This window comes from Dermacentor andersoni, chromosome 3 (genome assembly GCF_023375885.2).
Source record: "Dermacentor andersoni chromosome 3, qqDerAnde1_hic_scaffold, whole genome shotgun sequence".
Classification (NCBI taxonomy): domain Eukaryota; kingdom Metazoa; phylum Arthropoda; class Arachnida; order Ixodida; family Ixodidae; genus Dermacentor; species Dermacentor andersoni.
Genome location: NC_092816.1, coordinates 114,926,028 through 115,070,206, shown reverse-complemented (window position 1 = coordinate 115,070,206; position 144,179 = coordinate 114,926,028). Strand labels below are relative to the sequence as shown.

Here is a 144,179-nt window from a genome sequence, read left to right as displayed (position 1 = left end):
CTGTAGATGTCCTCTTGGGAGGACATATCTCCAGGACATACTAGCGGAAGTCGACGAAATGAATGCCTCTTTTGAACACTTGTGCACAGGGACCTGCTATTAAAGGGGACACTTGAGTGCAGCGAACGTGCAAGATAACTTGTGCTTGGTAGCTGTGGCTCCTTTAGACACACCTCTGGAGTGCACTGGTATTGCACTGCAGCCACATGCAGCAAGGGTGCCAGCAAAGTGAGAGCGATACATTTGAGTGCTCACTTTAACAATGGACCGCACTAAACATATCGCTGTAGCGGAAAACTGTTAAACCCATGCCCTTAATGAAGGGTCGTGCCGCTTTCTAACTCAAAGGTAGCAACGGCATATCCCAATGTTTACGAAGATCCTTGTAACCGTGGGAAATAATTGCACAGGTAGCACCATTTACTGCGTAAACGCGCTTGCACAGAAGACTAGCACCGGTAGAATGTTTACGAACGATACATAGTAACGACAGCTGTCTAGTGGCATTTGCTAGACAACTGACTTAGTAGGACCTGTTGTGTTTACAAAGGGCAATTCCATTGCAAAGAAAGAATTAGGTCGCTGGTTTACTGAAAGTGAATTATAAACCCGTTTGCGAACAAGGAAAAAAGAACAGGAAAACTGGAATCGGTATAACGCTGTTTAGTTATATTTAACGGCAATTTAATGACGACACCTAAGGATTTAGCATGGCAGGATCAGGTTGCGTGTATTAGACTACACTGCACCAAAGGCTTCGCTGCACAAATTTCACTAATGTACCTTCTTTTGTGAGCTCCTTTGTTAACACTACATTTATAGTATCATAATATTGATCGCAGTATGTGCAGAATATTTGGATTATTTTCTTAACGGAACGCATTGAACTTTGCAAGTTGTAGCCGGGGAGTTTCCCTTGCCGTATTGCCTTTCAATGAACCTCCAGGATGAGATATATGTTTCGAGATATCATTGCCTAAAGTGTCGGATAAAATAAATGGGCACACCAGTTATATTATGGTTCAATAAATATGAAAAAGCTTTCCTTAAGAAAGCTAGTAGAAGAACAGTGCATTCTTAAGGTGAGTTGGATGGCACCTATCCTAAAACTGGTGCCATGCTCGAAAGCCAATTCAAGTAGATACGTCTTCCAATCACGCTGGCTACAATTCGTAAATTTCAGTATGTGCCATGAAGTTACTCTTTAAAAAGGTAACTAGTCATACGTTTATTTATTCCGATAAGTGCTTCGATTTCTTGTGCCAGTAATGTGCGCCGCCGAATAATGCAGCTGAAGGAATGAAATGATCGTGTCGTCAACAGGCGATTTTAGAAAATTCACGAAAACAAAAAATGATGACCCCGTAAACCGATAGTCATGACGAGCACAGGATGCACCGGTGGGAACTTCTGCCTTTGGACTCAAGAAATTGACGAAGCTATACTTGTAGTAGGTACAGTGCGCAGAAAAGTGCGCCACAACACAGCATATGACTATTCACACACCATATTTATAAGGACTATAGTTTATCAAACCACCCCATTAAGACAGCCACAACACAGATAACAAACCATGAACTGGAGAGGAAGTGCCTTTTACTAAGCGGTCTGAAAACCTTGTAACTGCCTAATAAAGTTATCTCCTACCAAGTCCGAATTGTCCAAGGTAGTAAGCAGGTAGTTTCGAAGCAGTACTGGGTAGTAAAATGTTGTAACTGCGCCAAATACAACATTTTTTGTAACAGTGTGGAAAGTTTCACAGAAACACTGCTCTGCTCCCTTACAGGATTTATGCAAATAATACTGAGGAAGTAAAACAGCCCGAAAACCTTAAGTATGAAGTGGGTACATTACATGAAAGTAATATGGCAGCTTAGAATTAAATTAACACCTTTTGTATTTTGAATGCGCCAGGCGCCCTAATAGGGATTTAAGGATAAGCTGCGCCAGCATACCTAGCATAGGCAGCCACTAGTATATACTTCACACGCAATACAGCAGAAGGTATCCGATTTATTTAATAACCAGTGACCGCAAAATCAACTTAGCTAAAGATAGCAAAGGGCCAGGAAGTACGCGAAAAAAAAAAGTTACGTGTTCCTTCACCAGTCCGCATATATTCGATGCTCTGGAGTTATGGCGATTGCGTTTTGCACATCGGCATCGGTGAGGCTAGCTCAGGAGAGCCAACACTTTCCTCTTGGGACAAGGCTGCCGCTACCGATGCTGTCGTTGAAAGTTTGGTCGTGGTATCGCGTTTTGAGCTCGCTTTCCTCTTGCGTGGGCCATGCTGCTTGCCCGGTTTGGCTGGCTTTAGGGACTTTTGCGACTCCTTGGTGGGTCTCAAAGATGTTTTAAGTGCTTCCTTGCGCTGATCTTCGCTCATAACTGGGCTGACTTCGGCGGGCTTCTTCTCGACATATACTTCGGGAAGACACTGGACCGCTATTGCACTCGCAAATGCCAGCGCTGTCGTGATGGCCCCATCGACCAAGAGCTGTTCATCGTGCAAGGATACTTCGACGTATGTAGCCAGAAGCACGCCAAGCCGACCGAAGGAGTACGACAGGCAAAGCCCCAAGCTTCGAATCGTCGTAGGGTACACCTCGGCGGTGTACGCGTAGTTCAAACACATAGCAATCGCCGACGCACTGGACATCATTATCCTCGGCAGAGGAAGTGCGGCGCGCAAGGAGAAATGTGAGAGGACCATCTGCAGCACGCTTGAGGCGCCGAGGAAAGCGAGTACGACTGACAGAGTGAGGCGGTGGCCTCGTTTCTTCATGCAAGAGAAGGCTATGATGAGAATGAGCCCATTGCATAGAAAGGATGCGAGAGCCCAGAGTTCTTCGAGCGCGGCACCCAAGCCTGAGGCATAAAGTGCAAAGCTCACGCTAAACCACGTCACGAGTGCAGACAATGCGCGCCGCCGAAGTGAAGCCGAATGGAGTATGCTCGTAGCGCCAGCAGTCACCGACGTGGTGTTGGCATCCCGCTTCAGGAGCTGCTGTTTCAACGCCTGAAATGTTGCTGTGGCCTTGTGAGCTTCTATGCCGTTCATCCGGGCTGCTCGGAGTACGTTGAATTCGGCTGCCCGTAACCTCCACGCGGCAATCTGCCAAACAGGGGACTCGTCAAGGTAATAGCACCAAGAGACCATTATCGCCGTGACAGTGACGAAGAGCGCTTGTGAGAGCACCCACCTTGGCTTGAGCGTCGAAAGAAGCTGCAGCAGCGGAGATGTCACAAGCATGGCGGTGCCACTGGCTGTTAGGATATACGGAGCCCGGTGCTGACTTCCGGTCACTTCGTAGAGCATAGTTAGAGTCATCAGCAGGGTTGCGCTGGCCATGGCAGAAGTGACCAAGCGCGACAGGATGAACATTCCTACGGAGGGGGAGGCCGCGGCCACCAGGCTGCCGAGCAATGTCGAGATGGCGGACGTCGACAAGACCGGTTTGCGACCCACGCGGTCTGCTGCGATTCCGGCGATCGGAACGAATAGCATGGGGGCCAGTCCGAATGTCGATTTCGAAACGGAGTAGAGCCAGCTACGGGTGCACACCAAGTTCCACATGCTGACGATACTTTCGCCGTCTTTCTCGGTGTCGTAGTCCCACTGTTTGCACGGCACTGTTCTACGCTCGTCCTGGTCGCCTCCCTGAAAAAGAAGGAGAGAAACAACAACGTGAATCGCCAGGACGAACCGCTTTCTGACAAACTTCTCAGCAATTGCTCCTTGACCTTGCTAGAAAAGTTCGAACAATCGAAATAAAATAGCTTTGAGAGAAATATTGATCACTGAGATACTCCTAGGTTCGGTCCTTGCATACGCCATGCCTCTTTAGTTAGCGTGAATTGCAAAAGAACCGCGATATCTCTGACCATTACGGCCCCATCTGCTTTCAAAGGTAAGTAATGGTGTTGTACACAGTAATGAACGTCCCGCCTATGAAAATATACCACCGGCGGGATCCCACAACAACATAGATGAGAATGAAATGGGTACATTTCTTGCCTCTGGTTTTTTTTGTTCGCGTTTTTCGAATTTCCCATTACAAGCGAACGGAAAGCGCTAACCTTTGACAAGGAAAAAGTGTGTGGAGATGGCATGGTGGATAGGAAAGTAAGCGCCTTCTTCCCTGTGTTGCCATCTGCTCGTTATTTTCTCCTAGAGATGCTTGAAAAACTCGGAAATGTCTCTCGGCTGCAGCTTATGTAACAGTTACGTTAAGTGGAAACGCTTGCTGCGAACGCTATGCGCGAACCGGAGCTTTCTGGTTTTTTTTTTTGCTTTCCCCCTACGGACAGCGCTGCTCCTGCTGTGGATGCGTGGAGATAAGCGCCATCTAGTGGTGCTGCAAGGAACCCAGGGGCGCGCGGAGTCCCTGTTGTGATTGGGTGAGTTTTCGGCCACCCACACGACCATTGCATTGCGGGGTAAAGTTATGCGTAGTGAAACACTCGTGGGCGTATGTTAAAGAACCTGAGATGGTCAAAATTATTCTGCAGCCCCCACTATGGCATACTTCTGAATCATATTGTGGGTATGGTGCACTAAACTCAGGAATAGTCCTATATAATTTTAAATCATACAGCGCCGCCTACGATATTTTAGTGGTTTCGTTTTGTCATTACGATTCCAGTGTTGCTATGAACCTTTGATAGAGAACGCCTTGGGCATCGCCTAAGGGCCGTCGTTGCTGTGGCAATTGCGCGTGAACGGTCGCGCAAAAGAATTGCAGAAGGCTTCCACGTCACAGTCACGAATGTGAGTTCCGCACTTTCCTATGAAAAAATTCCATACAAGGCACTATAAGGCTGTGAATCGTGTGCGCTGTCATGTGACATACGTGAGGTTGCCGTTGCGACGTCGCTGTTCGCATAGGAATTGTTGCTTCTGACGGTGTTTTCCATCAATCACCCTTATTCTAGGCGCTTCCTTCACGGTGGGTATGAGCAATGCTTGAGGCTTATCAAGTTAATCGTTATACGCGCCTCCTTTTGCTGCTAGGGCCGTTTTCAAGAACGTGACAACGAGAACTCTCAGGAAAACAAACTACCATCTTGCTAGCAATGTCATTGTAGTTTACACTATGCGGTTGTGGCCCACTGCATTACTTTGTTTTTGATTGCAACAAAAAGTCCCGGATAATCTGAAACGGGAATGAAATGGGTCGAAAGGTCGCGGGAAATGCGCTTCGGTTGGTTGCGTGTTGCCATCGTTACGTTGCCGTCTATTTTCATAGGAACGCGTGCTGAAAAAGCTCGGAACAGCAGGAAAGAAGAAACCATTGCAGGTGAACTCGATACCACGGGTACGCGCTTCCGTATCGCGAAATGTCACCGCACCGCCCATCCTAAATATGTCGCCCTGTGAAAACATGGTACGCTAAACGCAATGCGAAGTTCTCCGTATAGCTTATTTTAGGTTGATTATTGCCGGAATGTCCACTCGTGTTTAACGGAATATTTCATACTCTTTGCGTCGCCTCGCAGAAAGTGCTAAGCAAGAAGATGCCAGTGTAGCAACCGTGGTACAGCTTGATACAGTAGGACGAAATGCGCGAGGGACTGAAGGGTCCTTAGCTCACCGGCAGAGGGGGCTCGTACACGGTGCACTTGCTGAAGCTGCCGTCAGCGAGCACGGGTATTGCGACGTTCTTCCAGCCCTGGACACCGAGTTGACGCAGGTGGTCGGGCGGCTGGCACCAGTGGTCTACGGGATGGCCAATGAGGTAATAGGCGAACGAGTGTATCAGCACCACAGTGATGGCGACGGAGGTGCTGACCAGGACGATCCGCTGGTACCGCCCGTGACCCAGGATGACGTAGACGTTCTGTTGGATTAAGTCTCGCGTGTCTACGTTTGCGAAGCCTTCCAGGTACGTAGTGGTCGCCGTCCTGGGAGTGGCGTTTTCAGGAACAGCCGCTCTCGCCGACATGATACCGATCACACAGCACGAAAAGTCCTACGAGCCGGCAAACAATCGCAAACGCTCGGAGGTATGGCTTGCTTCTTCTACTTCTTCTTCTTCTTCTTGTTCCACTTCTTCGTCTAATTTTACTCCCAATCGCATGCATGCATCCACAGCTTCGGGTTGAAGGATTTGCGGAAGGGCACCCTGCGAGAATTAATATAATCGGTTTCAGACATCATATGCAAAGCTGTGGTTGATAGAGGGACTTTTTGCAGTGGCTGCGTCAGCCTTTAGAAACATTTCTATGTTCTTTATCGTAATTATGGGAAAGTATTCTTTATCTTTGCTTTGCAGTATATATAACGTATCAGCATTGACTGAATAAAGCGTTAATCACTCCAAACAAACAAACTCTGCTATACGATTATGTAAGGCTTTGTTTTAGATTAATTTATTTCTCATTGTGTTTACTTTTCGGCAGTCTACCAGAAGCCCGTCGCAGCAGCCTCGGTTTCACGCTCGCGCTAGCGAACGCCGCTGCTGCGCAGCGAAGGATGGATAGAACGGGTGGAGTGTTACATTTTGGTCACCGAAATTCTTGCGTAGCTTCCACTGCGTTGCAGCTGATGTGTGAAAGGGAGTGTAGGAATGGGGAACAAATCATGCTAAGGCGGATTAAATGCTTTATTCACTGAAATCGTGAGTGACAGCTGCAGCCGAAGCTCGAGACCAATCGTTTCTTCAACTCCTTCAAATGTCCACTATCATTCAGCGTTAAATGATGGTGTAGCCAAGGCAGTCTATGATTATCGATAGAATGGTTGAATAAATCAGAAGAAACGATTATTATTGCGGTAGCAATTATTTACGAACACTCGAGGCATATTCCCGCCTCAGCCACTGACGCTATGTGCGTGGCTTGTTCTGTACGGATTAAGCTGCATTCGACACGTGGAGTGCACTTGGCCGCAATAAAGATAAAGTAAACCAGACTTGCCGCCCGCGCTGTGCCCAATAAGATCGATGGCGGAGCCAGGACAGCGGTGAGCCTTCCGCTGCCGGCATGGGCGAGGTGCGCATGCGCACTGTATGTTCACCAGCATTCATGCTCAGTTGCCATGCGTATGTACTGATATTAGCCGAACGCATAGTAAACATCGAAGTCATCATCATCATCATCAGCCTAGTTACGCCCACTGCAGGGCAAAGGCCTCTCCCATACTTCTCCAACTACCCCGGTCATGTACTAATTGTGGCCATGTTGTCCCTGCAAACGTCTTAATGTCATCCGCCCACCTAACTTTCTGCCGCCCCCTACTACGCTTCCCTTCCCTTGGAATCCAGTCCGTAACCCTTAATGACCATCGGTTATCTTCCCTCCTCATTACATGTCCGGCCCATGCCCATTTCTTTTTCTTGATTTCAACTAAGATGTCATTTACCCGCGTTTGTTCCCTCACCCAATCTACTCTTTTCTTATCCCTCAACGTTACACCTATCATTCTTCTTTCCATAGCTCGTTGCATCGTCCTCAAATTCAGCAGAACCCTTTTCGTAAGCCTCCAGGTTTCTGCCCCATACGTGAGTACTAGTAAGACACAGCTGTTGTACACTTTCCTCTTGAGGGATAGTGGCAACCTGCTGTTCATGATTTGAGAATGCCTGCCAAACGCACCCCAGCCCATTCTTATTCTTCTGGTTATTTCAGTCTCATGATCCGGATCCGTGGTCACTACCTGCCCTAAGTAGATGTATTCCCTTACCACTTCCTGTGCCTCGCTACCTATCGTAAACTGCTGTTCTCTTCCTTGACTGTTAAACATTACTTTAGTTTTCTGTAGATTAATTTTCAGACCCACCCTTCTGCTTTGCCTCTCCAGGTCAGTGAGCATGCATTGCAATTGGTCTCCTCAGTTACTAAGCAAGGCTATATCATCAGCGAATCGCATGTTGCTAAGGTATTCTCCATCAACTTTTATCCCCAATTCTTCCCAGTCCAGGTCTCTGAATACCTCCTGTAAACATGCTGTGAATAGCATTGGAGATATCGTATCTCCCTGTCTGACGCCTTTCTTTATAGGGATATTGTTGCTTTCTTTGTGGAGGATTACAGTGGCTGTGGAACCGTTACAGATATCTTCCAGTATCTTTATATATGGCTCATCTACACCCTGATTCCGTAGTGCCTTCATGACTGCTGAGGTTTCGACTGAATCAAATGCTTTTTCGTAATCAATGAAGGCTATATATAAGGGTTGGTTATATTCCGCACATTTCTCTATCACCTGATTGATAGTGTGAATATGGTGTATTGTTGAGTAGCCTTTACGGAATCCTGCCTGGTCCTTTGGTTGACAGAAGTCTAAGGTATTCCTGATTCTATTTGCGATTACCTTAGTAAATACTTTGTAGGCAACGGACAGTAAGCTGATCGGTCTATAATTTTTCAAGTCTTTGGCGTCCCCTTTCTTATGGATTAGGATTATGTTAGCGTTCTTCCAAGATTCCGGTACGTTCGAGGTCATGAGGCATTGTGTATATGGGGCGGCCAATCTTTCTGGGACAGTGTTCCCACCATCCTTCAACAAATCTGTTGTTACCTGATCCTCCCCAGCTGCCTTCCCCATTTGCATAGCTCCCAAGGCGTTCATTACCTCTTCCGGTGTTACTTGTGGGATTTCAAGTTCCTCTAGACTATTCTCTCTCACCTTATCGTCGTGCGTGTTACTGGTACTGTATAAATCTCTATAAAGCTCTTCAGTCACCTGAACTATCTCATCCATATTAGTAACGATATTGCCGGCTTTGTCTCTTAACGCACACATCTGATTCTTGCCTATTCCTAGTTTCTTCTTCACTGGTTTTAGGCTTCCTCCGTTCCTGAGAGCCTGTTCAATTCTATCCATATTATAGCTCCTTATGTCCGCTGTCTTACGCTTGTTGATTAACTTAGAAAGTTCTGCCAGTTCTATTCTAGCTGTAGGGTTAGAGGCTTTCATACATTGGCGTTTCTTGATCAGATCTTTCGTCTCCTGCGATAGCTTACTGGTTTCCTGTTTAACGGCGTTACCACCGACTTCTATTGCGCACTGCTTAATGATGCCCATAAGATTGTCGTTCATTGCTTCAACACTATGGTCCTCTTCCTGGGTTAAAGCCGAATACCTGTTCTGTAGGTTGATCCGGAATTCCTCTAGTTTCCCTCTTACCGCTAACTCATTTATTGGCTTCTTATGTACCAGTTTCTTCCGTTCCCTCCTCAAGTCAAGGCTAATTCGAGTTCTTACCATCCTATGGTCACTGCAGCGCACCTTGCCAAGCACGTCTACAACATTGTATGATGCCCGGGTTCGCGCACAGTATGAAGTCGATTTCATTTCTAGTCTCACCATTCGGGCGCCTCCACGTCCACTTTCGGCTAACCCGCTTGCGGAAGAAGGTATTCATTATCCGCATATCATTCTCTTCTGCAAACTCTACTAATATCTCTCTTCTACTATTCCTAGAGCCTATGCCATATTCCCCCACTGACTTGTCTCCGGCCTCCTTCTTGCCTACCCTGGCATTGAAATCGCCCATCAGTGTACTGTATTTTGTTTTGACTTTACCCATCGCCGATTGCACGTCTTCATAGAAGCTTTCGACTTCCTGGTCATCATGACTAGATGTAGGGGCGTAGACCTGTACAACCTTCATTTTGTACCTCTTATTATGTTTCACAACAAGACATGCCACCCTCCCGTTAATGCTATAGAATTCCTGTATGTTACCAGCTATGTTCTTATAATCAGGAATCCGACTCCTAGTTCTCGTCTCTCTGCTAAGCCCCGGTAGCACAGGACGTGCCCGCTTTTTAGCACTGTATATGCTTCTTTTGGCCTCCTAACTTCGCTGAGCCCTATTATATCCCATTTACTGCCCTCTAATTCCTCCAATAGCACTGCTAGACTAGCCTCACTAGATAACGTTCTAGCGTTAAACGTTGCCAGGTTCCTATTCCAATGGCGGCCTGCCCGGAGCCAGGGATTCTTAGCACCCTCTGCAGCGTCGCAGGTCTGACCGCCGCCGTGGTCAGTTGCTTCACAGCTGCTGGGGACTGAGGGCCGGGGTTTGATTGTTGTGTTCATATAGGAGGTTGTGGCCATGTACTGTACCAGGGTGGCCAATCCTGCTCTGGTGAGAGATTGCGTTACCGGTTCTGGTCACCGGGAGCAGGCCGCACTCGAGGCCTGCTTGTGCAATTTTCTCAACACTCGTTTTTTTTTGTATTTTCCGGTGGAAAAATGTGCGGCCCGGGATTTGAATCACGGTCCTCTTGCACGGGAGGCGGATACTCTACCGTCCCCTCAGGAGTTAAATTAAAAATTAAATTATGGGATTTTACGTGACAAAACCACTTTCTCATTATGAGGCACGCCGTAGTGGAGGACTCCGGAAATTTTGACCACCTGGGGTTCTTTAACGTGCACCTAAATCTAAGTACACAGGTGTTTTCGCATTTCGCCCCCATCGAAATGCGGCCGCCGTGGCCGGGATACGATCCCGCGACCTCGTGCTCAGCAGTCTAACACCATAGCCACTGAGTAACCACGGTGGGTCCCGCAGGAGTTGTACGTCTCATTTAACCTACAGCGGTGCCCTATTTGATCAGTTAAGGTGGACCAATCTGAGCTCGGTTATACCGCACGGATGGCACTCGGCTAGAGAACCTGGTATTTATGACCTGCACATGTCTGGCCATACCTAATTGAAGATATATATCTTTCTTTTTTTATTTTAGGAGGGTGCCCGTACAGTGATAAAATGAAGGAAAATACATTAAAAAGAAAGAAAAAAAAAAGAAAAGAAAAGGGGGAAAAAGGGAACATAACAGGTGATTTGAACTCGTGGCCCTTGGATGTTGCCCGGAAAGGTAGCTCAGTCGGTTGGTTCGTCAGGCCCCAGGCTACTTTCAAGCGCCACAGCTCCTGCCTTGAGCCTCACACTTACGTTGAAAGGGACTGATGTTGTCCGCGATAGTCGGTTTTCGATAGTCGATAGTGGTTGGAAGGCATACTTTCTTGGAAAAATGGCCGCCCGAGGAGAAGAGCGAACTCGAGCGGCTTTAGAGACTAGGAAAACTGCCTTAAAATATTTAGACTTGAGGGAAAGCTTCGTTTACAAACTATAACATGGCAATCAGCACTCGAATACGACGAGAGAAATTATTGAGACGTGGACAATTCCCTTGAAATAAATATGGTTTGCGAGACATATGCTTGTAAGTATTGAACCTCTTAAAAGATGAGGGGGGAATATGCGCTCACCGAGAGGGCATCGTCCGCACGAGACCACCACCAGGCACCTTACTGAGACGTGGAGGGCTCTGCGGCCGGAACAAAGCCTCCCGTCTCCACCGGCCAAGAGGGGAAATCGCGCTTTCCGATCGCTCAAGGTTGTGCGGAATAGTTGATAGTGTGAAGTTGATAGTGTGCCAAGATTTCAGGGAAGGTGAGAAGTGAATCCCTGTACAGTCCTAAGTCGCCGCCCGTGAGTCCACCTGAACCGCCGCGTTGTGTACGACCTCGCGCACAGTCATGGGCCAACTCATTGGCGTTAACAACCTCAGAGTGCAGATTGATTCCCGTATGGGCCAGGAAACATTTGATGCTGTGAAAACCAGCAGCCCCCTCGCTGCTGAGGATGGCCGCCGCCTCCTTTGAGATCGAGCCGGAGGCGAAAGCTCGATCAGGCTGCAGACCTGGAGTCTTTAAAGATATTGGGACGCAGAAAGTCCTTCAGTGCTATAGCTATAGCAACCTGCTCGGCTACTGTTGCAGAAACCTTCCGCACGGATGCTGAGTTAATGAGAGTGCCGTTGGAGTCAACCGAAACTACGGCACAGTGATCAGAGCGCTCGTACTGGGCGGCGTCAACAAAACATGCCAGATTCGGAGTGGCCGCTGCCGCTTTTAACAGGGAACGAGCCCTGGCTACCCGTTGCCCTACATTGTATGAGGGTGGACGTTACGTGGCATGGGATCTACCTTGAACGAATCTCGGACCACGAGTGATAGGTTCCTGTTGCGCTCCGTGATTTCCTGGTGACCGCATCCAACGGATTCGAGGATGCGTCTCCCCGATCGCGATGATGATAGTCGTATTATTTGGGCCACTCGTTGAGCCTCGATCACCTCTGATAGGGTGTTGTGCATGCCTAGTTGCATGAGACGCGCGGCGCTGGTAGAGAGTGGTAAACCCAGCACGCGCTTGATGCCGTGCTACACGGCACATTTCGACGTTTCGACGGTCGCCGCATGGGACAGAAACGGCGCTGCTGTGCTTATTTCGCTTGCAACTTTTCACGTACACAGCCGCCGTTAACGGTAGGGTTTCTTTAACGGGGTATGTAATCTAATAAAATCACAGCGAGAAGGTTTTCTGTATGTTACCGCAAGACTTCTTTTCCAAGCATGGGGAAGTTGAAAGCTATGCTGACCACACTGCGCTTTTGCTTTCGTGCGTGGACAGCATCGGTCACGTTGTTAGGCAGGTGCGCTTGAAGTTGCGCTTCTGTGCTGTGTAATCGTGCGTGTGCGTGTGTTCGCGGTGAGCTCACCTTCTAGATGAGTGACAAAGGGAATGAACAAACGAAATGGCGGAACATTTCCCCGTACGGCATGGCGAAGCATTCGTGTAGAGGGTACAGGCGCTAGGTCCCCGCCCTTTCCCCCCCCCCCCCAAAAAAAAAAAAAAAGAAATCAAACTCCCATTACGGGGCGTATAAACCAATGCAAGATATAATAATGCGGAAATTTGTGAGTGAGCCAGTTACGACGATTTCATTAGTGTAGTTTTGTTTGCAGCTGTAGCTATCTGGGAACGAGAGTACTCCATCCTGTCGTAAGGGTAATCTGATTCCACACCTAAATTTGGACCTTTTCAACCACTTTTGAAAATGAAAAGCTGATACAATAAGTTCGCGTTGTCGTACAAGAATGTCTAATATTTGTACTGCGCTTTTACCTCATTGCACGCCTACGTCCTGGCTGGCTGGCGCCCATCGTCGGTGTTCTGTCGATGGACAAGCCAAGCGAACTCATCGAAGACAAAGGCTTATCTGCACATTGGAAGCCAGGAAAAACTGATGATAAGAAAAAGTATACTGCATTTCAATACTAATAAAAAGATCAGAAACCGCGTACACTGGTAGAAGGTCACGTGGAGGACATCTTATGCAGCTTCATGTTTATGGCGCGCGGGACGCCACAGGTCATTTTTCTCGACTTTTCTTGATGAATTAAATATATAAATCTACGTTAAATGAGAAAAGCATGGCTCGTTGTAGCCTCTATAATATGGAATTTTCTCATCAGATGTGTTATCTCGATTAATATTCTGAGCCGTTGTCTGTCCCTTTGAGTGGAACGCGGTAGCATTCAAAGATCTCTGACTGCTTCTCATGCTTCTCGCTGAGTGTCGCTTATGTAACCGGGAAATTTATCTGGAAGTGCTGATGGCGAACGCTATACACAAAGGCGAGTTTTCTTTTGGAAACGCGGCCTATTGTTTTGGCTGATCGCGGAGGTAACGCGCAGCGGTGCTATAAAATCACATCATTTTCACATTCCTGATATTGCTTGGCACGTTTATTATTTCATCTGATGAGAGTTGACATAAAATGCATGTGCTCTCGGTGTTTTGTTTCACGACATTAGTTTCTGCGCTGTCTTTCTAAATATTCCGAGGAATAACTTAGTCAGGAATGTAATACAAGGTATGGGTAACTTTAGTGATAGAATGGCGTGGCAATATAACCCACATATATATGCAGCGTGTTATATAGCAACAGGTAGCATTTACATATACCTAAACATGTAAGGAAATTTTCGCTCCTGGAGGCGCCGTCGCCGGATGCCGACGACGGAGTATCTGCGACGCAGGGCCCTTAACGCTATCGCGCTAAATAATGAAGCAGTACTTTCAAGAGTGCAATAAATTGTTACCATATTAGAAATGACGCATATGCCTCATTCTGTAATCATATTGCTGATACGGGTTTATATGGAACATGCGGGCTTTTATAGAGGAACCCATAAAATTATATAGGCTGTAGGAGAAAGGACATAATCGCCACGCGAGTATTTTCAATAGAGCGATTTTCCACTTGCGGCGTTCTGCGACTGTAGTCAGCTCGAAGTACAGCACCCTCGCGATTTCGACGAAAAATTTGCATTCCTTGGAGTTTATTATGTCTTGGAGAAATATACGTCACCCATTTTTCATGCATTCAAGTTCTTTATTAACCCGTGGTACTCTCACATGATGAACGGAATGCACGTATCAGTGGGACATACCATTTTTGACATCGAAGTAATCAGCACCGAAAGTAAAAAGAAGAAAATGCAAGCAAAATAAACCATGAAAATTTTCAGAACGAAATAAACCACAAAAGGTGCTAAACGTTTTTATGCAAAACGTCGAAGTATTCAGCGTCGAAAGTCAAAAGTAAATGCAAGCAATGAACCATGAATATTTTGAAAACAGAGTGAACCCCAAAAGTGGAAAACATTTTTAATTAGTAGAACGAGATCATGTGAGCGGTAAAGTTTTCCATACCTTCCATATTGAGCTGGGTTTGCGTGATCAGGTGCTCATTGTTGTCTGAAATTTTTGCATTTAAGCTTCTGGAAGTGTCTGACGGTAGACTGAAATGCTTTATTTAGCAATGTAAATTTTAAGAATATGGATGCAAGAGTTCGAGGGCGCTGTCGTGGGCAGCAAGCGGTCACACAATAGCCATAATGGGCACAACCGAGCGCAGTGTCAGAATAGATATGTGCCAGTGACAGCACCTAGATAAGGAGTAGGCAGAGCACAAACCTTACGCGGCCGGGATCGGCCCCGCGAACTCTTTCTCAGCTGTCCTTAGCCACAGTTCCATAGAGCTACGGCGGCAGGCCTTCATATGTGTCCACCCTAGCGTGAACGCAAGCGTTTTGCAGCCGCCTTTCTATGTCTCGAACGCGTTCGATAGCAATCTGCTAACCGCTAGCTTGGGTTTGCATGCAAAAAACTATGAAAGCCAATTTATCGTCTAGTTGGAGTAGATGAAATGCGTCTTCTTAGGCGGGCTGGATTCATATATCCCATTTTCATAATGGGTGAATGAAGCATGCGATTTATCGTTAGATCTGAGCTGGAAGAAAAACGGTTGATCGTCGGGAACGAGACGTTGGATAACCTTTCAAATTTTTCTAGTCAAGTATTCATCTTCATTAGGATTATCATGATGATCATGGCCTACACTATTATCACGAAATTGTAACCTAGCCAGTAGATTTAGTGGCACGTACCCAGTGCACAGGGCTAAGGAACACACCTTCTATGGGAGGCTACGATACTTGCTTTTACCTTTTGATGAAGAGGGACTTGAGCTATCTGTGAGCTGTGCCTCGATGACTCATCAATGGTGAAAACGGGAACTCTTTTACTTTAAACCGATCAGGACTGGATCCGTGCGTGGTGGAACCTTTACTCCAGTCATCTATTTTTTTAGCACCCCGAGTTGTCAATGCGTACTACTTTGAAATGCACAGCGCAATATTTTGTTGAGGTCGTTTTACAGTTCACGGAAGATGTAGATTTGAATTTAATGCGGTTAACTTTCTTAAAATGCTACATCATGAATTTACGTCGTCTGTATCTCTGTTTTTCGGATTGCCTGTCTTTCTGTGTAAGCGTTTGCCCACCAACATGGTATCACTGGGTTCACCATAGGCTAAGGGGTAGAGCATCAGCCTTCTGTGCTAACGAAAGGGGGTTCAAAACCAACCGCCGGATCAACTTGGGTTACTGCTTTATGCCGTTGAGTATGTGTCGCTATTCAATGAAGCTCTGTGACGCCATCTTGGGGCACTCGGTACGTGCCGCCCACCAGAAACGCGTTTAATGAATCATGCGTGATTTCGTTTGCCGCACTGGCTATTTTCGATTACAGAAACGAAAAATCCTTGTAAATTAATCTGGTGCTGGGCAGTATCGGGCCCGCGTCATGTATATTCTTGAAATATTTTCTAAAGGCATTTGCACACGCACTAGTCCCCAACTTGATGGCGGCGCCGCTAGATGCCGTAGCCAGTCCATTCTGGAGCTCGGGAGAGCATCTCCGGAGCACGCTTGCGTCATATATGTCGTGTTCAGCGTTGGTAATGCAGTGTGTCGCTGCATTGCTTCAATGGCAATCGTGAACACGTGGGAACTTATCTTGAGATGGGTTCTGAGGGAAATCTTCAATTCGGTATACATCGCTGAAACCGGTCTGCATGTAGACATTTAATAGTTCATGCCGTTGGGGAAACTGTTGAAAGAAAAATAAAAGAATTCGTCTTTGTACTATAACAGAGTCTGGAGAACAAACGTAGACATTTAGGTGCAACAATTAACAATTTGCAGATTTCTTCGTAGGAAAGGAGAAATACGTTAATATTGTTTCTTTGTACGCACAAAAGCCGAGTGCATTGAAGTGTGATAACCGCTTAGTGCGAAAATAATCAATATTCTGTAATCTATCGCGGGTCTTCTTTTTTTTTAATGAATGTTCGCTAAATGCCCAGAGCTGGACAAAACGCAGAAAAGGATACGGTAGGGGGAAGGGAAGTGGTCGTTGTGAGATAGCTTCGTGCCCTAACGAAACTTCATGCGTATGCCTACCGATTATTACACCGTGCTTTGATCAAATATAACAATGTGCGCAATATTCGTCGCTACAGCTCACTGACTTGTATGGTGAAAAGCAACGACACAATATTGTACCTACTAGGTAACACCTAAAACAGCTTCATGCTGTCACGGGAGGTATTTGCTTTTTAATTTGAAAGCATTATACGACTCATGATGCGAGCAATCTGGTGGCGCTCTCGGAGGTGGTCCAAAAAGTCACGTGGTAAAAGAGACGCTCTCGTACCACTGGTCGCCGTTCGTCGTCCACTCCTTCCAAAACTGGCCCTGATGCAGTTTATGATGCCAGCGTTCCCATACTGCCTCTCGCGCCACTGCTCACGCGTTCGTCGTTGTCTTCCACAGCTGGATCCGATGCCCTACATCATGCCAGCGTACCTATGCTGCTGCTCCCTCTGCTAGGCCGCTGACGTGACTAGCCCACTGCTAGTCGCTGCGGCGATTTCGGTGAGTTCTTTCATGCTCTCCAATGGATGTGGCACGTGTTGCGAGAAATCAAACAAAGCAACATAAAAACAAGACCATATACGCTTGTAAAACGATTCCTTATCCGGAAAACGTCTCAATGTGTTCGCATGCACTCAAGCAGGGAAACCAAAGTGCCCTTGACTTTTTTTTCTTGTTGCAGCTGACGCAACGTCCCATCTATTGGTCTGAAAGCGAGAACTGTTCCATCACCTGCACACGTCGATTCACGAAGCGTGTTCTGCAATGTATGTGTTGTGTACTGATATCGCGTGTCCAACTGACACTGAATTCTCATGAGTATCACTTATCAGCGACGCAAGCAGCAGTTGGCGGATCACATATTCATCACCCTATGAAAGGACACTGCATCATTAAATATTGTCTTCTGTTCCACCCTGGCGTCCACCTGATACACAACAATTCGCGACCAGACCACAAGCAGTGACAGACCACAAGCAGCGACTGGGTCTGTTTAACACGGACAAGACTGCCTGAAGCTGTGTCGTTCAGACTTCTCCGGTGGATTTTATGTTTGTCTGCGTATAACTGCAGCCTTCAGTACAGGCGAGGCCAAGACAACTCCTACGCCGATGCACTCGGTCGTCGGCCAGCTCCGGGAGACGAAGCCACCTGGGGACGTGCTCATGTTGGAAGCGTCCGAGTACGAACCACTGCATGCGGCGGCCATCATTGTGCTGATCAAGGACAGTCTTATCCACGGTAAAGGAATGGATCCTTAGTGGCTGGCCGTCAACACAACTGGACATCAAGTTCGCGCCTCATGAGGTGAGGAAGTCAGAGTTTTCGTTGCATCGTGATCGCATACTGTGCGGGAATTGCATTGTAATTCCTAACGCAGCAAGAGAAAGTGTGTCTTAACTCCTGCATGCAAATCACCCTGGGATGAGTGCCATGAAAGCGTCAGCTATAGGTCTGATGTGGTGGCCGAAAATGGCCCACGGAATTGAAGAGTTTGTACGGCACTGTCAGCCATGTCAGAGTAACCGGCAAAGCAATCCCAAGGTTCCAGTGCATTTTTGGATCAAGCTAGATCAACGTTGGAGTCGCCTACACATTGATTTCGCTGGGCCATTTAATGGAGAAGTAGACAATCATTGTAGACGCGTACAGCAACTGGGCTGAGGTCGAAGCCATGTCATCGATGAAGGCTACAGCTGTCGTAACCAGCTTAAGGAATATGTTTGCGACACATGGTGTTTCAGACGTCATCGTTTCAGATAACAGCACAGCATTCACTAGCTCGGAGTTGCAAGCGTTTTTAAAGTGTAATGTAGTGCGTGCTATTTTCACTGCACCTTATAATCCTGCCAGTAGTGGTAGGGCGGAGAGGATGGTAAAAGAAGTTAAAGAAGCTACAGAAAGTTTCGACGCAGTGTGAGATTTTGCGGTTACTGTTTAAACAGCACACGACGCCACATTTGGTCACGGGAACATCTCCCGCAGAATTATTGATCGGACGAAGGCTGAGGACAGCCTTGGACAGGCTTCATCCGGACCGGCAACACGCGCCTCAACTGCAACGGCAGGAGATGAAGAGGTTCGCTGTCGGTGACGCTGTCTATGTCAAAAGCTTTTGTCCAGGTCCAAGGTGAAAGGCGCTCAGGGTTGTGGCAGTCCCAGGCCCGGTATCGGACTTGGTCCAGCTGGACAACGGCGAGCGCCGTGACAGGCACCGAAACCAGTTGAGGAGTGCCTGGACGAGGTTCGAAACCGATGCAGTCACAAGTGCATGCTATCACGGCAGGCTTCCTCCTACAGCCAGACGGCCACAACAGCTGCCGGCTAGCACGGAAGCAACCACACGGGCAATTCCGAGCCAAGCTACATATGACCCGATCGAGCCGCGAAGATCAACACGCGTTAGACGGCCTGTCGCACGTTATGGCATTGATGACTAACCAGACATTTTGGAATTGTGTAACGAATCTTAGGAGAAAGGAGTGTTGTGTACTGATATCGCGTGTCACACCGACAATGCATCTTCATGGGTATCGCTTATCAGCCACGCAAGCAGCAGTCGGCGGATCACATGTTTATCACCCTATAAAAGGGCACTGCTTCATTAAACAATGTTGTCTGTTCCACCCTGGCGTCCGGCTGATACACAAGAGTATGCTTTTATCGCCTTATCTGAATGTGTCTTGAACCCCTTCACGAACAGTTGCCGTGGTACAGATGCGACGCAAAGACATGTTTCCATAAGCAGAAGTCGCGATCGGCGTAGAGCCGTTTCAGTTTCGATTTGGAGACAGCTATAGAGCCTATCATAATCGTCGGGGCCATTGTTGTCCACTTTATTGCGATAGCAATTACATGGACAGTTGAACCGCGGGCATAGCGTCGGAGCCGCCACCGTGTGGCCACGTTATTGCTACATATACGCTGCCCGCGCGTGCAAGGGTAGGTCTTCAAAGACGCGAGATAAGCGCAGAGCGTTTTGCTGCAAAAACGAAGAGGTGGACGCACCATCACAATGAGACTTCTGCATTCCGCTGCTGTACCACGCTGTGTGCTCGCAAACACTAGAGTTCGTGTGCTGTGCCGCCGATTGGTCTGAGTGCAACGGAGAGTAACTTTCAAGATATGGACGCTGAAGTTTGTCCTTGTTTGTCACTTCACGCAGGATCTGGAAGGCATTGCAGGCCGTTAAGTCGTTTTATAGTTAAAAATGTAGTTTCGTGCCCATATTAAGACGCTCTCAGATACGCCGCTCTAAATTAAATATGGCCTATTGTCGTATCTCCACCCTTACCGTTATCAAGGTCTTGAAGCGAATGCTGGTTTATATATTCAATAAGTAATAAATGAATATTTAATAAATTAAAGACGTACAACAAGATGAGAGTAAAGAATATTCGAAACTAGGTAGCGATGAAGTTGGAATTGCATTGAAAGCCATGGCACGGAGAAATGCGGCAGGAGAAGTTGGGATAACAGTCGATTTATTCAAAATGAAGAAGATATCATGCTTAAAATGCTTGCGGCCTCTTATACACAACACCTTATGACATTAAGTATATCAGACAATTGGAAGAATGCCACCATGATACCAAGCCATAAGAAGGAAGAGAATAAAAAATGAAGAATTACGGGGTAATGACCTTGCCTTCAGTACTGTATAAAGCATAAAAACTATGCTTTTCAATTAAATCAGCACCGCACTTGACTTCAGTGAACCAATAGAACTGGCTGACTTCAGGACGGAATATTCTACAATGAATCGCATCCATGTCATCAATCAGGTAACCTAGAAATCGGCGGAGTGCAATCCAGTTCAGTATATGGATTTCATACATTGTGAAATGGCATTTGAATAGGTAGACATATCAGCAGTCATAGAGGTATGGTGTGATCAAGGAGTATAGCAGTCATACGTGAATACCACGGGAAATATCTGCAAAGATTCCATATCTACCTTGGTTCTCCACAAAAAAGTAGGAAGTTACCTACCAATAAATTCGTTAGCCAAGGGGACGAAATCTCACGAATGCTATTCAGTGCTTAGAAGAACTGTTCAAGCTATTACTGTGGGAAGTCTTAGAAGTGAGTATCAACGGTGAATATCTCAGCAACCTTCGGTTGGTAGATCATAATGTCCTGTTCAGAAACACTGGAGACGAATTACAACAAATGATTGGGGACCTTAACACAGAAAGTGTAAGAGTGGGGATCAAGATTAATATGCAGAAGGCAAAGATAATGTTCTATAGCCTGGCGTTGGAAAAACAGTTCAGGAATGCCAGTCAGCCTCTAGAATCGGTACAGGAGTAAGTTTTTCTAGTCCAAAAACTCACAGGCTACCCTGGTAATGAGAAGTAAATTGCACAAGAATAAAAAGGCGTTGACGTGCATAGGCAGACATTAACAAATCCTGACTGGCAGTTTATTACGGTTGTCGAAAACAAAAGTGTGCAATCATTGCATTCTATCAGCGCTAATATATAGCCCAGAAACTTGGAGGACAACAGGGAAGCTCGAGAACGCCTACGGGACCGCGCCAACAGCGACCGAACGAAAACTCTTAGGTGTAACGTTGAAGGGCCCCTCACCAGGTCTGCCCATGTTGAGCTGACAAGCGCACAGCATAGAATGCGCGCCAACGATCGTGTTTGCAAAGAATTACATCGCTACGCGCCGTGGAAAGGTCTCAAATTTAAATCCGAACGCAGTTTTGCTTTCTAGCGGCCGCTGCACTCCAAGCAAGGCGGTGACGTACTCGCGTTCCTGCGCCTACGTACTCCGGTCCGCAGTGTGGCGTCAATCGAGGTCACACGTCACTTCGAGAATTATTCAAGGCACCATCTGTAATTTGTGTGGTTTATCTGTTGCTTGAATTGGTGAATGAAAGTTTAGAGAAAGAATGAAACCCAACTGGAATGTCTGCGTGTTGTTTTTTGTTTGCACTTCAGACAGAAGCAAGAGAAATGTACTTGCACTTCGTCTGCTTGTTCGCACGGTCGTGCAGTCACGTACGCAGGTACCGAAACTATGCCATTTTTTACCGTGTTCCAGCACGTGACCATGTTCCGCGATCCGATTGTTCTACCTCAGTATTCATATAGCACTGAGTTATACCACTAGTGATGCGTCCTTGCGCACAGCGCGCAAAATCGTGCGCTACGCGAGCGAGACAGCAGCTTGCGCGCGACACCGTCAGCGGAAGTTTGTAGCGCCGAAAGAAGGGAGGAGGAAAAAACAGAGAAGGCGGGGCCTGTGACGTATGCGTCACGCAATTCTTGAGATCCGGTATGGGTGAACGCAGGGAAGGAATTTCACTTGCGGACGTAACACGGACCGAGTGGAGAGAGTGTCTCGTCAGGCATTGGAGCCCGCCTGCTGAAATCATTTGTTCGCTGCAATGAAATATTTATATTTCCGCTATTATTGAGCCGATTTAAACACTATTTGCGGCAGAACGCTCCATAGAGGACATGTAACAACTTCCTGCGTACAACCAAAATTTTCTATGGAGCGTGGTGAGGGGCCCTTTATGAAACAGTGAGAGAGCGGTGTGGATCAGAGAGCAAACGGAGAAAGCCGACATCCTACTTAACATGAAGCAGAAATGCAGTTGAGCAAGCCATGTGTTGCGTACGGTGGTTAACCGGTGTGCCATTAAAGTTACAGAATGGATACCAAGGAAGGGAAGTGCAGTCATTTCCTTTGTTTTGTTGTCATTTGACCCACCCTGCCTGGACCTGTACAAGGTTTGCAGTATTGAATAAAGAAAGAAAGAAAGAAATTACGTCAGAAAATTTGGTGGCGCGATGAAATTAGAAAATTTGCGGGCGCAAGCTGGAATCACCTAGCGCAAGACAGGGGTAATTAAATATTAGAGGGCGAGGCCTTCGCCCTGCAGTGGATCTTTATATAGGCTGCTGCAGCTGATGATGAAATGAAGCGACAGAAGCGTTGACGCATAACCAGCCTAGCTCAGCATAGCTGACCAGTGTTGCTCCCGCCAATTCCTTGATGCTTGACGTACTGCATGATCCACGTGCTTTCTAGACGTGCGTACAAGAGGACTGGCACCTGCGTTGGTTGCGGGATCAGTTGCAACCACCGCCGGGCACTCGCTGGTCCTCCATTGATCCTATGTGTCCCCGGCCTGGCGTTCGGCATTCTTCAGGGGTGATACGCTTGGGAAAGAAGCCTGCGCCCTAAATTCTCGTCGATACCCTCACGACCACAGAGAAAGTTATGTTTGGGTCGCTCCCATGGCCGCCCTTTCCTATGTGGCGTCCAAAATGCACCTATTGCGGTGGAGACGCCTTCGGGTCAGACCAAACAACCCTTCTCAAGCCTTTAGGTCCTATAACGGCCGAGCACGAGGCTGAAAGCGCGCTTCTACCTATTTTACCGGAAGGCACCCAGCAGCAGCACTTGCTTATGCCAGCCGTGGCGGATGCTCTTCAACAATGCCCTCTCTGGTTCGAAAATCAGGCGCCTAAAGACAACCCTTAAGTCTTTGTTGGACCCATATTCAAGCTGTGTACCCCCACGAGAGGCAAGCATTATAAAAAGCAATGAGTTTCCGACGGCATGGGGTTTTGAATTTTTTGCCTCCCGCTAACGCGGTGGAGGCTCTACCGTTAGGCCGCAGCTGCCGTTAAGGACTAGCCTGTGTGGTGAACAATTTCTGTCGCGCCGCCAAATCCACGGCGAATAGGTTGATAGGCTTCAACGCGTGGACGCGCCTTCGACTCATGTGCGCCGCTTGAAACCGTCTTTTGCTCGCCTTATGGTGCTTAAGCGAGGTGATAAGCGTCATAGGCGTGCATGGTCTTTGCGCTCTGGTTCTGCGCCGCTGAACTCTTTTAGGAGTTCTTCCAGGATTTTGTCGAATATTTCTATTTCCTCGGAACTTCCTTCCTTCATGTGTTCGATTTAAAAAAACATTCAAGAACTTTTTGATCTTTGTCCAGGGATTTTTTATTTTCAAAATGATTGTGCGAATAGCGGCAACCATTATATCTTTCGCTAGATCTAGATGAAACTACAAACACAACTCCAACATCTCTGCCTTTCGCAACCTTTCCAACTCGAAGCGCATTGATTTGGATGTTGTTCAAAACTTTCGCGAGCACCAGGTGCCTTGTTGCCGTAACCGCTGCTCAAAGGCGTCCTAGTGCGTCATCAAGCCGTGTCAAGTGGGAATTCGTTTTCTTTTGCGCTTTGTTCGCTTTTTGTTTGCCTGCTCGCGCTCTTGCCTCTCACGTACTCGCTCTTCTGCCTGTCTTTTTTCCCTCTCTCGAATGATCTCTAGGCATTCTGAAACGTCAACATCGCCGGCCTTCGACGCGTTAATGCTGTTGACGAGCTGTTTTCTTTGGAGTGAAGCGCGGATATGCAGACGCAACTCCTTCGCAAGCTCCAACAAGTACGGTTTACGCAACTAATTCCAATTCGTGGTTGAGTTAAGTGCTGCTTCCTCAACTGTACCCACTACTGCCTTGACGCTCACACACAGTAGGCGACGACGATAGCTTTTCCCAGCCTTCGTACCTACACTGAGCAAAGCCTGGTAAAGCTCAATAAAAATTCTCGCACTTTCTTAACCTCGCAGAGAACAAACCATCGCAGACCATTCCGATGCCCCTGGCAACTCATGCAGACAACCAGTAATGACGCATCGCACCACTGGCACCAATAGTTAAAGATGGGCCGCAAATGATGAAGAACGGGCCACTAACAGCACTTTGCAAAGACTTACGAGTCCCGAACAGTCCAGGCAAAGGACATTGCGGCTCAGCAACCATGCAAATAAACGTTCATTGTCCATCGTTACGTCGCCGCTGTGCCCTCTGCGTGTACGCGGAAGCGGAGATTTCTAGAACCAGAAATCGCAACACCCACTCAGCTATATAAAAAAAAAAAACGCGCCAATCAACTTAAATACTATAGGCACATGTTGAAATTTAAGAATTGTAGCCGGTGGGTTTCCAAGGCGTATCAATTTGAAATGAATCTCAAGCATTCCGCAAATTTTGAGACATCGTTGGACAAAGTTCGGGACCAACCACGTGAGTGTACCAGTTATTTTTTTCCTTCAATGAATCAAAAAAATGTCTTTGTGACAAAATTAAGTGGAAAAACAGTCCATTCTTTCGGAGAGTTCGATAACACATATCTCCAAACTGGTGTCATAGTCTAAATTTATTCCAAGTAGATAGGCCTTGCAAACTCGCCGACCACAATTCGTAACTTGTAATATTTTAGTTTTTCGTTAAGAAGTTAGTGACCTTATTTAAGCGAGTATGTGTTTGGATTTCTCGTGTGAGTAATATGCGCCTCCGAGTAATACAGCGGAAAGACTAAAATTACTTGTCCTCTAAAGGCGATTGTAGAAAACTCCGGATAACTGAAAAATGATCACCCCGTATACCCATAGTCTTGAGTAGCTAAGGTTACAGTGGTGGGAACTTATGCCTTTGAACACATCAACAAATTCATGAATTAAAATAGCCTGAGCACGTTAAATTTGGATCGCGTAGAATAAATGACAGTCATATCGCAGCAGAGAATCAAATCAACGCATTCAAAACGACACAGTAATTAAAAGTATGCTAGTGTCTATTGTATGCGCCATACGCTGTAATGTGGATTTAAGGATGAGCTGCGCCAGCAGATATGACTTATGCAAATTCTAGTACATGATTCCCACGCACTGAGAAGAAGAAATCAAAGGTGAAAAGTTTGATTAGGCAAAAGAAATACAGTAGAATGTATCAGAATGAAGCAAAACCGAAAGACAGCTAATTCAGTTTAGCTAAAGATAAGTAAGCCGGAGAGTACGCGAAAATAACAAAAGAAGCTACGTGTTCCTTAATCAGCCCACACGTATCAGATGTACTACAGTTCTTGCGATGGCGTTTTGAACATCGACGTCGGTGAGGTTCGCTCAGGAGAGCCAGCACATTCATTTAGGGTACAGGCGAGGGGAGTGGATGGTGCCGCTGAAGTTTCGGTCAGGTTACCGCGTTTCGAGCTTCCTTTTCTCTTGCGTTGATTGCGCGGCTTGGGTGATTTGAGTATCTTCTCCGACTCCATGGTGGGACTCAAAGATGCTATAAGTGCTTCCTTGCGCTGGCTTTCACTCAGAACTGCGCGGTCTTCGGCAGGCTTCTCCTCGACAAATACTTCGGGAAGACACTGGACCGATAATGCGCTTGCAAATGCCAGCCCAGTTGTGATGGCCGCAACAACCAACAGCTGTTGTTCGTGCAAGGATCCTTGGATGTATGCAGCCAGAATGACGCCAAGCCGGCCGACGGAGTACGATAGGCATAGTCCCACGGATCGAATCTTAGTGGGGAACACCTCCGCGGTGTACGCGTAATTCAGGCATATGGCAATCGCCGCTGCGCTGGACATCATTATACGCGGCAGAGGAAGTGCGACGGCCAAGCGCGGGTGACAGAGTAGCATCTGCAGTGCGCTTGAGGCGCCGAGGAGAGCAATTACGCCTGATAGTGTCACACGGTGGCCTCGTTGCCTGATGCCATAGAAGGCTGTGATGAGAATGAGCCCTCTCAGTATAAACGATGCCAACAACCACAGTTCTTCGAGCGTGGCTCCCAAGCCTGAGGCACGAAATGCAAAGTTCAAGCTAAACCACGTCACGATTGCAGACAATGCGCGCCGGCGAAGGGAAGCCGAACGGACTATGCTCGTGGTGTTGGCAGTCACCGACGTGATGCTGGCCTCTCGCTTCATGAGCTGCTGCTTGAAAGCTTTGAATGTTGCGGTGGCCTTGTGAGCGTCTATGCCGTTAAACCGGGCTGCGCGGAGTATGGTGAATTCAGCTGCGCGAAGCCTCCACGTGGCAATCTGCCAAACAGGGGATTCGTCCAGGTAGCAGCACCAAGAGGCCATTATTGCCGTGACAGTGACGAAGAGCGCTTGTGAGAGCAACCACGTCGGCTTAAGCGTCGAAAGCCCGTGCACCAGCGGAGGCGTCACAAGCATGGCGATGCCGCCGGCTGCCAAGATGTACGGAGCCCGGTGCTGGTTCCCGGTCACTTCGTAGAGCACAGTCAAGGCCATCAGCATGGTCGCGCTTCCCATGGCACGTGTGACAAAGCGCGAGAGGATGAACACGCCCACGGTGGACGACTGCGTGGTCACCAGGCTGCCGAGCAACATGGAGACGGCACACGCCGATAAGACCGGTCTGCGACCAATGCGGTCTGCTGCGATTCCGGCGATCGGAACGAATAGCATGGGGGCCACTGCGAGCGTGTATTTCGAAGTGGAGTAGAGCCAGCTGTGGCTGCACACCATGTTCCACATGCTGACGATACTTTCGCCGTCTTTCTCGGTGTCATAGTCCCACGCTTTGCACGGCACTATGCTACGCTCTTGCTGCTTGTCTTCCTGGAAAAGGAGTGAAAACAAAGCGTCCATCGACATCACAAACCACAATATGAACCGCAATGCGATGAGTTTGTAAGCAGTTGCTATTTCACGTTCGAAGTCCTCGCAATCGGAATAAAATTGTTTCGACATAAATATTGATCACTGAGTAACGCAGAGCCTCCCTCCGTGCATCCGCCTAGCCTCTTCATTTAGCGCGAATTCCGTAAGAATCATAATATCTCTAAACATGACGCCCCCGCGTCCAAAGAAATTTAAGTGATGCCCTTGTATGCGGCAATTAACATCCCGTCTGTCTACTTTTCGTCTTGCTCCGTTACGTCTTTGAGGATGGAAGTATACAGCGAGCCGGATCAGCCGACGACATAGGTGAGAGTCAAAGGGGAAGAATTCTTGCCTTGGCCCTCTGCTGTTCGTGTTTTTCCAGTTCCATTTAGGTGCACGTTAAAGAACCCCAGGTGGTCGAAATTTCCGGAGTCCTCCACTACGGCATGTCTCATAATTAGAAAGTGGTTTTGGCACGCTAAACCCCATAATTTCTTTTTTATAAGCGATATGTTATGCAAAGAGGTGAGGCGTGCAGACAGGACACAAGAGAAGAGGAGAACACGAACGCCGACTATCAACTGAAGGGAGCACTGACGCGAAAAGAAGAAAGAAGACACAAGGCTTATCTGCGCAAGCTCTGGAATGGTATCACCACGTGCCGGTCGGGTACATGTGCAGGTCTACGCGAGAGATAGCTGTTAAGGCACTTAATCTCTTCCTTAGGTATAGCAATCGAAGGCTGACTCACGCACGCACTTCCACCATTATAGATATGCCGTGCCTCTACCTTAAGACGCGTATCTTCGTTCTTGTTTCTTTACAATATCGCGCATTCATCTTACGCTGATGTGCAGTTACAATCTTGGCAATGTAGGGAAAGATTACAAGGCGATCCACCGGTTAATGACCTTTTATGTTCCATTAGCCTCTGATCGATACACCGCCCCGTTTGCGTTGCGTAGAACTGGCCACAGCTAAAACTTTATAAACCACACCCATGCGACAGTCAGTAAAACTGTTGTTCTTGTTCACAGGACAAATATCTGTTCTTTTTTGCATTTTACCTGCTCCTTTTTTCTCTGCACGGCAGCTCATCTTGCCTAGCTTATTGGGAGCAGTGAAAGCAACGTTAACATCATATCTACTTGCAACTTTTTTAAGCCTGTGTGATACTGAATGAATGCACAGGATATCCACTACTCTTTTTTGCCATTACTGCTTTCTGTAATCACGGCCGTCCCCCTCGAAACCATTCCAGAGCTCGCGCAGTTCAGTTTTATGTCTTCTTTCTTCTTTTCGCCTCAGTGCTCCCTTCAGTTGAGAGTCGGCGTTTGTGTTGTCCACTTCTCTTTTCTTGTGTGCTGTCTGGACGCCTCACCTTTTTGCATAATGAATCCTTACCAACAAGCTCAGCTTTCTGTCTAAAGCGATCGTTAACCTAACGGGTAGAATATCAGGATCCTGTGCTCGGTTTCAGAGATTCAACCCAAATGATCAGACAATCGAATTTTCTATTGAAAGAATTAGGGAAGGCAGGAACCTACCTATATAATAAGAAGTGCCTAGATTGAGGCGAAGAAGACTTCACATCAAAAAAACAAAGAGAACTGGTAGGCAACTTAGAATAATACCCGTGTCACACGGGCGTTTGGAAGGCCTTCGAACCGATAGTCAGTTGACTTAAAGGTCAAGTTCGAGCTGCTACACGGGCGGTTTCGAAGGCCGCCGAGTCAATAGTCTATCGAGTCAACGGAGCACCCTGCAACTCTATCGAAATCTCGATGGCCTTTGAGCAACGGAAGCGGAAACAGCGCGAACATGTCCTCTCGTTCACAGTGTGCTCGTACTCACGGTTAGAAAGAACAAATCAAACCAAATGCTCTAAAAATACCATATATGAGTGTCATTCATTATTCTATAAAGTGTTTTTGCCACTTGACATGTGCGAACACACACCGAAACGGCAGCCGCATCGAGCGGCGCAAACGTTGCCGCAGTTTCGCTACTCAACAACTTAAAAACTAAACATATATGTATGGCAATGTATAAACAAACATAAATTAAAATATAGTATATTTAAATGGTTTCAATGTTGTTTACCTTTTCGTGACATGAAAATAAAGATCCAGAGCGCCACACAATTTTGCGAGAAACGCCTGAACCACTCAACGGCCTTTCAAAAGTGCCGTGTAGCAGCGCGACAACTCCTTTGAGTCGATAGAGTTGTGGCGTTTCAAAGGCCGTTGACTGGAAGGCTTTCCAAATGTGCCCGTGTGACACAGGTATTAGCTGTCTCTTAGTGGAACTCGCACCTCGGCGTTGGTATTCGTTAGGTTAAGCAAGCGAGCGTCTTTTCCCTGGCACAATATGCGGGAGAGGAGAGATGGAGGGCGAGGAGAGAGGGGAGCACGCGCCACCTGGTGGGGCGTAGCCCCATAGCGAGCAGCGCGCGAAGTGTACATAACGTGCCCTCTCCGCTGCGGACGTCACAGCATTAACCAGCGCGCGCGCGAAGCTGCTGTGAGCAAGTGAGAGAGCGGGCGAGCAGGTGAGCGCCGGGAGAGGAGAAACGAGGGAGGAGGAAATGACGTCACATTCGCTCTGCTATGCAGACGTTCAGTGTATGCTAGACAACTGCTTCCCATTAATAAGCCTGATAAATATCGTGTCACTTTCCTGTGTGTGACGTCACTAGTGACGTCACTACTTTGGCTTTTTACTTCCTCGTTTTCAGGAATTTCTCCAAGGTCGTGCTCAAGGGGCGCGTTTCGAAAGTCTATGATTCTGCGCTTTGGTGTGCGGTAATCTGTGATCTCTAATTAATTCTAATTATTCCGGACACTTCGGTAACTCAGCTTGTAATTAAAATTGTGCTACGTTACCATATCTACAATGAATGCAATGAATTTTGTACTGTGGCATTGTTTCAATTTTTTTCTTATTTATATTGAATTTCGTTCACTGTAGTCTCAGGTAAACAGGAAGGGCTGCGCAAGAAACAAGAGGGTCAGTGGATGCTCGTGCCAGTAACAAAAGAGAGGGCAGCAGAGTCCAGTGATTTCTGCCGGTCAGAACTCATTTACTGTGTGAGCAGCGTTGCCTCATGGTGAACATCATCATGTTGTTTTTGTTGCCTGTATTTTCGTGAATCAAATGCGTTTATTCACTCTGAGACAGTGGATAGTAGACAAGCAGTTCAGGGCACGTGATCGGCGGGGAGGGGGGGGAAGGTTGACCACCGTAATAAACGTATTTATTTAAAGTATGATTTGTAAAAAAACCTATTATATTGTTTCAAAAAATGAATAAAATTGTGTGATAGCACAGGAAGATTAGTGTGAACTTCGTAAAAGGTTCCGCTTTTTCTTCTTTGTGATGTATATAAATTCATCCTTGTATGACATACCTGTCGAATGTGTAGAATTAGACACATGCTGTAGAATTCAAATTATGTAGATAGACTAACTTGAGTACCCTCAGACTCGCTCTGTCTAAGTAGATTAAAGTTGTTTGTTAAACTTTATAGGGTTGTGGAGCCTCCTTCCGGCAGCTGGATAGCCAAAGTCCTACGCTGAAAATGTTTTTATTGTTAGAGGCAATTAAACATTTTACTATTTGAATATATTTTATTGTGATCATTTTGGTGGGCATGGTGTTTATTTTCAGGTTTTGTATGTGTTTCAATATGACGTGACATTTCGAGGACTTGTGTCAAACAGTCACATTTGTTGTTTTGTTGCCATCATTCAGTATAACAACGTGTAAGCACATGTGTGCCTCTAGATGATTGCAGCATGGAATTTCAAATTAGCTTCAAATTTAATCTTTCCTCGAGTTGTAGCCTCTTAGCATTCTTGCCGTGTACGTTTAACCGAACACATGCCGAACAAGCTCGGCGCGCAGGAAAGAAGAAACTATTGCAGAAGCAGTCGATAGCATGGATACGCATTTCCTTATCGCGAAAAGCCATCGCACCATCTGTCGTCATCCTGACGTGCCGCGAGAAGGTAGTAAGCTAACCAGAATGTGAAGCTTTGCGTAGAGCTTATTTTAGGCTGATTTCGAAAATTGTTCGTGTTTTACGGGATACATCACACTCGTTGCATTACCTCATAGAGAGTGTTAAGCAAGAAGGCATGGCAATGTAGCAGCCGTGGTAAAGCTGGGTCAGGTAGGACGAAATGCACGAGGGTCACGACGGACGTTAGCTCACCGGTAGAGGGGGCTCGTATACGGTGCACTTGCTGAAGCTGCCGTCGGCCAGCACGGGAATTGCGACGTTCTTCCAGCCCTGGACACCGAGGTAACGCAGGTCGTCGGGCGGCTGGCACCAGTGGTCCACGGGACGGCCGATGAGGTAGTAGTCTAACGAGTGCAGCAGCGCCACAGAGATGGCGACGAAGGCGCTGAACAGGACTATCTGCTGGAACCGCCCGTGGCCAAGGATGATGTAGACGTTCTCCTGGATCAAGGCTCGCGTGTCCGCGCTTGCGAAGCCTTCCAGGAGAGTAGTGCTCCCCGACCTGGGACTCGCTGGTTCAGGCGCCTCCTCTTTCGCCGGCATGACACTGATCGAGCGGCACGAACTGTTCTTCCAGCAGGCAAAGATTCGCAACTGCTTGATGAATGGTGTAGAAGAAGTTGATGATGGCCTCATAAAATGGCTCATACCCACACTGGGGTATTGGCCAACCATTCTATACTGAAACATTTACTTAATGCTTTCAAGTATTGCAAATTAGAATTTAGATAAAGAAGAAAAAAGGAACATACAGAAAGAAAGCAACGTAAAAAAGAACGACAATAAAAATCATGAGCCATTCCCCTCTGTGAGGGTGGTTGATCAGCAAAGATTTCCCGCACAAGACACGGAGGTGACAGATAAATTTGAACAAAGGTACGAACTAATTTATTGTCTAGCTGGGTGGTCGTTATGACGTAAGGTGTGCACACCCATTGATTGTCTTGATCGGTGGCCATTATTTCACTTGCAACTGCAATCACATTGTTCATAATGTCAAATCGATGCACATACGCCGCTGGGTGGTCGGTTGGGCCGGATCGGTGTGGCGTCACAAAAGCTAATTCTGCGACATGGAACGCGTAAACCATTCCCTCTTCGGTACCGACGTATCCACATTGATATCACCGACAACGAAAACAGGGGTGGTATAATCGCTGCTAATTCATGCAAAGTGAGCAGCCATGAACCTTACGGGACTATGAGTAATTGTATTTTTGCTTTCTTACGGGCGTATGAGCAATGGCTCATGGGTTACGAGCCATACATGATGACAGTTTTCGATGTGCTGTTCTGTATGTTGTATGCGTGATTAGAAAGAATTTAAGTACTGTTCGCTTCAGTTTGCTGAATGCTTGTAGCCTCTGCCATACAGGGCTATGAAGCATTGCATATTTTCTTGTTTACGGGAGCACGAATGCTTAAGGGGGTATGAGCCATTGATGATGATAGTTTTTATTCATGGAGAAAAAGTGCATGGATTTCTAGCTATATATAGCTTCGCTGTAAAACCTTATTCGTTTAGTTGATTGCATAAATTTAAATCTGCAGACTTGGAGTGCCATCTGACACTGGCAAAACATGCCGAGCTCCAGTGGGGCTATACTAGTCCAGGTGCAACCAAATTAGCAAATCCCACTAAGTTTTAACAAAAAACACTCCCTCTCCAGAATAGGAATCGGCTTCGCTGGTCCAGTATTCGGCCACTACCTACCTCATTAAACCATCAATCAACGCATGGCCTTCAGTCCCCAGCAGTTACGGAGCACCTAACCAAGGCAGTGGTAAGACCTGCAACGAAGCAGAGAGTGTTAAGAATCTCTGTACCCGGACGGGCCACCACTGTAAACTGAACATTTCTCTGCTGGCTCTTCGGTGACATACGTCATAGTGGCATGGAGAGCTGCTACTTCTGCCCTTGTAGACGTAGTCGTGTGTGACCATTTGAATCTAACTCTGAGCTGCTTAGCTGGAACGACGAATGCGGCAGTTGATCTGGTAGGTGAGGTTGAAACTTCGGTATATATACGGGGCCAGCGTTTCCAGGTAAGATTTAGGGCTACATAAGCTGCACTCCGCGCGAAGCGCGAGAAGCATTGAGAAGTCTTTGAATCCTATCGCATTCCACTCTTAAAGCCGAAGTTTAAGCGTCCTCCATTTTCTTTCTTTCTAATATAGCATAAAAGGTTAAAGAGATATCACACTGTTAATGATCTTCTAGCTTCTCTTCTTTGAGAATCTAGACAGTTTCGGCCGAAAGGCTAAGCATTGACATTGATGGCTAGGTGTAGCGTTCCTTTTGAACTTCAAGGACGATGTTCTAACTTCACTCGAGGGTACCATGTCCGCGTGATGTTATTCGCGAGGGCACTGCTAGTGGGCAGAAGAAACAGCGCTCTTGCAGCCCCAGGCGCCTCACAATGGTGGCGTGTGAGGAGCGCCATCAGAGGGGTTGCAGACATCGCACCTCATGGCCCCCTAAATGAGAGCGATGGGAACCGGTTGGCGTTAATAAGTGCCCAATGAAAAATTGCATACCGTTACTTGGATGATATCGTATGTATGCGTTCATTATACGGCTGGTGCAGTAATAGGAGCGTAAATTGCTTCAGAGCCGACGATGGATGAGTGGACTTTTTTGTAATTCCAGGAATAGTAAAATTCACTTGAGGTAGTCGCAGGCACCAATATAGCTGGGGCATTGTATAAACCGAATGACATTACTTTGGAGCTTTAGATGCCGTTAGGTGTATCAAAGGCGGTCTTCTCACGGTTCATGTCGTCAACCGCAATCGAAGAAAAATTTTTTGCACTGAGGAGGCCGTCAAGTGCGTGATGTATCCGTGGCAGGGGGTACACGTCTTTCTTGGTTACCTTGTTAAGGTTCCGGCAGTCTGCACAGAAGCGCCAACTGTTATCCTTCTTTCTAACAAGCACGACAGGGGAAGCTCAAGGACTTGAAAAAGGTTCAGTGATTTCTCGGGAAAGCATCTTGTCAACATCTTTCGGTACGACTTAGGGCTAATTGGAGTATACACGATAGGGTTGTCGGTGTATGGGGCTTGCATTGCTAGCCTTTACGCGATGCTTCACATCGGATGTCTGGCGCAGTATTCGGTCAGTAAGATCAAATATGTCCCAGTACGATGCGAGAAGGCAACGGAGCGCGTTCACCTGGGGATCCGGAAAGTCAGAGGCCATAATTTTTGTAACGCTTTCTAACACAGTTGCATGATCCGTATAGGGACTGGTAGGCAACAGTGGATTAGAAGTCAAAGCTTAATTATCGCAGTCGCAGGCTGGTGCAATAGCTACAAAAGAGACACCCTAAGAGAGTACTTGAGGACACAGGCTGAAATTTACAAGTGGGAGACACGCAGTACTTTTCTTTATATGGATGACCGCGTGTGAGAACGTGACGTTGTGCGAACAGAGAGTGTCAGAGTTGTGCGGCACGATATATTCATCGTCGGCCACTGGTGGATCGGGAATGATGTCTATGAAAGTCACAGCAAGATGGGGCAGGTGAATGCATTCAGCAGAGCATAGTCGACTAGACTTCGCATCAGAAGGATCAACGTAATGGTAGGGCCGCCAGAACAGTCAATAAGAGTCGAACGGCGGGTAGAAAGTCGAGTAACAAAATGATTTCATGTGGGCACTGTTACAAAACATAAAACAAAACAAAATATGGTATGCAGTGAGATGTAACACGGGCAGTGTACATCGCAGTAACAAGAGGAGTTGCATCGTCAGCTACGCGGACTGCAGTCATCGGAGCGGGTGTGAGGACTCTGTTAATACGAGCACGGAGTGTGGAGCTCATGACTGATATGGGGGCGCCGGTGTCAATGACAGCTCTTACAGTTGTACCGTGCACGTCTATATTGATGAGGTTGGGATGACCAGGTAGCGTGCACAGAAAAATTTCTGGTCGGGTCGTCATGGAAGGTTCACTTCTCAGAGCTGCGCCTGTTTTCCGAGGAGCGGTGGGGATAAAAGCGACGGCGCTTGGGCCACCGCGACTGGCGTCGTGATGGCGACAGTAAGAGGCTCTGTCGCGGAAGCAACGTGAGTGGAGCAGGATCATCTTCAACGTGCGTTGGCATTCGAGCACTGTCAGCCGGACGTCAAAGGTTGGTTAGTTTTTGCCAACAACGATTTGGATGAGGGAAAGTGTTCTTTGAGAATCAGTGGGGACACGCACATGGAATTGAACAGGCGAGGCAGCTTCAATCTCCCGTCGGACAATACGCACTCTATTATCTGGTGCCACAGGAACGGTTGTTAGGCGGATGTACAAGCACGTAAATGTCGAAGGCGGGTTGGGGAGGCGCGAAAACTGGTGCGCAACACGACGTTTCGCTTCTTCAAAGCACCCGTATTCATTCATGACGTTGTCAACTATGGAGTAGTCCTTAAAGATGAGAATGGCAAACGCGTCGTCTGCTATACCCTTGGGGATGTGGGCGACCTTTTCAGCTTCCAGCATATTTTCATCAAAATACGGCAGAGCGTTTAACGTCTTGAATATATGTCAGGTCCAACTCGGTGCGCGTCTGAACCCGACAGGCAAGTGTTTTCTGAGCGTCACGACGTCGTCAGATTGGTTTGCCAAACAAATCGGTGAGCTTTGCTTTACACACATCCCAAGTCGTGATTTCTCGTTTGTAGTTTGCAAACCAAACTTGTGCCGTTCCCGCAAGGTAAAATATTGTGTTAGCTAGCATGAGTGCATGACCCCAGTTGTTGCGCCCACTTACACGTTCGTACATTTGTAGCCAGTCTTCGACATCAGTGTTGTCATCGCCGGAAAATATACCCGGGTCACGCGGTTGTATGAGCTCAAGGTGGTGGTTGGTGGTAGTCGGTTCGGACGCGGTCGGTGAAGTGCCTGAAGTACTGTCTATATCGTTGTGAGCAGGCATGGAAGATGGAGCTAAGGTGCGTCCGCAGCGTAGATCCGTCTTAAATGTTCAATAACCAGCACTCTCTGCCAAAATGTTGCGAAGAGGAAAAGACGTATAATACATTTAGAGGTCATATTCAGACGCTTTCGATGTCACTCAATATTGCGACCGATCAACGCGAACGCCATCGAGCGTCGCCGTCTTTTCTCTCAACGTTCATCGCTGACAACGCCTCGGAGAAATATTCACAAAGATAATTTCCGGTAGCATCAAGGCCACACTTGATTTCAATCAACCAGGAGGACAGGCTGGCTACAGGACGAGATATTCTAGAATGGATCGCATTTTTGTCACCAATCAGGTAATCTAGAAATCTGTGGAATACAATCAACCTCTGTAGCTGGCTTTCATAGATTATTAAAATGTAATTCAATCCCTAGAGGTGTCAGCAATCGTAGAGGCATTGCGTAATCAAGGAGTACAGGAGGCATACGTGACTACCTTGGGGCATACCCACAAAGATTCCACAGCTATCCTGGTTCACCACAAGAAAAGTAGAACGTTGCTTATCAAGAAAGGGGTCAGGCAAGGAGACACAATCTCTATAATGCTATTCGCTACACGATTAGAAGACGTATTGAAACTATTAGACGGGGAAGGCTTAGCAGTGAGGGTCAACAGTGAATATCTCTAACATTGGTTCGCAGGTCACATTGTCCTGTAGCAGCACGGATGACGAAATACGACAATTAATTGGGGCCTTAACCTAGAAAGGATAAGAGTGGGATTGAATATTATTGTGCAGAAGAGAAAGATAATGTTTAAAACTCTGGTAGGGAACAAGAATAAGGAATCGCTAGTCAGCTTCGAGTCTGCAGAGCAGTGCGTTTATCTAGGTCAATTACTTACAGGGGACCCTGATCATGAATAGTAATTGTATAAAGGAATAAAAATGGGTTGGGGCGCACAAGCCAGGCATGATTAAATCCTGAATTGGAGCTTACCAGTGTTGTTTAAAAGAAAAATGTACAATCATTGCATTCTATCAGTGCTTACACATTGGGCAGAAACATGAAGATTAACAAGGAAGCTCACGAACAAGTTAAGGACCGTGGCAAGATGGATGAAAGAAAAAAATCTTATGCGTAACGTTAAGAGAAACGAAGAGAGCTGGGCGGATGAAAGATAAACCGTGGATAGCTGATATCCTAGTTGACATTAAGAGAAAGAAATGAATCTGGCCAGGCCGTGTAATGCACAGGGTGAATAACCGGTGAACTATTACATATTGACGCAAAATAAGTTTGCACGTGATGACACGGTACCCTTAAGGCAAAAATGAAGAAGTTCGTGGTTGCGGGCGCGCTCTCCGAGGACCAGCCATCGCAAAAAGGCAGTCGTTTCTTTGCCAATTTGTCGGTGGTAAACTTTTTTAGTTGTAATAGCTGGGTGACATTTCTGGGGGAGGCGTGGGGTACGGTCGATGTTAAGATCTCCGGAGCAATCCCCAGACCTAAACCCGGCGAGTAGTTCAGCCGAGCTTACCCCTGTGCACGTACGTTCCAACCAACGTCTCCAGGCACTCCAGCCACAGCACGGTATGCTGCCCAAACGAACTAGAATGATGAACCAACCACCTCCTGCCACTCCTGCAGCATCGCACGTTGTCGTCAATCACATCCGGACGCCGCATCTGTTCCACGGAAGTGCTTCAGAGGACACCGACGACTGGCTTGGCCATTTTGACCGGCCATTTTGACAGTCGTTGAGGTTGCAAACCTCAACGACTGGAACCACAAGCGTAAGCTACGCTACGTGTACTTTGCTCTTGAGGATTCCGCGAAAACATGCTTTGAGAACCATTAGACGAAACTGACGTCATGGGAAGAATTTCGTAGACAGTTCCGCAATGCGTTCGCCAGGGCGGATAGGAAGGAGTGGGCGGAGTTAGCGTTGGAGGCAAGAATTCAAGGCCCGAATGAGCGAGTGACGGCGTACGTAGAAGACACGAATCGGCTTTTCAGACGTGCGGACCCTTCTAAGACTGAAATAAAGAAGGTGCGCCATCTCATGCGTGGCGTCAAAAAGGAAATCTTTGCTGGCCTCATTCGAAATCCGCCGACGACACTTGCAGAGTTCCATGACGAAGCCACTACTATGGAAAAGGCGCTTCAACAGCGGGCCAGGCAAAACGACCGCGACGCCATGATTTCAAGGGAGCTCTCTGCCGTTACCCTCGGTAACGACGTTGGCGCCTTGCGAGAACTCATCAGGGCTGCCGTCAAGGAGGAACTGCAGAAGATGCAGACGACCACTGCGCCTGTGGGACAACTTTACATTGAGGAAATGGTGCGCGCCGAGGTCCGACAGGCCGTCCATATTCCTGGACAGTACGAGGCACCACAGCAGGGACCGCACGCTGAAATGAGTTACGCTGAAGCAGTACGCCATCCGCCACCCTCAAGTGCGTGCAGCATGGTACACCCCACTCAACTAATGGACGTAAGCTGCAGGCGACCTCGCAGCCCACCGCACATCGCCGAAGCAAGAACTAGGAAGAGCGACGTCTGGCGCACCACGGACTACAAGCCCCTTTGCTTTCGTTATGCCGAAGCCAGACACATCTACAGAATGTGTCCTTATCGTCATGTGGGGTTCCGTGGATTCTCGCCGAATGCACCTCGTCCACGACCTGGTGAGCGGCCGCCGCAAATAGAGTTTCGTCGCGAATCGTCGCAATGTTGATCAGCGATGGCAGGAGCCCCGTTCGCCGTCTCCTGCTCGTTACAGGTCACCATCACCAAGCCAAGCCTTTACTCGCGGCGCCCTGAGACGCCGCTTGCCTAGCCCAGCGGGTCGGGAAAACTGAGTTCAGAGACCTCCGGAGGTGAGGCCGCTGACGACGACCATACGCAAGATCCTCCACTACGACGACGTCGATGAAAACAGAACGACGCAGACGTACAGACGGAGTCAAACACCTTACGAGAGGTAGTAACGTCGAATATTCCCGTCACCATAGACGATGAAGAAATAACGGCGTTAATCGACACTGGAGCGGACACCTCAGTTATGAACATGGACCTTGCCTGCAAGCTGAAGAAAGTTCCTACCGAGTGGACTGGGTCGCAGATTCGCACTGCAGGAGGCCATCTGCTAACCCCGGTAGGAAGATGCACAGCGCGAGTGAGCATTCGTGGGTTTACGTACCTCGGAGATTTCGTTATCCTCCCAAGCTCTTCTAGGGACCTAATTCTGGGAATGGACTTTCTGCCGGCTAATGGCGCTGTGATTAACTTACAAAAGTCGCGGGTAACGTTTTCGACGGCACAGGACTTAGCAGGGAGCAGCACTGACGACACGTATGTCAACGCCTTGAGGATTGTTGACGAGAACATCACGGTGCCGCCAAGGAGCAGCGTATTGACCCTCGCCACCTGCGACGCATTGGAAGGCTATGAGGGTATTGTCGAGGCAAATATCCCGCTGCGGCTCGAAAGACACATCTGCATCGCCCGGGGCCTTGTTCGAATACAGCATAAGTGCTCGCAAGTTTTGTTGACAAACTTCAGCCATGAGTATCAGCACGTCCCTCAAGGTACAGCTGTGGCATTCCTGAACGACATTGCTGACTTCTCCGGATGCAACAGCTCACGCCAGCCTGCATACCCGCGTCCACATTATTGCTGACTTAGCAGATGTACAGAAGGATCAGCTGCTGGGCCTACTGACAGAATTCTCCGGCAGTTTTTCCACGGAATCCAAAGTCCACCGCACTTCCGTAACGCAACACCGGATCGTTACAGAGGAGTCGGCGCGGCCTGTTCGTCAGCATCCGTATCGCGTGTCACCTATGGAGCGGGAGGCGATTAAGCGTCAAGTTCAAGAAATGCTAAATCATGACGTGGTACAGCAGTCGACAAGTCCACGGGCATCGCCTGTCGTACTAGTAAAAAAGAAAGACAACACACTCCGCTTCTGCGTTGACTACAGACGGCTTAACCGAGTCACCAAACGCGACGTATATCCCCTGTCACAGATCGATGACGCTTTGGACCGTCTGCGTCATGCTCAGTTCTTTACTTCGTTAGACCTAAAGTCAGGCTACTGGCAAATCGAAGTGGACGAGCGTGACCGTGAAAAAACCGCCTTCGTGACTCCCGATGGGCTGTACGAATTTAAAGTGCTGCCTTTCGGCCTCTGTTCCGCTCCTGCTACATTCCAACGAATGATGGACGCTGTACTCGTTGGACTAAAGCGGCAGGCGTGTCTAGTGTACCTAGACGACGTTGTTGTGTTTTCCAGCACGTTCGATGAACACCTGGCCCGGCTACGAAGTGTCCTTACCGCAATACGCAAGGCCAACCTCACCATCAAGCCTGAAAAATGTTAGTTATGCTTCCTCAAGTTTCTAGGCCACGTGGTCAGCTCCAAAGGAGTGCGATCAGACCCAGAAAAACTCGCTGCCGTTGCCCAGTTTCCTCGTCCTAAAGACAAAAAGGCCGTTCAGCGGTTCCTGGGCCTCTGCGCTTACTACTGTCGTTTCGTTGAAGGCTTCTCAAGGATTGCTGAACCGCTCACGAGACTGACGCGACAAGATGTGCTCTTTGCGTAGACGGAAGACCAAGAGGAGGCCTTCACCGAACTGCGTAAACGCCTTCAATCCGCTCCAGTGCTGGCGCATTTTGATGATACCGCGGCAACTGAAATACACACCGACGCCAGCAACGTAGGACTCGGGGCCATTCTGGTAATTGCGTACGCGAGTCGTCGTCTGACAAAAGCAGAAGCTAATTATTCAACGACCGAAAAAGAATGCTTAGCAGTCGTGTGGGCCATCAGCAAGTTCCGACCCTACTTATACGGCCGGCCATTTCGAGCGATCAGTGATCACCACTCGTTCTGCTGGCTTGCCAATCTACGAGACCCGTCAGGTAGCCTCGCTCGTTGGAGCCTCCGCCTCCAGGAATACGACATTACTGTTGTCTACAGTTCCGGCCATAAGTATAGCGACGCTGGCTCCTTGTCATGTTCTCCCATTCGCTTGACATCCTCCGACTTGGAGCTAGATTTGCCGTTTCTTGGTGTCGTCGACGTTGTGCGCATGGTTGACTATCAACGTGCAGACTCTGAGATGCTTTCAGTCATCCGATATCTCGAGGGAGCTGACGTTGTTGTCCAACGCCCACTTTCACGAGGATTGACGTCGTACTGCCTGCGAAACGATGTCCTGCACAAGAAAAATTTCGAGAATAGCCAGGAAACGTTCCTCCTCGTCGTTCCGACGGCACTGCGCGAGGAAGTTTTATAGGCGTGTCACGACGATTCCTTTGCGGGCCACTTAGGCTTCGCGAGGACTTTAGCGCGCATACGGCAAAAATACAATTGGCCACACCTATTTTTGTCGGTTCAGCGCTATGTGCGAACCTGCCGTGACTGTCAGAGGCGTGAAGTTCCACCCGTCAAGCCTGCCGGCCTCCTTCAGCCTTTGGATCCGCCTCCGGCGCCCTTCCAGCAAGTGGGAATGGACCTTCTTGGGCCGTTCCCCACGTCCTCCTTGCAAAATAAGTGGATAATCGTGGCAACGGACTATTTAACTCGCTATGCGGAGATGAAATCTGTGCCGCGGAAAACCGCTGCTGAAGTCTCCAGCTTCTTCGTGCACAACATCGTGCTTCGCCACGGTGCACCCGCTGTACTCATTACTAACCGCGGTGCAGCGTTTAGAGCAGAGTTATTGCAACAAGTCGTCACACTGACGCCCACCGACCACCGAAAGACCACAGCCTATCATCCCCAAACTAACGGCTTAACAGAGCGCCTAAACAGAACATTAGCCGGCATGCTCTCCATGTACATTGATGTGGAACACAAAATATGGGATGAAATTTTGCCATACGCCACGTTTGCTTACAATACCGCTGTGCAGGAGGCCACCAAGTTTACACCAGTCCAGCTTGTTTACGGAAGTCGCGTTACAACCCCCTTTGACGCCATGCTCCCGGTAGACCCCGGAACCACAAGGAATGACACCACTGAAGATTTCGTCGAGAAAGCCGTGGAAGCTCGCCAGCTTGCTCCGAATCGCATCCGCACCCAGCAGAATACCGACGCCTACCGTTACAACCGGACCCGACGGAACGTCCATTACTTACCAGGCGACCGCGTGTGGGTGTGGACACCAATCCGACACTGTGGGCTCTCAGAGAAATTGTTGCGCCGCTACTTCGGCCCCTACGAAGTTGTACGCCGCTTCAGTGATGTGAACTACGAGGTGGTGCCTTAAAGCTTTGATCCTGGTTCGAACCGACGCCGTTCCCGTGCTGAAGTCGTCCACGTAGTACAGATGAAACCGTACTACGCACGCCAGGTCTAAGCAACCCTCACAAACCGCTTCAGCATTGTGTGCATTCCTGTATGTTTTTTCTTTTTTGTCTTTTCATGTTGGCACTCTTGCCCATAGGACGCGCCCGCTGCCCTTGAAGTGACCGGGCCGATCGCTTTTGAGAGTGGAGCAATGACGCGAAATAAGTTTGCACGTGATGACACTGGACCCGTAAGCGAGAACGACGAAGTTCGTGGTTGTGCGCCTTCTCTCCGAGGACCAGCCATCGCTAAAGACAGACGTTTTTTTGCAAATCTGTATTTTGCCAATCTGTAAATTGTTTTAGTTGTAATAGCTGGGTGACATTTAAGAGTTGGGTTTAAGAGCTGGGTGAATATAAGGGTTGGTTATATTCCACACATTTCCCTATCACATGATTGATAGTATGAATATGGTCTATTGTTGAGTAGGCTTTACGGAATCATGCCTGGTCCTTTGGTTTGGAACTTTGGAACTGTTTTAGTTGTAATAGCTGGGTGACAATATATATATATACTTTTTTCCTCATTTATGGCATCGAATGCGAGAGCTGTTGCTTTGTTTCTGCGTGTGGTAGTTAAGAGAACGATAGACAAACTTTAATAAAAGAATAATCAGAAAACCACTAATTGTCGGGCCCCCTAGTACAGGCTCCATCCAACCACTCTCCCTATCGCGACCGTGCTGCCTCGGACGAGCCGTCGACACACCCTGCAAAAAATGATCCTGGCCCGCCCGCAGCGCTTGCTCGGACAGCCAATCAGAGGCGCTTGTGCCACGTCGCGCAAGATAGCGAAAGTGAGAGTTGTCTTGCTGCTTTTCTGGTTCATTGTGTGTGTGTCTTGTGGGCCTTCTCCCGCACTGTTGCCGTGATGAAGCGGCGGAATTCGCCTTTCGTCGTGAAGCTCGAAATAATAAATTGGGTCGAACGCGGTGAGAAATCGGTTGTCCCCGTAGCGTGCAAGATTCCGAGGAGCACTCTCTGCACAGTCTTGTAGAATAAGGGGGAGTTTAGGGCTAAAGCGGCCAAACTCGCGACGCGGTGCCCGTGGCGCCCGACGTCTATTACGTACGGCCGTGTACGAGTAGTTCATCCGAAATTGCTTCAGCCGTGCCGGCTTCCGCATGCTCGGTGATGACTGTAAATTCTGATGAATGCAACGAAGCCGTTGCTGGTGTTGTTGAAGTTTGGAGCGAGCTGTCAGAATATGCGGAAGCCGTTGACGAATCAACGGTGGACGAGTTGGTGAGTGCAAATGATGCTGTCGCGACCACGGGAAAGCCCTAAAACAAACACTATATTGGAGACACCGTAACGAGCCCAAGTGAAAGTGGGCACAATGAGGAACGCAATGACGGTCCTTTGCCCACATCCTCCGGAGTGATTGGTGCGCCCACACTAGTCCGGTGCTTCTGCGCGAATGGGGATGGTTGCAGCATCAGCTGCTCCGACTCCTTAGACAACGTGAAAAAGTGCGTGCGTCGCAGGCAGTGAAATTGCCCAAGCAGAAGAAAATGCAGTAATATTTCATGCGAATCTCAGCTAGTTTCATTAATAAAATGATATTGTAAATGGTATGTGCTTTTATGACATCCCATTATTTAGCAGGCTTATATAGAATTATGCTCTATATCGAACTGATAGGCATTTTTTCGCGGGTTCGATATAGCCGGGTTCAACTGTACTGTAGTTCTCGTTTGTGCTCTGGCTTTATAATCGTAATCATATTTCATGACAGATTATATTAAGACAAGAGTTTATTCTGCCGGCAACTGTTTTATGTAAAAACAGTTGCAGTTTCGCCCGTAAAGCGAAGCATCAGAAGCGATAGAAAATCATTAGAGAGCTATATGAAGTAGGTGTAGTAGTTTTCTCGGCCGTATAAGCATGCAAACATTCGCTTACCAACTAAATTAACAAGCATGGTGTCACGCACGCACAGGGAAACATGAACACGTCACACTTGATGACCGCGAATGCTCGCTATCAAAATGCTGGTGCAAGGAAGCACGGCAGCAGCAGTGAGCGAGGTGACCTTCGTGCTACCTATTGCTTCAATGCAAACTGCAGTCAGACGTGCACACGAAGATATGAGCCATCGAGAGACACCTAGACTCTGTCAATATCACAGATTACTTTAAAGATAGGACCTGCGCTGTCGTGGCTTGATGCAGCTGCTGCCGGAGGAAACCCCCCTTCCCTCGCCTCCGCCCAATGCCTTGCTCGCGACGGAAGACGGCATGCTTTCTACCCGCTTTCTTCCCTTGCATTGCGCGACATTGAGCCACCACCATCGGCTCACGCTTGCGTGCTTTTACTCACACATACGGCACGCGGCGACGATGATACCGTACTTGGACCTCATACGAAATATCACGCCGACGGCAGAAATGCGCCTGGAGTGCGATATAATTGTTATCGCAATGAATACAATAGGCAATGTTTGTGTCACCGGCGGCGGTGACATGATCGGGCTGGGCGGTCGGCACGGCGGGAAGCTGGCTGGCTGGCTCCTCGATGTTAACCTTGGCATTTGTTAGTAACGAGTACTAATTACACGGTAATCGTACTAGTATTATGCAGCCCCACTCTAGGGTGGCTAGAATGGGGAGGTGTGAAGACCGTGGCACCGCTACCATTACCTAGCTAGGCCCCGCTGCGCGTTCCTGCCACTGGTGGAAAATTTGGCACTTCCGTCGGGGGCGCCGTCAGCCTGTCAGTCTCGTAGGCCACAGCGCTGTGCAAGGTAGCTCTCGTGGTCTATGTAGTGCAGCTCTGTTAAGCTTTTACAGTAGTTCATGAGCTTTTACAGCTTGGCAAAGAGCACCACAGGAGAAAATTTGTCCCCTGTATTTTTAGACTTGCTGCTGTCGGAGTAGCAGCTGCTCTCAGAAAATAAAGAAACAGCTTTGGACGACAGTGCACTACTGGCTGAAGCAACAGAAGCGACAGAAGTTGCCGTGGACCATGTGGACTATGTGGAGAAACGCAGTGATGCACGCCTGGTTTATTACATTGCGGGCTATGTAGCCCGGAAGTGCATCGTTTTGACTGATTGCAAGGCATGTAGGGATGCCTGTCTTGTGATAAGAGAAAGTACGGCACCAATTGTCAGCAGATGCTTGCAAACAGTGGGACATGGCGGGGGAGGGGGGTCTTCTGTACCCATCAGCCTGTTTGTACAACCTTATTCAGACCCTCGAGGACAGACTCAATAGTCTATACAGCACTACATGACTGCATCCAAAAGTGGTCAAGGATTTCTTGTTTCTAGCAGCCAATGTGCCACAGATTGGTTGCACGGAGTATTCCACTGCTCTAACAGTATCGATGGCTAGGTTTTAATGTTCGCTTTTTGCTCAAAGGGTTAAACAAGTGTGGTGCTCACAACAAAATCAAGAGGATTAAACTGTGTGCTTTGTAAAAAATGTGATGCTCTTCATTGACTGTGCTATATGCAATAAGCTCTTATTATGCAATCAGCATTTTGTACTTTTTAGAATTTTTCTTCTACGACATTGCTGATATATTGCATTAACTTCCTCCCTTTAAAGTGCTATTACAATTGCAAATATGTGACTAATTTGCGCGCAAAACATTCAAAGCTGTTCCAACGCATTGGCCTTCCATGGTGATTCCTATGAACTGTACTTTCTGGAAGGCATAAGCGCGCCAACCTCGGCAAAAGGTGGATGCAAGAGCCCTCCTCGCTGTATCGTCTGCGTGATTGGTGCTTGCAGTTTCTACGTGCATTGAAACACTCCATTAAATTATCTTGGCACCTATAATGCTGAAAAAAAATAATTGCCAGCATCGAGAGCATTGGAGCGTAAAGACCAAGCACGAGAAATCATTTGCGCGCCTGGAAGTATACACACGCCGCGAGAAACTACAGCGCCCCTGCCCGCAGCGTCGTCATGCAGCAGGAACGCGTTTTAGGGGCAGCCTCCAGGTGCCATTCTTCACACCTCCCCATTCTAGCTACCCTATTCACACCTTGCTCTTCGCTAATTTTCGGACACTGGTTGCCGAAAAATTGGAAGGTTGATGGCCGACGCAAATGACGAGGAGTCAGGGGTGCCAGCCATAACCCTCCCCATTTGTCATTGCATATGTCTTCCCAAACGGTGCGCAGTTGCGCGCACATTTCTCCCACTTTGCCGATACTATTCCACAACCTCAACCTTTCTTTTTCACTGTATGCGAATGCATTCTTGCCTTCTATGTCATGTATATTCCAAAGCACTGCACGTCACACATTTGACGGAATTGGCGACTGACGAAAGGTATGGCTATGCATATACCTCGCTACGGTGAGCTATTGGGCCTCAGCAGAAGTGCGCTTAAACAATTTCTTTCTAAACAATTGCATCAGTTTACGTAATTTAATATGCAATTTCATAAATGTTGACAAAAAAGACTGCAGCCAAGTGGTCCGGTGAGAACGCATAAAGCGGTGAACAGGGTGAAGAAAAGGAAGGGCAGTTGCCCGATCATCATCATCATTGTCATCCCCATCAACACAGTTGGCAATAGCTGCTCGATAGTTGGTACTTATTCCAAATCACGCAAAAGTAGAGATGGGGTGCTTGCATGTGTAGGGGCACTTGCTCGGGATTTTTAATTAGCGGTCCGTAAAACCTTGTAACTGCTTAATAAATGTATATTCTACTAAGTCCGAATTATGCAAGGTAGCAAGCAGGTAGTTTCGAAGTAGTGCTTGGTATTGAGTCTAGTCTAAACTGCACCCGATACATTTTTTTCTAACAGTGTGGGAAGTTTCACAGAAGTACGGCTCTGCTACCTTGTACTATTTATGCTAATATTACTGAGGAAGTAAAAAAGCCCGCAAACCTTAAGTATGCAGTGGGTACATTGAATGAGACTCATATGGCAGCTGAGAATCAAATTTACACCTTTTACCTTTTGAATACGTCAGACTCTATAATAGGGATTTAATGATTAGCTGCTCCAGCAAATCTCCCTTAAGCAGCCACGGGTATATAATTCACACGCACTGAGAAAATGAAAGGAAAATTGAAAAACTTGCACCCACGAAAAAAAAAAACGTGCAGCAGAAGGTATCCGAATTCACTAATAACCCTTGACCGGAAAATCAATTTACGTAAAGATAGTAAAAGCTCGTGTTCCTTAATCAGCTCGCATATATTCGATGCTCTTGAGTTATTGCGATGGCGTTTTGCACACCGGCATCGCTGAGGCTAGCTCAGGAGGGCCAACACTTTCCTCTTGGGAACAGGCTGCCGCTAGCGATGTTGCCCCTGCCGATGCTGCCGCTGAAATTTCGGTCGCGGTACCGCGTCTTGAGTTTGCTTTCCTCTTTCGTCGGCCATGATGCTTGCCCGATTTGTGTGGCTTGAGGGACTTCTGCGATGCCGTGGTGGATGTCAAAGATGCTTTAAGGGCTTCCTTGCGCTGCTCTTCGCTCAGAACTGGGCGAACTTCGGCGGGCTTCTCGACATATACTTCGGGAAGACACTGGACCGCTACTGCGCTTGCAAATGCCAGCGCTGTCGTGATGGCCCAAACGACCAAGAGCTGTTCTTCGTGCAAGGATGCTTCGAGGCCTATAGCCAGAAGCATGCCAAGTCGGCCGAAGGAGTACGACAGGCAAAGCCCCAAGCTTCGAATCGTCGTAGGGTACACCTCCGCGGTGTAGGCGTAGTTCAGAAACATGGCGATCGCTGACGCACTGGACATCATTATCCTCGGCAGAGGAAGTACGGCGACCCAGGTCCAATGCGAGAGTACCATCTGCAGCACGCTTGAGGCGCCGAGGAAAGCTAGTAAGCCTGACAGAGTCACGCGGTGGCCTCGTTGCTTCATGCCATAAAAGGCTATGATGAGAATGAGCCCATTGCATAGAAAGGATGCGAGAGCCCACAGTTCTTCGAGCGGGGCACCCAAGCCTGAGGCATAGAGTGCAAAGCTCACGCTAAACCACGTCACGAGTGCAGAAAATGCGCGCCGCCGAAGGGATGCCGAACGGAGTATGCTCGAAGTACCAGCAGTCACCGTCATGGTGTTGGTATCCCGCTTCAGGAGCTGCTGTTTCAACGCCTGAAATGTTGCTGTGGCCTTGTGAGCTTCTATGCCGTTCATCCGGGCTGCTCGGAGTACGGTGAATTCAGCTGCCCGTAGCCTCCACGCGGCAATCTGCCAAACGGGGGACTGATGAAGGTAATAGCACCAAGAGACCATTATCGCCGTGACCGTGACGAGCAGGGCTTGTGAGAGCACCCACCTTGGCTTCAGCGTCGAAAGAAGCTGCACCAGCGGAGACGTCACAAGCATGGCGATGCCGCTGGCTGTCAATATGTACGTAGCCCGGTGCTCATTTCCGGTCACTTCGTAGAGCACAGTCAAGGCCATCAGCATTGTTGCGCTTGCCATGGCAGCAGTGACAAGGCGCGACAGGATGAATATTCCCGCAGAGGGAGACGCCGCGGCCACCAGGCTGCCGAGCAATGTGGAGATGGCGCACGTCGACAAGACTGGTCTGCGACCCACGCGGTCTGCTGCGATTCCGGCGATGGGAACGAATAGCATGGGGGCCAGTCCGAACGTGGATTTCGAAACGGAGTAGAGCCAGTCGCGAGTGCACACCAAGTTCCACATGCTGACGATGCTTTCGCCGTCTTTCTCGGTGTCGTAGTCCCACCGATTGCACGGTACTACGCTACGCTCGTCCTGGTCTTCTCCCTAAAAAAGAAGGAGATAAACGAAAACGTCAATCGCCCCGACGAACCGTCTTCTGATTGACTTCTTAGCAAATACTCCTTGACGTTTATAGAAAAGTCTGCACAATGGAAATAAAATAGCTTCGAGAGAAATATTGATCACTGAGAGTCTCGTAGGCTGGGTCTCTGTATGCGTCATGCATCTTGAGTTAGCGTCAATGGCACAAGAACCGTGATATCTAGGACCATGACGTCCCCATGTGCTTTGAAAGATAAGTAATGATCTTGTATGCAGAAATGAACGTCCTGCCTATGGAAATATACAAGCGGCGGGATCCGACAACGACACAGGTGAGAATTAAACTTGAAGATTTCTTGCCTCAGGTTATTTCAGTTCCAGTTTTTCCACTTTTCCATTATCAGCGAACGAAAAGCGTTAACATTTGATAAGCAAAAGGTGTGTGCAGAGGGCGTCGTGGATAGGAAAGTAAGTGCCTTCTTCCCTGTGTTGCCATCTTCTCGTCATTTTCTGCTTGATATGCTCGAAAGACTCGGAATGTCTCTCGGAGACAGATACAATTACATTGGCATCCAGAAAGTTTGATCGTTATTGACCATGTGGCTGAAGGATGGATAGATTGGCAAACTGAGTAAACGTAAGCTGAAGTAAAAGCAGCTACTACTAGTGCTCATTAAGGGGGACCATTGTTCAGGAGTATAGTGCACTAGCTTCATTAATAAGGAATGCAGAAGTAGAGGAAAATATTAGGAAAATAAATTTACCAATCTTGACCTCATATTTGTCGTCCATCGTCGCTGTTTTAAGTTATCCCTGATTTTCTTAGGTGAACTTGTTCAAACTAATCTATCAGCCTGCTTAGGTCTCAGCATTCTTGTTATAACCAAAAGTGTGCCTGAATTCACCAAATGAGTGCGATCCATAAATTAATAGCTAAGCAGCAACAAATGTACCGTTCCCGCTTTTACACGGTATCAATATTTTACAGTAAAACTGCGAAAAAAAAAGAAAAAGAAAAGCAATCGCTTACAGTACGACGCATATCCACTGAGCCAGAAACCTGAGAAGAAATTATGTAAATACTAGTTTTGCTGCTTTCTCTTCGTTTCTATGATTCTCTGTTGACAACTGTCAGATTCCGGCGATTATGCAGTAATCTGGAATTGGAATGGAATCGCTACGTTATCTGGACCATGGGTTACGCTAGCGCTGAATGCGTGTCGTTTCGGCCAGGAATGCCCGCGAGAGTTTTGGTTTAAGTAAAATGTTTTGAGATCAAGACGAGAAGCCGAAATTGTATCATGTCTTAATTCCCCGGTTATGTTCCCAATTAATGGCTCTAGGCGGACGTCATGTCTGCACACGGCTGAGGGATGAGCATGCTTGATGAAAGACACATCGAATTTGCACGTCGTTTTGACGCTGTTTATAATGTCTGTTGGATGTACCTCTATTGTTATAGAGGGGATTAAATATTGCAATGGGTCGTAGTGCCCTTTGCGGCACACGTTATCAATTGCCACTAGAAATTTTACTCTGACATTTTTTTTGCATCGTTAGTGTAATTGTAAACATCCAGCAGGAAAACAGGCTAGAACGTGGGCATTCTTGTGGGGACCCCATTGTCTAAACGAATCAATGCTCCTAGATTGCACTGCGAACACGGGAGAGCTACGGGAGAGAGATTGACTGTCTTACGTCAATCGTACAGTTGAAGACGCACATACCGTTCAGAATTCTGCGTGATATAAGTATTTATAATGATGCCAGCCATTGGCGATGATGCCAGACATGGACGAAGAAACGAACAAAAAAGAACACGCCAGCGCTGTGCTCATGACTTTAGTTGAAGACCCAGAATATTTCAATGGAATTTGATCGGTGACCGCTACCTGTTTAACGCCAAAATGACGCGTCGGCACACATCTCTGTCCACTATGCAACGAAGTCTTTTCGATCTCTCATGCTTTCCGCCGTCCGCGATCTTGCTTAGAGTCCACTTATTAGTACCACTCCGTGCCGTCAGTGGCACCATTTGTTCCGTTCAAAACTGTAGCGCACGACGACCATAGGAAGTATTTGATACATTTAAAAGGTGTACAATAATTTGAGTGAAAATCCGGAGTGATTCAGTATGGTGAAAGAGCTGAGTAATGTCAATGTCAATTCATTTTATAGTACTGCACAGACAAAGAAGCCATGTATTTTTAGCACTAGTCAAGTGTGATCTGATGACAAGTGAGCAATAATAATAATAAAAAAGGATGTTAGGAGGTCGCTTAAGCTTTGTCTTTAAGAGGGGAACGCCATAGCATTCAAAGATCCCTTACAGCTTCTCACGCTTCCCGGCAACTGCAGTTTATGTAACCGCAATGTTTTCTGAGAAACACTGCAGGTGAACGCTCTGCACGAAGGTGAGCTTCCTGGGACGCGCCGCTCCTACTAAAGACTGACCTCAAACGGCAGGTGAAAAAGGAGTTTGTGGTTGAGTTTCTGCCTAAGTGGATGGTGTTTTCGCGTATATCCAAATGCCAATACGACGCTATCATATCTCGAGTTCGTGTGTAATTCATACTTTACGAATTTTCTGAAGCATCTTGCTTTGATCAATTAGTTCAGTAACGTCCATGGATGCGCCAAGCGGAGGGTATGCGTGGATTAGAATGCGTGGTTTTCTTACGTAGAACATCGCCGCCGCCGACACCGTCGTATAGGCGCGTCCTTCACAGTGGGTATGATCAATGCTTGAGGCTTTTCAACGTCATTGTTATGCACGCCTCCGTTTGCTGCCGACGCTGTTTTCTGGAACCTGACAACGAACACTTGCAGGAAAAACACCATCTTGCTAACAATGTCAGTGTAGCTTACATTATGTTGTCGTGGCCAAACACAGTAGTTTTTTTTATTGCAATAACAAATACATGGAAAATCTAAAACGCAGAAGAAATGCGTTGAAGGGCCGTGGGAGCTGCGCTTCATGTGGTTGCATGTTACCATCCTTATGTAGCCGTTTATTTTTGACGGAACACATGCTCAACAAGCTCGCACGAAAGAAGAAACTGTTGCAGGTGAACTCGAACCACGGATACGCATTTACATATCGCGAAAAGCCACCGCACCGTCAATCTTAATCATGTCGCCCTGTGAAAAGAAAGTAAGCTAACTTCAATGCAAATTCTCCGTATAGATTATTTTAGGTAGTTCAGGTCGAAAATGTCCATTAGTGCTTTACGGCATGCCTCATAATCGTTGCGTCACCTCGGAAAAAGTGTTAAGCAAGAAGACGTCAATGTAGCAGCCGTGGTACAGCAGGATCAGGTAGGACGAAATGCGCGAGGGACTGAACAGCTCCCCGGTAGAGGGGGCTCGTATACGGTGCACTTGCTGAAGCTGCCGTCGGCCAGCACGGGTATTGCGACGTTCTTCCAGCCCTGGACACCGAGGTGACGCAGGTCATCGGGCGGCTGGCACCAATGGTCTACGGGACGGCCGATGAGGTAATAGGCGAACGACTGCAGCAGCACCACAGTGGCAGCGACGAAGGTGCTGACCAGGATGATCCGCTGGTACCGCCCGTGTCCCAGAATGACGTAGACGTTCTGCTGGATTAAGTCCCGCGTGTCCACGTTTGCGAAGCCTTCCAGGAGCGAAGTGGTCACCGTCTTGGGAGTGGCCTCTTCATGAGGAGCCGCTTTCGCCGACATGATACTGATTACACAGCGCAAAAAGTCCTATCAGCCGGCAAAGAATCAGAAGCGTTTTGTATGGTATGGTCTTCTTCTTCTTCTTCTTCGTGTTCCACTTCTTTGTCTAATTTTACTTCTAGTGTCATGCATGCATCCACAGCTGCGAGTTGAAGGATTTGCGGAAGGGCTCTCTGCGACAATTATTATACTCTTGTTTCAGACATCGGGTGCAACGCTGTGGAGGCTAGAGGGACTTTTTGCAGTGGCTGCGTCGGACCTTAGAAATAGGTCGATGTTGTTTAACGCAATTGTGGGAAAGTGTTCTTTGTATACGCCCAGTATTGAAAGTGGTAATCATTAGAAACAAACAATATGTGGTATATACGGCTATGTGAGGCGTTGTTTTAGACCAATTTGTTTTTCATTGCGTTTCTTTTTCGCCTTTCTATTGGCAGCCCGCCGCGGCATCCTTACGTGCACGCTCGCGCTAGCGAACGCCGTGGACGCGTAGCGAAGCGTGTATAGAACGCGCGCACTGACACACACACACACACACGTTCGTCACCGAACTTCTTGCGTAGGTTCCACAGCGTTGCACCTGATGTCCGAAACATAGTGTAGGAATGGTAGATGAATCACACTATGCGCTATAGAATGCTTTACTTCATCAAATCATGAGTGACAGCTGGAGCAGGCACTCGAGACCAATTGTTTTTTCTTCGAGTCCCCCAAATCCCCGCCATCATAAAGTGTTGAATGATGGTGCAATCAAGGCATTCTATGATTATCGCTAAAGCGTGCGAATACATCACAAGAAACCATTATTATTTCGGCGGCAATTATATAAGAACACGCGAGGCTCATTCCCGCCGCCGCGGCGTGCTGTCACGCTCTTGACGGAACGTGCGTGGCTTGTGCTGTACGACTTAAGTTGTCATTTGAGACGTGGAGTGCGCTTGGCTGCAAAAAAGATAAAGCAGACCTGACTGACCGCCAATGCTCCGCCGAATCGGATTGATGGCGGAGCCAGGAGACCGGCCAGCGTTCCGCTGCCGGCATGGACATGGGCGCATGCGCACTGTTTGTACACTAGAGCATTCATGCTCAGTTGGTGTGCGTATGCACTTATCTTGGCCCAACGGAGAGCTATATCATCCAAGTAACGCTATGCAATTTTTCATTGGGCACTTATTAACGCCAACCGGTTCCCATCGCTCTCATTTAGGGTGCCATGAGGTGCGATGTCTGCAACACCTCTGATGGCGCTCCTCACACGCCACCATTGTGAGGCGCCTAGGGCTGCAAGAGCGCTGTATCTCCTGCCCACCAGCTGTGCCCTCGCGAATAACATCAAGCGGACATGGTACCCTCGAGTAAAGCTACAATATCGTCCATGAAGTTCAACAGGAACGTTACACCTAGCCGTCAATGCTTAGCCTTCCGGCCGAAACTGTCGAGTTTTTCAAAGAAGAGAAGCTAGAAGATCATTAACAGTGTGACATCTCTTGAACCTTTTATCCTATATTAGAAAGAAAAAAAAATGGAGGATGCTTAAACTTCGCCTTTAACAATGGAATGCGATAGCATTCAAAGACTTCTCAATGCTTCTCGCGCTTCGCGCGGAGTGCAGCTTATGTAGCCCTAAATCTTACCTGGAAACGCTGGCCCCGAACGCTATGCATAAAGGCGAGTTTCTTTTTCTAGAAACACGGGGTCTTTTGTTAGCGGATACCGGAGGTAGCGTTTAGTTGCGCTATAAGATTGCGTCATTTTCACATTTCTACTATTCTTTCGGACTTTTAATATTTCAGTCTGAGAAGAGTTCACATAAAATTCATGTGCTCTCGGTGTTTTGTTTCATGACCTCAGTTTCTGCGCTGTCATTCTAAAAATTGCGAGGAAAAACTTTTTCACGAATGCAAGAGAAGGTAGGAGCAACTGTAGTGACAGAATGGCGTGCTAATATAACCCGCATATACAGCGTGTCATGCAGCAAGGCGTGGCATTGGCGTATACCTCGACATAAAGGCAATTTTCACTTACAGGGACGCCGGCGCCGGGCGCCGACGACGGAGAATATGCGACGTGGGGCTCTTAACGCTGTCACGCTTAATAATGAAGCAGTGGTTCCAAAAGTGCAGTAAATTATTGCCACATTGAAAATGACACATATGCCTCATTTTATAATCATGTTCCTCGGGTGGGTTTATATGGAAACATGTGAGTTTTTATACAGGATCCCATATGATTATATGGGCTTTTGGAAAAAAGACAACGCAAAACAAGACCATATACGCTTCGTAAAACGATTCGTTATCCGGAAAACGTCTCAATGCTTTCGCATGCACTCAAGCAATGAAACCTAAGTACCCTTGACTTTTTTTCTTGTTGCAGCTGACGCAACGTTCCATCTATTGGTCTGAAAGCCAGAACTCTTCGACCACCTGCACAAGTCGATTAACGAAGCGTGTACTGGAATGTATGTGTTCAGTACTGATATCGCGTGTTACATTGACACTGAATTCTCTTGCGTATCACTAATCAGCGACGCAAGCAGTAGTTGGCGGATCACATATTCATCACCCTATAAAAGGACACTGCATCATTATATATTGTCTTCTGCTCCACCCTGGCGTCTGGCTGATACACAACAGTTCGCGACGAGGAAGCGACAGCGATAGTCGTTGGCACGAATACGTTGAGAGCCTGGAAATGTTCTGCGAAGCGAACAAGATGGCGAAAGAACAGAAAAGGGCCGTCCTGGGCTGAGTTGTTGCAGCGACGAAGCGTATGGGCTCATTGCAACTCTGGTGAAGACAGCAAGGTCGACAGCAGGGACGAAATTAAGACTGCGGTTCATAAGCAGCTGTATCCAAGGCCTTCAGAGCTGAACGCAGGGTTTTTGTTCTACAAGAGAAACCAGGCTGCCGAGGAATCGGTTGCGGACTACGTGACGGCGCTTCGAAATGTAGCCGAAGTCTGCGGTTTTGGCGACGAGCAGCTCCCGTTGGACATCATGAGGTGAGATCGTTCCGTATGCGGCCTCCGGAACGAAGCAGTTCAACACCGACTTCTCGCAGAACACGACCTTACGTTTAAGGTTGCGTACGACATGGCCGCCACCGCAGAAGCAACAGCGAAGCAACTGCGAGACATCCACATGCATGGCTAAGACAAGACGAGGGACTGCTAGGGCATGATACAAGAAACCCGTACGTAGCAAGATGCCACGACAGAAGGTTCCAGTTGCTACCGTTGCAACGGTAAGCACGCTCCACATTTATGCAGCTTTAGAGAAACGGCATGCTTCAAATGTAAAAGGGTTGGACATATAGTGAGGGCTTCTCGTACAGAAGACGAAAGTAGAGCGGCCTGGAAGACGACGCTTGAGCAAAAGAGGAAAGTTGGAAAGAGCAAGGGCGTGTACGAAATGACTACATTACTCTCTCTCTACGAATTGAATGAGCAAGAACAGAAGTGTATGGTTCAAGTGCAGATACAAGAGCGAGAAGTCCCGATGGAGGTTGGTTCCGGAGCCTCGTGCTCAATTGTGAGTGAAGACTCGATTTCGAGTAATCGAGAGAAACCAGGGTGAAATACAAGATTCTGAAACAACTCTCGTAACCTGGTCAAAGGAGGTGTTACCGCTGCTGCGTCGAGCAACTGTCTTGGTAAAATTCAAGGTCCATTAGGCTAAGCTGCCTTTGCTGGTAGTAAAGAATCCACGCAACAGCCTGATTGGGCGAAACTGGTTTAGGACGTTAGGTATTTGCTTGCGGGGAATCCAGCAAGTAAACGAGGAAGACATGCCCTCACGATTTTTCCCAGGTGTTTTGCAGGAAATATCCTGGCTTCAACGGAATACCAGTTCACACCGACCTGAAAGACGACGCCCAACCAGTGCTTCTTAAATGCCGGGACCAGTTCCACTGGCCCTCAAGGACGACGTGGCCGAGGAAGTCGATCGCTTGGTGCAGCAAGTTGTATGGAAACCCGTCGCGTACTCCAACTGTACCACACCACTGGTAGTGGTAAGAAGAAAAGACAGAACTTTACGCCTGTGCTGGGACTACCGTAGCGCCGTAAATAAAGCTATTAATAGCAGCGGGTACCCTTTGCCCACTACTGCCGAAATGCTCACAGCTCTAGGTTGAAGCAAATTTTTTACAAAGGTGGATCTAACTAAAGCTTATCAACAGCTTACGCTAGACGACTAGTCGGCTGAAGTACTCATAGTTAACACGATAAAGGGACTGTAGAAAGTCAAACGGCTGCCTTCTGGAATTTCGGTGCCGCCTTGGGTGTTTCAATGAGGCATTGACACACTGCTAGCAGGCATTCCCGGCGTGAAAACCTATCTTGATGATATCGTGATTTCTGGCTGTAACCCAGAAGAGCACGCGGAGAGAATAGAGACGGTGCTATTGCGTCTGCAAATGCGCAGTTAAGTGTAAATAAGGACAAGTGCGAATTAAACCAGCCAATCATTTAATTATCGGGTCACAGGACTGACGACACGGCAATGCATCCGAGCCCAAGCAAGACGGACGCCATCCATAAAGCGCCCGTACGCACAAGCAAAAAAGGAGCTGCAAGCCTGCTAGGGTTTACTACATTTTTGCAGCAGTTTCCTGAAGGGCAAGACTGAAGCGGCAGAACCACTCTATGGACTACTCTACCATAACCACGAATGGACGTGGACAGGTGAGCACCAACATGCGTTTGAGAGACTAAAAAAATTGCTTAGCTGTGACTCTGTATTCGTGCCCTATGACACCAAGCATCCTTTAATTCTGTGCCGCGACACATTTCCTGTGGGAGTGAGGGGCAGTGCTAGCCCATCGTGCGACTGACGGGAAGGAATAGCCCATAGCTTATGCTCCCCGGACGTTTGGAGCCAGTGAACGTAACTATGTTCAGATTGATAAAAAGGGCTTGGCTGTTGTTTTTGGCGTAAAACGGTTCCACGAGTTCCTTGCTGGGCGAGAATTTAACGTTATAACAGACCACAAGCAGCTACTGGGTCTGTTTAACACGGACAAGACTGCCTGAAGCTGTGCCGTCCAGAATTCTCCGGTGGATTTTATGTTTGTCTGCGTATAACTACAGCCTTCAGTACAGGCGAGGCCAAGACAACTCCTACGCCGATGCACTCGGTCGTCGGCCAGCTCTGGGAGACGAAGACCAGCCACAGCCACCTGGGGACGTGCTCCTGTTGGAAGCGGCCGAGTACGCACCGCTGCATGCGGCGGCCATCACTGTGCTGATCAAGGACAGTCTTATCCACGGTAAAGGAATGGATCCTTAGTGGCTGGCCGTCAACACAACTGGACAGCAAGCTCACGCCTCACGAGGTGAGGAAGTCAGAGTTTTCGTTGCATCGTGATCGCATACTATGGGGGAATTGCATTGTAATTCCTAACGCAGCAAGAGAAAGTGTGTCTTAACACCTGCATGCAAATCACCCTGGGATGAGTGCCATGAAAGAGTCAGCTGTGGGGATGATGTGGTGGCCGAAAATGGCCCACGAAATTGAAGAGTTTGTACGGCACTGTCAGCCATGTCAGAGTAACCGGCAAAGCGATGCCAAGGTTCCAGTGCATTTTTGGATCAAGCCAGATCAACGTTGGAGTCGCCTACACTTTGATTTCGCTGGGCCAGAGAAGTATTCCTAATTATTGTAGACGCGTACAGCAACTGGGATGAGGTCGAAGTCATGTCATCCATGAAGGCTACAGCTGTCGTAACCAGCTTAAGGAATATGTTTGCGACACATGGTGTGTCAGACGTTATCGTTTCAGACAACAGCACAGCATTCACTAGCTCGGAGTTGCAAGCGTTTTTAAAGTGTAATGGTGTGAGTGCTATTTTCACTGCACCTTATAATCCTGCCAGTAGTGGTAGGGCGGAGAGGATGGTAAGAGAAGTTAAAGAAGCTACAGAAAGTTTCGACGCAGTGTGAGATTTCGCGGTTATTGTTTAAACAGCACACGACGCCACATTTGGTCACGGGAACATCTCCAGCAGAATTAATGATCGGACGAAGGCTGAGGACAGCCTTGGACAGGCTTCATCCGGACCGGCAACACGTGCCTGAACTGCAACGGCAGGAGATGAAGAGGTTCCCTGTTGGTGACGTTGGCTATGTCAAAAGCTTTTGTCCAGGTCCAAGGTGAAAGGCGGTCAGGGTTGTGGCAGTCCCAGGCCCGGTATCGGACTTGGTCCAGCTGGACAACGGCGAGCGCCATGACAGGCACCGAAACCAGTTGAGGAGTGCCTGGACGAGGTTCGAAGCCGATGCAGTCACAAGTGCATGCTATCACGGCAGGCTTCCTCGTACAGCCAGACGGCCACAACAGCTGCCGGCAAGCACGGAAGCAACCACACGGGCAATTCCGAGCCAAGCTACACAAGACCCGATCGAGCCGCGAAGATCAACAAGCGCTAGACGGCCTGTCGCACGTTATGGCGTTGATGACTAACCAGACATTTTGGAATTGTGTAACGAATCTTAGGAGAAAGGAGTGTTGTGTACTGATATCGCGTGTCGCACCGACAATGCATTCTCATGGGTATCGCTTGTCAGCCACGCAAGCAGCAGTCGGCGGATCACATGTTTATCACCCTATAAAAGGGCACTGCTTCATTAAACAATGTTGTCTGTTCCACCCTGGCGTCCGGCTGATACACAAGAGTATGCTTTTATCGCCTTATCTGAATGTGTCTTGAACTTGAGCGTTCTGGCCCCTTCACGGACAGTTGTCGTGGTACAGATGTGTCTCAAAGAAATGTTTGCATAAGCAGATGTCACGATCGGCGTAGAGCCGTTTCAGTTTCGATTTGGAGACAGCTATAGAGCCTATCACAATCACCGGGGCCAATGTTGTCCACTTTATTGCGATAGCAATTCCATGGACAGTCACAGCGCGGGCATAGCGTCGGAGCCGCCACCGTGTGGCCACGTTATTTCTACACATACGCTGCCCGCGCGTGCAAGGGTAGGTCTTCAAAGACGCGAGATAAGCGCAGTGCGTTTTGCTGCAAAAACGAAGAGGTGGACGCACCATCACAATGAGACTTCTGCATTCCGCTGCTGTACCACGCTGTGTGCTCGCAAACACTAGCGTTCGTGTGCTGTGCCGCCGATTGGTCTGAGTGCAACGGAGAGTAACTTTCAGGATATGGACGCTGAAGTGTGTCCTTGTTTGTCACTTCACGCAGGATCTGGAAGGCATTGCAGGCCGTTAAGTCGTTTTATAGGTAAAAATGTAGTTTCGTGCCCATATTAAGACGCTCTGAGATAGGCCGCTCTAAATTAAATATGGCGTATTGACGTATCTCCACCCTTACCGTTATCAAGGTGTTGAAGCGCCTGCTGGTTTTTATATTCAATAAGTAATAAATGAATATTTAATAAATAAAAGACGTACAACAAGAAGAGAGTAAAGAATATTCGAAACTACAACGTCGCAAAGTTGTGGAAGCAGAAAAGAAGGGCGGCAACATGAAATCACTGAGAAGAAAACTTGCCCCAGGACAAGGCAAGAATATATGCACTCAAACATAAGCAGTGTTATGTGATCAGCAATTTTCGTATATAAGAAAAGCACCGGAAGAATTCTATACATACCTATACAATGTGCAGAGCAGCCACGCTGCTTTCATTGAATAGCGGTGAACACGATACCGACGGTCCTCTTTTAGGTAGCGATGACGTTGGAAGTGCATTGAAAGCCATGGCCCGGAGAAATGCGGCAGGAGAAGTGGGGATAACAGTCGATTTATTCAAAATCAAGAAGCTATCATGCTTAAAATGCTTGCGGCCTCTAATACAGAACACCTTATGACATTAAGTATATCAGACAGTTGGAAGAATGCCAACATGATACCAAGCCATAAGAAGGAAGAGAATAGAAAATGAAGAATTACGGGGCAATGACCTTGCCTTCAGTACTGTATAAATCATCAAAAATATGCTTTTCAATAAAATCAGCACCGCACATGACTTCAGTGAACCAATAGAACAGGCTGACTTCAGGACGGAATATTCTACAATGAATCGCATCCATGTCATCAATCAGGTAACCTAGAAATCGGCAGAGTACAATCCAGTTCTTTATATGGATTTCATACATTGTGAAATTGCATTTGAGTAGGTAGAGATATCAGCAGTCATAGAGGTATGGTGTGATCAAGGAGTATAGCAGTCATACGTGAATACCACGGGAAATATCTGCAAAGATTCCATAGCTACCTTGGTTCTCCACAAAAAAGTAGGAAGTTACCTACCAATATAAATTCGTTAGCCAAGGGGACAAAATCTCACGAATGCTATTCAGTGCTTAGAAGAACTGTTCAAGCTATTACTGTGGGAAGTCTTAGGAGTGAGTATCAACGGTGAATATCTGAGCAGCCTTCGGTTGGTAGATCATACTGTCCTGTTCAGAAACACTGGAGACGAATTACAACAAATGATTGGGGACCTTAACACAGAAAGTGTAAGAGTGGGGATCAAGATTAATATGCAGAAGGCAAAGATTATGTTCTATAGCCTGGCGTTGGAACAACAGTTCTGGAATGCCAGTCAGCTCTAGAATCGGTACAGGAGTAAGTTTTTCTAGGCCAAAAACTCACAGGGGACCCTGGAAATGAGAAGGAAATTGCACAAGAATAAAAACGCGTTGAAGTGCATAGGCAGACATTAACAAATCCTGACTGGGAGTTTATTACGGTTGTCGAAAACAAAAGTGTGCAATCATTGCATTCTACCAGCGCTAATATATAGCCCAGAAACTTGGAGGACAACAGGGAAGCTCGAGAACGCCTACGGGACCGCGCCAACAGCGATGGAACGAAAAACCTTAGGTGTAACGTTGAAGGGCCCCTCACCAGGTCTGGCCATTTTGAGCTGACAAGCGCACAGCATACAATGCGCGCCAACGATCGTGTTTGCAAAGAATTACATCGCTACGCGCCGCGGGAAGGTCTCAAATTTAAATCCGAACGCAGTTTTGCTTTCTAGCGGCCGCTGCACTCCAAGCAAGGCGGTGACGTACTCGCGTTCCTGCGCCTACGTACTCCGGTCCGCAGTGTGGCGTCAATCGAGGTCACACGCCACTTCGACAATTATTCAAGGCACCATCTGTTATTTGTGTGGTTTATCTGTTGCTTGAATTGATGAATTAAGGTTTAGAGAAATAATGAAACGCAACTGGGATGTCTGCGTGTTGTTTTTTGTTTGCACTTCAGAGAGAAGCAAGGGAAATGTACTTGCACTTCGTCTGCTTGTTCGCACGGTCGTGCAGTCACGTGCGCAGGTACCGAAACTATGCCATTTTTTACCGTGTTCCAGCACGTGACCATGTTCCGCGATCCGATTGTTCTACCTCAGTATTCATATAGCACTGAATTGTACCACTAGTGATGCGTCCTTGCGCACAGCGCGCAAAATCGTGCGCTACGCGAGCGAGACAGCAGCTTGCGCGCGACACCGTCAGCGGAAGTTTGTAGCGCCGAAAGAAGGGAGGAGGAAAAAACAGAGAAGGCGGGGCCTGTGACGTATGCGTCACGCAATTCTTGAGATCCGGTATGGGTGAACGCAGGGAAGGAATTTCACTTGCGGACGTAACACGGACCGAGTGGAGAGAGTGTCTCGTCAGGCATTGGAGCCCGCCAGCTGAAATCATTTGTTCGCTGCAATGAAATATTTATATCTCCGCTATTAATGAGCCGTTTTAAACACTTTTTTGCGGCAGGACGCTCCCTAGAGGACATGTAACAACTTCCTGCGTACAACCAAAATTTTCTATGGAGCCTGGTGAGGGGCCCTTCATGAAACAGGGAGAGAGCGGTGTGGATCAAAGACCAAACGGAGAAAGCCGACATCCTACTTAACATGAAGCAGAAATGCAGTTGAGCAAGCCATGTAATGCGTACGGTGGTTAACCGGTGCGCAATTAAAGTTACAGAATGGATACCAAGGAAGGGAAGTGCAGTCATTTACGTCAGAAAATTTGGTGGCGTGATGAAATTAGAAAATTTGCGGTCGCAAGCTGGAATCAGCTAGCGCAAGACATCATCATCATCATCATCATCCTAGTTACGCCCACTGCAGGGCAAAGGTCCCTCCCATACTTCTCCAACTACCCCGGTCATGTACTAATTGTGGCCATGTTGTCCCTGCAAACGTCTTCATGTCATCCGCCCACCTAACTTTCTGCCGCCCCCTACTACGCTTTCCTTCCCTTGGAATCCAGTCCGTAACCCTTAATGACCATCGGTTATCTTCCCACCTCATTACATGTCCAGCGCATGCCCATTTCTTTTTCTTGATTTCAACTAAGATGTCACTTACCCGCGTTTGTTCCCTCACCCAATCTGCTCTTTTCTTATCCCTTAACGTTACACCTATCATTCTTCTTTCCATGGCTCGTTGCGTCGTCCTCAATTTCAGCAGAACCCTTTTCGTAAGCCTCCAGGTTTCTGCCCCGTAGGTGAGTACTGGTAAGACACAGCTGTTATACACTTTCCTCTTGAGGAATAGTGGCAACCTGCTGTTCATGATTTGAGAATGCCTGCCAAACGCACTCCAGCCCATTCTTATTCTTCTGGTTATTTCAGTCTCATGATCCGGATCCGTGGTCACTACCTACCCTAAGTAGATGTATTCCCTTAGCACTTCCAGTGCCTCGCTACCTATCGTAAACTGCTGTTCTCTTCCTTGACTGTTAAACATTACTTTAGTTTTCTGTAGATTAATTTTCAGACCCACCCTTCTGCTTTGCCTCTCCAGGTCAGTGAGCATGCATTGCAATTGGTCTCCTGAGTTACTAAGCAAGGCAATATCATCAGCGAATCGCAAATTGCTAAGGTATTCTCCATCAACTTTTATCCCCAATTCTTCCCACTCCAGGTCTCTGAATACCTCCTGTAAACACGCTGTGAATAGCATTGGAGATATCGTACCTCCCTGTCTGACGCCTTTCTTTATTGGGATTTTGTTGCTTTCTTTGTGGAGGATTACGGTGGTTGTGGAACCGCTATAGATAGCTTCCAGTATCTTTACATATGGCTCATCTACACCCTGATTCCGTAGTGCCTCCATGACTGCTGAGGTTTCGACTGAATCAAATGCTTTTTCGCAATCAATGAAGGCTATATATAAGGGTTGGTTATATTCCGCACATTTCTCTATCACCTGATTGATAGTGTGAATATGGTCTATTGTTGAGTAGCCTTTACGGAATCCTGCCTGGTCCTTTGGTTGACAGAAGTCTAAGGTATTCCTGATTCTATTTGCGATTACCTTAGTAAATACTTTGTAGGCAACGGATAGTAAGCTGATCGGTCTATAATTTTTCAAGTCTTTGGCGTCCCCTTTCTTATGGATTAGGATTATGTTAGCGTTCTTCCAAGATTCCGGTACGTTCGAGGTCATGAGGCATTGTGTATATAGGGCGGCCAACCTTTCTAGGACAGTGTTCCCACCATCCTGCAACAAATCTGCTGTTACCTGATCCTCCCCAGCTGCCTTCCCCCTTTGCATAGCTCCCAAGGCGTTCTTTACCTCTTCCGGTGTTACTTGTGGGATTTCAAGTTCCTCTAGACTATTCTTTCTCACCTTATCGTCGTGGGTGTTACTGGTACTGTATAAATCTCTATAAAAGTCTTCAGCCACTTGAACTATCTCGTCCATATTAGTAACGATATTGCCGGCTTTGTCTCTTAACGCACACATCTGATTCTTGCCTATTCCTAGTTTCTTCTTTACTGCTTTTAGGCTTCCTGCGTTCCTGAGAGCCTGTTCAATTCTATCCATATTATAGTTCCTTATGTCCGCTGTCTTACGCTTGTTGATTAACTTAGAAAGTTCTGCCACTTCTATTCTAGCTGTAGGGTTACAGGCTTTCATATATTGGCGTTTCTTGATCAGATCTTTTGTCTCCTGCGATAGCTTACTGGTTTCCTGTGTAACGGCGTTACCACCGACTTCTATTGCGCACTCCTTAATGATGCCCATAAGATTGTCGTTCATTGCTTCAACACTATGGTCCTCTTCCTGGGTTAAAGCCGAATACCTGTTCTGTAGCTTGATCCGGAATTTCTCTAGTTTCCCTCTTACCGCTAACTCATTGATTGGTTTCTTATGTACCAGTTTCTTCCGTTCCCTCCTCAAGTCAAGGCTAATTCGAGTTCTTATCATCCTATGGTCACTGCAGCGCACCTTGCCGAGCACGTCTACATCTTGTATGATGCCAGGGTTCGCGCAGAGTATAAAGTCGATTTCATTTCTACTCTCACCATTCGGGCTCCTCCACGTCCACTTTCGGCTAACCCGCTTGCGGAAAAAGGTATTCATTATCCGCATATTATTCTGTTCTGCAAACTCTACTAATAACTCTCCTCTGCTATTCCTAAAGCCTATGTCATATTCCCCCACTGACTTGTCTCCGGCCTGCTTCTTGCCTACCCTGGCATTGAAATCGCCCATCAGTATACTGTATTTTGTTTTACTTTACCCATCGCCGATTCCACGTCTTCATAGAAGCTTTCGACTTCCTGGTCATCATGACTAGATGTAGGGGCGTAGACCTGTACAACCTTCATTTTGTACCTCTTATTAAGTTTCACAACAAGACATGCCACCCTCTCGTTAATGCTATAGAATTCCTGTATGTTACCAGCTATGTTCTTATTAATCAGGAATCCGACTCCTAGTTCTCGTCTCTCTGCTAAGCCCCGGTAGCACAAGACGTGCCCGCTTTTTAGCACTGTATATGCTTGTTTTGGCCCCCTAACTTCACTGAGCCCTATTCTATACCATTTACTGCCCTCTAATTCCTCCAACAGCACTGCTAGACTCGCCTCACTAGATAACGTTCTAGCGTTAAACGTTGCTAGGTTCATATTCCAATGGCGGCCTGTCCGGAGACAGGGGTAATTAAATATAAGAGGGCGAGGCCTTCGCCCTGCAATGGACCTTTATATAGGCTGCTGCAGCTGATGATGAAATGAAGCGACAGAAGCGTTGACGCATAACCTGCCTAGCTCAGCATAGCTGACCAGTGTTGCACCCGCCAATTCCTTGATGCTTGACGTACTGCATGATCCACGTGCTTTCTAGACCTGCGTACAAGAAGACTGGCACCTGCGTTGGTTGCGGGATCAGTTGCAACCGCCGCCGGGCACTCGCTGGTCCTCAGTTGATCCTATGTGTCCCCGGTCTGGCGTTCGGCATTTTTCAGGGGTGATACGCTTGGGAAAGAAGCCTGCGCCCTAAATTCTTGTCGATACACTCACGACCACAGAAAAAGTTATGTTTGGGTCGCTCCCATGGCGGCCCTTTCCTATAAGGCGTCCAAAATGCACCTATTGCGGTGGAGACGCCTTCGGGTCAGTCCAAACAACCCTTCTCAAACGTTTAGGTCCTATAACGGCCGAGCACGAGGCCGAAAACGTGCTTATACCCATTTTACCGGAAGGCACCCAGCAGCAGCACTTGCCTACGCCAGCCGCGGCGGATGCTCTTCAACAATGCCCTCTCTGCTTCGAAAATCAGGCGCCTAAAGACAACCCTTTAGCCTTTGTTGGGCCCCATATTCAAGCTGTGAACCCCCACGAGAGGCGAGCACCAGGCCAGGGAACATCTCTGCCCATTAAAATAAGCAATGATTTTCCGATTCTTCCAGGATTTTGTCGAATATTTCTATTTCCTCGGAACTTCCTTCCTTCATGTGTTCGATTTAAAAACACATTCAAGAACTTCTTGATCTTTGTCCAGCGATTTTTTATTTTCAAAATGATTGTGCGAATAGCGGCAACCATCAGATCTTTCGCTAGAGCTAGATAAAACTACAAACACAACTCCAACATCTCTGCCTTTCGCAACCTTTGGATGATTTGGATGTTGTTCAAACCTTTCTCGAGCACGAGTTGCCTTGTTGCCCTAACCGCTGCTCAAAGGCGTCCTACTTGGTCATCAAGCCGCGTCAAGTGGGAATTCGTTTTCTTTGCGCTTTGTTCGCTTTTTGTTTGCCTGCTCGCGCTCTTGCCTCTCACGTACTCGCTCTTCTGCCCGTCTTCTTTCCCTCTCTCGAATGATCTCTAGGCATACTGAAACCTCAACGTCGTCGGCCTTCGACGCGTGGATGCTGTTGACCAGCTGTTTTCGTTGGAGTGAAGCGCGTATACGCAGGCGCAACTCCTTCGCAAGCTCCAACAAGTACGGTTTACGCAACTTATTCCAATTCGTGGCTCAGTTAAGTTCTGCTTCTTCAACTGTACCCACTACTGCCTTGGCGCTCACACACAGTAGGCGATGACGATAGCTTTTTCCAGCCTTCCTACCTACACTGAGCAAAGCCTGTTAAAGCTCAATAAAAATTCTCGCACTTTCTAAACCTCGCAGAGAACAAACCATCGCAGACCATTCCGATGCCCCATGGCACCTCATGCAGACAACCAGTAATGACGCATCGCACCACTGGCACCAATTCTAAAAGATGGGCCGCAAATGATGAAGAACGGGACACTAACAGCACTTTGCAAAGACTTACGAGTCCCGAGCAGTCCAGGCAAAGGACATTGCGCCTCCGCAACCATGCAAATAAATGTTCATTGTGCATCGTTACGTCGCCGCTGTGCCCTCTGCGTGTACGCGGAGGCGGAGATTTCTAGAACCAGAAATCGAAACACACACTCAGCTAAGTAAAAAAACGCGCCAATCAGCTTAATTACTATAGGCACATGTTGAAATTTACGAATTGTAGCCGGTGGGTTTACAAGACGTATCAATTTGAAATGAACCTCAAGCATTACGCAAATTTCGAGACATCGTTGGACAAAGTTCGGGACCAACTATGTGAGTGTACCAGTTATTTTCTTCCTTCAATGAATCAAGAAAATGTCTTCGTGACAAAATTAAGTGAAAAAACAGTCCATTCTTTCGGAGAGTTTGATAACACATATCTCCAAACTGGTGTCATAGTCTAAATTTATTCCAAGTAGATAGGCCTTGCAAACTCGCCGACCACAATTCGTAACTTGTAATATGTTAGTCGTTCGTTAAGAAGTTAGTGACCTTGTTTAATCGAGTATGTAATTGGATTTCTCGTGTGAGTAATATGCGCCTCCGAGTAATGCAGCGGAAAGACTAAAATTACTTGTCCGCTAAAGGCGATTGTAGAAAACTCCGGATAACTGAAAAATGATCACCCCGTGTACCCATAGTCTTGAGTAGCTAAGGTTACAGTGGTGGGAACTTATGCCTTTGAACACATCAACAAATTCATGAAGCTTTATTTCTAGAAGGTACAGTCTGCACACAAGTGGGCCACAAGACAGTGCATGACTATTCACACACCATATTGATAAGGACTATATGTTATCAAACAATTGCATTAAGACAGCCAGAAAACAGCGTTTTGGCCGAAGAAGAACCTTTTACTTACTGGACTGTAAAACCTTGTAAATGCTCAGCAAATGTATAACTTACTGATTCTGAATTATCTAAGCTGTTGTTCAGATAGCACTGTAGTAGTAATGGGAAGTAAAATTTGGTAACTGCTCCTGTTACTGTATTTTTTTAACAATATAGAAAGTTCCACAGAGGCCCCGCTCTGATCCCTTGCAGTTTTGATGCTAACATTACTGATGAATTAAAATAGCCTGAGCACGTTAAATTTGGATCGCGTAGAATAAATGACAGTCATATCACAGCAGAGAATCAAATCAACGCATTCAAAACGACACAGTAATTAAAAGTATGCTAGTGTCTATTGTATGCGTCATCCGCTGTAATGTGGATTTAAGGATGAGCTGCGCTAGCAGATATGACTTATGCAAATTCTAGTACATGATTCCCACGCACTGAGAAGAAGAAATCAAAGGTGAAAAGTTTGATTAGGCAAAAGAAATACAGTAGAATGTATCAGAATGAAGCAAAACCGAAAGACAGCTAATTCAGTTTAGCTAAAGATAAGTAAGCCGGAGAGTACGCGAAAATAACAAAAGAAGTTACGTGTTCCTTAATCAGCCCACACGTATCAGATGTACTACAGTTCTTGCGATGGCGTTTTGAACATCGACGTCGGTGAGGTTCGCTCAGGAGAGCCAGCACATTCATTTAGGGTACAGGCGAGGGGTGTGGATGGTGCCGCTGAAGTTTCGGTCAGGTTACCGCGTTTCGAGCTTCCTTTTCTCTTGCGTTGCTTGCGCGGCTTGGGTGATTTGAGTATCTTCTCCGACTCCATGGTGGGACTCAAAGATGCTATAAGTGCTTCCTTGCGCTGGCTTTCACTCAGAACTGCGCGGTCTCCGGCAGGCTTCTCCTCGACAAATACTTCGGGAAGACACTGGACCGATAATGCGCTGGCAAATGCCAGCCCAGTTGTGATGGCCGCAACAACCAACAGCTGTTGTTCGTGCAAGGATCCTTGGATGTATGCAGCCAGAATGACGCCAAGCCGGCCGACGGAGTACGATAGGCATAGTCCCACGGATCGAATCTTAGTGGGGAACACCTCCGCGGTGTACGCGTAATTCAGGCATATGGCAATCGCCGCTGCGCTGGACATCATTATACGCGGCAGAGGAAGTGCGACGGCTAAGCGCGGGTGACAGAGTAGCATCTGCAGTGCGCTTGAGGCGCCGAGGAGAGCAATTACGCCTGATAGTGTCACACGGTGGCCTCGTTGCCTGATGCCATAGAAGGCTGTGATGAGAATGAGCCCACTCAGTATAAACGATGCCAACAACCACAGTACTTCGAGCGTGGCTCCCAAGCCTGAGGCACGAAATGCAAAGTTCAAGCTAAACCACGTCACGATTGCAGACAATGCGCGCCGGCGAAGGGAAGCCGAACGGACTATGCTCGAGGTGTTGGCAGTCACCGACGTGATGCTGGCCTCTCGCTTCATGAGCTGCTGCTTGAAAGCTTTGAATGTTGCTGCGGCCTTGTGAGCGTCTATGCCGTTAAACCGGGCTGCGCGGAGTATGGTGGATTCAGCTGCGCGAAGCCTCCACGTGGCAATCTGCCAAACGGGGGACTCGTCCAGGTAGCAGCACCAAGAGGCCATTATTGCCGTGATAGTGACGAAGAGCGCTTGTGAGAGCAACCACGTCGGCTTAAGCGTCGAAAGCCCGTGCACCAGGGGAGGCGTCACAAGCATGGCGATGCCGCCGGCTGCCAAGATGTACGGAGCCCGGTGCTGATTCCCAGTCACTTCGTAGAGCACAGTCAAGGGCATCAGCATGGTCGCGCTTCCCATGGCACGTGTGACAAAGCGGGACAGGATGAACACGCCCACGGTGGACGACTGCGCGGTCACCAGGCTGCCGAGCAACATAGAGACGGCACACGCCCATAAGACCGGTCTGCGACCAATTCGGTCTGCTGCGATTCCGGCGACCGGAACGAATAGCATGGGGGCCACTGCGAGCGTGTATTTCGAAGTGGAGTAGAGCCAGCTGTGGCTGCACACCATGTTCCACATGCTGACGATACTTTCGCCGTCTTTCTCGGTGTCATAATCCCACGCTTTGCACGGCACTATGCTACGCTCTTGCTGCTTGTCTTCCTGGAAAAGGAGTGAAAACAAAGCGTCAATCGACATCACAAACCACAATATGAACCGCAATGGGATGAGATTGTAAGCATCTGCTATTTCACGCAAACGGTATAAAATTGTTTCGACATAAATATTGATCACTGAGTAACGCCGAGCCTCCCTCCGTGCATCCGCCTAGATTCTTCATTTAGCGCGAACTCCGTAAGAATCATAATATCTGTAAACATGACGCCCCCGCGTGCAATCAAATTTAAGTGATGCCCTTGTATGCGGCAATTAACATCCCGCCTGTATACTTTTCTGCTTGCTCTATTACGTCTTTGACGATGGAAGTATACAGCGAGCGGGATCAGCCGACGACATAGGTGAGAGTCAAAGGGGAAGAATTCTTGCCTTTTCCTTCTGCTGTTCGTGTTTTTCCAGTTGCATTTAGGTGCACGTTAAAGAACCCCAGGTGGTCGAAATTTCCAGAGTCCTCCACTACGGCATGCCTCATAATTAGAAAGTGGTTTTGGAACGTTAAACCCCATAATTTCTTTATCAAAAGCGATATATTATGCAAGGAGGTGAGGCGCGCAGACAGGACACAAGAGAAGAGGACAACACGAACGCCGACAATAAACTTAAGGGAGCACTGACGCGAAAAGAAGAAAGAAGACACAAAACTTATCTGCGCAAGCTCTGGAATGGTAGCAGCACGTGCCAGTCGGGTACATGTGCCGGTCTACGCGAGAGATAGCTGTTAAGGCACTTAATCCCTTCCTTAGGTAGAGCAATCGAAGGCTGACTCCCGCACGCCCTTCCACCATTATAGAGATCCCGTGCCTCTACCATAAGACGCGTATCTTCATTCTTGTTCCTTTACAATATCGCGCATTCATCTTACGCTGACGTGCAGTTACAATCTTGGCAATGTGGGGAAAGATTACAAGGCGATCCACCGGTTAACAACCTTTTATGTTCCATTAGCCTCTGATCGATACACCGCCGTGTTTTCGTTGCGTAGAACTGGCCACAGCTAAAGCTTTATAAACCACACCCATACGACAGTCAGTAAAACTGTTGTTCTTGTTCACAGGACAAATATCTGTTCTTTTTTGCCTTTTACCTGCTCCTTTTTTCTCTGCACGGCAGCTCATCTTGCCTAGCTTATTGGGAGCAGTGAAGGCAACATTAACATCATATCTACTTGCAACTTTTTTAAGCCTGTGTGATACTGAATGAATGCACGGGATACCCACTACTCTTTTTTGCCATTACTGCTTTCTGTAATCACGGCCGTCCCCCTCGAAACCGTTCCAGAGCTCGCGCAGTTCAGTTTTATGTCTTCTTTCTTCTTTTCGCCTCAGTGCTCCCTTCAGTTGAGAGTCGGCGTTTGTGTTCTCCACTTCTCTTTTCTTGTGTGCTGACTGGAGGAGGAGGAGGAGGAATAAACTTTATTTGTGCACAGCAGATTTGAGACCTAGGCCTCTACCTAAATGACGGCCTCGAGCCCTTGGGCCCTGGCGGCATCTTCGGCCTGCTGGATTGCCTTGAGTTGGTCTTCCGGTGCACAGCTGAGCAACGCGGTCTCCCACTGCTCTCTGGTCTTAATTATTTTATTCTGTATGGGTGTACGAGGACAAGCCCAAACAATATGTTGTAGGTCCGCCCTTTCTTCACAGAATCTACATCTATCCGTGTAAAGGTCCGGGTAGTAGCGGTGGTAGGCCACCGGGTTCGGATATGTATCTGTTTGTAAGAGGCGCCATGCCGTCGCTTGCCGTCTATTTAACGAGGAGTGTGCCGGGGGGAAATGGGCCCTTCCCAATTTATAGTGTTTGGTGATCTCGTTAAAGCTGGTCATCCGGTCTCTCTCCGTTCCCAGTATTTGTTGCGTGTCACCTGCTCGGCCTGTCAGTTCTCGAGCCAGGTTGTGCGCTATTTCGTTCCCGGGAAGGGAGGAGTGTGCGGGTGCCCAAATAATGTGGATGTCGCGATCTTCACGAAAGTTGTTTAAAATTCTCAGTGCTTCCGGCGAGATTCTTCCCTCTGCATAGTTCTTGACGGCTGTCTTGCAGTCGCTTACTACGATGTTAGCTTCCGTGGAGGCTATTGCCAGTGCTAAGGCAGCTTCCTCCGCCACCTCTGCCTTCCATGTTTTTACCGTCCCACTAACTCTGCAGTCACCCTCTAGACTCGTAGCAACTATGGACATACTATGTCCACCTGCGTACTCCGCCGCGTCCACATAGACCACGTCCCTGGCACTACGGAATCTTTTGTGGAGAGCTCTCGCTCGTGCCTTTCTTCGATCTTGGTGAAACTCCGGGTGCATGTTTCTGGGGAGGGGGGGTATTGATAGATGTTCCCTTATTTTCCTTGGGATGTCTCTCCGCACTCCGTGCTGTGCTTCGTAGGTTATTCCGATGTCATCTAAGATGTGTCTCCCCGTCAAACTCTGTGTAAGCCTTTCATACTGCGCTACTCTCTGGGCCTCAATAAGTTCGTCTAATGTGTTGTGCACGCCGAGCGCCAAGAATTTTTCGTTTGACGTATTTGCCGGAAGTCCCAAGGCTTGCTTATACGCCCTTCTAATAATGCAGTCTATCTTGGTTTTCTCCGCAGCGTAGAGCTTGAGGTAAGGAACCACATATACAATGCGACTGATTACGAATGTTTCTATTAATCGGATGAGATTGTGCTCTTTCATGCCACAGTGCCTGTTGGATATCCGCTTTATTAGTCTGATTGTTTGTTGAACACTATTGTCAAGTAGTCTAACGGTTTCTCCGTTATGGCCGTTTTCGGATATGCGGAGTCCCAGTATTCTCAGGCTCTCCACTATCGGTATCGTGGTGCCTTCTACTGTGACCACAATACCCGGCCTTTCCCTAATGCTTTTTCGACCCCGGCATGTGGGCCTATAGAGCAGAAGTTCTGATTTTTGTGAGGAGCATCTCAGTCCCTTGTCTTCGATGTAGTCTTCCACCGTGTTTACTGCTGTTTGAAGGATCTCTTCCACATGCCCATCGCTTCCACCCGCCACCCAAAGGGTGATGTCGTCCGCGTAGAGGCTGTGTCCGAGTCCTTCTATCTTGTCAAGTCTCGCAGGAAGACCGCTGGACGCCTCATCTTTTTGCATAATGAATCCTTACCAACTAGCTCAGCTTTCTGTCTAAAGCGATCGTTACCTCACGGGTAGAGTATCTGGATCCTGTGCTCGGTTTCAGAGATTCAACCCAAATGATCAGACACTCGAATTTTCTATTGAAAGAATTAGGGAAGGCAGGAACCTACCTATATAATGAGAAGTGCCTAGATTGACGCCAAGAACACTTGAGATCAAAACGATAAAGAGAACTGGTAGGCAACTTAGACTTAGCTGTCTCTTACTGGAACTCGCACCTCGGCGTTGGTATTCGTTAGGTTAGGCAAGCGAGCGTCTTTTCCCTGGCACAATATGCGGGAGAGGAGAGAGGGAGGGCGAAGAGGGAGGGGAGCACGCGGCACCTGGTGGGGCGTAGCCCCCTAGCGAGCAGCGCACGAAGTGTACATAACGTTCCCTCTCCGCTGCTGGCGTCACAGCATTAACCAGCGCGCGCGCGAAGCTGCTGTGAGCAAGTGAGAGAGCGGGCGAGCAGGTGAGCGCCGGGAGAGGAGAAGCGAGGGAGGAGGAAGTAACGTCTCATCCGCTCTGCTATGCAGACGTTCAGTGTATGCTAGACAACTGCTTTCCATTAATAAGCCTGTTAAATATCGTGTCGCTTTCCTGTGTGTGACGTCACTAGCGACGTCACTACTTTGGCTTTTTACTTCCTCGTTTTCAGGAATTTCTCCAAGGTCGTGCTCAAGTGGCGCGTTTCGAAAGTCTATGATTCTGCGCTTTGGTGTGTGGTAAGCTGTGATCTCTAATTAATTCTAATTATTCCGGACACTTTAGCAACTCAGCTTGTAACTAAAATTGTGCTATGTTACCATATCTACAATGAATGCAATGAATTTTGTACTGTGGCATTTTTTCAATTTTTTTCTTATTTATATTGAATTTCGTACACTGTCGTCTCAGGTAAACAGGAAGGGCTGCGCAAGAAACAAGGGGGTCAGTGGATGCTCGTGCCAGTAACAAAAGAGAGGGCAGCAGAGTCCAGCGATTTCTGCCGGTCAGAACTCATTTACTGTGTGAGCAGCGTTGCCCCATGGTGAACATCATCATGTTGTTTTTGTTGCCTGCATTTTCTTGAATCAAATGCATTTATTCACAGTGGATAGTAGACAAGCAGTTCCGGGCGCGTGATCGGCGGGGAGGGGGGGCGGAGGTTGACCACCGTAATAATAAAAGCATTTATTTAAAGTATGATTTGGAAAAAACCTATTATATTGTTTCAAAAATGAACAAAATTGTGTGATAGCACAGGAAGGTTAGTGTGAATTTCGTAAAAGGTTCCGCTTTTTCTTTTTTGTGATGTATATAAATTCATCCATGTTTGACATACCTGTAGAATGTGTAGCATTGTACGCATGCTGTAGAATTCAAATTATGTACATAGACTAACTTAAATACCCTCAGACTCGCTCTGTCTAAGTAGATTAAAGTTGTTTTGTTAAACTCTGTAGGGTTGTGGAGCCTCCTTCCGGCAGCTGGATAGCCAAAGTCCTACGCTGAAATTTTTTTTATTGTTGGAGGCGCATAAACATCTTACTATTTGAATATATTTTATTGTGATCATTTTGGCGTGCATGGTGTTTATTTTCACGTTTTGTATGTGTTTCAAGATGACGTGACATTTGGAGGACTTGTGTCAAACAGTTACATTTGTTGTTTCGTTGCCATCGTTCAGTATAACAACGTGTAAGCTCATGTGTACCTCTATATGATTGCAGCATGGAATTTCAAATTACCTTCAAATTGAAACTCTCCTCGAGTGGTTGCCTCTTAGCATTCTTGCCGTGTACTTTTAAAGGAACGCATGACGAACAAGCTCGGCGCGCAGGAAACAAAAAACTATTGCAGAAGCAGCCGATAGCATGGATACGCATTTCCTTATCGCTAAAAGCCATCGCACCGTCTGTCGTCATCCTGACGTGCCGCGAGAAGGTAGTAAGCTAACCAGAATGTGAAGCTTTGCCTAGAGCTTATTGTAGGCTGATTTCGAAAATCGTTCGTGTTTTACGGGATACATCACACTCGTTGCATTACCTCATAGAGAGTGTTAAGCAAGAAGGCATGGCAATGTAGCAGCCGTGGTACAGCTGTGTCAGGTAGAGCGAAATGCACGAGGGTCACGACGGACGTTAGCTCACCGGTAGAGGGGGCTCGTATACGGTGCACTTGCTGAAGCTGCCGTCGGCCAGCACGGGAATTGCGACGTTCTTCCAGCCCTGGACACCGAGGTAACGCAGGTCGTCGGGCGGCTGGCACCAGTGGTCCACGGGACGGCCGATGAGGTAGTAGTCTAACGAGTGCAGCAGCACCACACAGATGGCGACGAAGGCGCTGAACAGGACTATCTGCTGGAACCGCCCGTGACCAAGGATGATGTAGACGTTCTCCTGGATCAAGGCTCGCGTGTCCGCGCTTGCGAAGCCTTCCAGGAGAGTAGTGCTCCCCGACCTGGGACTCGCTGGTTCAGACGCCTCCTCTTTCGCCGGCATGACACTGATCAAGCGGCACGATCTGTTCTCCCAGCAGGCAAAGATTCGCAACCGCTTGATGAATGGTGTAGAAGAAGTTGATGATGGCCTCATAAAATGGCTCATACCCACACTGGGGTATTGGCCAACCATTCTATACTGAAACATTTACTTAATGCTTTCAAGTATTGCAAATTAGAATTTTCAAAAAGAAGAAAAAAGGAACATACAGAAAGAAAGCAACGTAGAAAAGAACAACAAAAATGATCATGAGCCATTCCCCTCTGTGAGGGTGGTTGATCAGCGAAGATTTCCTGTAGAAGACACGGAGGTGACAGATAAATTTGAACAAAGGTACGAACTAATTTATTGTCTAGCTGGGTGGTCGTTATGACGTATGGTGTGCACACTCATTGATTGTCTTGATCGGTGGCCATTATTTCACTTGCAACTGCAATCACATTGTTCATAATGTCAAATCGATGCACATACGCCGCTGGGTGGTCGGTTGGGCAGGATTGGTGTGGCGTCACAAAAGCTAATTCTGCGACATGGAAAGCGTAAACCATTCCCTCTTCGGTACCGACATATCCACATTGATATCACCGACAACGACAACAGGGGTGGTATAATCGCTGCTCATTCATGCAAAGTGAGCAGCCATGAACCTTACGGGACTATGAGTAATTGTATTTTTGCTTTCTTACGGGGGTATGAGCAATGGCTCACGGGTTACGAGCCATACATGATGACAGTTTTCGATATTCTGTTATGTATGTTGTACGCGTGATTAGAAAGAATTTAAGCACTGTTCGCTTCAGTTTGCTGAATGCTTGTAGCCTCTGCCATACAGGGCTATGAAGCATTGCATATTTTCTTGTTTACGGGAGCACGAATGCTTAAGGGGGTATGAGCCATTGATGATGATAGTTTTTATTCATGGAGAAAAAATGCATGGGTTTCTAGCTATATATAGCTTCGCTGTAAAACCTTATTCCTTTAGTTGATTGCATAAATTTAGATCTGCAGACTTGGAGTGCCATGTGACACTGGCAAAACATGCCGAGCGCCAGTGGGTCTATACTAGTCCAGGTGCAACCAAATTAGCAATGCCCACTAAGTTTTAACAAAAAACAATCCCTCTCCAGAATAGGAATCGGCTTCGCTGGTCCAGTATTCGGCCCCTACCTACCGCATTAAACCATCAATCAACGCATGGCCTTCAGTCCCCAGCAGTTACGGAGCACCTAACCAAGGTAGAGTGTATAAGCGCGACTGGACGAGGACGAAGAAAGAAACAGATACACAGACACAGCGCTGTGTCTGTGTATCTGTTTCTTTCTTCGTCCTCGTCCAGTCGCGCTTATACACTATACCATGGATTCTAACCAACTAGCCCGCCAACGTGTTTTAACCTAACCAAGGCAGTGGTAAGACCTGCAACGAAGCAGAGAGTGTTAAGAATTTCTGTACCCGGACGGGCCACCACTCTAAACTGAACATGGCAACATTCAAACACGAACCCTCTCGTGATAACCTAGCTTCATAGGACTCTTTAAAGAAGTACCCGGCATTGTGTGGAATATTATTGGCCTTAGTGCGGGTAGGTCTGGTCAGGCTTATACAGTGCTGACTAACGGTCACATCCTCTGCTATAGAGGACTCCCGGATTATAAGCAATAAGGTGTACGATTCCTAATCCATAAGGACATAGCGGGAAAATTGGCCAGTTCTAGAGCATTATAGAGAGAGCAGCAGTAGTCGTAATAAAGCTAAATAGGATGTATAGAATAAAGGTAGTACAAACCTACGGCCCAACCTCCAGTCAGTGTGATGAAGAAACACAACAGTTTATGTAGAAGGTGAATTGGCAATGAGAAAAGTGGAAACTCAGTGTGTCGTAGGCTTGGGCGACTTGACTGCAAAAGTGAGGAAAAAGTAGGCTGCTGAACAAGCAATTTGCAACTATGGCATTCATTCTAAGAACACTAGAGGAAAGGTGTCGGTAGAATTAGCCGAAAGGCCGAATAATAACTAGCTTCTTCAGGAAGCGCAGCAACAGAAAGTGAGCCTGGAAAAGCCCCAATGGAGAAACAAGAAATGAAATATAGTTCATGATTTCTGCTGATCCCACCATAGTGCAGGATGTAGAAGTTTAAGATAGGGTAACGTGCAGTGATCATGATTTAGTGAGGTCTAGGATATACATCGATATGAAGAGCGAAAGAGTAAATTTAGTAAAGAAGAAACAGACCAACCCAGATGCAGTTAGGGTAAAAGCAGATCAATACAGGGTGGTGCTTGCAAACAAATATGCAGCCTTTGAACAGAGAGATTAGGATGACATAGACGTAATAAATGAAACTTTAGCTAGGATGGCTTCAGAAGCAGCAATCGAAGTTGGAGATTAGGCACCAAGGAAACAAGTAGGTGAGCTCTCTCGAGTAACGATGGATCTAATAGACACACGACAAATAATGGAAGTGACCAACTCAAGAGATCAGATAGAATACGCGGAACTGTCACACTGATGAAGAAAGAGAAATTTAGGGATAATAAGTAAGTATAGTAATTGCGTTTATTAGGTAATGGACGCAGCATGAAATCAGGTACACGAGAACATGGCAAAGGACAAGCTAAGACGTATGGAATGAAAGATAAGCAGGGTAATGTCATCAGCGATTTCAATATATTAAAAGCAGCAGAAGAATTCTGCACTCACCTTTACAGTACTCAGAAAAACCACGCTACTTTCATTCTAAGTAGCTTTGGGCAAGATACCGAGAGTCCTTTTATAAGTAGCTATGAAATTAAAAGGGCCTTGTAAGACATGACCCGGCGAAACGAAGCAGAAGAAGCTGGAATGACAGTCGATTTAATCAAAGATGGAGGAAATATCATGCTTCAAAAGCTTGCGGCTTTTTATACGCAATGAATCAAGTGTACCAGAGAGCTGGAAAAATGCCACCATTTTACTAGTCCATCAGAAGGGAAACGTTTAAAAAATATAAGGATCACAAGCCAGTTACCTTGCTTTCATTGTAGAAAATAATGTTACGGGCTGGAAAAGACGTATAATATTGTCACGAGAGGAAAAGCCAGTCAGTCAGTTCTAAGCGAACGGCCGTTTACAGTTCGTTTTCGCAGCAGCTACCACACACACTTCTTCTTCCTCGACATCTAGCGTAACTAGCGCGTGCCATTACCCCTCCCTCCAAAAAAAAAACAACAAATAAATAAATAAATAAATAAATTTGGGGAGATGTTAAATGCCACAAGGAAAAAAATAAAAGAAATGAGAAAGACAACGGACGAGACGACAGGGGCCGCATCACAAAGTTTGTGAATGAGAGTCAGCGCGAATGGTAGGGCTTCATCCTGGTAACGTGAACAATGTCAGAGGAACGTGGTCTACGGGAGTGGTGCGAACTGTCGGCTGGAATAACTTCGTAGTTGACAGGACTTAGACGACGCAAAACTATGTAGGGTCCAAAGTATCGGCGCAATAATTTTTCTGACCGGCCTCTTTGACGTATAGGGGTCCAAACCCATACAAGATCTCCCGGGTTGTATGTGACGTCTCGATGGCATATGTTGTATCGACGAGCATCTTGACTTTGTCGGGATAGAATTCGTTGCCGCGCAAGGTGCCGCGCTGCTTCGGCACGCTGAACAAAGGCGTCTGTATCTGGTGCGGTAGGTTGCGACGAAGTTGGTAGGAGCATCACGTCGAGCATAGTGGTGACGTCGCGTCCGTAGACCAGACGAAAAGGAGGAAACCCGGTGGTTTCTTGTAGGGCAGTGTTGTACGCGAATGTCACATACGGGAGCAGTTCGTCCCAATTTTTATGGTCCGTGGCAACATACATGGAAAGCATATCCGCAATCGTTTTGTTGAGACGCTCAGTTAAACCGTTAGTCTGCGGGTGATACGCAGTTGCCGTACGGTGCGTTGTCCCGCTCAGCTGCAGGATATCTCGGACCAACTGGGCAGTGAAGGCCGTACCACGGTCTGTGATGACGACAGCGGGAGCACCATGTCGAAGGACGATATTTTTGATGAAGAAGTTAGCAACATCTGAAGCAGTAGCTCGCTGAACGGCTTGTGTTTCGCAGTATCGAGTGAGGTAATCGGTGGCGACGACGATCCAGCGGTTATCAGCCGAAGACTTGGGAAATGGGCCGAGTAAATCCATCCCGACTTGTTCAAAAGGTGAGCAAGGAGGCCGGACAGGCTGAAGCAGACCGGCTGGTTTCTGTGGTGGAACTTTGCGACGCTGGCAATCTCGACAACTTCTGACGTACTGCTTCACGGTTTTGGCGAGTTTTCGCCAATAGTACTTCTGCTTGATCCGCGCGAGAGTACGCATGAAACCAAGATGCCCGGACGTTGGTTCGTCGTGGCATGCACGTATAACGTCGTCGCGGAGAGTAGCGGGAACAACGAGCAGGAAAGCGGTTGCCGTAGGGTGAAAGTTCCGCTTGTATAGGATGCCGCCACGTAGGCAGAAAGATGACAAGTGACGCGCGAACTGCCGTGGGGGTTGTGGGCGGCTTCCTTCAAGGTATTCAATCAAGGGCTGGAGCTCGGAATCTTGGCGTTGCTGTTGAGCAAGGTTTAAAGACGGAAGAGTACAAAGAAATCCCGAATCGTCGTCAGTATCTAGTGGTGCGGGTTCGACGGGGGCGCGGGAGAGACAGTCGGCGTCAGTGTGTTGCTGGCCAGACTTATAGACGATGGTCACATCAAATTCCTGCAACCGAAGGCTCCATCTTGCGAGACGGCCTGAAGGATCTTTGAGATTCGCCAGCCAGCAGAGAGAGTGGTGGTCGCTGACGACACGGAAGGGGCGTCCGTACAGGTATGGGCGGAACTTCTGAATAGCCCATATGACTGCCAGACATTCTTTTTCAGTTGCTGAGTAGTTTGTTTCAGCAGCAGACAAGGTTCGGCTGGCATACGCAATAACGCGCTCAACACCAGCTTGAAACTGTACGAGTGTCGCTCCGAGACCAACGTTACTAGCATCAGTATGCACTTCTGTGTCAGCCTCGGTGTCAAAGTGACCAAGGATCGGTGGTGTCTGTAGACGTTGCTGAAGGTCGTGGAAGGCGTCGGATTGTGCCGGGCCCCAAACAAATGTGACGTCGTTCTTGATGAGTCGTTGCAAAGGTTCGGCAATTTCACAAAAATTGGGTACAAAACGGCGGTAATACGCGCAAAGCCCTAAAAATCGGCGGACATCGTGTTTTGTCTTCGGTATCGTGAACAGAGCGACTGCCATGGCTTTGTCAGGGTCAGGGCGCACACCGGTGCTGCTGACAATATGACCTAGAAATTTGAGCTCCTCGTAGCCAAAGTGACATTTTTCGGGCTTCAGGGAGAGGCCGGCGGTGCGGATAGCTTGAAGAACCGCCTCAAGCCGCTGGATGTGTTGGTCAAACGTGGTGGAAAAAACAACTACATCGTCTAAGTAGACTAAACACGAGTTCCACTTGAGGTCAGATAAAACTGTGTCCATCATGCGTTGAAATGTGGCCGGAGCGGAACACAATCCAAAAGGGAGGACCTTAAATTGATAGAGACCGTCGGGTGTTATAAACGCCGTTTTTTTCCTGGTCCCGTTCGTCAACTTCAATTTGCCAGTACCCACTACGCAGATCCATTGAAGAAAAGTAACGGGCATGTCGCAGGCGATCGAAGGAGTCGTCAATTCGAGGAAGTGGGTAAACGTCTTTTTTCGTGACCTTGTTCAGTTTGCGGTAATCGACACAGAATCGTAGTGAACCGTCTTTCTTTTTAACTAATACAACAGGTGAAGACCAAGGACTTGTCGATGGTTGAATGACATCATCGTCGAGCATTTGTTTAACTTGATGACGAATAGCATCCTGTTCTCTTTGCGACACGCGATAAGCGTGTTGGCGAACAGGTTGGACGGTCGGTTCAGTGATGATTCTGTGTTTGATTAAAGGAGTCTGTTTGACCTTCGACGTGGTGGCGAAACAGTCGCTAAATGACGATAGCAGAGTGAGGAGCCTCTGCTTCTCATTTTGGTCTAGCTGTGGGTTGACGTTGATGTGACTGGTCAAGTCCACATCGCTGGGTTCCGGAATCGAGATTGTCGTTACCGAAGCACAGGCGTTGCAATCGGCCACAGTTTCAAAGTAGGCCATGGTGGTATGCCTCGCAAAGTGCTTGTATTCGCCACTGAAGTTGGTAACTAGAATCGTGGTTTGCCTATGTTGGAGCTCTACGAGACCTCGTGCGACGCCGACTTCGCGATCCAGCAATATGGTGAGGTTACCTTCGGCAATGCCTATTCCTAGTTGTTCTTGGGGGCATTCAACGAGGACGAAGATGCTACTTCGAGGCGGTAACGTCACGCAGTCATCGACCACGCGTAAAGCCGCGCGGTGATGTTCATCCTCCACACTCGAATCCGAAGAAACGTAGTTAGAAAAAGTCACGAACAAGTCACGAAGGTTAATGATCGCCCCATACTCCTGGAGAAAATCCATGCCCAGTATGACTAGCCGAGAACACTTGGGCAGCACAAGGAAAGACGCTACGAAAGTCGAAGTAGAAATTGCAAGTCTGGCGGTGCATCGTCCAATGGGTGACACGAGGTGTCCTCCGGCCGTAATCAGATGTGGGCCGTCCCACGCTGTCAGCACCTTGCGTAGCCGAGTGGCCAGTGAGGCACTCATAACCGAGTAGTCAGCTCCCGTATCGACAAGTGCAGTTACCGGATAACCGTCGATTGAAGCAGTAATAGCAGCAGAAGTTCTTTTTGCAGTTTCGAATGAAGGCGTCAGCGGTACGTCGCGAGGGGATGGCGTCGGCGGAGGATATTTGACGGTTCGCATGACAGCGGCCTCACCCCCGGAGGTCGCCGTTTTCAGTTTCCCCGGCGCGGGCTTCCACCGTTGACTCCAGCGGAATCAAAGGCGGGTCGAGGACGGTTTGGTGACGCGTACCGACGAGGTGAAGGCGACCGTGACTGTCTTCGCTGTTGGGCAGGAGGAAGCTGGTTATTTTCTAAGTATTGCTCGATGTCGTGCGGGCGTTCGCCATAGCGCGGGCAACGGGCGTCCGGATGGTATCCCCGCAGACCAATCCGTCGGTACTGGCAGTCGCGATACATGTGACCAGCCTCCCCGCAGTGATAGCACAACGGACTGTTGTCGGGGGCGCGCCATACTGTAGATTTCCGCGGACCAGGATGAAAAGGTGCTTGCGGATTCGTGCGGTGGATCGGACTTGGGGAGCGTCGAGAAATCCCAGCAGGCGGCTGTGAAAAACGGCCCGTCGACGGCGCGGAAGCCCGAAGAGCATCCGCGTACGAGAACGTGGGAGGTTCGGGTCGTGTTGGTGGCGAAGGATGAACCACTTTGCCGATTTCTTCCCGAATGACATCCGTAAGAACCGCGGCACTGGGAGGTGCCGGAGCTGATGCATAGGACTTCTGCAGTTCCTCTCGAACGATTTGTCGTATTAGCTCGGTAAGGGACTCCCTGTCATCATTTGCAGGTACGAGAGAGCATGCAGCGGTCATGGTGGTCTGGCGTTCATACTGCGAGAGCCGCTGCCGAAGCATACGTTCCATGACTGTTGCCTCACGAACGAACTGAGAGACTGTTGTAGGAGGATTGCGCACGAGGCCCGCGAAAAGCTGTTCTTTTACGCCTCGCATTAACAGACGCACCTTCTTGTCTTCTGGCATTAGTGGATCGGCCCGACGGAACAATCGCGTCATGTCTTCGACGAACATGGCGACGGTTTCGTTTGGCATTTGGAACCTCGAAGACAGTGCCTGTTCGGCTCTTTCTTTCCTTTCGGGAGTGCAGAAGGCTTCGCAAAGCAGTCGGTAAAACTCCTGCCAGCTGGTAAATGAGGCTTCGTGGTTCTCGTACCATACTCTCGCCGCGTCTAAAAGGGAAAAGTAGACGTTCTTCAACTTACGGCGATCGTCCCAGTCGTTAAAGGCGGCGACCCGGTTGAAGTGGTCCAACCAGTCTTCAACGTCCTCAAAGGCGTCGCCATGGAAAGGGTTAGGCGTGCGAGGCGCGTTGAGAATGCATGGTACGGCAGCATTTGGGATCCCCTCGGTTTGGCTTGCGGTAGTTGTTGACATCTTCCTCACGGAGCTTGCCAGGGGGCTGTATTGCGGTGGAAGACCTTGGAGGCGACGGCTGCTTCGATAGATTTCTGCCGTCCCCGAGGTACTGGCGTCGGTAGCTTCTGGTTGAGGACCCGTAGGCATACGATGGATGCGTACCCAGCACCTCCACCAGTTTGTCACGAGAGGAAAAGCCAGTCAGTCAGTTCTAAGCGAACGGCCGTTTACAGTTCGTTTTCGCAGCAGCTACCACACACACTTCTTCTTCCTCGACATCTAGCGTAACTAGCGCGTGCCAATATATTTATAGGGTTTATACAGAAGGACGCTTTGGATGTCTCTCGAGATGGCTACCGTACCAGGTGAGCATGACCGAGCGTCGTCTTCTCTCTCCATCTTCATCGCTGACAGCGCCCTGTAGCATGACCTGTGTCGGCGAAGGCACCCTCCCGGTGCTTGGTAGGTGCAAGTGATATGATTCTAGTTTTGTGACGTCGACGATTTCAGATGTATGGTAGCATGGAGAGGTTCAATTACATATGTGACGTCGGCTACATTGCGCAAGGCACAATACGGGCCAGAATATGCCAAAATCAACTTCTCATATAGACCAACACATATGATGGTGTTCAGAGGAGGACCATGTCACCATGGTTGAAATGGGCATTGCGGTGTCGGGCATCATAGACACGTGGTTGCTTTTTTTGCGAAGCGGTCAGACGCCAACGGGCAATTTCACGCGCATCTGCTGCTCTATCGATGACATCACGGGCGTATTCTGACGTTGTGTGAAGCGCAGTGGGAAGGAGCGTGTCGAGCGGAAGTGCGGCGTCTCGACCGTATAAAAGAAAAAAAATAGAGAGAAGGCTGTAGATTTTTGTTGGGACGTATTGTTGACAAATGTTGGAAAACGGAGGATGCCGTGCCTGTCCTTATGGTTAGCGGACACGTACATGACGAGCATGCCTGTGATAGTCCTATTAAGACACTCCGTCGCCCCATTTCTCTGGAGGCGATACGCGGTCGTAAACCTGTGTTATGTAGCGCCGGAGTGCAAGATGTCTTCAACAAGTTGTGACAAAGTACCGCCTTTGGTCGGTAAGCAGCTCGCCTTGGATAAGAATTACATCTTCGAGGAGGAAGTCAGCCACGTTGGCTGCTTAGCAGCTAGGGAGAGCACGTGTAATTGCATAAATGTTGGTGAGTCCGTACCAACTGCTATCGATTTCTTTCCGCTGACCCATGAAGGAAAAGGGCCAAGGATGTCAAGACCAACCCTGAGGAATGGTTCTGCTGGTATTTCGATGCCCCGGCGGCGTTCAGCTGTAAGAGTGGCTGCTTTCCTGCAGTGCTGACAGGATTTGCAGGAGCAGGGTTGTTGAGGCGGAAGTTTCCACCTGACGTATGATGCCTCTCACATAAGCATCATGGCATTCCTTGTCTCCGAGGTTGCTAAATACGGTAAGTGACAGTACACAAGCAGACTCCTAACTGTCAGGAAGTTCTTTCGTATCGACTAGATGACGCGACAAGCAGATAGCATCGTCATATTGTCGGTCTGCCTTTTAGAGAACTCTGTAAGAGTACTCCTGGAGTCGTAGAGCCTATCGACCTTGATGACCAGCAGGATCGTTAAGGGCGAAAGCCAGCATAAAGCGTGGTTACCGGTCATAACTCTAAACTGCCGCCCGTACAGTTAGCGGCGAAATTTGCCCACTGCCCTTACAAGGCTGAGGCATTCGCGTTCTGTGATCGAGTTATTGCATTCCTCTGGGGACAGAAGACGGCTAGCCTACGAAATGACACGGTCACAAATGTGTTGTCGTTGAGCCAAACAGCGCAGATACCATGACCACTGGCGTCTGTGCGCATTTCTGCATGAGCCGATGCGTCAAAATTGCTGAGAATTGGTTGCAACGTCAGTCGCCTGGTCATTTCCGTGAATGCGCAAACTTGTTCATTTGTTCATGACCCTAAGCAAAAGGCAAATTTTATTTATTTCTGTGAGAGAGCGTGCAACGTCATAAAAATGGCTTACTAAGCAGCGAACGTAGGAGCAGAGCCGTACAAAGATTTGAACGTCGTCGGCACAGGTCGGCACAGGAAAATCCTTGACTGCATGACCTTTATCGGTATCACTGTCGAACCCAGAAGAATAGACAATGTGTGCGAGAACAGTAAGCTGCCTTAGACCAAAGTTGCATTGTGACGAGTTGAGTTGGAGACCTGCTTTGCGGAAAAGAGAAAGAATTGTCGTCGAGAGATGCTCGAGTGTGTTTCGAAAGTCAGCGAAAAGATAATTACGTCGTCGAGGTAGCACGAGCAGATTGACCACTTAAAACGGTGAAGGAGAGCCTAAATCATATGTTCGATTGTAGTTGGGAGAGAGAGAGAGAAATCAAGGACAGGAAAGGCAGGGAGGTCAACCAAAGCGCACCCGCTTTGCTACCCTACACGGAGGATGGGAGAAAGGGGAATAGAAAGAGGAAAAAAGAGAGAGTAAGCACTGAATGCGTGTGGGGGGGACACTGTACACAGGGACACTATAAAAGGTCTCTTAAGCAGGTGCACTTCAAGTATTGCACTAGTGCACGAATGGCTTTTCGTGCCAGTGACGGGTGTGGCCACAGTCCGAGTATCTTTGACTTTGTCAACGGTCTTGAGTCCAGTCGGTGCAAAGTTGCCCGCAGAGAGAGGCGTTGTACATCGTAGCGAGGGCATGTACACAATAGGTGATCGATGGTTTCCTCGCACGCACAAGAGTCGCACATCGGGCTGTCGGCCATTCCGAAACGATAGGGGTATGCGTTCGTCAACCCCACCCCCAGCCACAAACGGCACAGCAAGGTAGTTTCGCCGTGGCAAAGGCTAGATGGCAGTTGTAGCCATAGCCTGGGGTCCAGTTACGGAATCGGCAATTGAAGGCACTTGAAATCCAGAGGTCTTGTGACATTTTGCGTGCAAGTAGGCGAAGTTCCCTGGTAGCGTTCGATCTCGCCAAAGGTGTTGGACGCGTCTGGATATCTTCATGGGCAGACCGGGCAGCCTTGTCAGCTGGGTTGTTGCCGACGATGCCACAGTAAGCAGGAATCCATTGAAATATGGTGTTGAGCCCTCTTTCCAGAGCATGGCGGTGCACTTCCCTGATGTCAGAGATCATCTGCTCATAAGTTCGGCGGTGTAATGCAGACATGATACTGTGAAGAGCTGCCTTAGAATCACAAAATACAACCTATTTCTCTGCTGGCTCTTCGGTGACGTACGTCATAGCGGCATGGAGAGCTGCTAGTTCTGCCCATGTAGACGTAGTCGTGTGTGACAATTTGAATCTAACCTGCTTAGCTGGAACGACGAATGCGGCAGTTGATCTAGCAGGTGAGGTCGAAACTTCGGTATATATATGTATGCGCTCATTAGACGTCTGGTGCAGTAATAGGAGCGTAAGTTGCTTCAGAGCCGACGATTGATTATTGTAATTCAGTAGGAATAGTAAAATTCCCTTGAGGTAGTCGCAGGCACCAATATAGCTGGGGCATAGCATAAACCGAATGACATTACATAGGATCTTTAGATGCCGTTAGGTGTATCAAAGGCGGTCTTCTGACGGTTCATGTCGTCAACCGCAATTGAAGAAAAATTTGTTGCACTGAGGAGGCCGTCAAGTACGTCATGTATCCGTGGCAGGGGGTACACGTCTTTCTTGGTTACCTTGTTAAGGTTCCGGTAGTCTGCACAGAAGCGCCAACTGTTATCCTTCTTTCTAACAAGCACGACAGGGGAAGCTCAAGGACTTGAAAAAGGTTCAGTGATTTCTCGGGAAAGCATCTTGTCAACATCTTTCGGTATGACTTAGCGCTAATTGGAGTATACACGATAGGGTTGTCGGTGTATGAGGCTTGCATCGCCAGCCTTTATGCGATGCTTCACATCGGATATCTGGCGCAGTATTCGGTCAGTAAGATCAAATATGTCCCAGTACGATGCGAGGAGGCAACAGAGCGCGTTCACGTGGGGATCCGGAAACTCAGAGGCTATCATTTTTGCATGATCTGTATAGTTGCATGATCTGTATAGGGACTGGTAGGCAACGGTGTATTAGAAGTCAAAGCGGAATTATCGCAGTCGCAGGCTGGTGCAATGGCTACAAGAGAGACACCCTAAGACAGTACTTTAGGACACAGGCTGAAATTCACAAGTGGGAGACACACAGTACTTTTCTTTATACGGATGACCGTGTGTGGGAACGTGACGTTGTGCGAACAGAGAGTGTCAGAGTTGTGAGGCACGATATATTCACCGTCGGCTATTGGTGGATCGGGAATGATGTCTATGAAAGTCACAGCAAGACGGGGCAGGTGAATGCATTCAGCAGAGCATAGTCGACTAGACTTCGCATCAGAAGGATCAACGTAATGGTAGGGCGAGTTGAACAATGCTGCCAGAACAGTCAATAATTATCGAACGGCGGGCAGCAAGTCGAGTCCCAAAATGATTTCATGTGGGCACTGTTACAAAACATAAAACAAAACAAACTATGCTATGCAGTGAGATGTAACACGGGCGGTGTACATCGCAGTAACAAGAGGAGTTCCATCGTCAGCTACGCGGACTGCAGCAATCGGAGCGGGTGTGAGGACTCTTTTAATACGAGCACGGAGGGTGGAGCTCATGACTGATATGGGGGCGCCGTTGTCAATGACAGCTATTACAGTTGTACCGTCCACGTTTATATTGATGAGGTTGGGATGACCAGGTAGCGTGCACAGAAAAATTTCTGGTCGGGTCGTCATGGCAGGTTCACTTCTCAGAGCTGCGCCTGTTTTCCGAGGAGCGGTGGGGATAAAAGCGACGGGCCTTGGGCGACCGCGACTGGCGTCGTGATGGCGACAGTAAGAGGCTCTATCGCGGAAGCAACGTGAGTGGAGCAGGATCATCTTGAACGTGCGATGGCATGCGAGCACTGTCAGCCGGACGTCAAACGTTGGCTAGTTTTTGCCAACAACGATTTGGATGAGGGAAAGTGTTGTTTGAGATTCAGTGGGGACACGCACTTGGAACTGAACAGGCGAGGCAGCTTCAATCTCCCGGCGGACAATACGCACTCTATTATCTGGTGCAACAGGAACGGTTGTTAGGCGGATGTACCCGAACGTAAATGTCGAAGGCGTGTGGGGGAGGCGCGAAAACTGGTGCGCAACACGACGTTTCGCTTACTCAAAGCGCCGGTATTCATTCATGACGTTGTCAACTATGGAGGAGTCCTTAAAGATGAGAATGGAAAACGCGTCGTCTGCTATACCCTTGGGGATGTGGTCGACCTTTCAGGCTTCCAGCATAATTTGATCAAAATACGGCAGAGCGTTTAACGTCTTGAATATATGTCAGGTCCAACTCGGTGCGCGTCTGAACCCGGCATGCAAGTGTTTTCTGAGCGTCACGACGGCGTCAGATTGGTTTGCCAAACAAATGGGTGAGCTTTTCTTTACACACATCCCAAGTCGTGATTTCTCATTTGTAGTTTTCAAACCAAACTTGTGCCGTTCCCGCAAGGTAAAATATTGTGTTAGCTAGCATGAGTGCATGACCCCAGTTGTTGCACCCACTTACACTTTCGTACATTTGTAGCCAGTCTTCGACATCAGTGTTGTCATCGCCGGAAAATATACCCGGGTCACGCGGTTGTATGAGCACAAGGTGGTAGTAGGTGGTAGTCGGTTCGGGCGCGGTCGGTGAGGTGCCTGAAGTACTGTCTATATCGTTGTGAGCAGGCATGGAAGATGGAGCTAAGGTGCGTCTGCTGCGTAGATCCGTCTTAAATGTTGAATAACCAGCACTCTCTACCAAAATGTTGCGAAGAGGAAAAGACGTATAATACATTTACAGTTCATATTCAGACGCTTTCGATGTCACTCAATATTGCGACCGATCAACGCGAACGTCATCGAGCGTCGCCGTCTTTTCTCTCCACGTTCATCGCTGACAACCCCTCGTAGAAATATTCACAAAGATAATTTCCGATGGCATCAAGGCCACACTTGACTTCCATCAACCAAGAGGACATGCAGGCTTCAGGACGAGGTATTCTAGAATGGATGGCATTCTTGTTACCAATCAGGTAATCTAGAAATCTGTGGAATACAATCAACCTCTCTGGATGGCTTTCATAGATTATTAAAATGTAATTCAATCCCTAGAGGTGTCAGCAATCGTAGAGGCATGGCGTAATCAAGGAGTACAGGAGGCATACGTGACTACTTTGGGACATACCCACAAAGATTCCACAGCTATCCTGGTTCACCACAAGAAAAGTAGAACGTTACTTATCAAGAAAGGGGTCAGGCAAGGAGACACAATCTCTATAATGCTATTCGCTACACGATTAGAAGACGTATTGAAACTATTAGACGGGGAAGGCTTAGCAGTGACGGTCAACAGTGAATATCTCTAACATTGGTTCGCAAGTCACATTGTCCTGTAGCAACACGGAGGACGAAGTACGACAATTAATTGGGGCCTTAACCTAGATAGGGTAAGAGTGGGAGTGAATATTAATGTGCAGAAGGGAAAGATAATGTTTAAAACTCTGGTAGGGAACAAGAATAAGGAATGGCTAGTCAGCTTCGAGTCTGCAGAGCAGTACGTTTGTCTAGGTCAATTACTTACAGGGGACCCTGATCATGAATAGTAATTGTATAAAGGAATAAAAATGGGTTGGGGCGGATAAGCCAGACATGATTAAATCCTGAATTGGAGCTTACCAGTGTTGTTTAAAAGAAAAATGTACAATCATTGCATTCTATCAGTGCTTACACATTGGGCAGAAACATGAAGATTAACATGCAAGCTAACGAACAAGTTAAGGACCGTGGCAAGATGGATGAAACAAAAAAATCTTATGCGTAAGGTTAAGAGAAACGAAGAGAGCTGGGCGGATGAGAGAGAAACCGTGGATAGCCGATATTCTAGTTGACATTAAGAGAAAGAAATGAATCTGGCCAGGCCGTGTAATGCACAGGGTGAATAACCGGTGAACTATTACATATTGACGCAAAATAAATTTGCACGTGATGACACGGGACCCTTAAGTCGAGAATGACGAAGTTCGTGGTTGCGGGCGCGCTCTCCGAGGACCAGCCATCGCAAAAACGCAGTCGTTTCATTGCCAATTTGTCGGTGGTAAACTGTTTTGGTTGTAATAGCTGGGTGACATTTCTGGGGGAGGCGTGGGGTACGGTCGATGTTAACATCTCCGGAGCATACCCCAGATCTAAACCCGGCGAATAGTTCAGCCGAGCTTAACCCTGTGCACGTACGTGCCAGCCAACGTCTCCAGGGACTCGAGCCACAGCACGGTATGCTGCCCAAACGAACTAGAATGTCGAACCAACCACCTCCTGCCACAGCTGCCGCATCGCACGTTGTCGTCAATCACATCCGGACGCCGCATCTGTTCCACGGAAGTGCTTCAGAGGACGCCGGCGACTGGCTTGGACATTTTGACCGGCTTGCAAACCTCAACGACTGGAACCACAACCGTAAGCTACGCTACGTGTACTTTGCTCTTGAGGATTCCGCGAAAACTTGGTTTGAGAACCATGAGGCGAAACTGACGTCATGGGAAGAATTTCGTAGACAGTTCCGCAATGCGTTCGCCAGGGCGGACAGGAAGGAGTGGGCGGAGTTAGCGTTGGAGGCAAGAATTCAAGGCCCGAATGAGCGAGTGACGGCGTACGTATAAGACATGAATCGGCTTTTCAGACGTGCGGACCCTCCTATGACTGAAATGAAGAAGGTGCGCCATCTCATGCGTGGCGTCAAAAAGGAAATCTTTGCTGGCCTCATTCGAAATCCGCCGACGACACTTGCAGAGTTCCATGACGAAGGCACTACTATGCGAAAGGCCCTTCAACAGCGCGCCAGGCAAAACAACCGCGACGCCATGATTTCAAGGGAGCTCTCTGCCGTTACCCTCGGTAACGACGTTGGCGCCTTGCGAGAACTCATCAGGGCTGTCGTCAAGGAGGAACTGCAGAAGATGCAGACGACCACTGCCCCTATGGGACAACTTTAGATTGAGGAAATGGTGCGCGCCGAGGTCCGAAAGGCCGTCCATATTCCTGGACAGTACGAGGCACCACAGCAGGGACCGCACGCTGAAATGAGTTATGCTGAAGCAGTACGCCATCCGCCACCCTCAAGTACGTGCAGCATGGTACACCCCACTCAACAAATGGACGTAAGTTGCAGGCGACCTCGCAGCCCACCACACATCGCCGAAGCAAGAACTAGGAAGAGCGACGTCTGGCGCACCACGGACTACAAGCCCCTTTGCTTTCATTGTGGCGAAGCCGGACACATCTACAGAATGTGTCCTTATCGTCATGTGGTGTTCCGTGGATTCTCGCCGAATCCACCTCGTCCACGACCTGGTGAGCGGCCGCCGGAAATAGAGAGTTTCGTCGCGAATCATCGCAAAGTTGATCAGCGATGGCAGGAGCCCCGTTCTTCGTCTCCTGCTCGTTACAGGTCACCATCACCAAGCCAAGCCTTTACTCGCGGCGCTCTGAGACGCCGCTTGCCAAGCCCGGCGGGTCGGGAAAACTGAGTTCAGCTACTTCCGGAGGTGAGGCCGCTGACTACGACTGTACGCAACATCCTCCGCTACGACGACAACGACGAAAAGAGAACGACGCAGACGTACAGACGGAGTCCAACACCTTACGAGAGGTAGTAACGTCGAACATTCCCGTCACCATAGACGACGAAGAAATAACGGCGTTAATCGACACTGGAGCGGACACCTCAGTTATGAACATGGACCTTGCCTGCAAGCTGAAGAAAGTTCCTACCGAGTGGACTGGGTCGCAGATTCGCACTGCAGGAGGCCATCTGCTAACCCCGGTAGGAAGATGCACAGCGCGAGTGAGCATTCGTGGGTTCACGTACCTCGGAGATTTCGTTATCCTCCCAAGCTGTTAGAGGGACATAATTGTGGGAATGGACTTTCTGCAGGCTAATGGCGCCGTGATTAACTTACTAAAGTCGCGGGTAACGTTTTCGACGGCACAGGACTTAGCAGGGAGCAGCACTGACGACACGTATGTCAACGCCTTGAGGATTGTTGACGAGAACATCACGGTGCCGCCAAGGAGCAGCGTATTGACCCTCGCCACCTGCGACGCATTGGAAGGCTATGAGGGTATTGTCGAGGCAAACATCCCGCTGCGGCTCGAAAGACACATCTGCATCGCCCGGGGCCTTGTTCGAATACAGCATAAGTGCTCGCAAGTTTTGTTGACAAACTTCAGCCATGAGTATCAGCACGTCCCTCAAGGTACAGCTGTGGCATTCCTGAATGACACTGCTGACTTCTCCGGATGCAACAACTCGCGCCAGCCTGCATACCCGCGTCCACATTAATGCTGACTTAGCAGATGTACAGAAGGATCAGCTGCTGGGCCTACTGATAGAATTCTCCGGCTGTTTTTCCACGGAATCCAAAGTCCAGCGCACTTCTGTTACGCAACACCGGATCGTTGCAGAGGATCCGAGGATTGCAGAACGTTGCGGCCTGTTCGTCAGCATCCGTATCGCGTTTCACCTATGGAGTGGGAGGCGATTAAGCGTCAAGTTCAAGAAATGCTAAATCATGACGTGATACAGCCGTCGACAAGTCCGCGGGCTTCGCCTGGCGTACTAGTAAAAAAGAAAGACAACATACTCCGCATCTGCGTTGACTACAGACGGCTTAACAGAGTCACCAAACGTGACGTTTATCCCCTGCCACGGATCGATGACGCTTTGGACCGTCTGCGTCATGCTCAGTTCTTTACTTCGTTAGACCTAAAGTCAGGCTACTGGCAAATCTAAGTGGACGAGCGTGACCGTGAAAAAACCGCCTTCGTGACTCCCGATGGGCTGTACGAATTTAAAGTGCTGCCTTTCGGCCTCTGTTCCGCTCCTGCTACGTTCCAACGAATGATGGACACTGTACTCGTTGGACCAAAGCGGCAGACGTGTCTAGTGTACCTAGACGACGTTGTTGTGTTTTCCAGCACGTTCGATGAACACCTCGCCCGGCTACGAAGTGTCCTTACCGCAATACGCAAGGCCAACCTTACCATCAAGCCTGAAAATGTTACTTCGGTTTCCAGGAACTCAAGTTTCTAGGCCACGTGGTCAGCTCGAAAGGAGTGTGACCAGACCCAGAAAAACTCGCTGCCGTTGCCCAGTTTCCTCGTCCTAAAGACAAAAAGGCTGTTCAGCGGTTCCTGGGCCTCTGCGCTTACTACCGTCGTTTCGTTGAAGGCTTCTCAAGGATTGCTGAACCGCTCACGAGACTGACGCGACAAGATGTGCCCTTTGCGTGGACGGAAGACCAAGAGCAGGCCTTCAGCGAATTGCGTAAACGCCTTCAATCAGCTCCAGTGCTGGCGCATTTTGATGATACCGCGGCAACTGAAATACACACCGACGCCAGCAACGTAGGACTTGGGGCCATTCTGGTACAATGGCAAGATGGCGCAGAACGTGTAATTGCGTACGCGAGTCGTAGTCTGACAAAAGCAGAAGCTAATTATTCAACGACCGAAAAAGAATGCTTAGCAGTCATGTGGGCCATCAGCAAGTTCCGACCCTACTTATACGGCCGGCCATTTCGAGCGATCAGTGATCACCAGTCGCTCTGCTGGCTTGCCAATCTACGAGACCTACGAGACCTATACGACATAACTGTTGTCTACAGGAATACGACAGGAATACGACATAACTGTTGTCTACAGATCCGGCCATAAGCAAAGCGACGCTGACTGCTTGCCACGTTCTCGCATTCCCTTGACATCCTCCGACTTAGAGCTAGATTTGCCGTTTCTTGGTGTCGTCGACGTGGTGCGCATGGTTGACTATCAACGTGCCTACTCTGAGATGCTCCCAGTCATCCGATATCTCGAGGGAGCTGACGTTGTTGTCCCACGCCCACTTTCACGAGGATTGACGTCGTAGTGCCTGCGAAACGATGTCCTGTACAAGAAAAATTTCGATAACAGCCAGGAAACGTTCCTCCTCGTCGTTCCGGCGGCACTGCGCGAGGAAGTTTTACAGGCGTGTCACGGCGATTCCTGTGCCGGCCACTTAGGCTTCGCGAGGACTTTAGCGCGCATACAGCAAAAATACAATTGGCCACACCTATTTTCGTCGGTTCAGCGCTATGTGCGAACCTGCCGTGACTGTCAGAGGCGTGAAGTTCCACCCGTCAAGCCTGCCGGCCTCCTTCAGCCTTTGGATCGGCCTCCGGCGCCGTTCCAGCAAGTGGGAATGGACCTTCTTGGGCCATTCCCCACGTCCTCCTTGCAAAATAAGTGGATAATCGTGGCAACTGACTATTTAACTCGCTATGCGGAGATGAAAGCTGTGCCGCGGAAAACCGCTGCTGAAGTCGCCAGCTTCTTCGTCCACAACATCGTGCTTCGCCACGGTGCACCCGCTGTACTCATTACTGACCGCGGTGCAGCGTTTAGAGCGGAGTTATTGCAACAAGTCGTGACACTGACACTGACGCACACCGACCACCGAAAGACCACAGCCTATCATCCCCAAACTAATGGCTTAACAGAGCGCCTAAACAGAACATTAGCCGACATGCTCTCCATGTACATTGATGTGGAACACAAAATATGGGATGAAATTTTGCCATACGTCACGTTTGCTTACAATACCGCTGTGCAGGAGACCACCGAGTTTGCACCAGTCGAGCTTGTTTACGGACGTCGCGTTACAACCCCCTTAGACGCCATGCTCCCGGTAGACCCCGGAACCACAAGGTATGACACCCCTGAGGATTTTGTCCAGAAAGCCGAGGAAGCTCGCCAGCTCGCTCGGAATCGCATCCGCACCCAGTAGAATACCGACGCCTACCGTTACAACCGGATCCGACGGAACATCCAGTACTTACCAGGCGGCCTCGTGTGGGTGTGGACACCTATCCGACACTGTGGTGTTACGTTTCTCCTACGACGCGCGGTATAGCCGGCGCGGATGCAACGGACGCCGGGGCTTCGTTCAAAGCAGCGGACATTTTGGCCCGTTCAGCGCCGCCGATACGCCTCCCCGCCAAGCGCGTCCAGGCATGTTTCAATGCCACGTGTCTTCAAATGTGCGTGTGTGTTTGTGTGCATGTTGGTGCCCACGCTTGTCAAAGCGCGGCAGCCGGGGAGAGGAGCTCCCCAAGTGTGAAGCGAGGAGGTCTGACCGGCGCCGGCCAGGTGGATGCGTCACTACACTCGTCCCAACGTGTCTCTCAGCCTGTCCGTGCCGCGCGTCACGTGCGCCTCTATCAGGCGTTCCCTCTTGCCCTCGACTCCGAGACTATAAAAGCAGCTGCCCCCGGACGCCGAGAGAGGCTCCGATTTCTGCTGTTGAGTAACGTGCTCTCCCATCTCTCCACTTCGGTCGACCTGACCGGCCGCTCTGTTGCGATGCTAGAATAAACAAGTTGTTCTGTTACCAGTCGACTCATGCTTTGCCGGGACCTTCGGATGCTTCCAGTTGTGCCCCAGGCCGCCAGGCCAACGCTACCCTTGGGGCTTGCTACCCATTTGCAACAACGGGCGTCAGCGCTGAGATTCCAACAACCACTGTCTGTCAGCGGTGAGATCGCGACAACGGAGGCCAGCAGCGAAGATATGCAGTTGACTGTATGCTGAGCAGCACAACGACCATCCGGGAGCAGTGCAACGAGCCCTGTGTGATGACTGGTTGCCTGCAGCGGAACGACTGCGCTGAATTCTTGGCTGCGAGGTTTGGTGAGTGCGGGACTTTCTTCTTCTGAGTTTTGCCAGGCTTTTGTTAGTGTCAGAAACAGAGCTGGTAATTGTGGTTGTCGCTGCTGCCGGGTTAGTTTGCGGCAAGGCAATAGAAGGCAGTAGAGAAAGCAGCATTCAGAGCAGCCATGGATTTGAAGTCGTTGCGCAAGCCGAAATTGCTGGAGCTTGCAAGAGAGTTGGGTCTGGATGTCTCAGACAAACTCAGAAAACCAGAACTGCTGAGGGCTATTCTTGAGTTAGAAGCTGAGGATGACGAGCTGTCGGAATGCCTTGAGACCATTGAGGAGCGCCCAAAAAAACATGAGCGCGAACTTAAAGAGCAAAAAGAGAAACTGGAGCGCGAACGAAAAGAGCAAAAAGAGAAACAGGAGCGCGAACTTAAAGAACAGAAAGATGAGCGCGAACGAAAAGAACAAAAAGAAAAGTGCGACCGTCAACACGCTTTGGAAATGAAGCGTCTCGAGGTAGAGATGGAACGCGCTCGTAATGGAAGTCAGGCACACGGTGCAGGACAACGAGTATCGTTCAAAATGACTGACCTGATGCGCAGTTTAAGCTTGGAGAGGACATTGGTTTGTTCCTGGTGAACTTTGAGCGAACGTGCGAGAAGCAGGGGATCTCTCGGGAAACGTGGCCACAGCGCTTGCTCACTTTGTTACCCGGCGAGGCGGCCGACGTAGTCGCTCGCTTGAAGAGAGAGGAGGCAGAGGATTTCGACAAAGTGAAATCGAGTCTGCTAAAAAAGTACAGGCTGTCAGCGGAGGCGTTCCGTCGGAAGTTTCGGGAAAATGAGAAAGGCAGAAGTGAGTCATATACAGAGTTTGCCTACAGGCTAATGTCAAACATGCAGGAGTGGCTCAAAGAAGAGAAAGCGTTTGGTGACCACGAGAAAGTTCTGCAGTGTTTCGGGCTGGAACAGTTCTATAGTCGGTTACCTGAGAACGTGCGGTACTGGGTCTTGGATAGTCCAGACGTTAGTACGGTGGCTAGAGCCGCTGCTCTAGCCGAGGAGTTTGTGACGCGTCGGGCTCGCGGAGCTAAAGACGGTCAAAAGGGTGAATTTGGCTCCAAGTTTGAAAGGCCGAAGTTCACACCCATGTGAGCAAAGGGGAACACACGTAGTGCGTATGCGAGTGAAAGCAGTCCGACCGAACCTAAGGAGACGGCGGCAGCCGAAGCCGAACGCAGAAAGCGGTTCGAGACGAGGCAAGCGCGCGTGTGTTATACGTGCCAGAAGCCGGGTCACTTTTCGGCGCAGTGTCCAGAAACAAAAACAAAAGTCGTGTTTTTGTCATTATGCAGCACTGACGAGAACGTGAAGCTTCTCGAGCCTTACATGCGAGACCTCCTCGTGAACGGGAAAGAGTGCCGAGTGCTTCGCGATTCCGCAGCTACAATGGATGGAGTTCACCCCTCTTACGTAGAAACCGATATGTTCACGCGCGAGTGTGCATGGATCAAGCAAGCCGTGGAAGCTCATAGCGTGTGTCTGCCCGTAGCAAAAGTGCTTATTGAAGGACCTTTCGGAGCACTTGAGACGGAGGCTGCAGTGTCATCTATGCTGCCCCCCCAGTACCCGTACCTATTTTCGAACAGGTCCGATCACCTCCTGCGCGAGAAGGGGCTTTTGTTTGGTGAGGCTAGCGTTCAGGCCTTAACCAGATCGAAAGTTCGGGAGCTCGCTGCAAAGGCGGTAGTTACGGGGCCGACGTTGTCGAACAATGAGAAAGGGTCAGAGGTGCAGCAAGCTGATATTCAGAGCACGCCTGAACTGAATAAAATTGAGCCTATAGCGTTAAAGGCACCAGATACTGGAGAGGAAATGCCCGACACGGGAAAGTTAGAAGAGCTATCTGCAGATTTGCTCATCGCGCCAACGTCAGACGGGCTTAATAGGTTGCTAAAAGTCAGCCGGGCGGCTTTGATAGCCGAGCAAAAGAAGGATGGCAGCCTAGAAAACATACGCTGCATTGTCAAGGAAGGTATCGCCAAGAAAAATGCTCGCTTTGTGGAAAGAGGTGGGGTCCTGTACCGGAAGTATCTAGACCGCAGGGGAGCGGAGTTCGATCAGCTGATCGCGCCTCAGTGCTACCGTCAGGATCTGTTGCGCTTGTCGCATGGGGGTTCGTGGTCCGGACACCTAGGAGTTAAGAAAACTAAGGACCGTCTCTTGCAAGAGTACTATTGGCCAGGGTGTTTTCGGGACGCAGACCACTTTGTGAGGACATGTGACACCTGTCAGCGGGTGGGCAAGCCAGGGGACAAATCGAGGGCGCCGTTGAAGGTGGTACCTATCATCACGGAGCCTTTTAGACGGCTCGTTATTGATACAGTGGGACCTCTGCCGGTAACAACCACGGGGTACAGACACATTTTGACTGTGATCTGCCCAGCGACAAAGTTCCCTGAAGCAGTGCCGCTTAAAGAACTCAGCTCAGTTGAGATAGTCAATGCACTACTGTCCATATTTGCGCGAGTTGGTTTTCCTGCGGAAATCCAGTCAGATCAGGGCACAGGGTTTACTAGCGCTTTGACGACAGCCTTTCTCGAAAGGTGTGGGGTAAAGCTGTTACACAGCTCAGTGTACCACCCACAGTCGAATTCCGTTGAGAAGCTCCACTCCGTCATGAAGCGCGTGTTGAGAGCGCTGTATTTTGAACAGCAAACTGACTGGGAGCTGTGTCTGCCTGGAGTGATGTTTGCATTAAGGACCGCGCCGCATGCGGCTACGGGGTTTCGCCAGCTGAGCTAGTGTACGGTCGCTCGCTGCGTTCTCCGCTTCGCATGCTTCGAGACGGATCACTGCCCTCTCCAATGGCTGCAGACCAACTCTTCCACAAATGGCCGCCTCCTGCGCTGGAGCCTCGCTTTGCAACAATATTCCTTTGAGGTGCGTTACAAAAAGGGGAGTCTCAACGGTAACGCCGATGGCTTAAGTCGAAGCCCCTAACGTAAGAATCAGCCTCAAAGTTGTTTGTTACTGATGTTTTTCTTCCTGAGGCAGCATTTTTAACATATTGCTTTTGTTTAGTGTTTCAAAGTGATGACGTGCTTTCTAGTGCAATTTTCCAATTTGTGGACGCGTTCTGAGTGCTGCTAGACTACTGTAAGGAACTAGGCAGTGGTATAAAAGGGGAAAGAGCCTGGCAGGACTTGGTGAGGGTTGTTTCGTGCTTGCTGACTGAGCGGTTGAGTTTCGGCGTAGTTCTAACGCTTGCCGGGAACGAGAACAAAAATGTCAACTCTCCCGAAGTCACTTTGCAGTGTCCTGTGTGAACCTGAACGAGAGAACGAGGCCTTCTCTGTGCGCTGCGCTCAAGAAACGCCGAAGGACGCCCGACTTCGGTTATGAGCATCATCGAGCGACATCCCTCCGGACAGCGGATGCAGTCCCCTGACCATCGGGATCTCCTTCCCCCGGCGGGGCGGTCTGTTACGTTTCGCCTACGACGCGCGGTATAGCCGGCGCGGATGCAACGGACGCCGGGGCTTCGTTCAAAGCGGCGGACATTTTGGTCCGTTCAGCGCCGCCGATACGCCTCCCCGCCAAGCGCATCCAGGCATGTTTCAATGCCACGTGTCTTCAAATGTGCGTGTGTGTGTGTGTGTGCATGTTGGTGCCCACGCTTGTGAAAGCGCGGCAGACGGGGAGAGGAGCTCCCCAAGTGTGAAGCGAGGAGGTCTGACCGGCGCCGGCCAGGCGGATGCGTCACTACACTCGTCCCAACGTGTCTCTCAGCCTGTCCGTGCCGCGTGTCACGTGCGCCTCTATCAGGCGTTCCCTCTTGCCCTCGACTCTGAGACTATAAAAGCAGCTGCCCCCGAACGCCGAGAGAGGCTCCGATTTCTGCTGTTGAGTAACGTGCTCTCCCATCTCTCCACTTCGGTCGACCTGACCGGCCGCTCTTTTGCGATGCTAGAATAAACAAGTTGTTCTGTTACCACTCGACTCATGCTTTGCCGGGACCTTCGGATGCTTCCAGTTGTGCCCCAGGCCGCCAGGCCAACGCTACCCTTGGGGCTTGCTACCCATTTGCAACAACGGGCGTCAGCGCTGAGATTCCAACAGTGGGCTCTCAGAGAAATTGTTGCGCCGCTACTTCGTCCCCTACGAAGTTGTACGCCGCTTCAGTGATGTGAACTACGAGGTGGTGCCTCAAAGCTCTGATCCTGGTTCGAACCGACGCCGTTCCCGTGCTGAAGTCGTCCACGTAGTACGGATGAAGCCGTACTACGCACGCCAGGGCTAAGCAACCCTCACAAACCGCTTCAGCATTGTGTGCATTCCTGTATGTTTTTTTTGTCTTTTCATGTTGGCACTCTTGCCCATAGTGCGCGCCCGCTGCCCTTGAAGCGAACGGGCCGATCGCTTTTGAGAGTGGAGCAATGACGCGAAATAAGTTTGCAAGTGATGACACGGGACCCGTAAGCGAGAACGACGAAGTTCGTGGTTGTGCGCGTGCTCTCCGAGGACCAGCCATCGCTAAAGGCAGACGTCTTTTGCCAATCTGTCGGTGGTGAACTGTTTTAGTTGTAATAGCTGGGTGACAATATATATTGACACGTGTACTTATCTTTATCGGGCGACCACGTTTCGCCGCTTAACAACTGTAATCGCACAGCGACGGACGCGCCTGCATGTATCCGATGTTTCTGGAAAGTTATCGATGCTTCTACCCGGCTGTCTGTTGTCGCCGAACCTTGCGTTATCTGATGTCATCGCGTAACGCGAATGGTGTAGAACTTTGTGGAAGGCACGCGGGTCCAAACGATTAGTCTGGAACATTCGACGACTGCCCTATAAAAGCCGACGCGCTTGACCCGCCGTTCAGATTTACGACGATCGCCGACTGTGTTCGCCGCTCTCGTTGTGCTTTAAGTGTAGCCTGTTTTGTGGGCACAGGTTCGCCCAATAAAAGCTAGTTTTTGCCTTTCACAGTTTTGCTACTGTGTTCTTTGACGTCACGACCACGTGACATCTGGTGGAGGTGCTTTGCGTTCATGTACCGGACGCCCCCACAAAGCCGTGACCCAAGCCCTCACTCGGAAGACACCAACGTCGCCAAGAACCAGCGAGGTAGCCGCAGGCTGCAAGGACTGCCCCCGGAGCACGGACTTTTGCCTGAGACGACTAGGAAGATGGCCACCACGTCCACCCCAATGGCAGCCCCAGCGTCACCCGTCGTGCTGCAGCAGCCCAGGGAGCCTCCGACGTTCCGCGGTTCAACTTTCGAGGACCCGGAAAGCTGGCTTGAGACGTACGAGAGAGTCGCAACCTTTAACAACTGGAACAGCGACGACAAACTGCGATATGTCTTCTTCGCTTTGGAAGACGCGGCCAGGACGTGGTTCGAGAACCGAGAAGCCACCTTAAGGACCTGGGAACTTTTCCGAAGCGGCTTCCTGGAGACGTTCGCAAGCGTCGTACGCCGAGAACGAGCCCAAGCGCTATTAGAAACCCGGGTGCAGCAACCTAATGAGACGACCGCGATCTACACGGAAGAAATGAGCCGTCTCTTCCGCCACGCCGACCCTGAAATGCCCGAGGAGAAGAAAGTCCGCCTGCTGATGCGTGGTGTGAAGGAGGAACTTTTTGCCGGAATGGTACGAAGCCCACCGAAGACCGTCGACGAGTTTCTTCGCGAGGCCACCAGCATCGAGAAGACACTCGAGATCCGAAACCGGCAATTCGACCGCCGCACAAACTCGACGAACTACGCTGGAGTTCAATCACTGGCCACCGACGACCTGCGCGAGGCTATCCGAGCGGTCGTGCGGGAGGAGCTACAAAAGCTGTTCCCACCATCACAGCCTCAAGTGGCTTCGATTGCCGACGCCGTGCGAGAGGAGCTCCAACAACTTGGAGTAGCCCCTGTATCGCCCCAGCCTGAGCCGCAAGCGATGACCTACGCCGCCGTCGCACGCCGTCAAGGTCCCCCTCCGCGACCGCGCCAGGGCCCTGTCACGCCGCAGTTCCGTCGTCCGCCGCCGCCAGCGCCAGCACGACCACCCGTCGCCCAGCGCACCTACGCGAGGAAGACTGACATTTGGCGCGCTCCTGACCACCGCCCGCTCTGCTACCACTGTGGCGAAGCCGGCCATGTGTACCGCCGATGCCCATACCGGGAGATGGGACTTCGAGGGTTCGCCGTTAACGCGCCGCGACCACAGATTGGCGAAAGACCTCGCGATATCGCCGACTACCTCGCCGCTACTAAGTGGAGCTCTCGACGACCGTCGCGTTCGCCATCACCAGGCCGCTACCTGTCGCCGCAGCGCCCACCATACACTGGCCCAGCCCGGGGCCGGTCAGCGAGCCCATATCCGGAAAACTAAAAGCAGCAACCGATGGAGGTGCGGTTGCTGTTCGTCGAACTGACGAAGATCCTCCGCCGCCGACGAAGACGACAAAGAAACCATCTCGACGACCTAATGACGACACGCCGCCGTCCCGACGAAGTCAGCAAGCCAAGACTACACCGACGAAAGACGACTTGACGACGCGACGTTCCAACTTCAGTTCAACACGACGCAGCCGTGATCCGACGCCAAGACCTAACTGTAACGCAAGACAGAGAACCACCGACCTCGACGTGCTTCTCGACGGCCATGCAGTCACCGCCTTAGTAGACACAGGAGCCGATTACTCCGTCATGAGTGGACCCATCGCCGCCCAGTTGAGGAAAGTTAAGACTGCATGGGAAGGCCCTCAAATTCGGACCGCTGGAGGACACCTGATTACGCCGACTGGTATCTGCACGGCAAGAATTACCGTTCATGACCGGACTTACCCTGCCACCTTCGTTGTCCTCCAACAGTGTTCACGAGACGTCATTCTCGGCATGGACTTCCTGAATCAACATGGCGCAGTCATCGACCTGAAGTCGAAATCGATAACGCTGTCACAAGATCAAGCGATACCGCCGGAGAGCCGTCGTAGTCACCACGCCTTGAGTGTGCTCGAAGATCAAGTGAGCATCCCGCCGCGCTCCAGCATTATTATTTCCGTCGGCACTGGAACACCCGCTGACGTAGAAGGCGTCATCGAGGGCGACCAACATCTACTGCTCGACCGTGAAATTTGCGTCGCAAGAGGGATCGCTCGACTCCACGGAGGGCAAGTGGAAGTTATGCTAACCAACTTCAGCCAAGAGTTCAAGCACATCAACAAGGGCACGACAATCGCATACATCGAGGAAATTGTGGAAGCCAGCAATGCCTTTGTCCTCTCGGATTCAGCCGCATCTACCCCGATGAGCATTGTCCCTGAACCAGACTTCGACGTGAATCCAAGTCTTCCTATAAGTAAGTAGCAACAGATCAGAAGTCTTCTCCGACGATACAAAGACTGCTTTTCGACGTCATCGAGGATTCGACAAACACCAGTTGCAAAGCATCGCATAATAACCGAAGAGAGCGCTCGACCACTCCGCCAGAGCCCTTACCGAGTTTCGACGCGAGAACGTGAAGCTATTAGGCAACAAGTCGACGAAATGTTGCGCGACGACATCATCCAGCCATCGAAAAGCCCGTGGGCCTCTCCTGTAGTCCTGGTAAAGAAAAAGGACGGAACCCTACGCTTCTGCGTCGATTATCGTCGACTGAACAAGATCACGAAGAAGGATGTGTACCCCCTTCCACGGATAGACGACGCATTGGATCGGCTCTGCAACGCTAAATACTTCTCGTCGATGGACCTCAAGTCTGGCTACTGGCAAATAGAAGTCGACGAGAGAGATCGCGAAAAGACTGCCTTCATCACGCCAGACGGCCTCTACGAGTTCGTGGTCATGCCATTCGGACTGTGCTCGGCGCCTGCAACGTTTCAGCGCGTCATGGACACGGTGTTAGCCGCACTGAAGTGGCAGACGTGCCTTGTTTACCTGGATGACGTCGTTGTCTTCGCCGGAAATTTCGACGATCACCTTAGGCGGCTTGCGACAGTGTTAGAAGCCATCAAGTCATCAGGGCTCACTCTGAAGCCGGAAAAGTGCCGTTTCGCTTACGATGAGCTTTTGTTCCTAGGCCACGTGATCAGCAAATCAGGAGTACGCCCCGACCCCCAGAAGACAGCTGCCATCGCAAAGTTCCCGCAGCCAACCGACAAGAAGGCAGTGCGCAGATTCCTTGGCATGTGTGCCTACTATAGGCGCTTTGTCAAGGACTTTTCACGCATCGCGGAGCCGCTAACACATCTAACCAAATGTGATGTCGCGTTCAAGTGGGAAACGCCGCAGGCCAAGGCATTTCAAGAACTCAAACGACGCATGCAGTCGCCGCCGGTACTTGCACACTTCGACGAGGACGCCGATACCGAAATCCACACTGACGCGAGTAGCCTAGGCCTCGGTGCCGTCCTAGTCCAGAGGAAAGAAGGACTTGAAAGGGTGATATCGTATGCTAGCCGGTCGCTGTCAAAAGCGGAAAGCAACTATTCTACGACTGAAAAGGAATGCCTCGCCATCATTTGGGCTACAGCTAAATTCCGTCCTTACCTCTATGGCAGGCCATTCAAAGTCGTCAGTGACCATCACGCATTGTGTTGGCTAGCTAACTTAAAGGACCCTTCTGGACGGCTGGCGCGGTGGAGCCTCAGACTACAAGAATATGACGTCACGGTAATATACAAGTCCGGAAGAAAACACTCCGACGCCGACTGCTTATCGCGTGCCCCCATTGATCCCCCGCCGCAAGACGACGAGGACGACGACGCCTTCCTTGGGATAATAAGCGCGGACGACTTCACTAAACAGCAACGAGCAGACCCGGAGCTAAAAGGCCTCGTCGAGTATTTGGAAGGAAACACCGACGTTGTCCCTAGGGCATTTAAGCGCGGGTTGTCGTCGTTCACGCTACAAAACAACCTGCTCGTGAAGAACTTCTCACCAGTCCGCGCCAGCTACCTTCTTGTTGTACCGTCAGCGCTGCGTCCAGAAATACTGCACGCCCTACACGACGATCCAACCGCTGGGCACCTCGGATTCTCCCGGACGCTGTCGAGAATACAGGAACGGTATTATTGGCCGCGTCTGACCGCCTTCGTCGCCCGTTACGTCAAGACATGCCGAGACTGTCAACGACGCAAGACACCACCGACAAGGCCAGCAGGATTACTACAGCCGATCGAACCTCCTCGCCGACCATTCCAGCAGATTGGGATGGATTTGTTGGGGCCGTTTCCGATATCAACATCCGGGAATAAGTGGATCGTCGTGGCGACGGACTATCTCACCCGTTTTGCTGAAACTAAAGCTCTACCAAAAGGCAGCGCAGCCGAAGTGGCGAAATTTTTCGTCGAGAACATCCTGCTGCGACATGGTGCCCCAGAAGTCCTCATCACCGACAGAGGAACGGCTTTTACAGCAGAGCTCACCCAAGCCATTCTGCAGTACAGCCAGACAAGCCACAGGAGGACAACTGCCTACCATCCGCAGACGAATGGTCTCACGGAGCGCCTGAACAAGACCCTCGCCGACATGCTAGCAATGTACGTCGACGTCGAACACAAGACGTGGGACGTGGTCCTGCCGTACGTAACCTTTGCGTACAACACGGCGGTGCAAGAAACAACACAGATCACGCCGTTCAAGCTGGTCTGCGGCAGGAACCCGACGACGACGCTTGACGCCATGCTGCCGCACGTAACTGACGAGGAGAATGTTGACGTCGCTAGTTATCTCCAGCGCGCCGAAGAAGCCCGACAGCTCGCCCGCCTGCGAATCAAGAGCCAGCAGAGGACCGACAGCCGACACTACAACCTCCGACGACGCTTCGTCGAGTACCAGCCTGGCGACCGTGTTTGGGTCTGGACCCCGATACGCCGACGAGGACTCAGTGAGAAACTACTCCGACGCTATTTCGGACCCTACAAGGTCATCCGACGTATTGGCGCTCTGGGCTATGAGGTCGTGCCAGACGGCATTTCGCATTCACAGCGGCGCTGCGCACGATCTGAAGTGGTCCACGTGGTGCGCCTTAAACCCTTTTACGGACGCTGACGAACTTCGTCATTTTTGTTCTTTTCTTTGCTACGAGTGCTTTTGTTTATTAACTTCGTTTGTTTGCAGCATCGGGTCGATGCTTTTTAAGAGGGGGGTATTGACACGTGTACTTATCTTTATCGGGCGACCACGTTTCGCCGCTTAACAACTGTAATCGCACAGCGACGGACGCGCCTGCATGTATCCGATGTTTCTGGAAAGTTATCGATGCTTCTACCCGGCTGTCTGTTGTCGCCGAACCTTGCGTTATCTGATGTCCGCGTAACGCGAATGGTGTAGAACTTTGTGGAAGGCACGCGGGTCCAAACGATTAGTCTGGAACATTCGACGACTGCCCTATAAAAGCCGACGCGCTTGACCCGCCGATCAGATTTACGACGATCGCCGACTGTGTTCGCCGCTCTCGTTGTGCTTTAAGTGTAGCCTGTTTTGTGGGCACAGGTTCGCCCAATAAAAGCTAGTTTTTGCCTTTCACAGTTTTGCTACTGTGTTCTTTGACGTCACGACCACGTGACAATATATATACTTTTTTCCGCATTTATGGCATCGAATGCGAGCGCTGTTGCTTTGTTTCTGCGTGTGGTAGTTAAGAGAACGATAGACAAACTTTATTAAAAGAATAATCAGAAAAACCACTAATGGTCGGGCCCCCTAGTACAGGCTCCATCCAACCACCAGGGCTAAGCAACCCTCACAAACCGCCTCAGCATTGTGTGCATTCCTGTATATTTTTTTTTTTGTCTTTTCATGTTGGCACTCTTGCCCATAGTGCGCGCCCGCTGCCCTTGAAGCGACCGGGCCGATCGCTTTTGAGAGTGGAGCAATGACGCGAAATAAGTTTGCACGTGATGACACGGGACCCGTAAGCGAGAACGACGAAGTTCGTGGTTGTGCGCGTGCTCTCCGAGGACCAGCCATCGCTAAAGGCAGACGTTTTTTGCCAATCTGTCGGTGGTGAACTGTTTTAGTTGTAATAGCTGGGTGACAATATATATATATACTTTTTTCCGCATTTATGGCATCGAATGCGAGCGCTGTTGCTTTGTTTCTGCGTGTGGTAGTTAAGAGAACGATAGACAAACTTTATTGAAAGAATAATCAGAAAAACCACTAATGGTCGGGCCCCCTAGTACAGGCTCCATCCAAACACTCTCCCTATCGCGACCGTGCTGCCTCGGACGAGCCGTCGACACACCCTGCAAAAAATGATCCTGGCCCGCCCGCAGCGCTTGCTCGGACAGCCAATCAGAGGCTCTTGTGCCTCGTCGCGCAAGATAGCGAAAGGGCGAGTTGTCTTGCTGCTTTTCTGGTTCATTGTGTGTGTGTCTTGTGGGCCTTCTCCCGCACTGTTGCCGTGATGAAGCGGCAGAATTCGCCTTTCGTCGTGAAGCTCGAAATAATAAATTGGGTCGAACGCTGTGAGAAATCGGTTGTCCCCGTAGCGTGCAAGATTCCGAGGAGCACTCTCTGCACAGTCTTGTAGAATAAGGGGGAGTTTAGGGCTAAAGCGGCCAAACTCGCGACCCGGTGCTCGCGGCGCCCGACGTCTATTACGTACGGCCGTGTACGAGTAGTTCATCCGAAATTGCTTCAGCCGTGCCGGCTTCCGCATGCTCGGTGATGACTGTAAATTCTGATGAATGCAACGAAGCCGTTGCTGGTTTTGTCGAAGTTTGGAGCGAGCTGTCAGAATTTGCGGAAGCCGTTGACGAATCAACGGTGGACGAGTTGGTGAGTGCAAATGATGCTGTCGCGACCACGGGAAAGCCCTAAAACAAAGACTATATTGGAGACACCGTACCGAGCCCTTGTGAATGTGGGCACAATGAGGAACGCAATGACGGTCCTTTGCCCACATCCTCCGGAGTGATTGGTGCGCCCACACTAGTCCGGTGCTTCTGCGCGAATGCGGATGGTTGCAGCCTCAGCTGCTCCGACTCCTTAGACAATGTGAAAAAGTGCGTGCGCCCAAGCAGAAGAAAATGCAGTAATATTTCATGCGAATCTCAGCTAGTTTCATTAATAAAATGATTTTGTAAATGGTATGTGCTTTTATGACATCCAATTATTTAGCAGGCTTATGTAGAATTATGCTCTATATCGAACTGATAGGGATTTTTTCGCGGGTTCGATATAGCCGGGTTCGACTGTACTGCAGTTCTCGTTTGTGCTCTGGCTTTATAACCGTAATCATATTTCATGACAGATTATATTAAGACAAGAGTTTATTTTGCCGGCAACTGTTTTATGTAAAAACAGTCGCAGTTTCGCCCGTAAAGCGAAGCATCAAAAGCGATAGCAAATCATTAGAGAGATATATGAAGTAGGTGTAGTAGTTTTCTAGGCCGTATAAGCATGCAAACATTCGCTTACCAACTAAATTAACAAGCATGGTGTCACGCACGGCCAGGCAAACATGAACACGTCACACTTGATGTCCGCGAATGCTCGCTATCAAAATGCTGGTGCAAGGAAGCACGGCAGCAGTAGTGAGCGAGGTGACCTTCGTGCTACCTATTGCTTCAATGCAAACTGCAGTGAGACGTGCACACGAAAATATGAGCCATCGAGAGGCACCTAGACTCTGTCAATATCAAAGATTACTTTAAAGATAGGACCTGCGCAGTCGTGGCTTTATGCAGCTGCCGCCGGAGGAAACCCCCCTTCCCTCCCCTCCGCCCAGGGCCTTGCGCTCGACGGAAGACGGCATGCTTTCTACCCGCTTTCCTCCCTTGCATTGTGCGACATTGAGCCACCACCATCGGCTCACGCCTGCGTGCTTTCACTCGCACATACGGCACGCGGCGACGATGATACCGTACTTGGACCTCATACGAAACATCACGCCGACGGCAGAAATGTACCTGGAGTGCCATATAATTGTTATCGCAATGAATACAATAGGCAATGTTTGCGTCACCGGGGGCGGTGACATGATCGGGCTGGGCGGTCGGCACGGCGGGAAGCTGGCTGGCTGGCTCCTCGATGTTAACCTTGGCATTTGTTAGTAGCGAGTACTAATTACACGGTAATCGTACTAGTATTATGCAGCCCCACAATAGGGTGGCTAGAATGGGGAGGTGTGAAGACCGTGGCACCGCTACCATTACCTAGCTAGGCCCCGCTGCGCGTTCCTGCCACTGGTGGAAAATTTGGCACTTCCGTCGCGGGCGCCGTCAGCCTGTCAGTCTCGTAGGCCACAGCGCTGTGCAAGGTAGCTCTCGTGGTCTATGTAGTGCAGCTCTGTTAAGCTTTTACAGTTGTTCATGAGCTTTTACAGCTTGGCGAAGAGCACCACAGCAGAAAATTTGTCCCCTGTAGTTTTAGACTTGCTGCTGTCGGAGTAGCAGCTGCTCTCAGAAAATAAAGAAACAGCTTTGGACGACAGTGCACTACTGGCTGAAGCAACAGAAGCGACAGAAGTTGCCGTGTACCATGTGGACTATGTGTAGAAACGCAGTGATGCACACCTGGTTTATTACATTGCGGGCTATGTAGCCCAGAAGTGCATCGTTTTGACTGATCGCAAGGCATGTAGGGATGTGTGCCTTGTGAAAAGAGAACGTACCGCACCAATTGCCAGCAGAAGCTTTCAAACAGTGCGACATGGCGGGGGAGGGGGGTCTTATGTACCCATCAGCCTGTTTGTACAACCTTATTCAGACCCTCGAGGACAGACTCAATAGTGTATACAGCACTACATGACTGCATGCAAAAGTGGTCAAGGATTTCTTGTTTCTAGCAGCCAATGTGCCACAGATTGGTTGCACGGAGTATTCCACTGCTCTAACAGGATCGATGGCTATGTTTTAATGCATCACATGTTCGCTTTTTGCTCAGAGGGTTAAACAAGTGTGGTGCTCACAACAAAGTCAAGAGGGTTAAACTGTGTGCTTTGTAAAAAATGTGATGCTCTTCATTGACTGTGCTATATGCCATAAACTCTTATTATGCAATCAGCATTTTGTACTTTTTAGAATTTTTCTTCTAGGACATTGTTGATATATTGCATTAACTTCCTCCCTTTAAAGTGCTATTACAATTGCAAATATGTGACTAATTTGCGCGCAAAACATTCAAAGCTGTTCCAACGCATTGGCCTTCCATGGTGATTCCTATGAACTGTACTTTCTGGAAGGCATAAGCGCGCCAACCTCGGCAAAAGGTGGATGCAAGAGCCCTCCTCGCTGTATCGTCTGCGTGATTGGTGCTTGCAGTTTCTACGTGCATTGAAACACTCCATTAAATTATCTTGGCACCTACAATGCTGAAAAAAAATAATTGCCAGCATCGAGAGCATTGGAGCGTAAAGACCAAGCACGAGAAATTATTTGCGCGCCTGGAAGTATACACACGCCGCGACAAACTACAGCGCCCCTTCCCGCAGCATCGTCATGCAGCAGGAACGCGTTTTGCGGCCAGCCTCCAGGTACCATTCTTCCCACCTCCCCATTCTAGCTACCCTATTCACAACTTGCTCTTCGCTATTTTTCGGACACTGGTTGCCGAAAAATTGGAAGGTTGATGGCCGACGCAAATGACGAGGAGGCAGGGGTGCCAGCCATAACCCTCCCCATTTGTCATTGCAAATGTCTTCCCAAACGGTGCGCAGTTGCGCGCACATTTCTCCCACTTTGCCGATACTATTCCACAACCTCAACGTTTCTTTTTCACTGCATACGAATGCATTCTTGCCTTCTACGTCGCGTATATTCCAAAGCACTGCACTTCGCACATTTGACGGAAGTGGCGACTGACGAAAGGTATGGCTATGCATATACCTCGCTACGGTGAGCTATTGGGCCTCAGCAGAAGTGCGCTTAAACAATTTCTTTCTAAATAATTGCATCAGTTTACGTAATTTAATATGCAATTTCATAAATGTTGACAAAAAAGACTGCAGCCAAGTGGTCCGGTGAGAACGCATAATGCGGTGAACAGGGTGAAGAAAAGGAACGGCAGTTGCCCGATCATCATCATCATTGTCATCCCCATCAACACAGTTGGCAATAGCTGCTCGATAGTTGGTACTTATTCCAAGTCACTCACAAGTAGAGGTGGGGTGCTTGCATGGGTAGGGGCACTTGCTCGGGATTTTTAGTTAGCGGTCCGTAAATCCTTTTAACTGCTTAATAAATGTATCTCCTACTGAGTCCGAATTATCCAAGGCAGCAAGCAGGTAGATTCGAAGTAGTCCTTGGTACAGAGTCTAGTCTAAACAGCACCCGATACATTTTTTCTAACAGTGTGGCAAGTTTCGCAGAAGCACGGCTCTGCTACCTTGTACTATTTATGCAAATATTACTGAGGAAGTAAAAAAGCCCGCAAACCTTAAGTATGGAGTGGGTACATTGAATGAGACTCATATGGCAGCTGAGAATCAAATTAACACCTTTTGAATGCGTCAGACGCTATAATAGGGATTCAAGGATTGGCTGCGCCAGCAAATCTGCCTTAAGCAGCCACGGGTATATAATTCACACGCACTGAGAAAAAGAAAGGAAAAGTGAAAAACTTGCGCCCACGAAAAAAAAAAAAAAACGTGCAGCAGAAGGTATCCGAATTCACTAATAACCCTTGACCGCAAAATCAATTTAGCTAAAGATAGTAAAATCTCGTGTTCCTTAATCAGCTCGCATATATTCGATGCTCTTGAGTTACTGCGATGGCGTTTTGCACACCGGCATCGCTGAGGCTAGCTCAGGAGGGCCAACACTTTCCTCTTGGGAACAGGCTGCCGCTAGCGAGGTTGCCCCTGCCGATGCTGCCGCTGAAATTTCGGTCGCGGTACCGCGTCTTGAGTTTGCTTTCCTCTTGCATGGCCCATGGTACTTGCCCGGTTTTTGTGGCTTGAGGGACTTCTGCGATGCCGTGGTGGATGTCAAAGATGCTTTAAGGGCTTCCTTGCGCTGCTCTTCGCTCAGAACTGGGCGGACTTCGGCGGGCTTCTCGACATATACTTCGGGAAGACACTGGACCGCTACTGCGCTCGCAAATGCCAGCGCTGTCGTGATGGCCCCAACGACCAAGAGCTGTTCTTCGTGCAAGGATGCTTCGAGGCCTATAGCCAGAAGCACGCCAAGTCGGCCGAAGGAGTACGACAGGCAAAGCCCCAAGCTTCGAATCGTCGTAGGGTACACCTCCGCGGTGTAGGCGTAGTTCAGAAACATGGCAATCGCCGACGCACTGGACATCATTATCCTCGGCAGAGGAAGTACGGCGACCCAGTTCCAATGCGAGAGTACCATCTGCAGCACGCTTGAGGCGCCCGAGGAAAGCTAGTAAGCCTGACAGAGTCACGCGGTGGCCTCGTTGCTTCATGCCATAGAAGGCTATGATGAGAATGAGCCCATTGCATAGAAAGGATGCGAGAGCCCACAGTTCTTCGAGCGGGGCACCCAAGCCTGAGGCATAAAGTGCAAAGCTCACGCTAAACCTCGTCACGAGTGCAGAAAATGCGCGCCGCCGAAGGGAAGCCGAGCGGAGTATGCTGGTAGCGCCAGCAGTCACCGACGTGGTGTTGGTATCCCGCTTCAGGAGCTGCTGTTTCAACGCCTGAAATGTTGCTGTGGCCTTGTGAACTTCTATGCCGTTCATCCGGGCTGCTCGGAGTACGGTGAATTCAGCTGCCCGTAGCCTCCACGCGGCAATCTGCCAAACGGGGGACTCATCAAGGTAATAGCACCAAGAGACCATTATCGCCGTGACTGTGACGACCAGGGCTTGTGAAAGCACCCACCTTGGCTTCAGCGTCGAAAGAAGCTGCACCAGCGGAGACGTCACAAGCATGGCGATGCCGCTGGCTGTCAATATGTAGTACGTAGCCCGGTGCTCATTCCCGGTCACTTCGTAGAGCACAGTCAAGGCCATCAGCATTGTTGCGCTTGCCATGGCAGCAGTGACAAGGCGCGACAGGATGAATATTCCCGCAGAGGGAGACGCCGCGGCCACCAGGCTGCCGAGCAATGTGGAGATGGCGCACGTCGACAATACTGGTCTGCGACCCACGCGGTCTGCTGCGATTCCGGCGATGGGAACGAATAGCATGGGGGCCAGTCCGAACGTGGATTTCGAAACGGAGTAGAGCCAGTCGCGAGTGCACACCAAGTTCCACATGCTGACGATGCTTTCGCCGTCTTTCTCGGTGTCGTAGTCCCACCGATTGCACGGTACTACGCTACGCTCGTCCTGGTCTTCTCCCTGAAAAAGAAGGAGATAAACGAAAACGTCAATCGCCCCGACGAACCGTATTCTGATTAACTTCTTAGCAAATACTCCTTGACGTTTATAGAAAAGTCTGCACAATGGAAATAAAATAGCTTCGAGAGAAATATTGATCACTGAGAGACTCGTAGGCTGGGTCTCTGTATGCGTCATGCCTCTTCAGTTAGCGTGAATTGCACAAGAACCGTGATATCTAGGACCATGACGTCCCCATGTGCTTTCAAAGATAAGTAATGGTCTTGTATGCAAAAATGAACGTCCTGGCTATGGAAATATACAAGCGGCGGGATCCGACAACGACATAGATGAGAATTAAACTTGAAGATTTCTTGCCTCAGGTTATTTCAGTTCCCGTTTTTCCACTTTTCCATTATCAGCGAACGAAAAGCGTTAACATTTGACAAGCAAAAGCTGTGTGCAGAGGGCATCGTGGATATGAAAGTAAGTGCCTTCTTCCCTGTGTTGCCATTTTCTCGTCATTTTCTGCTTGATATGCTCGAAAGACTCGAAATGTCTCTCGGAGACAGATACAATGACATTGGCATCCAGAAAGTTTGATCGTTATTGACCATGTGGCTGAAGGATGGATAGATTTGCAAACTGAGTAAACGTAAGCTGAAGTAAAAGCAGCTACTACTAGTGCTCATTAAGGGGGACCATTGTTCAGGAGTATACTACACTAGCTTCATTATTAAGGAATGCAGAAGTATAGGAAAATATTAAGGAAATAAATTGACCAATCTTGACGTTATATTTGTCGTCCATCGTCGCCGTTTTGATTTATCCCTGATTTTCTTTGGTGAACTTGTTTAAACTAATCTATCAGCCTGCTTAGGTCTCAGCATTCGTGTTATAACCAAAAGTGTGGCTGAACTCACCAAATGAGTGCGATTCATAAATTATTAGCTAAGCACCAACCAATGTACCGCTCCCGCTTTTACACGGTATCAATATTTTACAGTAAAACTGCGAAAAAAAAAGAAAAAAAAGACAATCGCTTACAGTACGACGCATATCCACTGAGCCAGAAACCTGAGAAGAAATTATGTAAAGACTAGTTTCGCTGCTTTCTCATCGTTTCTATGATTCTCTGTTGACAACTGTCAGATTCCGGCGATTATGCAGTAATCTGGAATTGGAATGGAATCGCTACGTCATCTGGACCATGGGTTACGGTAGCGCTGAATGCGTGTCCTTCCGGTCAGGAATGCCCGCGAGAGTTTTGGTTTAAGTAAAATGTTTTGAGATCAAGACGAGAAGCCGAAATTGTATCATGTCTTAGTACCCCGGTCATGTTCCCAATTAATGGCTCTAGGCGGACGTCATGTCTGTACATGGCTGAGGGATGAGCATGCTTGCTGAAAGACACATCGAATTTGCACGTCGTTTCGACGCTGTTTATAATGTCTGTTGGATGTACCTCTATTGTGCTAGAGGGGATTGGGTATTGCAATGCGTCGTAGTGCCCTTTGAGGCACACGTTATCAATTGCCACTAGAAATTTTACTCTGACATTTTTTTTTTTTGCATCGTTAGTGTAATTGTAAACATCCAGCAGGAAAACAGGCTTGAACGTGGGCATTCTTGTAGGGACCCCATTGTCTAAATGAATGAATGCTCCCAGATTGCACACCGAACACTATTTGAGCTATGGGAGAGAGATTGACTGTCTTACGTCAATCGTACAGTTGAAGACGCACATTCAGTTCAGAATTCTGTGTGATATAAGTATTTATAATGATGCCAGCCATTGGTGATGATGCAAGACATGGACGAAGAAACGAACAAAAATGAACACGCCAGTGCTGTGCTCATGACTTTAGTTGAAGACCTAGCATATTTCAATGGAATTTGATCGGTGACCGCTAACTGTTTAATATTTCTTTAACTTCTTTTCTAGCATCAACACCAAAATGACGCGTCGGCGCACATCTCTGTCCGCTATGCAACGTAGTCTTTGCGATCTGCCTTGCTTTCCGCCGTCCGCGATCTTGCTTAGAGTCCACTTATTAGTACCACTCCGTGCCGTCAGTGGCACCATTTGTTCCGTTCAAAACTGTAGTGCACGACGACCATAGGAAGTATTTGATACATTTAAAAGGTGTACAATTAATTGAGTGAAAATCCGGAGTGATTCAGTATGTTGAAAGAGCTGAGTAATGTCAATTCATTGTATAGTACTTCACAGACAAATAAGCCATGTATTTTTAGCACTAGTCAAGTGTGATATGACGACAAGTGAGCAATAAAAAATGTTAGGTGGTCGCTTAAGTTTTGTCTCTAACAGCGGAATGCCATAGCATTCAAAGATCCCTGACTGCTTCTCACGCTTCTCGGCAACTGCAGTTTATGTAACCGCAATTTTTCCGAGTAACGCTGCAGGTGAACGCTGTGCACGAAGGCGAGCTTCCTGGGACGCGCCTCTCCTACTAAAGACTGACCTCAAGCGGCAGGTGGAAAAGGAGTTTGTGGTTGAGTTTGCGCGTATGAGGATGGTGTTTTCTCGTATATCCAAATGACAATACGACGCTATCATATCTCGAGTTCGTGGGTAATTCATACTTTACGAATTTTCTGAAGCATCTTGCTTTGACAAATTAGTTCAGTAACGTCCATGGATGCGCCAAGCGGAGGGTATGCGTCGATGGGAATGCGTGGTTTTCTTAAGGACAAGATTGCCGCCGCCGACACCGTCGTATAGGCGCGTCCTTCATAGTGGGTATGATCAATGCTTGAGGCTCTTCAACGTCATCGTTATGCACACCTCCGTTTGCTGCCGACGCTGTTTTCCGGATCGTGACAACGAACACTTGCAGAAAAAACACCGTCTTGCTAAGAATGTCAGTGTAGCTTACATTATGTTGTCGTGGCCAACCGCAGTAGTTTTTTTATTGCAATAGCAAATACATGGAAAATCTAAAACGCAGAAGAAATGCGTCGAAAGGCCGCGGGAGCTGCGCTTCATGTGGTTGCATGTTACCATCCTTATGTAGCCGTTTATTTTTCACGGAACACATGCTCAACAAGCTCGGGACAGCACGAAAGAAGAAACTGTTGCAGGTGAAGTCGATACCACGGATACGCATTTACATATCGCGAAAGGCCACCGCACCGTCAATCTTAATCACGTCGCCCTGTGAAAAGATAGTAAGCTAACTTCAATGCAAATTCTCTCTATAGATTATTTTAGGTTGATTAGGTCGAAAACGTCCACTAGTGCTTTGCGGGATGCGTCATAAGCGTTGCGTCATCTCGGAAAAAGTGTTAACCAAGAAGACGTCAATGTAGCAGCCATTGTACAGCCGGGTTAAGTAGGACGAAATGCGCGAGGGGCTGAACAGCTCACCGGTAGAGGGGGCTCGTATACGGTGCACTTGCTGAAGCTGCCGTCGGCCAGCACGGGTATTGCGACGTTCTTCCAGCCCTGGACAACGAGGTGACGCAGGTCGTCGGGCGGCTGGCACCAATGGTCTACGGGACGGCCGATGAGGTAATAGGCGAACGACTGCAGCAGCACCACAGTGGCAGCGACGAAGGTGCTGACCAGGATGATCCGCTGGTAGCGCCCGTGTCCCAGGATGACGTAGACGTTCTGCTGGATTAAGTCCCGCGTGTCCACGTTTGCGAAGCCTTCCAGGAGCGAAGTGGTCACCGTCTTGGGAGTGGCCTCTTCATGAGTAGCCTCTTTCGCCGACATGATACTGATCACACAGCACGAAAAGTCCTATCAGCCGGCAAAGAATCAGAAGCGTTTAGTATGGTATGGTGATGATGATGATGATGATGGCCTCATGTTATGGCTCATACCCAAGCTGGGGGATTGGCCAAGAATTGCGTGCTGAAACGTTCACCTAATCTTTTGAAGTGCTACTTATTCGATGAGAAAAAATATATCGAAAGAGAGATTAAAGAAAAATGTACAAGAACAAACAAAATACAAGACAAAAGTTAAAAAGTTATTCGTTTTGTTGACTGAATGTAACTGCAAACGGCATCAAATACGTCCCTGTGGCTGACCCCTATAACTGACGCACCGAAAGATAGTATGATTTCTGGTGATAATATTAACCCTAATTTTGCGAACGGAAGTTCTAGGTGTCTTTTTCTTAACAATTTGTATCGTCGACATACCAAAAAATAATGATCTAGTGATTCTGTTTCTTGGCAGTATGGGCACAGAGGCGATAGCGTCAGACCAGTCCTGTGTAAATATAGGTTTAATGGAGGGACACGGCAGCGTAATCTCGTGATCGCTACTTCTGATTGTCTTGATGGACACCACTGGATCTTCCACGGAAATCTGAGGTGCTGATATTCTGTCCATGTCGTTATTGATTCACTGACATCTCTATGAATAGAATATTTTCTATATCTGATTGCTGTTATGTGAGCCACCAAAGGAAGAACAGGCATTATAGGTCCACTCAGGGATGCTCGCGCTAATGCGTCTGCCATTTCATTTGAATGTAAGCCACAATGTCCAGGTACCCATAATAGTTTTAGAGAAGTCAACTGTGGAGGAACTAATGTTAGAAACGTCTTTATTGGTGGCGAATTGGGTGAAGCCGTAAGAGAAGTACAGACCGAAAGGGAATCTGTTATAATAACTGCACTTATTGAGTTCGACGGGAGTTTCCGAAGCGCTAAAAGAATTGCTAAAAGCTCGGCTTCAAAAACAGGTGTGAAATCTGGCAGTCTCAAGGAGAATGACCAGCCAAGCGGAAGCGAGAAGATGCCTACGCCCGCCTTTTCGTTGCTCACTGAAGCGTCTGTAGCTATTATGTTATTTGTTTGCACGTGCGCTAGGTAATCTTGCAACAGGTTATTTAAAAAAGTGGCAGATTGATTTTTAGAGTTGGGGGGGAATATGTCATCAAAATCTATCTTAATATTCTGATGTGATTCGGTTGACGGAATTACCTCTCGAATGTTCACATTCAGGCTATCTAATTCTTTTTGAACAAATATGATCTGTGGAGTGTGAAATCGAGGCCAATGAGCAAGGAAGAAGGAATTTGGATCATCAATGAATGCGTATTCAGATCGTCTAAGCTGCAAGCTGTAAAATTTCAGAAAGGCTTGAACTGTTAAGATGCGAAATCTGCAGGGCAATGTTGGAAGGCGCGCTTCTTGGTAGATAACATTAATAGCCACAAACCTGGGGAGTCCCAGACATAGGCGTAGAGCCTCACGCTCCAAAAGAACCAGAGGCTTTATTTTATAAGCAGGGCCGCCTGAGAACAAGACACACCCAAATTCCAATATGGGACGCATATACATTTTATAAATCATCAACAGTGAATCCCTACGCAGTCCATATTTTCGGTTGCTCATTCTGCGCAGAATACCTAAAGCACGTTGTGCCTTACCCGCTACACTCTCTATGTGGGGACTCCAGTTGAGTTTTCCATTATATGTGATTCCCAAATATTTTAGAGACTCAACCTGTGGAATGGGTTCGTGTTTATAAGTAATAGAAATTGAAACCGGATCCATGACCGAGAACACTAAAATGGCACTTTTGCTTACATTTAATGACATACAAATTGTCTGAAGCCATACTTCTAGCATGCTCATGTAGCTTTGTAATTTTTGGTATAATGTGTTAATGTCAGTGTCGGCAGCAAAGAATGCAATGTCATCTGCATACACGTAAACGTGCACGTCCTGACAAGTGGGGATAGAGCTCATTAATATATTAAACAATATTGGGGATAGGACAGATCCTTGGGGAACTCCGCAAGTTTGTCTGAATTTAGACGAAGAACATCCGTCCTTAAAGCAATAAAATTCTCTTGATCGCAAAAATTCTGCCACCCATGCGGTTATATAATAGGGAAAATTACGACGCTGCAGAATATCTAGCAGAATTGAATGTTCGACGCTGTCATAAGCTTTAGCTATATCTAATTTCATCAAAGCAGAATATTCTCTCCTTTTCCGGGCAAGTTGGATGCGGCTCTCTAAATCAGCATGGGCACACCATATTGAGCAATTAGTTCTAAAGCCTATTTGATTTGGACTTAATATTAAATTATCCGTCATCCACATAGTAATGCGGCAGTGTAATACCCTCTCTATGAGTTTGACCATATTAGAAGTAAGAGAAATAGGTCTGATGTTTTCTATGTTATAACCTTGTCCTTGTTTTTTAGGTATCGGGATTACTTTAGCTACTTTCCAATCGTAAGGTATCCAGGCTTTCTGTAAGGAATAGTTTATAACGTTTAGAAGGTCTCCAGGAGATAGATCAAATAAAATTTTTATCATGTGAACGGTAATTCCATCAGGACCAGGGGCTGACAATGGTAAGGTTCGAATCACTTGAGATAATTCTGGCAATGAAACTTCAGTATACACTAAGGATGGGGCTAATTTTTGCAAATTAAACGACATCGATGACGTGAATCTACTCTCCAAGCCTTTAGCAAGGAGTTCGAGAGATTTTCTCATTTCATCGGGAGACAGATTGACACAATCAATATTAGCTGGCGATGGCAGAATTTTCCGAGATCTCATATACCTAAACAGCGGTTTTTTGTTTTTAGATTTAGAAAGGAAATCATAGTGTTTCCTATCATAATCCTCTTTAGCTTTAGCAACTGTACGTTTAAAGACAGCAGCATAAAACTTGTAATCAGACCAATTTTTGGGGCACTGGTTGTAGAGGAGCTGCTTCCAAGCTGCCTGTCGGCGTCGGTGGTCTCGCGTACAGTCTGCATTCCACCAAGGGTTATAAGATGTTTGCTTTGCAGATGTAACACTGAATTCAGCCTTTTTGTATGTTCTTTTAATTATCGCACAAAGTTTCATAGCCTTGGTGTCTTCCTGCTCTTCGGAATGAGAAGCCAAATGTACCTTAAGATCGGATTTAAATTTATTATAATCTACAAATACGCGTACCTGGGAGCACGATGGCATAATCGGGCAAGCAATTTCAACCATTATTGGAAAGTGGTCACTGTTGGTTGCACAGTCCAAGGCTGTCCAGGATAAGTTAGTGAAGGACGAACTTACAAAACTTAAATCCAATGCGGAGCGGGACTGTTTACAAATATATGTAGGAATTCTAGAGTTCAGGCAAGTCAGATTATTATCTATTATCCAATCCCACAAGCGTTTGCCACATTGGTCAGTTCGAAAACCCCAGCACGTGTGATGGGAGTTGAAATCTCCAACCAGAATTTTGTCCTTACACCATGAAGTCACTGCTGAATTCAAACATCGAGTGTTCTGTACACCCGCCGGAAAGTATACGTTTACTAAAGAGAAAGGTAGACACCCTGGTATAGTTATATCTAATGCGAAAATTTCGCTTTCGGGGGACATATGTTTATATGAAATCTTTGCTTTAAGGCTAATTCTGTTATTGATGAAGAAAGCTAAACCTCCGCCCTTCGATGGACGGTCCAGTCGGAAAGAGCGATAGTTAGCCAATTGAAAACATTGATGAGCTGAAAGCCATGTTTCTTGCAAAGCAATAATATCCGGGGAAAATTTCGATGATAGATACAATAAATCTGTTGCTGCGGAGTAAATTGATCGGCAATTCCAATGAAGAATTTTGAGGAGACCTATGGTTGCGTAAGTATGGACTCAGTAACTGCCTTACCTAAAATGTTTTCCTTTAATAAATCTTCCTTTGTAAGGCTGTCTTTCTGATACTTTTTTGTCTTTGCCTGAGTTAGAGTCGTAGCTTTTTTAGACAAAGGGGACCTACATCGTTTTAAAGATCGAGGATCCATGTCCATTTCCTCTGCGCCCTCTGTGTTATCGTTGGAGCCTGTGCATTGGGTCTCGTTAACAGCGACAGGTGGGATTACACTTTGGGCATCTTGCGACGTGAAATTGGCGGTTACTTCCTCGTTTGAAGTACGTTGACACTCAGTAGTTCGAGAAGTTATACCTACTGCTGTTGTTGTTCCAAATATGTGCGCCATCTGGCTAGTTAGAATTTGTGTCAGGGACTCACAAAGGTTTCCAGCTAGGCGTTCCATAGATTTTTCCATTGCCCTTTCAATGGCATTAGCAATAGAATGTGAAAGAGACGTATCCGTTGCTGTCACCTGGCGGGCTGTGACGCCGGCGTAACCCTGTGTCCTAGAATGAATTTCCGCTACGGCTTCTCTACGTGAGCAACGTCTTCGTTCAACGATTTCCAGAATTTCAATTTCCCGTGCCTTGGCTGAGCAATTAGAATAATCAGCAGAGTGCGCGTCATTGCAGAGGCAGCACCTTTCTTCCTTGCTCTTACACTCGCTAGCATTGTGCTCTTGTCCACAAATTCGGCACCTGGAAGCAGATCTACATCCTTTTACCGTGTGTCCGTAGCGCCAGCATTTCACACATTGGAGGGGACGAGAGGACAGAGGTTCCACTCTGTAGATTAGAGGCCATGCCTTTATCTCTGAGGGTCGATTTGTCCCTGCAAATGTGGCTATGATCGACTCAGTAGGGATCCTGTTTTTCTCGACCACACGTCCACACCGATAAACTGAAATTACACCCGCGGGTGAAAGCATCTCTAATACCTCTGTCGGTGTCATGTTCACGTCGACGCCGCGGACAAGCCCTTTCACACATGCCAAGTGGGAAGGAATAAATGCGCTCACCGGATTGGCGGCAAACAGCGAACAGTTTAACAGGTCTTGTACACAGGACTGGTCCGCCGAAAAGCAGAGGACTCCACCTCTTCCAAACTGGCGGACCTCAGTGATGTTCTGGAAATGGGCCGTCACCGATCGCAATTCCGCCTGAATCGCTTTCGGATTCTTCATCCGTATGACTCCGTTATTGGTTGGAACGAGAGCCACAGGAACTGATGTGATGCCGTTTCGTAGAAACAGATCCACAGGTAACTCCTGCGGAGGAAGAGAAGCGGACCAGGGGAATGCCCCTGGCCCTGGCGAAGAAAAGGACATCTGCGTGGTCTGATTAGCTAAATAATAATGAGACTAGCTGAACTGTTGACAAGCGATAGAAGAAAAAAAAAATAACAGCTACTCAATTCTTGGCCAAAACCCTGCGAGGCAAGAACAGTCAGGCAAGAACAGTTCCACTTCTTTGTCTAATTTTACTTCTAGTGTCATGCATGCATCCACAGCTGCGAGTTGAAGGATTTGCGGAAGGGCTCTCTGAAACAATTATACTCTTGTTTCAGACATCAGGTGCAACGCTGTGGAGGCTAGAGGGACTTTTTGCAGTGGCTGCGTCGGCCCTTAGAATTAGGTCGATGTTCTTTAAAGGGACCCTGAAACGATTTTGACGATTTTCTACAAACGTACTGAGTCGTTAGAGTAGGTCCTTCTGATCATTAATTGACACATCTAAGTGCTCCGCGTAAAGCGTGTAATTTATTATAAGATTTTAAAAATGCACATCGCTGCCGATCGGAGCACGCTGCTCGGCGGAATTTTAAGCCGCCCCTACCCATATGACGAAAATCACCCATATGACGTCAGTGGGGCGAGCTATCCGATTGGCTGACCAGGGCGCGTGATCAATAATTTTTCCAACTTTATGGTAAACAAACGATCTTCGTAATAGTTGGAATGTTAGTTCATTTGTTTTTATAAACAGAAAGTAACAAAGAGAATGCACAAGAACGATTTTTCAATACAATTAAGCACTTCCGGCACACAGCAAGTGTCGGCTGCTTGTGTTACAACGTACTCCATTTCGACGAGAGCTCCGCGGTCAGAGTCGGTCTCAGTCTTTTCGCGAGCACTACGATTCGACTTTGTTGCTTTGTGGACTGCAAGCGTAGCGACTGGCAATATGTCAAGCTGCGACATCGTGTCCCTCTGCAAGGCAGCATACGAGCGAGCTGGCTGCTGCGCATCGGACTGCCGCTATCCGATCGGCGCCAGGGTTTGCGCGTTTGTGGCCGTCACTTTACACCGGAAGATTACTAACGCAATAGCGTTTCGCGAGTCCGGTATTAGGGCAAATGCAAGCGCAAGGGGACAGGGTCTGGCCGCTTGACTTTGCCGTAGAGGGATGAGCCATGGGATGAGCAGAATCGCAAATGCGAATGGTCTGCACGGTGCAGCCACCTGGTGGCACAGAGCTCAACCATACACAGTAGCAGTAACGAAGTGTATTCTTCTTTGCTGCTGGTGTGTAATTTTCGCAGGAGTGTAATCATCAACACTTTGTTTTTATAAATGTTTACAATGTTTTACACTTGGTTAGAGCAATATTAGCGCTTTGTTTGGCTGGTTAAGCGCTGCGCCAACAAGTGGCTGGACCGTGCAGACCGATCAGGCAGCACGTACGTCTACGCTAAAGTTCCTTCATCAGCTTGAGTTTATGCCTCCAGTCATTTGCCGAAATGACTAGCTTGCCTGTGGTTACCGGAATACCAGACACGTTCGGCGCTACGACAGAATGCTCGCAACGCACGCTGCTTCGATAGCTCTCGCTTGGGGTCGACGGCCAAGCGGCTAGCGGAGAGGTTTCACGCGGGCGGGGGCGGGCTCCATAACAACCGGAAGTCGACGATGTGACGTCGCATTGCGACGCGAAACCAGTGAAGGCGGAGCTTAGCCCCGATCGCTCGGCGAACGAGTTGAGGAGGAAAAGCATGACTAGGGAGGAGGGTAACTTCTAATCGCTTGTAGCTCCATTAATACGTAACGCTTCACTTAAATTGTGGTGTGAATGTTCTACTTAAGCTGTATCCTACGCGTCTACAAAATTTGTCCGAACCGTTTCAGGGGCCCTTTAACGCAATTGTGGGAAAGTGTTCTTTGTATACGCTCAGTATTGAAAGTGTTAATCATTAGAAACAAACAATCTGTGGTATATACGGCTATGTGGGGTGTTGTTCTAGACCAATTTGTTTTTCATTGCGTTTCTTTTTCGCCTTTCTATTGGCAGCCCGCCGCGGCATCCTTACGTGCACGCTCGCGCTAGCGAACGCCGTTGGCGCTTAGCGAAGCATGTATAGAACGCGCGCACTGACACACACAAACACACACACATTCGTCACCGAACTTCTTGCGTAGGTTCCACAGCGTTGCACCTGATGTCCGAAACATAGCGTAGGAATGGGGGATGAATCACACTAGGCGCGATAGAATGCTTTACTTGATCAAATCATGAGTGACAGCTGGAGCAGGCACTCGAGACCAATTGTTTTTTCTTCGACTCACCGAAATCCCCGCCATCATAAAGTGTTGAATGATGGTGCAATCAAGGCATTCTATGATTATCGCTAAAGCGTGCGAATACATCACAAGAAACCATTATTATTTCGGCGGCAATTATATAAGAACACTCGAGGCTCATTCCCGCCGCCGCGGCGTGCTGTCACGCTCTTGACGGAACGTGCGTGGCTTGTGCTGTACGACTTAAGTTGTCATTCGAGACGTGGAGTGCACTTGGCTGCAAAAAAATAAAGCAGACCTGACTGACCGCCAATGCTCCGCCGAATCGGATTGATGGCGGAGCCAGGAGACCGGTCAGCGTTCCGCTGCCGGCATGGACGCTGTGCGCATGCGCACTGTTTGTACACTAGAGCATTCATGCTCAGTTGGTGTGCGTATGCACTTATCTTAGCCCAACGGAGAGCTATGTCATCCAAGTAACGTTATGCAATTTTTCATTGGGCACTTATTAACGCCAACCGGTTCCCATCGCTCTCATTTAGGGGGCCATGAGGTGCGATGTCTGCAACACCTCTGATGGCGCTCCTCACACGCCACCATTGTGAGGCGCCTGGGGCTGCAAGAGCGCTGTTTCTCCTGCCCACCAGCAGTGCCCTCGCGAATAACATCACGCGGACATGGTACCCTCGAGTAAAGTTAGAACATCGTCCTTGATGTTCAACAGGAACGTTACACCTAGCCATCAATGCTTAGCCTTTCGGCCGAAACTGTCTAGTTTCTCAAAGAAGAGAGGCTAGAAGATCATTAACAGTGTGATATCTCTTGAACCTTTTATCCTATATTAGAAAAAAAAAATGGAGGACGCTTAAACTTCGCCTTTAAGAATGGAATGCGATAGCATTCAAAGACTTCTCAATGCTTCTCGCGCTTCGCGCGGAGTGCAGCTTATATAGCCCTAAAACTTACCTGGAAACGCTGGAACCGAACGCTATGCATGAAGGCGAGTTTCTTTTTCTAGAAACACGGCGTCTTTTGTTAGCGGATACCGGAGGTAGCGTTTAGTTGCGCTATGAGATTGCGTCATTTTCACATTTCTACTATTCTTTCGGACTTTTAATATTTCAGTCTGAGAAGAGTTCACATAAAATTCATGTGCTCTCGGTGTTTTGTTTCATGACCTCAGTTTCTGCGCTGTCATTCTAAAAATTGCGAGGAAAAACTTTTTCACGAATGCAAGACAAGGTAGGAGCAACTGTAGTGACAGAATCACGTGCTAATATAACCCACATACACAGCGTGTCATGCAGCAAGGCGTGGCATTGGCGTACACCTCGACGTAAAGGCAATTTTTACTTACAGGGACGCCGGCGCCGGACGCCGACGACGGAGAATATGCGACACGGGGCTCTTAACGCTGTCGCGCTTAATAATGAAGCAGTGGTTCTAAAAGTGCAGTAAATTATTACCACATCGAAAATGACAGATATGCCTCATTGTATAATCATGTTCCTCAGGTGGGCTTATATGGAAACATGTGAGTTCTTATACAGGATCCCATATGATTATATGGGCGTTTGCAAAAAAGGCATAATCGGCAAGCGGCTATCTTCAATATGGCAATTTTCCGCTTGCGGTGCTCGGTGACTGTAGTCTGCTCGAAATACTTCGCCCTCGTACATTTGACGAAAACTTTGCGGTGCTTGGAGATTACTATGTCTTCGAGAAATATACGTCGTCTATTTTTCGTGGATTCAGTTTCTCTCTCTGAACTCACGGTATAGTTTAATGTGATGAGGGGAATGCGCGTATCGGTGAGACATAGCATTTTTGACATGCAAGTAATCAGCACCGAAATTCAAAAGAAGGAAATCATTTTGCCTTCCGCTGTTGTAATGCGCTGTGTGCTCATGAACACTATCGTTCGTGCACTGTGCTGGTGAGTAGTCCGAGCGCAACGAACAGCGGCTTTGAAGCTACAAACGCTGAAGGTTGTCCATCTGTGGCGTCTCGTGCAGGATCTCCGAGACATTGCTCGCCGTTATGTCGTTTTAAAGGTTAAAAATGTAGTCTGGTACAGAAATTGGGACGCTCTCACATTGGTTGGCCTAAAGTGTATCCCCCCATTCAGCTATAATGCTATTCAATAGAATGCGGATTTATGCGATAAAAAATTAAATAAATACCGAATAAAGAAATAAACAACAACGACAACAAGAAAGTAAGTTATACCATGGGAAAATTGAGGAAGCAGTAAAGAATGGCCGCAGCATGAAATCAGTGAGAAGAAATCTTGGCATACGACTTGCTAAGATGTATCCATTGAAAGACAAGCAGGATATAGTCATCTGCAATTTCAATGATATATTTAAAGCAATAGAATAATCTGATATTGACCTGTACAGTACGAAGAGCAGCCATGCTATGTTGTTTTGAAGTAGAGATGAACTAGATAAAGAGGCTCTTTCTATAACTAGAGATGAAGTTAGAAGTGCCTTTCGAGATATGAGCCGCGGAAACGCGGCAGGAGAACATGGAAAACAATCGATTTATTCAAAAATGAAGGAAATGTCATGCTTGAAAAGCTTGTGGCCCTTCATACGCAATGCCTCATGCCTTCAAGTATGCCAAAGAGCTGGAAGTATGCCAACATTATACTAACATAAAATAAGGAATACGATAAAGAATTCAGGAATTGTAGGCCAACTCGCTTTTTTCAATATTGTTGAGATTATTCACAAAGATACTTACCAATAGAATTAGGGCAGCGGTTGACTTCAATCAAACACGAGAACAGGCTGGCTTTAGGAAGGGACATTATACAGGGGGTCACATCCATGTTATCAGTCAGGTAAGCGCGAAATCTGCAGAGTACAATTAATGTCTCTGTAGGGTTTTCATAGCTTATGAAAATGTTAGTTATCAAGAAAGCGGTCAGGCAAAGAGACATAATCTCGCCAATGCTTTTTATTGCATGCTTAGAATTAGTGCACAAGGGATTAGACAGGGAAAATTTAGGAGTGAGGATCAACGGCGAATATCTCAACAGCCTTCGGTTCGCAGATCACATTGTACTGTTTAGCAACACTGGAGACAAATTAGAACAAATGATTGGGAACCTTAACAGAGGAAGTAGAAAAGTAAGGTTGCAGATAATTACGGAAAAGACAATCATAATTTTCAATAACTTGGGAATGGAAGGAGTATTCAGGATCGCCAGCCAACCTTTAGTGTATTATAGGAGTACGTCTAGCTAGGTCAATTACTCACAAGGGACCCTGATCCCCAAAAGGAAATTTACAGAAGGATTAAAAAAAGTTGCAGTTTAACCAGGAAGGCGAAGTACCGACATTGCGACAGTAAATTAGTTCACAGCTAGTTATACGAAGTAAGGATACTAGTTTTATCGCCCCTATAAACACGCGAAAATAGGCATACTATGCAAAATTAACAACGATGGTCTCACGCGTGCACAGGCAAACATGCTCACTTCTCATTCGATGACCGCGGAATCTCGCTGTTAGAACGCTGGCGTCGATCGGAAAGCCTGGAAGCAGCCGTGTGTGAATTGACATTCGTGCTGCGTCTCGCATCAACGCGAGGTAAGCGGGAAAACACTGCGCACGGTCACCCGAGCCGCCGCTAGTAAAACGCGGCCCCCGCTCCTCTCCCTACCTTCCTTACGGATCCTTGCGCGCGACGCAGGACGGCGCGCTTCTTCCCCGCCTACTTCACTGGCGCGCGCGACGTTGATTCGCGTTCGCCGGCTCGTCCTCGCACGCTTTCTCTCACACATAGAGCACAGAGTACGCGGCTACAATATTAAGGGCTCATTCACACCGGCGACTGACAGTGGTCGCGCAACCAAGTTGGTCGCAAAGCGACCAGTCGCAAATGGTCGCGAACGGTCGGTTTTCTCGAAAAGCGACCATTTTGGGCCAGTCACTCTGTGCGAAATTTTTCAGTCGCGCGACCGTGGTTGCAAAACTGATAAACCAATCAGTGGCGCAGCGGACGTGATCTTTTATGTGTCTACATCCGGCCTCCTCCCTCGTCGCGGCAAATTCCGCGTAGATTCCGAGAGTTCTCGCTGAGAACGATAATCTCCGGGATTGCGACTAGCGGGTCCTGCTCAGCCAGGCTTGCCGGTGCGAACATCAGTTGCCTTCGGTCGCTTTTTGATCGCGAGTCGCAAATGGTCGCGCGACCTCCTCAAGTCGACGGTGTGAATGAGCCATGATGCCCATCACTTTATAAAGAAACTTGCGGTGATGGCGACGCCTACGCCAACGACACCTGGAGTGTCTGGGGTGCGTTCGGAGTGTCTCTATAATTGTTATCGCAATAAGACTGGGGGCAGAGAGTCGGAGAGTGACAAAGAAGCTTGCGAACAAGGTAAGGGCTCTATGGTGTCAGGCTGCTGAGCACGAGGTCGCGGGATCGAATCCCGGCCACAGCGGCCTCATTTCGATGAGAGCGAAATGCGAAAACACCCGTGTACTTAGATTTAGGTGCACGTTAAAGAACCCCAGGTGGTAGAAATTGCCGGAGTCCTCCATTATGGCGTGCCTCATAATCAGAAAGTGGTTTTGGCACGTAAAACCCCATAATTCATTTTTTAAGGTATGGACCGCGCAATGAGCGATGGAAGGAAGATTGCTAGACATAACGTTAAGAGACAGAAAGAGAGCGGTTTGGAAGAGAGAGCAAACGGGTATAGACGATATTCTAATTGACATCAAGAGAAAGAAATGGAACTGGGCAGGTCATGTAATGCACCGGTTAGATAACAGCTGGGCCATTAGGGGTACAGAATTGGTACCAAGAAATGGGAAACGCAGTCGAAGACGGCTAAAGACTAGATGGAGCGATGAAATTAGGAAATTCGCGGGCGCTAGTTCGGATCGGTTGGCGCAGGACAGGGGTAATTGGGTATCGCAGGGAGAGGCCTTCGTCCTGCAGTGGACATAAGAAAGGCTGATTATGATGATCATGGTCATGATGAATAGGACAGGTTCGAGTGCATACGGCAGACATTAACAAATTCTTGCCGGGAACATAGCGCTGTGGTTGAAAATAAGAGTACAATCATTGCATCCCACCTCTGTTAACACATGGGTTAGAAACTTGAAGGTTAACAAAGAAAGTGGAGAACAAGTTAACGAATCAGCAAAGTGCGGTTGAACGAAAAATGTTAGGTGTTACGTTGAGAGACAGGAAGAAAAGAGTAAAGGGGGATAGACGACATTGTAGTGGACATTAAGGCAAAATGCCGAGCAGGACAGGCCATGTATTGCGTAGGATGGATAACAAGTGGTTCATTAGAGTTACAGAATGAGTGCCATGGGAACGGAAGCGCAGTTCAGGACGGTATAAAACTATATGAAGTGAAGAAATCAGAATAGTTGCTGGGGCAAGTAGGAATCAGATAGCTCAAGAGAAAGGGTATTATCCTGCAGTGGACATAAATATGACCTGATGGTGATGATGCACTAAATAAATTGTTAAAAAACTTCAACAAATCTCCTAACTTAGCACAGCTGTCCCATTTTCTTTCCGCCTATTCCACGATGCCTGACATAATGACCGACGTGTTGACTTTCAAGACTTGTGTCCGAGAGAACTCATCCACAGAGCACAACTGAGCTTCCTGGGTAAAACAAGGCTGCATTCGTTCATTTCTTTTATGCGACCGTGCTTTAAAAAACTGCAAGCCACAGGAGGGCAGGTGAGAGACAGGCGGCACATCTATTCTGCTATGCGGTTGCTACCAGACACCTCACACCAACTCTAGCCGCGCGACTACTCCGGCTCAAAAGGTTGCGGACAGCTCGAAAGGAGAATGTAGCGATCCCTGTCACTGAAAAATCGCTGACACACACACACACACACACACACACACACACACACACACACACACACACACACACACACACACACACACACACACACACACACACACACACACGCACACGCACACGCACCCGCACACACACACACACACACACACACACACACACACACACACGCACGCGCGCACACACACACACACACACACACACGCACGCATGAACGCACACACACACACACACGCACACACACACACACACACACACACACACACACACACACACACACACACACGCTTACGCCCACGCACGCACGAACGCACACACACACGCGCGCACACACGCGCGCGCACAGCCAGACAGACACACACACACACACACACACATATATATAAATATATATATATATATATATATATATATATATATATATATATATATATATATATATATATATATATATATATATATACTCGTTATAGCACAACACAATCACGTCCTATAGCCCGAAAAATTCACTTCCTCGTGACACCTGGGGCAGAAATGGTGTTTCATATTCGCCGCCAAGGTGTATGAGTGGTGGCGCTGGCTAACCCTGCCAGCGCTCTAGTAGGAAACAGAAATACCTAAGGAAGTGGATGGGGAAGCGGCGCTGCGGCAGCTCAATTGGTAGAGCATCGCACGCGGCATGCGAAGGTTGTGGGGTCGTTTCCCCCATCTGCGGCAAGGTGTTTCTTCATCCCCTTTCATTTACATTGATTTATCACTTCTTTGCTTCATTTATTAGGCACAAGTAATTTCCGCTAGGTTGTCCTTGGTGTGAGTGCTTGTTGACTTCTGATGATACGACTAATAAAAATCGGGCCCTTCCGTTAACCGCCTTTCTCCGCGTTTACATATATATTAACCAACTGAATAATTTTCTACTGCCTTTGGCAGGTGTTAGTGTTATCATAATACGTACCGGGGTGGGTCTCATAACTACAGGAGACACGTCGACGAAATTTAAAGCTTATGCATTAACAAATATACATGCAATCATACATCGAAGCATTTTAAACTTAATTTATTGGTAGAAACAGTTGTTACATACAGTGACACAGGCGCGGGTGATTAGCTGGTGCTCCTTAAATTTCGCGCTATTTCCATTTTTCATTGCGCACATAAAGCTTGAGAATACAGGTGATGACATCACCGTAGGCATGGGGCAATCGGCACATGGTGAGGAGGGCAGGAATGGGCTTGAGCCACATATGACGTGGTTCACTCGGCTCCTGCTTTCTGCCAACTTTTTCGGATGTTTTTCGAGTGTGTACCCCTGAGGAGGAGGAAACGCCTTTATTTAGTCCTGAGAAACCCCTCCTCACCCACTCTAGGTTTATTGGTCCGCAGGGGTCGCGGGCCGCACCCACGTTGGGACGGGAAGCCCGTGAGCCATCCACCCTTTCGTGAGCCCTCTGGACGACCCGGAGCTGGGTCTAGTGGTCGTCGCTTCGCAGGGCGTTCACCCAGTCTTCTTCTTTAGTGAACACGGTGCCGGTTAACGCGGAGCATTGCCAGAGCATGTGCGCCAGCGAGCAGTACGATTCGCCAAAATCCGGACATTGCGGCTCTACTTCTGGTGAATAACGGCTCAGTCTGCCTATCGAGGGGAACGACCCTGTCTGAAGCATTCTGAATATTGATGACTGTGGTCTAGTGAGTTTAGCGTGGGGGAGCGGGAGGGTCCTCCTCGACAGCTGATAGTGCGTTGTTATTTCGTTGAAGGTGAGCAGCGGGTCTCGGTGCTCCCCTCCCTCCTCGCCACTTCGCTCGCCATGATCGCCGCTGTGCGTGAGTCCTCGCGTGCCTCCATGCGCCGGCTCGTTGGCGTTGGGAAATTAGGGGTGCACGTACCCCTGAACTTTCCACATTTTTCGATCCGTGAAGTCAAGAGGAGCACGCCGATACCCGACTTTTATCGGTGGGCGAAGGTTTGTGACATTTATTGCCGTTTTTCTTGAGCCTAACCGCATCCTCGAATAGCTGGGTTACCACCCTACGGAATTCCGGATGGTCAGTACCCTGATCCTTAGGTGCATTCGAGACAAGTTCGAAGTGACCCTTGTACCTCGAAACATCGATCGCGTCCACAAAGAGGGCAGACGCAAGGCCAGAGCAGCAGCGATCCTCAAACGGATCAATCAACAAGACATCATAGCAAGCTTCGTCGACGCCACGGAGTACAGCGATGGGAAGACCTTTGCCATCGTTACGGTTGGCTGCGGCGGCGAGATTTCCAATAGCGCCTCGATTCGCCCTTCAGACACGGGAGTCGCCTAGGAAGCCGCCATCGCCCTCGTCCTGCTAGACGGTCATAGGTTCGAGATCTATAGTGATTCCAAAACGGCAGTTAGGGCTTTCCATAAGGGTCGCATCGCCAAGCAAGCTGCTCGTCTTAGTGTCTCGAGTCCATGCGCTCCCTACAGAGGAAATGCGATCTCTCTGACCGCGCTTCCTCTGTAGGAAGCGCCGACTCCCCTACCCCTATACGGCCACAGGGACGCTCCTGCTACTCACAACGACGTTATGAAATTCTTCTACATGTCTAGAAGGGCCTTTCTATCCCCTTAGTACAAGTTTAATAGGGCACGAGCCGTTTCGCTTATAGTTCTACAGACGAGCACATATCCCTGCAAGTCCGTTCTCCACGAGGCTTACCCCGACGTGTATTGCGACGACGCCTGCCCGTCCTGCGGGCAGACCTCCACTCTAGCGCACATGCTCTGGGAGTGCGGGTCGACATACCCAAGTTCACCAAGGAGTCATCATCAGCATCATCATCATCATCATCAGCCTGGTTACGCCCACTGCAGGGCAAAGGCCTCTCCCATACTTCAACAACCCCGGTCATGTACTAATTGTGGCCATGTTGTCCCTGCAAACTTCTTAATCTCATCTGCCCACCTAACTTTCTGCCGCCCTCTGCTACGCTTTCCTTCCCTTAGAATTCATTCCGTAACTCTTAATGACCATCGGTTATCTTCCCGCCTCATTACGTGTCCGGCCCATGCCCATTTCTTTTTCTTGATTTCAACTAAGATATCATTAACTCGCGTTTGTTCCCTCACGCAATCTGCTCTTTTCTTATCCCTTAACGTTACACCTATCATTCTTCTTTCCATAGCTCGTTTCGTCGTCCTCAAGGAGGAGTGGGATTCGCTTATGCGTAGCCCCACTCTAGAAAAGCAAACCCTAGCTGTCCGGCGTGGCCGCGACCGGGCCGGTGGGCTTGACCTGCCGGTCCCGACGTGTGACTAGCCGGGCGGGCGACAAGTTCGCGTCCTCGCCTGGACCTGCAATAAAGTTGCCTCGCTCACTCACTCACTCACTCACTCACTCACTCACTCACTCACTCACTCACTCACTCACTCACTCACTCACTCACTCACTCACTCACTCACTCACTCACTCACTCACTCACTCACTCACTCACTCACTCACTCAATTAGCACATGGTGCTAGGCGTGAACAGCAAAGAAAGACCAATGTCTTTAGATTCCGATAACACATACCTCTGCACCTAACGGTCAGTTGTGACAACAGATTACCTAATACGAAAGTTATTCAAATTTGACGGTTAACGTGAACGGCGCGAAAAGAGATGTTTGGCGACGATCATTAAACGAGAAGCGGTGTCTACACAACGCCAATATTAAAACGTAGCTCCGCCCTACAGCGGCACTTCAATGTTCCAAGGCTAATGGAAGTTGGCTGCCACAAGGAGGCAGTCCTGTAGATGTCCTCTTGCGAGGACATATCTCCTGGACATACTAGCGGAAGTCGACGAAATGAATGCCTGCGAACGTGCAGCGAACGTGCAAGATAACTTGTGCTTGGTAGCTGTGGCTCCTTTAGACACACCTTTGGAGGCCACTGGTATTGCACTGCAGCCACATGCAGCAAGGGTGCCAGCAAAATGAGAGCGAAAGATTTGGGTGCTCACTTTAACAATGGACCGCACTTAACATATCGCTGTAGCGGAAAACTGTTAAACCCATGCCCTTAATGAAGGGTCGTGCCACTTTCTAACTCAAAGGTAGTACCGGCATGTCCCAAAGTTTACGAAGATCCTGGTAACCGTGGGAAGTAATAGCACAGGCAGCACCAGTTACTGCGCAAACGCGCTTTTAATAGGACCAGCACCGGTATAATGTTTACGAACCAAGTAACGAGAGCTGTCTAGTGGCATTTGCTAGACAATTGATTTAGTTGGACTTGTTTTTTTTACAAAGGGCAATTCCATTGCAATGAAATAATTAGGTCGCCGGTTTACGGAAAGTGTATTATAAACCCGTTCGCGAACAAGGAAAAAAAGACAGGACAACGGGAATCGGTATAACGCAATGTTTAGTTAGATTTAACGGCAATTTAATGGCGGCACCTAAGGATTTAGCATGTGAGGATCAGGTTGCGTGTATTAGGCTACACTGCAGCAAAGGCTTCGCTGCATGAATTTCGCTAATGTTTCCCTCCTTTGTTAACACTACAATTTTAGAATCATAACATTGATCGCAGTATGTGCAGAATATTTCGCTTATTTTCTTTACGGCACACATTGAACTTTGCAAGTTGTAGCCGGGGAGTTTCCCTTGCCGTATTCCCTTGCAATGAACCTCTAGGATCAGACAAATGTTTCTAGATATCATTGCCCACAGTGTCGGATAAAATAAATGGGCGCACGTTATATTATGGTTCAATAAATAAGAAAAAGCTTTCCTTAAAAAAGCTAGTAGAAAAACAGTGCATTCTTAAGGTGAGTTGGATGGCACCTATCCTAAAACTGGTGTCATGCTCCAAAGCCAATCCAAGTAGATACGTCTTCCAATCACGCTGGCTACAATTCGTAAATTTCAATATGTGCCATGAAGTTACTCTTTAATTAGGCACCTTGTCATATTTTTATTTATTCCGATAAGTGCTTCGATTTCTGGTGCCAGTAATGTGCGCCTCCGAGTAATGCAGCTGAAGGAATGAAATTTTGTCGGCAACAGGCGATCTTAGAGAATTCACGAAAACAAAAAATGATGACCCCGTAAACCCATAGTCATGACGAGCACAGGTTGCACCGGTGGGAACTTCTGCCTTTGGACTCATCAAGAAATTGACGAAGCTATATTTGTATTAGGTACAGTGCGCAGAAAAGTGCGCCACAACACAGCATATGACTATTCACACACCGTATCTATAAGGACTATAGTTTATCAAACCACCCCAGTAAGACAGCCACAACACAGATAACAAACCATGAACGGGAGAGGAAGTGCCTTTTAATAAGCGGTCTTGAAACCTTGTAACTGCGTAATAAAGTTATCTCCTACCAAGTCCGAATTGTCCAAGGTAGTAAGCAGGTAGTTTCGAAGCGGTACTGCGTAGTAAAATCTAGCAACTGCGGCAAATACAACATTTTTTGTAACAGTGTGGAAAGTTTCACAGAAACACTGCTCTGCTCCCTTGCAGGATTAATGCTAATACTACTGAGGAAGTAAAACAGCCCGAAAACCTTAAGTATGAAGTGGGTAGATTACATGAAAGTCATATGGCAGCTGAGAATTAAATGAACACCTTTTGTCTTTTGAATGCGCCAGACGCCCTAATAGGGATTTAAGGATAAGCTGCGCCAGCACACTTAGCATAGGCAGCCACTAGTATATACTTCACACGCAATACAGCAGAAGGCATCCGAATTATTTAATAACCTGTGAGCACAAAATGAGCTTAGCTAAAGATAGCAAAAGCCAGAAAGTACACGAAAAAAAAAGACGTTACGTGTTGTGAAACAAACTGTGCTATACGATTATGTAAGGCTTTCTTTTAAATTAATTTATTTCTTATTGTGTTTACTTTTGGGCTGTCTACCGGAAGCCCGTCGCAGCAGCATCGGGTTCACGCTCCCGCTGGCGAACACTGCTGGCGCGCAGCGAAGCATGAATAGAACGCGTGGAGTGTTACATTTTGGTCACCGAAATTCTTGCGTAGCTTCCACTGCGTTGCAGCTGATGTCTGAAACGGAGTGTAGGAATGGGGAACAAATCATGCTAAGCGCGATTAAATGCTTTACTCACTGAAATCATGAGTGAAAGCTGCAGCCGAAGCTCGAGACCAATCGTTTCTTCTTCAACTCCTCCAAATGTCCTATATCATTCAGCGTTATATGATGGTGCAGCCAAGGCAGTCTATGATTAACGATGAAATGGTTGAATAAATCACAAGAAACGATTATTATTGCGCTTGTAATTATTTACGAACGGTCGAGGCATATTCCCGCCGCAGCCACTGACGCTATGTGCGTGGCTTGTGCTGTACGGATTAAGCTGCATTCGACACGTGGAGTGCACTTGGCCGCAATAAAGGTAAAGTAAACCAGACTTGCCGCCCGCGCTGCGCCCAATAAGATCGATGGAGGAGCCAGGACAGCGGTGAGCCTTCCGCTGCCGGCATGGGCGAGGTGCGCATGCGCACTGTATGTTCACTAGCATTCATGCTCAGTTGCCGTGCGTATGTACTGATATTAGCCGAACGCATAGTAAACATCGAAGTAAGGTTATGCAATTTTTCATTGGGCGCTTACTCATCTCGTGGGCCATGAGGTGCGACGTCTGCAACGCCACTGATGGCGCTCCTCACATGCCAGCGTTGTGGGGCGCCTGGGGCCACAACGGCGCTGTTCCTCCTGCACACCAGCAGTGCCCGCGGGAATGGCGTCGCGCTGACATGGTGGCCGCGAGTAAAGGTGTAACATCGTCCTTGAAGTTCAATGGGAACGCTGCACCTTGCCATCAATGTCAATGCTTCGCCTTTCGGCGGAAACGGTCTATTTTCTGAAAGAAAAGAAGCTAGAAAATTATAAACAGTGTTGTCTCTCTTGAACGTTTTATTCCATATCAGAAAGAAGAAAAAAATTGGCGGACGCATGAGCTTCGCGTTTAATTTGACTGACAACCGATATTTAAGGACCCAACTTTTTATGGCGCAACGCAAGGCCGACCTTCGGTATAGTGTTTACATCTGCAGCGGTTATTTGCAAAAGCGCGTGGATATTTTTAGCAGAATTTTTCCATCTGAGCACCCTCTAAAAAAGTAAGAGGCAGACAGACAGCCAAAGAAATTTACTAATGGTCCTGAGGAACAGCGTTAGGGTACCTTCCTTTTCAGGGAGTCCCCGTAGCCGTCGCGGGCCGCACCCCCGTCGGGGTAGGAAGATCGTGGTCCTCCGCCCTGTCGCAGGCCCTCTGGACAGCCCGTAGCTGCTCTGAGAGGTCGCAGCTTTTAAGGGCTGCCTCCCAGTCGGTTAGAGTGGTTAGCGATGAGCTGCGTATCCCAGGGCATTGCCAGAGCATATGGGATAAGGAGCAGTACGCCTCCCCACAGTCCGGACAGTGGGGTTCTACATTACGCGCAAAGTGACTGAATCGGCCCCTGGAGGGGAACGACCCCGTTTGTAGCATGCGAAATAGCGACGATTGTGGTCTATTAAGTTTCGGGTGTGGTAGCGGAAAGGCCCGTCGAGCGAGTTGATAGTGTGCGAAGATTTCACGGAAGGTGAGAAGTGAATCCCTGTACAGTCCTAAGTCGCCGCCCGTGAGTCCTCCTGAACCGCCGCGGTGTGTACGACCTCGCGCACAGTCATGGGCCAACTCATTGGTGTTAACAACCTCAGAGTGCACATTGATTCCCGTATGGGCCGGGAACCATTTGATGCTATGAAAACCATCAGCCCCCTCGCTGCTGAGGATGGCCGCCGCCTCTTTGAGATCGAGCCGGAGGCGAAAGCTTGATCGGGCTGCAGACCTGGAGTCTGTAAAGATATTGGGACGCAGAAAGTCCTTCAGTGCCATAGCTATAGCAACCTGCTCGGCTACTGTTGCAGAAACCTTCCGCACTGATGCTGAGCTAATGAGAGTGCCGTTGGAGTCAACCGAAACTACGGCATAGTGATCAGAGCGCTCGTACTGGGCGGCGTCAACAAAACATGCCATATTTGGAGTGGGCGCTGCCGCTTTTAACAGGGAACGAGCCCTCGCTACCCGTCACCCTACATTGTATGAGGGTGGACGTTACGTGGCATGGGATCTAACTTGAACGAATCTCGGACCACGGGTGATAGGTTCACGTTGCGCTCCGTGATTTCCTGGTGACCGCATCCAACGGATTCGAGGATGCGTCTCCCCGATCGCGATGATGAGAGTCGCATTATTTGGGCCACTCGTTGAGCCTCGATCTCCTCTGATAGGGTGTTGTGCAGGCCTAGTTGCATGATTCCCGCGGTGCTGGTAGAGAGTGGTAAACCCAGCACGCGCTTGATGCCGTGCTACACGGCACATTTCGAGCTTTCGACGGTCGCCGCATGGGACAGAAACGGCGCTGCTTGCTTACTTTCCCTTGCAACTGTTCACGTACACAGCGACCGTTAACTGTAGGGCTTCTTTAACGGGGTATGTAATCTAATAAAATCACAGCAAGAAGGTTTTCTGTGTGTTACCGTAAGACTTCTTTTCCAAGCATGGGGAAGTGTAAAGCTATGCTGGCCACACTGCGCTTTTGCTTTCGTGCGTGGACAGCATCGGTTACGTTGTTAGGCAGGTGCGCTTGGAGTTGTGCTTCTGTGCTGTGTAATCGTGCGTGTGCGTGTGTTCGCGGTGAGCTCACCTTCTTCTAGATGAGTGACAAAGGGAATGAAGAAACGAAATGGCGGAACGACATTTCCCCGTACGGCATGGCGAAGCATTCGTGTAGAGGGTACAGGCGCTAGGTCCCCCCCCTACCCCCCCCCCCAAAAAAAATGAAACTCCCATTACGGGGCGTATAAGCCAACCCAAAATATAATAATGCGAAAATTTGTGAGTGAGCCAGTTACGACGATTTCGTTAGTGTAGTTTTCTTCGCAGCTGTAGCTAACTGGGAACGAGAGTACTCCATCCTGTCGTAAGGGTAATCTGATTACACACGTAAATTTTGACCCTTTCAACCACTTTTGAAAATGAAAAGCTGATACAATAAGTTCGCGTTGTCGTACAAAAATGTCTAATATTTGTACCGCGCTTTTACCCCATTGCCCGCCTACGTCCAGGCTGGCTGGCGCCCATCGTCGGTGTTCTGTCGATAGACAAGCCAAGCGAACTCATCGAAAACAAAGGCTTGTCTGCACATTGGAAGTCAGGAAAAACTTATAATAATAAAAAGTATACTGCATTTCAATACTAATAAGAAGACCAGGAACCGCGTACACTACTAGAAGGTCTTGTGGAGGACCTCTTATGCAGCTTCATGTTTTTGTCGCGCAGGACGCCACAGGTCATTTTTCGCGACTTTTCTTGATGAATTAAAAATATAAATCAACGTTTAATGAGAAAAGCATGGCTCGTTGTAGCCTCTATAATATGGAATTTTCTCATCAGATGTGTTATCTCGATTAATGTTCCGAGCGGTTGTCTCTCCCTTTGAGTGGAACGCGGTAGCATTCAAAGATCTCTGACTGCTTCTCACGCTTCCCGCTGAGTGTCGCTTATGTAACCGTGAAATTTATCTGGAAGTGCTGATGGCAAACGCTATACACAAAGGTGAGCTTTCTTTTGGAAACGCGGCCTATTGTTTTGGCTGATCGCGGCCGTGCTATAATATCACACAATTTTTACATTTCTGATATTGTTTTGCACGTTTATTATTTCATCTGAGGAGAGTTGACATAAAATGCATGTGCTCTCGGTGTTTTGTTTCGCGACATTAGTTTCTGCGCTGTCCTTCTAAATATTCCGAGGAATAACTTAGTCAGGAATGTAATACAAGGTATGGGTAACTTTAGTGATAGACTGGTATGGCAATATAACCCGCATATGCAGCGTGTCATATAGCAACAGGTAGCATTTACATATACCTAAACATGTAAGGAAATTTTCGCTCCTGGAGGCGCCGTCGCCGGATGCCGACGACGGAGTATCTGCGACACAGGGCCCTTAACGCTATCGCGCTAAATAATGAAGCAGTACTTTCAAGAGTGCAATAAATTTTTACCATATTAGAAATGACGCATATACCTCATTCTGTAATCATATTGCTGATACAGGTTTTTATGGAACATGCGGGGTTTTATAGAGGAACCCATAAAATTATATAGGCTGTAGGAGAAAGGACATAATCGCCACGCGAGTATTTTCAATAGAGCGATTTTCCACTTGCGGCGTTCTGCGACTGTAGTCAGCTCGAAGTACAGCACCCTCGTGATTTCGACGAAAAATTTGCATTCCTTGGAGTTTATTATGTCTTGGAGAAATATACGTCACCCATTTTTCATGCATTCAAGTTCTTTATTAACCCGCGGTACTCTCACATGATGAACGGAATGCACGTATCAGTGGGACATACCATTTTTGACATCGAAGTAATCAGCACCGAAAGTAAAAAGAAGAAAATGCAAGCAAAATAAACCATGAAAATTTTCAGAACGACATAAACCACAAAAGGTGCTAAACATTTTTATGCAAAACGTCGAAGTATTCAGCGTCGAAAGTCAAAAGTAAATGCAAGCAATGAACCATGAATATTTTGAAAACAGAGTGAACCCCAAAAGTGGAAAACATTTTTAATTAGTAGAACGAGATCATGTGAGCGGTAAAGTTTTCCATACCTTCCATATTGAGCTGGGTTTGCGTGATCAGGTGCTCATTGTTGTCTGAAATTTTTGCATTTAAGCTTCTGGAACTGTCTGACGGTAGACTGAAATGCTTTATTTAGCAATGTAAATTTTAAGAATATGGATGCAAGAGTTCGAGGGCGCTGTCGTGGGGAGCAAGCGGTCACACAATAGCCATAATGGGCACAACCGAGCGCAGCGTCAGAATAGATATGTGCCAGTGACAGCACCTGGATAAGGAGTAGGCAGAGCACAAACCTTACGCGGCCGGGTTCGGCCCCGCGAACTCTTTCTCAGCTGTCCTTAGCCACAGTTCCATAGAGCTACGGCGGCGCGCCTTCTTATGTGTCCACCCTAGCGTGAACGCAAGCGTTTTGCAGCCGCCTTTCTATGACTCGAACGCGTTCGATAGCAATCTGCTAACCGCTAGCTTGGGTTTGCATGCAAAAAACTATGAAAGCCAATTCATCGTCTAGTTGGAGTAGATGAAAAGCGTCTTCTTAGGCGGGCTGGATTCATATATCCCATTTTCATAATGGGTGTATGAAGCATGCGATTTATCGTTAGATCTGAGCTGGAAGAAAAACGGTTGATCGTCGGGAACGAGACGTTGGATAACCTTTCAAATTTATCTAGTCAAGTATTCATCTTCATTAGGGTTATCATGATGATCATGGCCTACACTATTATCATGAAATTATAACCTAGCCAGTAGATTTAGTGGCACGTACCCAGTGCACAGGGCTAAGGAACACACCTTCTATGGGAGGCTACGATACTTGCTTTTGCCTTTTGATGAAGAGGGAGTTGAGCTATCTGTGAGCTGTGCCTCGATGACTCATCAATGGTGAAAACGGGAACTCTTTTACTTTAAACCGATCAGGACTGGATCCGTGCGTGGTGGAACCTTTACTCCAGTCATCTATGTTTTTTAGCACCCCGAGTTGTCAATGCGTACTACTTTGAAATGCACAGCGCAATATTTTGTTGAGGGCGTTTTACAGTTCACGGAAGATGTAGATTTGAATTTAATGCGGTTAACTTTCTTAAAATGCTACATCACGAATTTACGTCGTCTGTATCTCTGTTTTTCGGATTGCCTGTCTTTCTGTGTAAGCGTTTGCCCACCAACATGGTATCACTGGGTTCACCATAGGCTAAGGGGTAGAGCATCAGCCTTCTGTGCTAACGAAAGGGGGTTCAAAACCAACCGCCGGATCAACTTGGGTTACTGCTTTATGCCGTTGACTATGTGTCGCTATTCAATGAACCTCTGTGACGCCATCTTGGGGCACTCGGTACGTGCCGCCCACCAGAAACGCGTTTAATGAATCATGCGTGATTTAGTTTGCCGCACTGGCTATCTTCAATTACAGAAACGAAAAATCCTTGTAAATTAATCTGGTGCTGGGCAGTATCGGGCCCGCGTCATGTATATTCTTGAAATATTTTCTAAAGGCATTTGCACACGCACTAGTCCCCGACTTGATGGCGGCGCCGCTAGATGGCGTAGCCAGTCCATTTTGGAGCTCGGGAGAGCATCTCCGGAGCACGCTTGCGTCATATATGTCGTGTTCAGCGTTGGTAATGCAGTGTGTCGCTGCATTGCTTCAATGGCAATCGTGAACACGTGGGAACTTATCGTGAGATGGGTTCTGAGGGAAATCTTTAATTCGGTATACATCGCTGAAACCGGTCTGCATGTAGACATTTAATAGTTCATGCCGTTGGGGAAACTGTTGAAAGAAAAATAAAAGAATTAGTCTTTGTACTATAACAGAGTCTGGAGAACAAACGTAGACATTTAGGTGCAACAATTAACAATTTGCAGATTTCTTCGTAGAAATGGAGAAATACGTTAATATTGTTTCTTTGTACGCACAAAAGCCGAGTGCATTGAAGTGTGATAACCGCTTAGTGCGAAAATAATCAATATTCTGTAATCTATCGCGGGTCTTCTTTTTTTTAATGAATGTTCGCTAAATGCCCAGAGCTGGACAAAACGCAGAAAAGGATACGGTAGGGGGAAGGGAAGTGGTCGTTGTGAGATAGCTTCGTGCCCTAACGAAACTTCATGCGTATGCCTACCGATTATTACACCGTGCTTTGATCAAATATAACAATGTGCGCAATATTCGTCGCTACAGATCACTGACTTGTATGGTGAAAAGCAACGACACAATATTGTACCTACTAGGTAACACCTAAAACAGCTTCATGCTGTCACGGGAGGTATTTGCTTTTTAATGCGAAAGCATTATACGACTCATGATGCGAGCAATCTGGTGGCGCTCTCGGAGGTGGTCCAAAAAGTCACGTGGTAAAAGAGACGCTCTCGTCCCACTGCTCGCCGTTCGTCGTCCACTCCTTCCAAAACTGGCCCTGATGCAGTTTATCATGCCAGCGTTCCCATACTGCCTCTCGCGCCACTGCTCACGCGTTCGTCGTT

At 48.3% G+C, this 144,179-nt stretch overlaps 3 protein-coding genes across 3 annotated transcripts; all 3 read right to left on the bottom strand.

Moving 5' to 3' along the window:
* Window positions 1–25,481: 25,481 nt before the first annotated feature.
* LOC129386283 (solute carrier family 22 member 7-like) lies at window positions 25,482–31,617 on the bottom strand. Its single transcript, XM_055074088.2, has 2 exons — window positions 31,267–31,617; window positions 25,482–27,005 (listed from the first exon to the last, which is right to left on the bottom strand). Exons 1-2 carry the CDS (start codon window positions 31,615–31,617, stop codon window positions 25,482–25,484), a joined length of 1,875 nt encoding a protein of 624 aa, XP_054930063.2.
* Window positions 31,618–47,533: 15,916 nt separating this feature from the next.
* LOC129386396 (solute carrier family 22 member 7-like) lies at window positions 47,534–52,773 on the bottom strand. Its single transcript, XM_055074284.1, has 2 exons — window positions 52,444–52,773; window positions 47,534–49,072 (listed from the first exon to the last, which is right to left on the bottom strand). The coding sequence occupies exons 1-2, from the start codon at window positions 52,771–52,773 to the stop codon at window positions 47,534–47,536; spliced, it is 1,869 nt and encodes a 622-aa protein (XP_054930259.1).
* A 5,425-nt stretch (window positions 52,774–58,198) lies between these two features.
* On the bottom strand, window positions 58,199–75,956 carry LOC129386397 (solute carrier family 22 member 7-like). Its single transcript, XM_055074290.1, has 4 exons — window positions 75,606–75,956; window positions 68,933–70,331; window positions 58,849–59,032; window positions 58,199–58,205 (listed from the first exon to the last, which is right to left on the bottom strand). The coding sequence occupies exons 1-4, from the start codon at window positions 75,954–75,956 to the stop codon at window positions 58,199–58,201; spliced, it is 1,941 nt and encodes a 646-aa protein (XP_054930265.1).
* Between the last annotated feature and the right edge of the window lie 68,223 nt (window positions 75,957–144,179).

Bases quoted from the DNA above. Each gene is read 5' to 3' on its own strand.
- LOC129386396 (XM_055074284.1), bottom strand. From the start codon at position 52,773: ATGTCGGCGAAAGCGGCTCCTCATGAAGAGGCCACTCCCAAGACGGTG. The intron at 49,073-52,443 runs GTATACGAGCCC...CTTCTTTTTTAG, and splicing joins GCAGCTTCAGCAAGTGCACC to GGAGAAGACCAGGACGAGCG.
- LOC129386397 (XM_055074290.1), bottom strand. From the start codon at position 75,956: ATGCCGGCGAAAGAGGAGGCGTCTGAACCAGCGAGTCCCAGGTCGGGG. The intron at 70,332-75,605 runs GTGAGCTAACGT...CTCCTTTTCCAG, and splicing joins TATACGAGCCCCCTCTACCG to GAAGACAAGCAGCAAGAGCG. The intron at 59,033-68,932 runs GTAACCTGACCG...AACCTCGTCCAG, and splicing joins AAAAGGAAGCTCGAAACGCG to GCACTCCTCAACTGGTTTCG.
- LOC129386283 (XM_055074088.2), bottom strand. From the start codon at position 31,617: ATGCCGGCGAAAGAGGAGGCGCCTGAACCAGCGAGTCCCAGGTCGGGG. The intron at 27,006-31,266 runs GTGAGCTAACGT...CTCCTTTTCCAG, and splicing joins TATACGAGCCCCCTCTACCG to GAAGACAAGCAGCAAGAGCG.